This window comes from Xenopus laevis, chromosome 9_10L (assembly GCF_017654675.1).
Source record: "Xenopus laevis strain J_2021 chromosome 9_10L, Xenopus_laevis_v10.1, whole genome shotgun sequence".
Taxonomy (NCBI): Eukaryota; Metazoa; Chordata; class Amphibia; order Anura; family Pipidae; genus Xenopus; species Xenopus laevis.
The window spans coordinates 93224187-93368365 of record NC_054387.1 but is presented as its reverse complement, the minus strand read 5'-3'; the positions used below and the strand labels follow the sequence as shown (position 1 = coordinate 93368365).

Sequence of the window (144179 nt, the reverse complement as noted above, 5' to 3'; positions counted from 1 at the left end):
ACATCCTGCAAACGAAGTATTATGTTACTGCCTATTATGTTAATCACAAAACAGCTATGGCTTTTGCTAAACAGGGCAAACAGGGAAACTGAATCTACTCCATATTTGGTTATTGCATAGAAGATAATTAAATTACCAGTATATATTCCCCTTCACCCTTTCTCGTGACTGTTTTGTTAGCAGGAGTCTGTTATGCAGGGAATTATTTGTCCATATATTTGATTTCACTGACAAACTGCACATTGGACTTCAAACTCAGAAAAGCTAATACTTAAAACATAGGGCAAAACATTAAAATGCCTTGCAATGATATTACATGGTAATTTATGAAATACTGGGTTAAATGTTTTCACCACCCTTACAAACTCTTGTTTCTTTCAGAACTAAATTGTGCCTATAACCGCAAAACATTCAGATCTCTAATTGTATCTTTAAAATAGTTTTAGGGTTTCTTTGCTAGTTTGACATCTGCTAATTATAACTGAAAGGGGGCCTTTGCCTGGAGGGATTCAATTCTCAGGAATCAGACAATTGTCTGTGATTACTGTAAAATGTCCAGAACGCATGAAATATTTCTCATGAGAAACCAAAATCCCAGTAATATGTTATGAACTAAGCTTCTCAACTGACCTTCCATCCTTGCATAAGAAAACCATGTTTTTAGAGATTTGCTTCATTGCTGGAATTCTTTGGAATAATATGTGTAACCCAATAAATCATCTTTGTTAAACATATTTGGAAATGGGGAACAGACAGTAGTAAACTTGTATGATTCCAATAAAAGTGTGCTAGTCAGTTTATGTATACTGTTTCATAGGCCTATCCCTTCTCTCTGCTAAGAGGCAGATTTATTCAAGGTGGAGTTTCTTCTTTAGCTTGATTGGACCATTGACCATTGTGAAAAATAATCTCATCAATTGACGCCTATTGTATATTCATATTTGATGATTAAAAAGAGCTAATTCACCTAGACCCATGGACAGAAGTGCAATCAGGAGAGTGTCCCTTAGTGCACCCAGTACTTGTTTCCCTGGGATTGGCTTTGCCAGTGCTTGGAGGTAGAACTCTGAACTTCTAAACTTAATACATTGTACAGTACCTATCTAATGAGGCCTCTAGATTTAATCAGGATAAATTATGATCTGAAGCACTGGTGCACACACTTTACTCAATACATTATTTACCATGAAGTATAAGGATTGAGTTCGCCAATGACCTTCTGCACAAACAAAATGTGACTTGGTCACTTGGGGGTTACGTAAAAAAAGACACTAAGGGGTAGATTCACTAAAGGACGAAGTGGCTAACGCTAGCGACAATTCGTCAGCGTTACCTTTCCGCAGGGACATTGCTTATTCACTAACAGGCGCAGGCATCAATTCGCTAGCGAAAGAGACCATCACTAGCGTTCGTTCGTTCGCAGGCGACTTTTCACTCTGGCGAAAGGTCGTTACTCAGTGAATTCAGTAAAGTGCGGATTTTACTGAGCCTTACGTCTTTCGCCAGATTTGACTTCGCCACCTCAGACTAGGAGAATTGCTTAAAAGAAGCTAGATCTTCCTCAATCTTCTGTTATTTACATCATATCCTGTGTGCCAAAAATGCATTAAAGTTCAAAAAACCCTGGCGACTTTTCCTTTTTTTAAGCAGGATTGCCTGCAAAAGTCCTAGCTTGGACTTTTTTTTGGGTAACCAGTATTCTCCAGACACTTCATAACATATGGAACATTCCTTTAACAGTGGCCTTATTTGTAGGGCATTATATTAATTCTCTTGTCTTTATTAAGGTTCCCTGGTCATTTTTAATAAAAAGTGGTAACTTCAAGCATTTGCACCAACACTTATAATAAAGACCTCCATACAACTTTAAATTACCCACCCTATGCAAATTGACCTAAGCACAAGATCACCAGGGAATTTTCGCAAGGCATAAATGAACACTAGTGCATCTTCGCTATGAAATGCTCGCGCTTCCTAAGTAACACTAGCGAAAAGTTGCCAGCTTTGGCGCCCAGGACGAGACTTCACATATAGTGAATTGGCGTAGTCATAGCGCATTTGCGTCTGGGGAAATGGTGGGATGTGTACCAAGCTGACGCTGGTGAAATTTGTCTGTTAGTGAATCTACCCCTAAGTTTGCTCAGGAGCAGTAACCCATAGCAACCAATCAGCAGATAGGACTTACTGGTCACTTGTTTAAAAGCAGAAATCTTATTAATTGCTGGGTTACTGCCCCAGGCAAACTTTGTGACTTTTATTACATATGGTTTAGAAACTGAGGCAAACGGAAAATAATAATCCAGTGTAAAAAGTAAATAAGCAAGCTTTGCAGTTTAATGGGGGTGTAAAATCAAATGCTAAGATGCACAAGAAGAGGTACTATAAACAAATGAGTTATACTAATACTTGCCTACTTTTTAAACCTGACCTTGAATATTGCTTTAGTATGGGCAGTCCAGTCTACAAAAATATTGTATTCAAAAATAATCCCACATAGGATAATTAAGATGAAGAGTAACTGGATAGGCTCCAAGATCTTAATATATACATATATAGCTAAGAAAAGAGACAAGGGAAAGGTTGTGTTATATCATGAGCTTAAGGTGGCCACAACATGAACATGAGTTTTAGATAATGAGTGATATACGTGAATAACATTACCTTCCTGAAGTTGTAATGGATACTAGAATTCAAGAACACATGGGATAGATACAAAAGTGCAATTTTGCATTTAATAGGCATACAATATGTACCAGCTGGTTCTTTCTTGCTATCAAGTTCTATGTTTCCGCTTAAATAAAAATCTCAATTACAGTACCTGAGCATAAAATTGAGCTTTTTAAAGTAAACAAAATTACTACAAGAACAAAAAACTAGGTTTACACAGCCCTCTAAATCAGCCAGGAATATCCCTGGGAAACCTTTTCAGTGACTTTTAAAGATCAACATTTATTGCTTTAGGCAGTAATTATTTAAACAAAAGTAAGCTGATTTAATCCCAAGTGACCCACTACTTCCATTCTGTGACAGATCCAGATGCATTCAGGCCTCTATCCCTGCTCTGTCCTGGGCGAGTGCATGTAAAGTACAGAATTTATTTTCCAGTTCATCTTTTGCACATGGCCCAGCTTCATTAGGTGCAGGGGATTAATAGAAAAGCAGAAAATTATGGGACTTAAGTAACATTTTACTACTTTGACTAAATGTCTCTTAAAATGGTAGCATTACTACATTTGCAGGCAGTTTGAAAATTATTTACAGTGTAACTAACCATTTCCAGTACTGAAAATAACTGGACATGTGTCCATGTAGTAAAGCAGTACACAATACCTAATTAATGGCTCATAAATAATAAGAAACAATGATCCAGATTCAATTCAAATTCGAATTTTAAAATGTTTTTATGGTCAAAACTGTCAAATTGGACTAGGGAATTATCCAAACTTGATTTGAGTTTTTTTAAAAATTTGATTTTCAAGATTTATGATACACTGTCCCTTTAAGAATTCAAAATCTACTATTTGCCACCTAAAACCTGCAAACTTCATGTATAAGTCCAGCGACCAATTTGGAGATGTTTGTAATCTTCCTGTCATTCGAGTTTTATTCAAAGAAAAAACTCGAATCAAGTTTAGTCGAATTAGATTCAAATCTGATTCAAGTTTTCGGTCAGTAAAATTCATCAGAGTTTTAGATATTCAATTTTTTTCTTAAATAACCCCCCAGTCAAATTTCGAGTATTTTCGAATATAAGGGAGTTTAAAAAACTCGACCTTTGATAAATGTGCCTCGAAAAGTCATGGACAAGATTCAATTTGAGATGCAATTCAATTTAGAAAAAAGTATCCCATGAAAACTAAATTAAAGTCAATGGGAAACAACTGGAACTGAATTAGGAGAAAAGTGTTTTCTACATGAATTGAATCTCGTCCATGAGTTTTCACATGATAAACCATGAGATAACTTTTTCTCACTGAATTGAATCTGGCTCATTGTAAGAAATGTGAACTTACTGCATTATATTAGTACCTTTATCCATCTTTCTTTGCTCCTTTGCCCATTGCTTAAAGTGTTTTGCCAGTATGGATAACTGAGCTGTGTGATTGGTGTCATGATTTTTATATATTGTCCATATTATGTAATAGAACTACCGGTTGGAGGAGTGTTTAAACTAGGCAAGGGGGGGTGGGTGAGATAAAGAATTATGGGGAAGCTAGTGTAGACGGGGCAGTGGGGTTAGTAAGGGGTCATGGGGGAGGAGTGAGGGGGGCATACAGTTTACCAGCTAAGGAGGTCCCTCTGTTACAAGGAAAACAGAATAATACTAACTTAACGTATAATTCTTCACTAAGTAATGCACATTTCAAAAGTAAAAGTAGTAACCTCCGCTGTATGCTGGCAAATGCACGGAGTTTGTCAGGTAAAATGGGAGACCTAGAATTAATTGCATGCTCTAAAAATTATGATATAATTGGTATCACTGAGACCTGGTGGGATGAAACATGTGACTGGATTGTGAATTTAAATAGTTACACCCTTTTTAGGAGGGACAGAGGGATTAAAAAGGGAGGAGGAATGTGTTTGTATGTAAAGCCTGAATTAAAGCCATGCGCTAAAGAAATAAAAATAGCTGGCACTGGTGAGGGTGTAGAATCACTCTGGGTAGAGATTTTGACTGGGCAAAAGGTAACAAAAAGAATTATCATTGGTGTATGATATAAACCACCTCGTATAATTGTCGAGTATGAAGCCCAGCTACTCTTGCAGATACAAGCGGCTTCACAGCTGGGTCAAGTTGTTGCTATGGGTGACTTCAATTATCCAGACATTGACTGGGGTAATGGGGTTGCTAAGACAGAAAAAGCTAGTACTGTAGGTTTGTAAATATGCTGAATGACAACTTTTTATTCCAGCTCGTTCAAGAACCTACTAGGAATAACTCTCTTTTGGACCTTGTAATAACTAACAATACTGAACTCATCTCTAACATTTGTGTGGGTGAGCATTTAGGGAATAGTGATCATAACATGGTCTCCTTTGAGATTCTGTTGCAGAAGCAATTCTATAAGGGAGTAACTAAAACACTAAATTTCAGACGTGCAAACTTTGACAGTATAAGGGCATCTCTGCAACATATTAAGTGGGAAATGCTTTTCACAGGCTTAAACACAGAACAAAAATGGGAAGTCTTTAAAATGCTGCTTGATAAATATACTTGTCAGTATATTCCACTTGTAAGCAAGGAACGTCGTTGCAAAGCAAAACCTTTTTGGTTCAATAGAAGCGTTGTGTTGAGGTGGGTAAGAAAAGACGTGCTTTTAAGGCTTTCAAGTTAGCTGGTACAGCCGAAACATTTATAAGGTACAAGGAGGCCAATAAATCATGCAAAGAAGCTATAAGGCAAGCTAAAATTGCTATAGAAAAGGATATTGCAGCAAGCAGTAAAAAAAATCCAAAATTATTTTTTAAATATGTTAATAGTAAAAAAATGAAGCAGGAAGGGGTGGGACCCTTACTATCAGAGGGGGGTCAGCTGGTTGATAAAAACAAAATAAAAGCGCAGATTCTGAACTCATATTTTTCATCTGTCTACACAAATGAGGAACCAGTAAGTGAAGGTTTCCTTCTTAACAGTCCCAATTCTAGTAATACAACTAATGATGCATGGTTCACACATGAAGAAATTCAAAAGAGACTTGAACATGTTAAGATTAACAAAGGTCCAGGGCCAGATGGTATTCATCCCAGGGTAATTAGCGAGCTTAGCTCTGTGATTGCCAAACCTATTTACTTAATTTTTCAGGCATCTGGCATAGTGCCGAGAGACTGGCGAATTCCTAATGTGGTGCCTCTATTCAAAAAAGGATCCCGTTCTCAGCCTCAAAACTATAGGCCAGTTAGTCTGACGTCAGTGGTAGGAAAACTTTTCGAAGGGTTAATAAAGGATAAGATACTGGACTTCATAGCAAATCATAATACTATGAGTTTGTGCCAGCATGGTTTTATGCGTAATAGATCTTGCCAGACTAACTTAATTTCTTTTTATGAGAATGTAAGTAGAGACCTCGATTCTGGGATGGCAGTGGATGTGATTTACGTAGACTTTGCTAAAGCATTTGATACAGTGCCACACAAAAGGTTACTGGTTAAATTAAGGAATGTTGGCCTGGAACATAGTATTTGTACCTTGATAGAGAACTGGCTAAAAGATAGACTACAAAGAGTGGTGGTAAATGTAACATTTTCTAATTGGACCAGTGTTGTTAGTGGAGTAACACAGGGCTCTGTACTAGGTCCCTTGCTTTTCAACTTGTTTATTAATGACCTGGAGGTGGGCATTGAAAGTACTGTTTCTATTTTTGCAGATGATACTAAATTGTGCAGAACTATAGGTTCCATGCAGGATGCTGCCACTTTGCAAAGTGATTTGTCTAAACTGGAAAACTGGGCAGCAAACTGGAAAATGAGGTTCAATGTTGATAAATGCAAGGTTATGCACTTTGGCAAAAATAATATACAGTAAATGCAAGTTATACACTAAATGGCAATGTGTTGGGAGTTTCCTTAAATGAATGGGATCTAGGGGTCTTTGTAGATAACACGTTGTCTAATTCTGGGCAGTGTGATTCTGTGGCTACTAAAGCGAATAAAGTTCTGTCTTGCATAAAAAAGGGCATTAACTCAAGGGATGAAAACATAATTATGCCTCTTTATAGGTCCCTGGTAAAGCCTCATCTGGAGTATGCAGTTCAGTTTTGGACTCCAGTCCTTAAGAGGGATATAAATGAGCTGGAGAGAGTGCAGAGACGTGCAACTAAATTGGTTAGAGGGATGGAATACTTAAATTATGAGGGTAGACTGTCAAGGTTGGGGTTGTTTTCTCTGGAAAAAAGGCGCTTGCGAGGGGACATGGTTACACTTTACAAGTACATTAGAGGACATTATAGACAAATGGCAGGGGACCTTTTTACCCATAAAGAGGATCACCGTACCAGAGGCCACCCCTTTAGACTAGAAGAAAAGAACTTTCATTTGAAGCAACGTAGAGGGTTCTTCACAGTCAGGACAGTGAGGTTGTGGAATGCACTGCCGGGTGATGTTGTGATGGCTGATTCAGTTAATGCCTTTAAGAATGGCTTGGATGATTTTTTGGACAGACATAATATCAAAGGCTATTGTGATACTAAACTCTATAGTTAGTATAGGTATGGGTATATAGAATTTTAATTAAAAGTAGGGAGGGGTGTGTGTATGGATGCTGGGTTTTCATTTGGAGGGGTTGAACTTGATGGACTTTGTCTTTTTTCAACCCAATTTAACTATGTAACTATGTAACTAACTATGTATATACTCGAGTATAAGCCGACCTGAGTATAAGCCGAGGTACCTAATTTTACCTACGAAAACTTGAAAAACTTATTGACTCTAGTATAAGCCTAGACACAACTACAGCCCTGTCTCCCAGCAGCGCACATTCTGCCAAAGCGATCCCCCAGCGACCGGACTTCTTTGCAAAGTTGATGGTGACAGAGAATTGCCAAACGGATTACTGTGTGCATTGTCCCACTGTCCCACTACCATGTGCAGAGGGTGCTGTGTGATATTGCCATCACTGTTAATCTTTCATTTAACCAACAGAGGGCGCTGTGTGATATTGCAGTCACTGTTATTCTTTAATATAACCAACAGAGGGCGCTGTGTGATATTGCAGTCACTGTTATTCTTTCATATAACCAACAGAGGGCGCACTGTTATTCTTTCATATAACCAACAGAGGGCGCTGTGTGATATTGCAGTCACTGTTAATCTTTCATATAACCAACAGATGGCACTGTGTGATATTGCAGTCACTGTTATTCTTTCATATAACCAACAGAGGGCGCACTGTTATTCTTTCATATAACCAACAGAGGGCATTGTGGGATATTGCAGTCTCTCCCCAAGTGAACTGTTGGTATAGGAATGATTAAAAGTGACTGCAATCTCAGCTACTGCCCGCTGACCCGAGTATAAGCCGAGGTAGACTTTTTCAGCACATTTTGGATGCTGAAAAACTCGGCTTATACTCGAGTATATACGGTACATTTGTTAAGGTTTAAACTTTCAATTATATGTCCTAGTTATTGGTACATAGCCTACATTTTTTTCAGTTTCTTTTGGAATAGTTACAATTTTCGATCGTGCAACTGCTTACTGGTTCAGTATGGCGTATGCTTGTGTAGGAACACCATGTTCATTGTGCGAGTGTGCCTTTGCCATTTTAGAACATTCTTTGTTTTGATATCATCTTAGAGTTCTATATTCAGAATTGCTCTGTGGTGTACTTGATATTGTTTTTGTTTATGCTCCTAATTATTTATTTATAACTCCTAATTACGCTTGTTCCTTCTTTGATCTGGCATTGGCCCCTAGCCTGTTAAATAGAGTAGCACAGTGTATTTTCCACTGGATGCTATGCATATCGGGCAGATTTTGACCACAGAACACAGGTATTTGCATTTTCTGGTTGAGATTCACCCCATGCACACAGTAACAGGCAGTGCAGGATGGATCACCATGAATGGCTGATAGCATTCATGCCTTTTCTGGGTCTGTATCATTTCAAACCGTGTTTCATTTCATATGCATCAAGAGGTCCCATCATGAATACATAACTTTAATATGGTTACTTCTCTTTACTTTCCAGTGATTTTATAATTCACAAATCCTGTATAAACTGGGATACTGGCTTCTTGAATGTGTTCTCTGCTTTCTGCCAGAATCCATCTTACCAAACATGCCCATCTGGAATGATGGCTTGCACCTCTCGCTCAAATAAAAATCTACTATTACTGGTACTGTTCATCTACTATGAATTCCTATATGTCCTCAGTTTAAATAAAGCTGATACATTGTCCCATTGATCTGGAGTGGAGCTGATGTAAAATTTTCATGTAATTTTTCTGAATAACTATCACAATTACACATGATGAAACAGTCAGCAGACTTCACTCTAGAGAACCATATATCTCATCCAGTCATCTGTAATGTGGGGGAGGCTTGATGGAGCATTTACTTTGTTAGAATAACCTAGCTACAAAATTACTGGGAAGACATCACCTATCCATTTCTGTAACATTGTTGAAAAAGGTCACCCAAAGAATGATTTGGTTTTCATATACGTATTAAGAATGTTTCTGCTACTATGAAGTCCATCATTAAGCTTACTAATAAGAATATCTCAGATAGCTTTTAAAGATTTTACTTTGGTTCCTGTCTTTATTTATCCCAATCCCACCTAAGATTTTATCTTGAGATCCTTAAGCATCTGAACACATTGTTGAAGCAAAGCTCTCTCAGGTCAGGTTTAGTACATTAAATTAAATTTTTACAGTAAATTATGTAAACTTAAGTTAATAAATTAAGTTTGAACACAATTATGATGTAAGTGATCTTGAAATGATGAACATTTTTAAGACACCCATCCTAATCTACACTTCTCATGAGTAGACAGTATTTGCATACTGCTAAACAATTTAAAACCAAGCAAGGCGGCTGGGCTTTTTCTTACATTTTAAATTCCACATTATTTGCAGGCCAGAACCCAAGAATTCTAAGATCAAACTTTTCTCTTTTGAATCTTTTGGTATTCAGTTTGACACTATCTTGAACAAAGGAAGTTTTCTTCAACCTCAATTTCTGCAAAGCCTGGAATACTCTTGATGCTGCTCTTGGTGGAAGTATGGTAGGATTGTTCTACAAATTTCTATTGGTTGGCAATACTAGGCATCATTTCTAGAGGTCTAATTTGGTATGCATTAGGTTTGTTTGCTGTTGTGAATCCTTTTCCAGATGCAAAGCCTTTAATTCTAAGCATAGACTTTCAAATGAACAAATCCTTACCTAAACACCAGGCAAACAGAGAATTTGAAGATACAGGGGCAGATTTACAAAATTCGAGTGAAGAATTCGAATGTAAAAAACTTCGAATTTCGAAGTATTTTTTGGGTACTTCGACCATCGAATTGGTTAAATTCGTTCGAATTCGAACGATTCGAACGATTCGAAGTAAAAATCGTTCGACTATTCGACCATTCGATAGTCGAAGTACTGTCTCTTTAAAAAATACTTCGACCACCTACTTCGGTAGATAAAACCTACCGAAGTCAATGTTAGCCTATGGGGAAGGTCCCCATAGGCTTGCTTGTGATTTTTTGTTCGAAGGATTTTCCTTCGATCGTTGGATTCAAATCCTTCGAACGAAAAATCCTTCGATCGATCGATCGCAGGATTTGCGCAAAATCGTTCGACTTCGATATTCGAAGTCGAACGATTTTAGTTCCCAGTCGAATATCGAGGGTTAATTAACCCTCGATATTCGACTATTGATGAATCGGCCCCACAGTGTACACCATGTTTGGTCATTGTAAGGTACACAGATTTCCAGAGCACAGATAATCCCCCTGCCTAATGGACTTTTTGTTTATCTATTTGCATGGACCAAACACTGAATAGCGTCAGTTTCCTCATTTGCTCTGTTAACTCAATAAATAACAAAAAAGAACATACATCTTTAGAGCAAAAACTATGTTAAGTGCAAGCCCTATTCATTGAACTCATGTTAAAAATATGTTATACTGTCCCTTTAAAGAGAGCTGATGTCAGTGGATGGCTCTCCCACAAGATGTAAAACTATTAAAGGAGTTAATAATTAATATAAAGCGAGTCTATATATTATTGCCAAGGTGTTTTTTTTACACTATTTATATAAGAACTTTCCATGAATGATGTATTGTTTGTGGTTAATTGGGAGAGTTGTTTTGTTAATCTTTTTACAGAGAATTTGTGCACCACCTGTCATGAAAATGACCTAACAGAAGCTTGCCAGAACACAGGACAGAGATTCACATTGCATTTCTCACTTTATTATATAAAATCCAATGACAGCAACAAATTTGTCTATGGAAGCCACAAAATAATAAGTCAGCTTTAAAGTCCCAAGCAATTAGAAACGTCCAAAATAAATGATGGCCGAAGAGTAACTGAAGCTGTAGATCTGACTTGCAGAAGTTCTTTCCTCTCTCTCTCTCTCTCTCTGAAGACTGTCTACCAAATCTCTGCTGGTGGCTCCTTTTTCCCCCTCTATTGACCCAGCCTACCAGTAAATCCCTATTGTTTGCATGTAGGTAGGGGAAAGAGTATTGGATGATGATGTGATTATCTTCCCCTGATGGCTCTGCCTATTGTTCTTCTGGTGGTAGATCGGACAACAGACATATTGGAGCCACTAGGGAATCCAAACTTCATGTCATTTCTTTATAGAAACTCAAGTTTTTGTTTAGCAAGATATCAAATCATTAGTAGTGTTCACATATCCATCACACCACCCACTATGAAAAGCAAAGAGATCACAAGCATTACCTACACAATGGAACAAATGGACACTGTGAGCATAAGGTGGGGTTTTTAAATAATTCATTCCAGTATTGTGGTGTCCCCTTTTATTGTGTAGAATCAGGTTTGTCTGTTGAAAAAAAAGACATTTATAGTTATTTTTGGAAGCTCAGATAGTGTTTATGCACTTTTTCTATGCAAGCCCAACAAAATGAGCTCATGTCAAAGAAGGAGGGGGTATATTTTCCATGTAACTATAAACTTTAGAAATATAGCTTTTCCTAATGTACACAGTGTTAAAGTCAAATGTATTCACAAAAGGAAGCACAGTCGTTATACATGTTAATGTAAATACTTTTTACCTGATGAAAATCACAAGAAGACCATATGGTACTTTATTGGAAACATATGGATAAGTACAAATGTGTTCCCCATCAATACCCATCGCTTTGAATTTAACTTAAAAGGTTTCAGATTATACAGTATACAGCATCATATTCGTTTTATAAGAAACCTAGCCTGTGGCAGCATAAATTCATTTAGGCATTATACACAAACAATCCTTAGCCTTTTAACTTTAAAAAGAGCAAATATTATTAGTACAGGTATAGGATCTGTTATCGAGAATACTCAGGACCTGAGGTTTTTCGGATAGTGGATCTTTCCGGAATTAGGATCTTCATACCCTAAAGGGGAACTATCACAAAAATATAAATGTTATATAAGCTTCAGCATACTGAAATAAGAAACTTTTTACATACAATCAATTAAATATTCTGCATAGTTTCTGAAATAATCAAGTTTATGTTCACTATCCCTCTCTAAGCATCTGTTTCTGGTGTCAGATATTCATTGATAGTTAGATCTAATATATCTTATAGGGGGGCCTTCCTCGCAGATGGCGGGGGATGCATTTATATTATCTAAGAAAATATGTCTTTCAGGAAAGCCTTTTAAAAGAGAAGCTTTCTTAATCTGCCTAAATGTTTGCGTACTTCTGTAACAAGATATAGGACTACAGTATTTGCAATTCATATGGAAACCCCCACTGCTACTGATTGTCATAGCACAAAGTATGCAAATGTTATGGCTTGTATATATCTAAAACCTACAGCACTATACTGGAGAATTTTTAAAGCATAGCACCAGAAATCAGACGACTGCAAGGCAAAATAGCTGCTAAAAGTTACGTTTATCCCAAATATTTATGGAATGTACACATATGGAAAACTTCAGAAATGGGTAAATATGTCTTTTTATTCCAACTACCATACAGCAAAGCTCTGCTAAAGCTAGTTATTTTTATGATATTTTTTAAACTACTTGAAATTCCACCTTTTTATTAATCGTATATCTTTTATATCCTTTATAAACTGATACTGATACCAGCACCACAGGAATGCTTGCCAAAAATCTCCACAAAAGTTAATGGACTACTTCACCTGCCATACCATTCACCCAGATTAACTGCACTGCAAGTAGAAGCAAGGTAAACTTAATTTAAACTTTATCTACTTCCTGGGACCATTACCCATAGAAGTTCTGTACAGAACTCAATTAGGCAGGGAGAATACTAGTTAAAACCCAACTGTTTGATCAAGTTAAAGTGATACTAACACTAAGGGGCCGATTCACCAAGGGTCGAATATCGAGGGTTAATTAACCCTCAATATTCGACTGGGAATTAAAATCCTTCGACATCGAATATCGAAGTCGAAGGATTTTAGCGCAAATAGTTCAATCGAACGATCGAAGGAATAATCCTTCGATCAAACGATTAAATCCTTTGAATCGAACGATCCAACGATCGAAGGATTATCCTTCGACCAAAAAAACTTAGGAAAGCCTATGGGGACCTTCCCCATAGGCTAACATTGACTTCGGTAGCTTTTAGATGGCGAACTAGGGGTTCGAAGTTTTTTCTTAAAGAGACAGTACTTCGACTATCGGATAGTCGAACGATTTTTAGTTTGAATCCTTCGATTCAAAGTCATGGTCGAAGTAGCCCATTCGATGGTCGAAGTAGCCCAAAAAACACTTCGAAGTTTTTTTACTTCCAATCCTTCACTCGAAGTTAGTGAATCAGCCCCTAAAATTTTTTTTTTCCAAAATATTAATCTACATCAAAATTTACCTATAGGTCATGTTGATCGTTTTCCCACTGACAGTTTCCAATGCTTTTGTAAGTAATTGTCACTTGAAGTTCCTTAACCTGACTGTTGTGCCTACCTGACTGTTCCTTCTTATCTTGTCAGTTAGAGTTTCTAATGCTAACAGGCTCCTGCTGCACAAATATGGCAGCCCCCACATAGAGGAACGGGTTAGTAAGAAAGGTCATGTAAAAGCATCAGGCAAATACTTTTATGGCAAAATTATAAATAGTATTCAAAGACAATGTTATGATATATAATAAAAAACGTTATTTTCTGATGTGAGAATCTCTTTAAGCGTATGTTCTTTTTCCCTACATTTTTCTTTTCTTCAACCACATCCAACAAAATCTTCTGTGGGAAGTAGAGCATATAAGTGAAGAAACTCACCCTTCCATATAGTTTCTTTCACCAACTTCACAACAGAATTCCAACTGTAAAATGATTCACACAAACCCATGTCCGCCACCTGAACCCCAACTTGTTTAAAATACTGGATGGAAGTTAAAGCCTGCTGGCCCTCATTACTCTTGGCTAACAGTAGAAATTGCATATAATGACAGGGTTTTGTGCTGATGCCACATAAAGAAAGTATAAACAGTACCACTCAAAAAATAATAATAAATAAATCAAAAATACAAAAATGTTTTTTTGAATTAATTACAGAGGATTTACTCACAGTTCACCCCAGTCCCGAGGTGCAAGTCCAAAACACTATATCCAAAAGAGATGTGACGACCTCCAGTAATAAAGAAACAATTTTTATAAAAAATTAGAAAAATTTATTAGGACATGAAAACCTAACCTAACAGTAGCAATTGTCTACTCTGCCTACATGAGTGGCTCCCATATCAGTTCCCATTACACCCTGCCTCCTCTCCCTAAAGCCATAGCACCCCATCCATTGCCTGTGCCACCAATGTGTTCATACTGGAACTACTTGCCTATCAAATAGCCACCAGTTCCTTAAGTTCCTCCAGTAGACCACTCACTAAATGGCACATTCAGACATATGTCCAGCAAATTCTTGCATAAGGCACTAAACTAAACAAATAAACACTTCTAAATCAGGAACTAAGAATACTACCTGGTTGATCTACCCCCCCCAAACTGTCACTGTCTCTAAACAAGACACTAGAAACATGCCCCCCCCCGCCTGTCAAGGTCTATTTCTCCCCAGTAAAGGCTAACAGCTCACAAAATAACACTAATATAGGCCAAGCTAGTGGGAGTTGTTACCACTATAAGTGCCGTCTCTTATTTTGCTGATAGTAGTAAATTGTACAAAACTATTCATTCCATGCAGGATATTGCCACTTTACAGAGAGATCTAATTAAACTAAGCATCAAAGTGACAAATGATGTTCAATGTTAATAAAGTAAGGTTATGCACTTAGGTAGATTTAAGATGCTAGCCGTAAACTATATGAAAGTGTGTTGGAGCCTCCTTAATTGAGAAGGCAAAGTTACTCAGTGGCTACTAAAGCGAATAAAGCACTGTTTAGCATAAAAAGGGCATTAACTTGTGGCATGATATAATGCAGCCTCTTTATAGATCCCTGGTAAAGCCTCACCTTGAATATGCAGAGCCCTTTTGTATCCCAGACTTAAGAAGAATATTGATGAGCTAGAGAGATTGCAGAGAGAGGCAGCTAGAATTGTAAAAGGAATGGAAGAATTGGAAAGACTGTCAAGGTTGGGGGTGTTGTTGTGTTTAGATAGGTCTGCACATGACTGTGTACTAGTGTTTAGAAGGGTTAAACTTGATGGATTGTTGTATTTTTTAACACAAATTAACTACTTAACTATGTAAAATTTATCCACCTGCAGAATGTAAATTATAAGACATTCTACGCTTATAGTATATCCTTCTAGTGACCACCCAAATTTAGATACAAACAGGACCTTCTTGTGCACTTTATAACCAAACTAAACCAAACAAACCCAAAAGAAAGACACTAGTGTACATATATTACTAAGATATACTCATGCTTATTGATATATTTATATCTAAAGTTATAGTTCTCTGACAATAATGGCAGCATATCAGTGCCTATTGTATACAGTATATCCAGTCAAACGTCACAGAGGATCTCAAAGTTATAAAGTGTAGGGAAAGAGTGCAGAAGTGTAGGATCACAATGATATAGCCTTCAGATAACTTCCAACAGCGAAAAGTTATAATCAGACAGACACAAAGTATAATTATCAGGCTAGCGCTGAACACAGATAAAGTGAAAATTCAACTGATGCCGAAAGGGTTAAATTGAGTTTTGAGTTCCCTCTTGAGAATAGCAGAGATAACATGATTTACATCCTCTTCATGAACTTAGGGGTAAATTTACTAAAGGGCGAAGTGACTAACACTGGCGAATTGTTTACTAACGGGCGCAGGCGACAATTCGCTAGTGAAAGAGATAGACAAGAGCGCTGATTCGCACTCTAATGCTCTGGCAAATAGACGTTACTCTGCGAATTCACTAAGATGTGGATTTTACTGAACGTTACCTCTTTCACCAGACTTGCCTTTGCCAATGTGTGCAGGGCATTAAAACAACTGTATTGGCTTTATTTAGGTTCCCTGGACATGTCTAGTCATCAGTGGAAATGTAATGTATTAGCTGCAACATGTAACATACAGACCTCCATTCAAGTTTAAATTTCCCACCCTATGCAAATTAGCCTGAGCGAAGTTCCCTAAAAAAGTTGTGCTTGGCAGGTTTGAACACTAGCGCTTCTTCACTTTGATTTGCTCACATTGCCGCAGTAACGTTAGCGAAAATTCGCCAGAGTCCGACGCCCAGGATCAAACGCATTTTAGTAAATAAGCGTTGTCTGAGTGAATTTTGCCTGGCGAAGTGTTGCGATGGCTGCGAATTTTCGCCGGTTAGTAAATTTGCCCCTTAGTCTGTATACACAGAATGGCTGGTCATCCAGAAACACTTTCAGTTCTTGAAAATGAAATAGTGGTTTAAGTTATAAATCATTTTAGCTTATGGACAGGTGTATTGTAAATGGACAGGTGTATTGATATGGGAGCTTTTGTCAGATAAACTACATTTAACTAATATTTGTGATGACTTTATTAAATACAATAAAGTACAAAAAATTTAAATCACCAATACCAGATTAAAATATGACTTTTGGCCAATTTACCGTAAACCCTTCACTTTTAGGGGCAGATTTATCAAATTTCGAAGTTATGTGAATTTTGTTTTAACTCGAATGAATTTCAATTCACTCACAACTCGAATGAGAGGTTATTTATAAAAAACTCGAACATCTAGGGGCACATTTACTTAGCTCAAGTGAAGGAATAGAATAAAAAATACTTCGAATTTCAAAGTATTTTTTTGGCTACTTTGACCATCGAATTGGCTACTTCGACCTTCGACTACAACTTTGACTTCGAATCGAAGTACTGTCTCTTTAAAAAAAAACTTTGACCACCTACTTTGCCACCTAAAACCTACCGAGCATCAATGTTAGCCTATGGGGAAGGTCCCCATGGGCTTTCCTAGCTTTTTTTTATAGAAGGAAAAGCGTTCGATCGATGGATTAAAAAAAAAGATTTTTCCTTCGATCGTACGAATGAAGGAAATGCGGTAAATCCTTCGACAATTTAAAAATTTTCTGTGCCTTTCCCTTTTTTTGTCTTTAATAAATCAAGACTATTAATGGTTTCAGAAAAAAACCTTTCATGTTTGTTTTTGTCCTCGAAACATGAGAAAATGCCAACTTGATTTTTGAGAATTCAGACCCTTAGAATGGTGCCTGGCAGGTCATTAACAGCAAGGAGGTGAAAGACAATTTAATGGCACAACAGAAACCATCCATTATCCATCTAGAATGTTTGTTAATTGCCTAAATCTGTATTTGAAACTCCACTGTCATAAATCCTTTTTAAATGATTCAGAAAGACAATGAATGTCACAGATTACGAGGGCGATGAAACCTGCTTTAAGAACCAAGTATTTATTCTTCTGGATGAAACATTATAGCTTTGGTTTTTGCATTCAATATTTTAATAAAGAAAATGTTTTGCAGTGTGTGTGTGTGTGTTTGTGTGTGTGTGGTTCCACAGAAACGAATACTTTGTTGAATACAGCACATATAATTTTTGTTACTGGTTTGCTTGTTTGAGGTTTTCAACCACTAAGTCCATAATCATCCATGTCTCCTAAAGCCATACACCAACCATATGTATTATAACACTTCTTGGCATAGCCATTGTGGTTATATCGGTTTGCTGTCATGCTTATGTGGACAATTTTATTGTACCAAAGCTACACACCACCACAACATGGTATGCATGATACTAGTAATTAAGAGGCAGATTTATCAAGGTTCGAAGTGAAAATTTGAATTTTCGAATTCGAATTTTCAAGTTTTTTTATGGGCAAAACTGTTATTACAATTTGATTCAAATTATTTTAAAAATTCAAATAAAATTTTCAAGATGTATCATACACTGGCCCTTTAAGAACTCTAATTCGACTATTCGTCACCTAAAACCTTCTGAATTGCTGTCCTGGAAGCAATTTGGAGTTGTTTGCAGCATTCCTGACATTCAAGTTTTTTCTGATCCTATTCGCCCAAGTTTTGAAAAATTACAATTTTAATTAAATTTAGATTGGTTGAATTTCAAGTTCATGGGAGTTTTTAAAAAACTCCCATGACCTCAAAATTTGACCTTTGATAAATTTGTCTCTACATATTTAATATTTTCTCAATGTGCATTGTTGCATTCGTTTGAAAACTGAAATATATTGTTTATTTAAGGACTACAGAAAGGAAGAACTGAACCCACAATTTGGCAGCTGTAGCATTTCAATACATGTTGAATATGGATGAATTGCAAACCGACAAATCTGTAATTCTTTCAGTTCATGTCTCTGCCACTGATCGCAGCTTTGTGTGATTAGTTCATATCTAGTTATACAATTTTCCATGAATGATATGGTTATTTAAATGTATTATATTTTTAAAGTATGAATGACATATTGTGACTTTTCAATAGCAGCCTGACAATTTTAATTCACTGAGGGTTAGTGACAGTGTTAGACATGTCAGATATTGTATTTCAGCCAGCCAGCAATTTCATTATGACTTGCTGAAGAATTACAGTCAATAATAGGAAATGTTCTGGCTGGCACACTGTTGATATAAGCACGCAATGCATCAATTATTTCATGTGGACTCCCATCAGGATTTCTTTTTCATTTTATTTGATAATTATGACAGGATTCTTAATTTTTATTGCAAACTGTATTTTTGGGGCAATGAGAGACTCAATGTCATTATTTTACTTTATGTTACAATCTTGCTTTGTCTACCAAAAGTCTACCACAATCCATGGCCCTCATAGCACTAATACCTAAAAAAGAAAAGGATCTCACACAATTTCACCAAATACCACTGTGGGAGAATAATAGTTTTCCCCAGTAGTAATGGCCGAATTTTCAACAGCGAATTTGTGCCAGCGTCAAAAAAACGGATGCCGGCGTCAAAAATGAGATTTTTGCTGCTTCGCGAATTTCGCAGGAAATTCGCAAATTTTTCAAATTCGCCCATCACTATTCCCCATCTGAAAAATGTAGAACTACAGGAATACTGGTACCAAATAGTAGATGACTTGTTTATCGAGGGAGTATTTAAATCCTTTGGCCTAATACAGGCTAACTTTGATGTTAGAACGATCAGTACTCTCGCATATTCGGCGCCGATCCAAGACACCATGTGAGGACTACAGCGTTCGTTTAAAATTTTTTGGCTTTATTTCAACAAACACATAGATGAGGGTTGCAGCGGTGGGTGTACAGGGCTGACTTATGCGTTTCTTGCCGGATCCCCCGGCACTTCCTAATTCTAGAATTAATATTTAAATTGTTAAATTTTTACATAATTACTGTGAATACCAAGGTTATAAAAATTTTTTTATGATTAATATACTGCAAAGAAAGTTTTGTTAAAACAATGGCAAGTCTCTTGAAAATTCAACTCGACCTTTTGATCTGCCCCCTAAAGATCAGCTAATTTCTCAAGGACATGGGGTTTCTGGATTAGGATAAGAAATTTGGATCTCCATACCTTTTTAAGTCTGATAACAATCGCTTAAGCACTAAATAAACCCAACAGATGTGTTTTGGCACCAACATGGATTTATGTAGCTTAGTTACCATCAAGTACAAGATACTGTTTAATTATTACATCCTTATTATATCCTTAAAAAGGACTCTATGTGAGATGGCCTTTGCATGTCAAAATTCATTAAGCTCAAAAAAACTTAAATAAAAAAAAAATTGGCTGGTAAATTCATGTAGGAGTTGATGGGAATTGTATTTGCAAACAGTACCGTAACTAGAAGGGGGCGGGCACTGGTGCGTGACGCGCAGCCGGGCCCCCGTCCCCCTCCGTACGGCCAGAATTGCAGGGATTTTAGTGGCGCGCGGCGCTGCTGGGGGGCCCTGAGGGGATGCGGGCCCTGGCCGGCTCGCACCACCTGCTCCCCCAGTAGTTCCGCCACTGTTTGAAAATGGACTCATTGAAAATGGACAGAATGTGATTTCACTACATTAAAACTCTTTTTTTTAAACAAAAAAGTTTTTTTTGGACCACAGAACAATACATGTTCAATACAACAGCAAAACAAACTATTGTAATTACAAATAAAATTTAACATCACAGTAAAACTGGATCTGGTCTACACACTTTTATCTACCTTCCCCAATAACAAAAGGCACATGTATCTAACTTCACTATAAGACAGAATATAAGGCAGAATAATTTGTGTACTTAGATATCGCTTTACCTAATCATACCACCCTCTCCTGTTATCCAATTTAGCTCACTGGCTTTCCAAGATAACCCCCAATTCTGCAATTCTCTAGTCCCTTTGTCTAACTCCCAGTAGATAATATATGTCTAAGCACCAATTCCTCTGACATATACTATGTGGTAAATCTAAACACATGAGATATTTCTTGTTGTCTCTGGGGAGACAGTGTATGAACCTATTTTTTCCAGGTCTTAAAGAAGTTTTCAGTCTGGTATTCCCAGATGCTCACCTTAAACCATACAAGTCACACTGAACTGGCTCTGCGAATGCTTCCTTCTCCTGTTTCATTTGCATAACTTTGATGGGATTGGCTGGCAAGATTTAGCCAATAGGAATTAATACAAATTAAACAGAAGGGGACAGGCATGCACAGTAACCAGTTCAGTGTCAGCTTCCTGTATGGGCAGAATGGACTTCCGGTGTCAGCAGAGGCAGCAGAGAGCAGAGGAGAGAGCCTTTTCGCAGCAGTATCCATTTAAAATCATAAAGACAAAATGCAAAACTGTTTCAAATTTGACTATGTTCTGAAGTTGAACCTCCCCTTTTAAGCCAGTCCATATGGTACATAAATTCCAGCGTTGGAGGTATATTTGAGGTCCAGCAGTTTAACATAGCTTTTCTACTAACTGCTGAAACTTTATCCTTCCGATATTTTATCTACCTTTGAAATTTTTGCCACATCACCAAATATTTCCCATGTGGGAGTAGGCGATATATTGATTTGTAAACTAGTTTTACAGTAATGAGTAACTTTGTCCCAAAACCTTCTTATAGGTAAATAGGTCCAGGTATCTGCTTTAGGAGCTGAACATTTTGGGCAGCAGTCCGTCCAATTCCTTTTTTCCCCAATTCTTGTGAAAAATAACCCCTATAATATTTTTAAGAACAAATGTTCTTTTTTTAACACTTGTATATGATCAATGCTTGTTTAATTAAAAAAAAAAAACAGAACTTTCGATTTTTGATAAATGGGCCTCTCCATGTTAGTGAAGTCATTCTGTCCCCCAAAATTCACAAACAAAGCCATGTGTGATTCTTTAGTACAAGTAATTAAGTTATTTATAATATACATGTCACTTCCTGCAAGTTGTGAGTAATGGATCTCTTAATTTTAAGAAAATGCTTCACTGGAATTACACAAAAAGACAAATGTTTGCATCTGCTTGCTGACTTGTAATGTTTCTATTATCCTAATCACATAGCAATAACATTCAAAGTCTCTCTTTGGCATTATTAACGTTTTCCAGCATTTTGTTTAAATTACTATAGTATGACATTATTACAAAACAGATCTAAGTTGTGTGTGTGTGATGTGAAAAAACATGTTCTGTCCACTTTGTTTAGTTTTATAAGCCACAAATACAATTAAAATTATATGGGGATAATTTAGATTCTACACAACAACTTCCCACAGAACATCTGGATCAGTGTTGTTGTTCCATTGATTAAGAAAGAAAAGAAGTCAAATGTTTGCCTCTCCAATATTTCTCTTTTATCCTCTGTAGACAGGAACATTTCAGGTTGAACTTGGTCTCTAATAACTGTCTGAAAGTGGTGAAATGATGCCAAGAAAGGGTTGATATAGTATGCACTGCATTTGAAAATATTATGCTATATAATTAAATTACCTTCGTAATTCCAGCCTTACATTAAGAGGGTTATTTACTAAACCTCGATTTTTTCTGGTTGAGGTTTTTTGGCAAAAACTGGCCATCTCAAATCTGTCGAGGTCACGTATAAGTCAATTCGAAATGCCCCTTTTACAATTGGAAAATATTGGGACCGGGGTTTTGCCTGATAATCTGAAATAATTCTGAGTATTCGGGCGATAGCCTGAAAAAACACTGAGCGATTCAGGCGTCAAATCTGAAAAATTTATATGATTTGGATTTTCGCACTGTTTTATCTAGTTTTTTCCCGACCTGACTTTCCGAGTTATTTTATTGAAAAATAAGTTAAAATCGTGGATGGGAGTTTTTGGCTGAATAGGTCAGTTTTCGATTGAATAGGTCCGTATTCGGCCAAATTCGAATCGTACTAATCAATATGGTGTTTGTGAAATTTTCTGTGCTTTCACCAAAAAAAAATGCTGCCAGATCGCTCATCACTAGTTATCAATTCAACAAACAGCAATTCTTTAAAAATCCTTTATTTGGGTAATCTAGGACAAATACAAATATGCTTATACTGTAACCAAATGGATATGCTCTACACATGTCAAGATACAAATAATTAAACATTTTCAATAAGTATATAACTTTAACTTTCCATGTAATGAAAGAAGTAAAAAAAATAAATCAAAAGTTAATATGCCGAGATATAGAAACCTCATTACTGGCCAATTAGTTTGTATAAACATGAGTATACAAATATAAGATGTCTTGTATGTGAAGTACACATGGTGAAGCTTTAGCACAGTTAACAAATACTGTATGTATTTAACATAAAAATTGTAAGAATTACCGATACAAATATCAATTAAACATTATCATATTAGTTAAAAGTAAACCATGGTAAAGATGGTAGATGTCTTAAGACTAATGATAGTCTTGGTTACAATTTAAACTGAATTACATTGTAAGAAACGTAAAAGGACATTTTTGCAATATTTGGTGAATTATATCTACTTTTGTTACAGGTATTTGCATTTCTCCATTATGCTCCATGTTGTGCTTTTTTAACTAAAGGATTTTGTGATTTGTTAAAACAAAGTTACACACGTACATTGCTTCATTATCCCATGTACATTAGTTTAGCGCATTGCTATGCCTTACAGAAATGGGGCAGATTTACATATCTGTTACATATCTGTTACATATCTGTTAGAAGAATATATAAGCAAGAATATATATATATATATATATATATATATATATATATATATATATGTGTGTGTGTGTGTGTGTGTGTGTTTATGAATAAAATGATTTGCTGTAAAAAAATTAAAAATGATATATTTATTTCTTCTTATGGATTAACAATATGTATTTTTATTCTCATAATTCATAAAATAAGCTCCCCATTTAGGGCCTCTATATAAAATAAGACAATTGGCAAATATGGGTTTCCTATTTTACCTTTTTTGACTATTTATAAACATATTGTTTCCCCTTGTTTTGAAAAATTTTTTTTTGCAACAATGATGCATAATTTCAGTCTGCTGTAAAGAAATTCACAACGGAAAGCTAAAGGTTAAAAAATACATGTAAATGTTGCCAAAATGGTATAGTAACATATAAGTAATATTAATATTTACTAAAATTATAATATTGTCATAAATCTTCATTCCATTAGCCTTAACTGTTTTACCTTGCATCAGTTTTCAGTGCTGTGTGTATGTGTTTATATTTTGCCAAAACATACAGATAAACAGTAGAACTACATTTTTCAGTTTTTTACTTGAACATCTGCAAGATTCAATTAGTAGGACCTTACTGGATACATTTAATTGGAATGTATTTCAATTATGGAATGTATTGGAATGAAATTTGCAGTCATAGCCATTCTAAAATCACTTATTGAGTTCCTGATTTACATTATGCTAATAGGTTATAATATATTCAAAGACATGCAAAAAAAAATCAAGATAAAAGGTTTGCATAATGATTACAGGGTGGAGCTATAGGAATCAGTCAAAAAATGTATTGTATGATACTGTAGTAGAGCGGAGACCCGGCAATTTGGTTCTTCTCTGCATTTGAATTCACTATTAGGTCTTTGTAAAGATGCAGATAGCTTATGTATAATTAACATTGTCATGCAAAAATTTGAATATTTATTAAAAAAAAACACTCTGGAGTCAAATTTTGTTTCTTCTGGAATGTCGGGTGATTATATGTAGATCTTGAAGATCTGTATATATAATGTTCCTATATAAAACAATAAGTAGACTTTCAGGGTAATCACAAGTATACATTTTGTAACATTTGACAACATTTATTTACAATACTGTGAAATGTAGATCAGTCAATAAAGATTTAAGCATTTGATTTTATTGCTTGGTGTACAACAGAGTGACATGGAAACATCTGAATGTGGTCCATAATTATGTAAATTATATGTACATACCCCGGAAACTACAAGTGCTAGGAATACACCTATGTTGCATAAATATATCCACTTTATGCTGTGAACTGTTCCCATTTTTTCTTCCTTGGTGAATTATTCAATTATATAGTTTATAATGAAGAATAGTGATGGGCGAATTTATTCACCAGGCACAATTTCGCAGTGGATTCCCGCGATTCGCCGCCGGCGAATAAATTCACCAGCGAAAATTCTTGGCGTCCGTTTTTTTGGGCGCTGCGCATTTTCGCTGGAGCAGTTTCGCAAATTTTTCACTGTTTCGCGAATTTCGCGTGAAGCAAACCGGCCCAAATTCGCCCATCACTAATGAAGAACTAGTGAATTTGCAAATGATCCTCATATGAGATATTTCAGTATACGTCACATTCTTGTCAAAGATTGGAATCATGTAATAATTACTACTTATCAGGGGCGTAACTATAGAGGAAGCAGACCCTGCGGCTGCAGGGGGGCCCAGGAGGTATAGGGGCCCCATGAGGCCCTAATTCATATACAATTTCAATAAATTAGAGAAACAAGTCAACCTCTAAACATTTTGGGGGCCTGAAAAATTATTTTCTGTGGGGCCCAGTAATATCTAGTTACGCCACTGCTACTTATGGAATCATATAGTAGCATTGCTATTTATTCCCTTTGTCCATTCTGGCACCCTAAAGGTGGCCATAGACACAAAGATCTGCTCGTTTGGCAACATCGCCAAACGAGTGGATCTTTCCCTGATATGCCATTAACGAGCATGGCTATATCGGGGTAATCTGATTGTTCGGCCGTATGTGCCATGGGCTCCGGCGGGATCGGTCGGGTCAAAATCAAACCTGACCGATCGACCAAACGACTGATCTCCACCGGACAAAAGATGTCGCCACACACGATCCGAAAATCGTACGAATCCTTGATTCGTACAATAGGATCTGTGTGTCTATAGTCACCTTTAGTGGCAGGTTTATTTATTTTTGAGATCATGTTAAAAAAATTGATCAGAAAAAAAAATCTTGACTTTTCTTTCACAGTCAAGTAATGTGGTAAAAAAGTCAATCACAAATAAAAAATAAATGTTTCCATTTGTTTTCTATGAGCCGAAAAAAAATTTTATTGGTGGAAAAAAATTACATAAAGTTGCTTAAATGCTGATAAAACACTTACCAACTATTTTCATAGTTTCCTGGCAGGTTTTTCTGAAGCAAAGTATTGCTTCAAAAAGCAATAATTCAATAAGTAAAATATTTGAGATTAAAAAAATGTAATGCAAATAAAAGCAAGATCATTTTTTTTGTTGTGTTATTTTAAATAACAAATATACAATCTCAAAAATTAATAAATCGGCCCTTCCTTCATGCAATACATCCATTGGCTGGACAAGGATTTCATATAAGCTTTGTTATGGCCATTAATCTAGCATGACAAAGGGAAATGGTGTTTGTAAAGGTTGTATGTTGGAGTGTATTTTACCAAAAAAGCACAGTTAAGATTACTGTTGTTGTACAGTTAGGAAATTTGGAATGCTAAGATAATTTCTACACTTGAGTAACCCTGTTATTTTAGCATCTGTATCATTTCAACCAATGTACATTTCAATTTCAAAATGTATTTTAGGCATATGTACATTTTAAGAAATTGTTGTAACTAATTTTATTCCAAACAATATAGATCTAATTAGAATGTAAACATTTTGATGTGGCTTACATTATCAAACAGAATCAAAAAAGAGGTAAGAACGCTCATTCATCAATGACAAGATCAAATTCCAAGAACATAATGGTCATTATCCTGCATAACAGAAGACTGAGCGAACCAGATAATAAGGCACAGATTAATGAAGGCAAACATCAGAAGGTGTTCATTTCAATAGTACAGAGAAGTCTTCAGGAAGCAAAGTGCAAGGGTCATGTAACATCTCATAAACCTCTGTTAAGGCAACAAAACAGGTTTAAGAGGTTTGCTTGGGCCAAGAATGACAATAAATTGTCTGTTGCAGAATGTGTATTGTTGACTAATGAAGCCAAGTTTGAAAGCTGTTTTTCTGGCTTTAAAGTTTAAGAGATTCATAGAGTGACTGGGATTCTGAATTAAAGGTGCTACCACAGTATTCTTCAGTGCAATGGTCTGGTATGATGCAACAGGATAATGATGCTAAGCATACATTTAAGATCTGTCAGAATTATTTGAAGAAGAAAGATTAAATAAAATAATTACTGTAACCCATTGAGCGGATTTAGGATGAACTGGACAAATAGGTCAAGGCTAAACAGCTAACTCTGTACAGATCATCATGGGCACTAATGCAAGAGTATTAAATTGAACGTTCATACCTGGATACCTGGAATCTTTACTCAATTTAATACCATAACCATAATGTGTTTTGCTATGATCATTGTGAATATTTTAATGAAATATTTTAAAGATTTAACCTCTTTTTGTTGACTTACTAGGTGATGTAGTGCATCACTACACAACAATTAATGTTTAAAGCAAGGAATAAAATTATATATTTTTTTATAAAAATAGTAGACCATTTAAGACATAAAGTGCTTTACATTATTTTAAAATGCTGTCTTTCCCTAAAACTGCAGTACCATAAAATGAATACATATACACTCTGGGGGTTATTCACTAAAATACAATTTTTTCTGATGTATGAAAACCGTGACTTTTTCTGAATTTTTCAGATTTGGCGCCCAAAAAAGTCAGTATTTTTCATGAATTTGGCAGAAAACACTGAAATGTTAGAATTATCGTATGAAAGCCAGTGCAGACAATAATATCTTAAAATTGCAAATAGGACCTCTGCCATTGACTTCTACAGGACCTTAACAGGTTGAAGATGGAGTATTTTCAGGTTCTGACTTTTTGCAGCCTTGGGGTATAATAAATTATGAAAAAAAATTCAGATTTCAGAGTAAAAAACTTTTAACATTCAGACTTTAATAAATAACCCCCTTTCTGTAGCTATCTCTTCTAAAAATGTTTTGAGAGTACTGGTATTAGATTGCAAGTCAAATTAAGAACAAAAACCAACAACTACAGCGCTTTTGTAGTATTTGTGCTCCAAAGCACTAAAGGGGGTTATTTATCAAAGTCCGAATTTATCTCAATATTTTCTACTACAAACTCCGACCAAATCCGCTCTGATTTTATACGCATATTTATAAATACATTTTCCCGAAACTGTGCTTTTCGGGTCAAAATCCAATTTTCAAGATTTTTTGGGATTTTTTTTATCCGATTTCCATGAATTTCACGATTATTTCCAGAATTTTCACCCAAAAACTTCGGGGTATTGCACGAAACCCAGCGCACATCAAAAAATCCTTGGGACTCCCATTGACCTATATGCAACCTTGACAGGTTGGAGATGCCAGATTTTCAGATTCAGACTTTTCCAACCTGAGGGTTTGATAAATTCCGAAAAATTCATGATTTTTCAAAAGTCTGATTTTTTAACAAAAAAAGTCACAAATTTTTCGTGATTTTTGCATTCGGAGTTTAGTAAATAATCCCCTAAGACTTACATAAGAATTGAATGGTGGCTTTCAATTTCTATTAGTTATATATAGGATAAAGGTACATCACTAAACAATAATTGATCTAAAAAGTATGTTATATTCTGTATTCCAGAATGACTCATTGTGTTAATTGAATGTAATGTTTTTGGCTCATACAGAAGATAAAACATAAAAGTAAACACATAAAATATAGGTGTATTACAAAGGATGGTTGTACTGTTTTGATGGTATCAGCTTCTATGGTCAGCAAAGTCCAGACAAAAAATTGTTCCTTCTACTGTTAATCCCATTTTGAACCCCTCCTAAAAATTAAGAAAATGAACATGATTATGTTTGCAACAGATTTTTTCATAACATTCATGGCATTACATTTGAACAGGGGGGAGTAAAATTCGGATGTGTGAATTTTGAAACTCAAAAATTTGAACTCGAATTTACTATTCGAACCTTGTTAAATCTGCCCCATAATGGCACCAATTCACAATAACACAGAGAGCAAGCACAGGGAGAGAGAATGTAGACATAGATTAGACATTATATTGTAGATGCTCTTACAGTAGTATGCCCATCCATAATACAAGCATTGTTTACCTCAAGCAGTATCTTGGACTTTACTTAAAGGGGTTGTTCACCTTCAAATGAACTATTATTTGTAGTTTATGAGCTATTTCGCATTTTATCCAGCAGCTCTCCAGTTTGCATTTTCAGCAATCTGGTTGCTAGGGTGCAAATTATCCTAGCAACCAGGCACTGATTTGAATAAGAGACTGGAAATTAATATGATAGGGCCTGAATGGGTCAGTGACCCCTATTTGAAAGCTGGAAAGTGTCAGAAGAAAAAGACAAATCATTAAAAACTGATAAAAAGTAAGTAATGACAACCAATTGAAAAGTTGCTTAGAATGGGCCACTCTATAACATACAAAAAGTTAACATTCTTTAAGTATGACCTCTTTGCATGAGAACATTCAGTTAAATGAGCTTTAAAGGATTGGTACAGCATAAAATTCTATTTAGTCTTGACATTATATGATTTTTTTTTCATCTTTATGGATCTATACAAGACAGCAGGGGGTGTTTCTTTGATGTTCTAGAATGTTCCTTTTGGAATTTTTATTGAACTGGATTAGTTAGTCAAGATAAAACTTTTTTTAACTGAAATGTTGTCTCAGTTAAAATGTACAGTATAAAAGTAGTTTACAGATGAACCATTGGGAGAATTTGTAATGTAAAACATAATCAGATGTATTAGCACTGTGTCATGACAGAAAGCCAATATGACAATGCTTTTGCTGACAAACTCTCTGTTAAAATTGAACAATTATAGTTTTCATCTCCTATGAGTTTTTGGGCACATTTTTCTGATAGACTTTTTAGACTCTTGATGCATGGGTCTGTTTCTAGCCTTTATTTATTAAAAATAAAAAAAAACATTCTGTCGATTGGAAAACAAAAAGATATTATAGAATCACTTTCAGAAAGTCTCCTGGTTTTCTGACAATTCCTTTAATAACATATGCTTCTTCATTAAATTAAAACTTAAAGGGGTGGTTCACCTTTAATGTAGCTTTTGTTATGTTATAGAATGGCCAATTCTAAGCAACTTTTCAATTGGTTTTCATTATTTATTTTTGATAGTTTTATAGTTATTTGCCTTTTTCTTCTGAATGTTTGCAGCTTTCAAATGGGCGTCGCTAACTGTAAGGCTACAAATGTATTGTTATTGTTACTTTTTATTACTGATCCTTCTATTCAGGTCCTCTCCTATTCATATTCCAGTCTCTTATTCAAATCAATGCATGGTTGCTAGGGTAATTTTATACCAGTTACCAGATTTCTTAAGATGCAAATTGACGAGCTGCTGAATAAAAGCTAAATAACTCAAAACTTTCAATAATAAAAAATGAAAACCAATTGCAAATTGTCTCAGAATACAACTCTCAATATCATACTAAAAGTTAACTCAAATGTTAAAACCCCCTTTAACATTTTCTATAAAAAAATAAACATGTTCTTTAGGATTTGTTTTAATAAGAATAGAATTCCTTTTCAGAATAACAGGTTTGCTTCTAGCATCATAAATGTCAGCCACCAATAAACCCTTTTCTCTAAATCTTTGAACTCAATTTTAAGATTATTTTGGGAAGCTGGAGGCTTGAGTCTCAGAGGGGTCAAGCTGCAGTGTTAATCTGAAGATAGACACAGGTCACCTCAGGCACCAGACAAACATTTTAATTTCAGAAATTTACTGCAGAAAATGTTGTCTTTAAAAACAACTTAGTAGCCCTCATTTGGGTGGCCTAGTAGTTTAAGGTAAATTTGCCTTGAGTAGGAACATTTATTTTTTGGTCATTGTAGGAACACTTACATTCTGTCACTTTTAATTATTCTTGTAATGATTTTATTTTTGAATTTCATGGTTGTGTGATTCTTTGCAGATTCTGCATACTTCCAGGCGGTAAGACAGATTTCGGATACTGTCTTGGAAAAAACTTGTTTTTTTTAAAATGCAACCGTTAATAGTGCTGTTCCAGCAGACTTCTGCAATGAAATCAGTTTTTTCAAAAGGGCAAACAGATTTTTTTATATTTAATTTTTAAATTTGACATGAGGCTAGACATATTGCCAAATTCCCAGGTGCCCCCAGTCATGTGACTTGTGCTCTGATAAACTTCAGTCACTCTTCAAGTTGGAGTGATATCACCACCCTCCCTCCCCCCCCACACCAGCGGCCATTCAGCAAAACAATGGGAAGGTAACCAGATAACAGCTCCCTGGTATATATAAGAACAGCACTTAATAGTAAAAATTCATGTCCCACTGCAACTCCTTCAGTTACATTGAGTGGGAGAAACAACAGCCTGCCAGAAAGCAGTTCCATAGTGCACCACTGGCTGTTTCTGAAAGCACATGACCAGGCAAAATGACCTGAGATAGAGCCTACACACCAATATTACAACTATAAAAAAATGCACTTGTTGGGTCAGGAATGAAATTTTTTATGGTTGAGTGAAGTATTTGCAGTGTAAACAATATAATTTAGAAATAAAAAGTACACGTCAAGATCACGACAGAATCCCTTTAAGACTGAATTAAGTATAACTGTTAAGAATATTTTATGAATGACTGTTTATTATTTAATACCTTACTACTGCTTGATTGATTTTTCTGATAAACAGTTTTTATTATGGATTTATTATAAATATTTCCATACTAATTTAAGAGCAAATATAAGGGATGAGGCATTATATATCATGACTGTATAATAGCGTTTTCCTTGAGAACCATGTGGAGATTGAGATCATCAGTGTATCTTGCTTGACTGGTGTGCAAAACTCCTTGAGCCACTGCAGCCGTGGACTGTTTACTTATACAGTATTAATATGTATCTAGGGTATGTCCGTCAGTATGGAATGGTCTTTCAAATTCCTAATACCAAATAAACAAAGCACTATTGTTATGTAATGGCTCCTACTTTCTAAGCTACAGAGAGGATGGATGCAGAGTGTTAATCTACAGATGTAGGGATCTGTTAACAGTCCATTTGAATGGTAATCCCCTAAAAAACAGAAATCCCCTAGTTGCTAGGTCCTGGTACTGTATCTAAGTTACTCAATAGGGTATTTGTTATTGGCCCCTAGAGTCAGTGACCACATTCTGTCATGCCTTAATACAGGGATCCCCAACCTTTTGAACCCGTGAGCAACATTCAGAAGTAAAAGGAGTTGGGGAGCAACACTAGCATGAAAAATGTTCTTGGGGTGCCAAATAAGGGCTCTGATTGGCCATTTAGTAGCCCCTATGTGGATTGTCAACCTACATTGAGGTTCTGTTTGGCAGTACACCTGTTTTTTATACAACCAAAACTTGCCTCCAAGTCTTGAATTCAAAAATAAGCACCTGCTTTGAGGCCACGGAGAGCAACATGTTGCTCACGAGCTACTGGTTGGGGACCACTGCCTTAATATAATGATTATAAAGGGATGGTTCTTCATCTTTGGCCTCTATCTTCTGACCCATGAGTAAGTCTGCTGAGGAGCCTGGTGTCAACAAGGCCCTGTAAAGAGTCCTGCCCTAGAGGGACAACCCTTCTGGTGAAAGTTGGGGAAAAGGCACCCTATGAGCATGGTTTAGTAGGATATAGGACTAATTTAGTCAAAATACCTTCAATGAATTTAAAGGATGAGTTCAGTGTAAAAATAAAAACTGGGTAAATAGATAGGCTATTAAAAATATTTCTAATAGTTAGTTAGCCAAAAACATAATCAATAAAGGCTGGAGTGACTCAATGCCCAACAAAACATAACAGAACACAACTTCCTGCTTCAGCTCTCTAACTCTGAGTTTGTCAGCAACTTAAAGGGGGGGGGGCACATGGGACAAAACTTTTTGTGAGTTTGCAAATGATCCTTAGCATGCAGGTCAGATTCAAAAGCAAACAGTTATGTCCTATGTGCCCCCAAGTCTCTGATTGGTTACTGCTTGGTAACCTGTGGAATCTGTGGAAACCAAGAGAGCTGCAAAGCAGGAAGTAGTGTTCTGACTATTATGTTACACAGCCAGTCACTCCAGCCTTTATACATTACATTTTTGCCTAACTAACCATATTAGAAACAGCCTTTCAGCCCATCTATTTACCTAGTTTTTATTTTTATACTGAACAATTCCTTTAAGATAGAGAGACATAGCTACAAATAGCAGCCTAAGGATTGATAACTGAAGGTGGCTCTCCCATATGCATAATTGGCATAAAGTGAAGGCACAGCAGCACTGAAGGGATTCAGGCTTAGTATTCTGCTCCATAAACAATTCCACTGGAGAGGATCCAGACCTCTAGCTGGTAAACAAAAGGTTTATCTTAAATCTGCCACGCATCTCCAGAGTGGTGTCACGTGGCTAAGCCCTGCCTTGATTGTATCAGTTAACAGTTCTACCACAAAGATCCTTGAGTACAAGCCTGTTATGTTTTGAAATTAACTTTTGTTTTATGTGAACCCCTGGCATCCTATTTGCTTCATTACCACATCAGGGAGGTGTAGTTGCACCCTCTATGTTCCTCCTCCACTTAGCAAGAGCCCATATGGGTAAGAGAGTCCAGTGTGACCCATGTGCTACCATCACTAGCTGATACTAGATACCTTTGTGTATTCCTCTTTAGTGTGTTCAGTAATGGGATCTATCTCTATAAATCAATGAGAGTATACTCACTCACCCTTGTGTAATAAAGGGCACACAATTTGGTATTGTGCAATAAACCATAACTAGTAAGAACGTGTGATGGGAGCATGCATTAGCATGGATTGGGTGGGCCAAAATCTGAACAATGTGGGATTACAAATTAACCACCAAGTATATTGCCAATACATTTTTAATACTGTTTCTCATCTTAGCTGTTGAGATAATGGTTGAGTGGCAACCCTTTTGGTGACTGACTTACTGAAACCAAAACCCTCCAGTTACATCACCACATAACCCTGGATATGTGTGACAAAATCAGAAGGGTGGGATATAGGTGGGTTAAAAAACAGAAGAGGACTGAAGGGTTGGGCATAAATTGGCAAGCAGCAGGTAGGGTTGGGTGCTGGTTAGAGTGTATAACATCCTACCCATCGCTCCTGTAAGAGGAGGCGATAAAAAACAATTCTTGTTACAACATGAAGTTAAATGGATCAAAGGTAAAACATTTTTGTAAATAAATTTGAGTATAATAGATTTTTGTACATTTACAATTTATAATTCATCTGTTTTCATTTCTCAGGAGTGTGTCTATACATGTCACAGTGGATAAATGGGTAGAAGGTGTTACCTTGGTGGATTACAGTATATAGAGAATAATGTACTCTATATGGAGGAGTTCCAAAAACTTAAAGCACTATTTTGAAGATTGCTTTTCTATGTCTGAATGTCTGTAGCTTTATGTTAGAAAGTAAGAGAAACTGTTAACTTGCTTGTTGTGAAAAAACACAAAAGTGTAAATCTTTTAAGAAATGCCTGCTGATGCATTTCTTATTTATATTTTAATGCACCCTTAATTTTGAAGTACCAAGGGCTTTATCTGACACAGTAGGAAAACCTTTTTTAAATTAAGACTTTGTTCCCCGTTGTTAGGTGCAAAAATTGCTGGAGCAAAAATATATATGTACATAATAAAAAGCATATCAAGACCAATGGGATATGGTAAGTGATAAACACAGCAATACTAACCATCTCTGACGCTAGATTTCCATGAAAGCACAAAAGAAATGAGAATAGAAATTTTAATCTAAATAATAATAGGAAGTATATCTATATTTTTAAAAAAAGTATAATCATTCACATTCCAAATTACTTATTCATATTTGCACAAAGGCATCTTCCTTCATGCAACCACAGGAACAACGGTTAAAGTACATTTAGATTGCATGATGTGATGTTTTTTTTTCTCTATTTAAAAAAAGAATTAAATATTAACCAGTTTCTCTTAGCCAGTATATGTCTTCATTTCTGTTAGATATAATATGTAACAGGACAGATTGTTTATGTTTTCCTTAAATTGTATTGCTATGTAAGGTCGAAAACCTACACCTTCCACTGGAGTAACTATAGAGGAATTAGAGCCATGTAACGTGAGTACCAGGGGGATAAGGGGGCTAGGGGTGTAGTTAAACCAGTGGAAGGTAGGTTAAGTGGTTTTGATGGCATTTTATCTAGTTTCTCCACCCTAAATAGAAATACAATAGGAATATAAAGGGTGTGTTTTAGTAACACCGTGGATCCCAAGTGGTGAGATCCAATTTATAGGGCCACTTATTTTCTTGATTACGTTTTTTTTACATTCAGTTATTGATGTCCCTATGGAGACTCCTCCATACAGAGTGAGAGAATTTGGTGATTTGCTAATGGTTAGAATTTTGCACTCAGGTGACCTTGTGTGCAACCATTTTTACTGCTTCTGTAGTTTACAAGACTCAACATAGGGCTCTGAGACCTTTATAATGGTACACTAAAGGAGCCACAAGCCTTTATGTGATCATTACATTTTAAAATGCATCATGCACCTGCATCTCATCCAGTCTGGATTGTATGTCCGGAGGAAAGTCACCGGCTGCACAGCAAAATGGATCAAAAGGTTCTGCTCCAAAAAGATCTTTTTCTAAAAAAAAAAAAAAAGCAGACATATAAAAGCAGAAAAGTAGACATAAACTAGAACAAAAACATTTTTATATGTGTATATTTGTATTACTCCACTAGTGTAGTTTTAAAACTATTACTCCAAAGTGGGAAAATCTGGAATGCTCCTGCATTCGTTTACAGCGGCCATCCCACTGCACGTGTAGGTTTAGGGATAAGCCGGCCTCCCCACCCCAGTGTATTAGTTAATACAAGTGGGCTGAGCATATTACTTGTAAATATGGAGGAAGTGCAGTGAAATAACTTTTCAATAGATTTCACTGCACACCAGCCATATTCTAATGTAATTAATTGTGCCTGAAGTGTGCCAGATAATAATGTACCTTAAGGCAGGAGGCTTCAGAGGCCCAAAGTGTATTAGGTAGACCATGATAAGGAGGAATAGTGCAGTCTGACTGTGCTCTTCACAAAGCAACCAATTATTATGGTTGAGAAGGTGGTCACCAGTGTACCTCCTTAATGAATACTGTGATGCTGAATAAAGGAACTGGAGTGCAGGACATATGCAGGCCTCTGAACTGAATTCCACCTTTGCTGCAATTCAATTGGCTGTTTTAAATGAGGTGTGAATACATGGTCACTTGTTCATCACTCTAGCACTGTGTCATTAGGCTCAAGCAGCCCTGTACTTAAGCTTGTCATAGACAGGCATTAAGTAAGAAGTAACATGCTTTGTTGCACCTTGCACCGTTACACTCTGCCAGTGTTTCCTAACTTGTGAGTTTGTATTGAGTGCTAAAACCTGCCCCTTGTGCAGGTGTGCTTGGTGCAAAGGTGCAAAAAAACATAGCAGTTAGTGTCAGATTTTGCATTCTGCACCATGCCATAATCTTTATAAATGAAACCTTAGGAAAGGCAGACAGCTGTGTAATTTGTTGTCTAGAAATAACAGATATAGACTTTTTCTGTAGACTCTGGGCAGAAGCACAAGAGCACTAAGGAGCCCAAGACTACAATTCTGCCCAGGATCTGGCTGTGCCCTGCTCCTTGCAGCAAATTTAGGTCCAAATGCAAAATGGTGAAACCTTGTTATGTCCTTATGACCTGCCATAGGGCACATAGCAAGTAAAAGGCCAGTGGCATAACTAGATATTACTGGGCCCACAGCAAATTATTTTTCAGGCCCCCAAAATGTCTAGAGTTTGACCTGCTTTACCAACAGCAGCTGGGTGTGCTTCCTCTGTAGTTACACCCCTGTAAAAGGCCTCATTGAAAACCTACATCCATAGCATCCTGAAGGTGAAAAGCGGGCAGCATTGTATAAATATGCTGTATGGTCATGCAGTAAAAATTTGCTGTCCATTGTTAGTGTACCCATGACCCATCATTACCTAAACACGGTCACATTCAAACAACTTATGTATTTAGCTGCTGGCTAGGGTGTAGCACATATGAGTTGCTTTGGTTAAAATAAGAGCTGGACTGAGTTGCTATAGTGCAGTATTTCTGCTATGGAAGTTGCAGGCTCCTAAGGATTTCTGCAATATTGCAAAGAAAAAATGGAAGGTTTTGACAATAGTGATAATATACAGGGAGTCCCTGAGTTACAAACATGCAACATACATACAACTCACACTTACAAACAGAGGCTATTACAGTAATGGTCTGTGGTTTGCTCGGCCTTTATTAGCATTTATCTTTCATAAATCACCTGTCCCAATCCATTATGTCGTGTGTTGTCTACTGCAGAGCACAAAAAAAGTAAAAATACATACAGTATGTACAGAAAAGTAAAAATACTTTGTTAATCCAAACATCTGTCTTAAACTGGCCATAGACGCAAAGATCTGATCGTACGAATCGAGGATTCGTATGATTTTCGGACCGTGTGTGGAGAGTCCCGACATTTTTCGTCCGGTGGAGATCAGTCGTTTGTTCGATCGGAAAGGTTAAAAGATTTCTGTCAGCTGCCGATAATATCTCTGCATGTATTGCTGATCTTACGATTTTCAGTGGGAGACTGTCACTAGCTTTGGTCGGACATAACTTTCGTACGATTGCTGTCAGGGGCAGAATATCGGCTGATCTATTCTTTTGTATTTTATTTGATCGGAATGGTTAGTGGCAGGTCGGGAGATGGTGAAGTCAATCGTACGATGAATCGTCTGTGGCCAGCTTCAGTTGCATGCAATAGGTGAATGTACCTGTTCGAATTTACAAACAAATTCAACTTAAGAACAAACCTATAGAACCTATCCCATAGCCCAGATGACTGTAATTAGAGCTGGATAGGTAAAATCCAAAGATTATTCCAAGGCAATGTGGCAAATAAACCCGGTTAACAAGCATGCCATCAGTAACAATATAAATGAAGGTAAATCAATAAAGAAAACAAATCTTACTGGTCTCACTTGATCTGATAGGTGTAAGAGGAGGCGGAGTTCCATTCCGTGTAGGTGACTCAGGTGAGATGGAAGAAAAAGGGATCATATCGAATAAATCAGTAGACGGTGACTGGGGTGTTGAACTGTCTGTCTGTAAAAAAGAATTGCAACTTTAATACTGAACATATACAGTAGACAACATGTATACAGTCTCTTTGCTTACTCCATTTGACTACATGATAGCCCTCTCATTGGAAGCAAAAATTCTTGTTAACCTCAGAATAATACATTCATTATTCATTTTTTAAATTTTTTTCATTCATCATTTGTGTTGTTCAAATCACTCTCAACATATGTATATTGCATCCCCACTAAAACCAAGATGTAGTCTTCTGTATGAATTAGACCCTGCCCCTTTAATTCTTTAACTCTTCTCTTAAAGGAAAACTATACCCCCCAAACAATGTAGGTCTCTATTAAAAGATACTGAGTAAAACAGCTCATGTGTAAAACCCTGCTTCATGTAAATGAACCATTATCATAATAATATACTTTTTAAGTAGTATGTGCCATTGGGTAATCATAAATAGAAAATTGCCATTTAAAAAAATAAGGACCGCCCCCTGGGATCGTACGATTCACTGTGCACACATACAAACCACATGTAAGGTCACATGAGCCAATTAACAGACAGAGTTCTGCCTTTTGCTTCCTCACTTCTTCCTCTTACAGTTAAGTGTTGTAGTATTTCTGGTCAGGTGATCTCTGAGGCAGCACAGATAGAGTCACGAAATGGTGGCTCAAGGCAAGAGATGTAAAAGGGCAATATTTATGTAAATATATATTCCAGTTTGGTAAGATTCTTTAATATGTCATTCAATTTGATATAAACTATCTGTTGCTTAAGTGTTCATTTTGGGGGTATAGTTTTCCTTTAAGGCATGTAAGATTTTACTGGTAGCACATGCGCAGTATCGACAAGTTAGTAACGGGCAAATAAACAAACCCAGCCGCATTTGTTTAATGGGGTTCATATTGTGGCGCAGTCAATACGGCTGCGCAGCTTCATCCATTGGGTGTGCATGCGCCATACGTCTATTTGAAGCCGCATTGGGCGCGCTTGCGCCATACATCCACTTGAAGCTATTTTCTGGGAACGGGCATGTACTCCGCCCCATCTGGTCACACAGTCATGTGACGGCATCAGGCATATCCGGAAGTCGCGTCCTGCGAAAGGTCGCGAGATCTGCGGCACACCATTATACACTCGCCTATTTAAACTTGGAATTGGTGAATGCTCGCCACTTATGCCCCTGAAGAAGCTGATGTAGTCGGTGAAACGCATTGGGTGGCATAGGTGGACAGTGGTTAGCCTAGTTTCCACCCTGTCCCTACGTAGATAGGCAGGTTTCTTTGCACTCGTTGGGCACAAATGGAAGGGTGGGAGCGGGTAGCTATGCACTAAGGCTTCTCTAGTCTAACTCCTGGAAAGGTGCCATTTATTTTGACTTTGTTTTCCGGCACCACCGTTCCACCATATGCAGTTTTTAATTGTTTGTATTTTAAGGACACGTGTCCAGCACTGCAGCTTTTTGGCTACAGCAGTGAATGTGTTTTCATGAGCGATCTTATTTTAAGTATACTACATTAAAAGTTATGTCTTAACAGTTTAGATACTTGGTGCATGTATTACACTGAACTTGTTTGCTTTGAAGTGTGTGGTTGGGATTTAAAGTTATAAGTATCAGTTTCACTTCAATGTCTTTGTATCTTTAGTTATGTTTATACAAACTTGCAGTGTATCCACATGTCTCTAATTAGCTAGTAGCTCCCATTCGTAACATTAACCTCAGAAATAGCATTAGGCCTATGTGAGGTATCCTTGGGACTGGGTTTTTTTTGTTTTTTTGCTATTAACTCACGTCTCAAGCTCTTCTTTGATATTTGTCTACATAATGTAAAACAATACTATAATATACTGTACATGTACCCCCATGACATACACTGACTGGACCAGTAGTAAGTGCTGCCCCACCATACAGGTGCCCTCCCATTCTGTGAATATTTGATGGTGTATCACATTCTTCATATTTTTACAGATGGGAGAGGCAGGTGGATATTAGTTAGGCCTGAGTCTGGTGGTCTTCTTTTCTTTATATGGGTAGATTTGATGTTCACAACCATCTGCCGCCCTTACAGTCTCTCCTAAGGTTGTAAACAACCTTAGCCTTGAAGCACATGTACAAACTCCTTTATGGTGTGCCTCTGGGGTGCATTTGAACAGCTTTGTTAGTTTGGATAATATCAAATAAGTTGTACCCCCAGTTGAAGGTAATCAAAATCAGCCAGGGGAATCCCTATTAACGTTCCACCTTTAATAGTATGATTCTTTGGGGACTTCTGAATGGCAAGGTTTGTGTGAAATTTATTTTTCGTTTAGGAACTCTCTGAATCTATATTCAAGTTGTTATTCCATGTAAAATCCTTTTCCAGAATATTTGTGCATGTAGTTTGTACGCCACATGGTTCTGTTCTTGGAATCAATTTGGTTAAACTCACTGAGGTAGTAATAGTTTTCTAATACAGTAACTCAGAGTCTTGTATATTGGTTATCTGTGGCCAAAATTAATAAAGTTCACTTCATGCATTGTATTATTATGCTTGGTTAGAGCAGTGGCTGAATGTGTTTTGAGATTGGTTATAAGCAAGTCTGCCTTGCGTGTTTAATGCGGAGTGCAACGTTTCGGGGTCACGTCCCTTTACACGCAAGGCAGACTTGCTTGCACTAATCCTGTGTGCCATTGGATTTCTTTATTGAACTGTTCCTGTGAGGTGGCCGAGCCTCTACCTTTTGAGCACCAGGTATCTCTATTGCTCTTTGTATTAGGGTGTGCAGGAGCTTAACTTGTTGAGATTAGTGATGGGCGAATTTATTCGCCAGGCGCAAATTTGCGGCGAATTTGCGCGATTCGCGGCAGGCGAATAAATTCGCGAATTTTTAGCCGTTTCGCGAATTTCGCGAATTTTTCGGCGAAGCGAAACGGCGCAAATTCGCCCATCACTAGTTGAGATTGGTTATATCACAGTTATTATGATCAGTTTGAACTCTGTTTTGACAATATTTAAATTCGATATTGAGAACATCTTTTCATCCATGGTCATTTGCAAATATCATATTTTGGTGTAGATATAAATGCAATATTTTATTAATTTAGAATGGACATGAAGATGAACTGAAGGGGTTTGTAGAAATGTTGAATCATAATGACTTCAACTTGAAGTTTACTTCTATACCTTTACTTTTTTTTTTATTTGTAGAAATGTGTATAAAATAGTAGCTTGATGGCTAAAAAACATTTTAAATCTTTTAATGGCTGTGCATATTTACACTTACACAGTATGCATCTGTAATGACAATTTACTTTTGGGTAAGATTTCAAGGGTGAAGAAGAACTGCACAACAGAGGGATATTCAGTTGAAGTTGGACGAAAATGGTTTTCACACCCTGGTGATGAGAGAGGCCAGACACTCTAATATTGGAAGGGTTAATGTACTTCACACACACTCTTCCTACCAGCAGTCAAATGGTTACTCGGCATACAGCATGCAGAGGGCGAAGGCTCACAGTTCGACACTTTTGGGCTAGGGTCTTTTAGAGCATCAAAGATAAACTTATTACATTTAATATTATAAAAGGTATAACAGTGCAAATTAATTAAAACAAATTACAAAAAGAGACATAAAGTGCATTAAAAATACAATGTAACTCAGAGATTAGGGAGCACCATCCATCAACAAAAGGTTGGTGTGCAGGGTCAAATGGATTATTCACATAGCAAAGGAGAGAAAAAAAGAACTGACCCATGTGACTGCACCCTCCCATCCATCACTTCCGAGAGCTCAGAGGTGATTAGTTAATAAAACATAACTTTTAATAAATTATTTAGAATAACCTAATGTCCAGTGCACATAGATTATATTAAAATGAAGGTAAATAGCAGGAGGACGAACCAACAGGAGGCAGTGGGTTGGTCTTGTACACATGTCTGAAATGCAAACAAATTATCAGATATGCTGTATTGTAAACTACAGCATAGTGCGCTAATACGTTACAAACCCCCAATCAGTTACACTGTAGGCACCAACCCCTTCACCCACATGGAGTCCCCTCCCATATGGCAATTCGGTCGATGTTAAATTATGAAGTGTAACTGCAATCTTCTGTGGGTATCTGAACTGCCTTTCTGGCAATCTGAACCGTGCCTCAGGCACAAACCGGCAGCTGAATGTTAAATTTACCGCTAATCCACGCTTCGGATCCTTAAGAGAAATTTCAGATACTCCGACATTCTATATGCTACCAAAAGGTACATAAAAATCGATCTAAACCCTCGGGTCACCCAATAGTATTAGGCAATGGCAATCTTTGTGAAAAGGCAAGCCAGTATATTGATTTGAAACTACGGAGGTTTGTGGCTAACCTTCCATCCTATATTAGAGATACTGGTGAGCTATTACAGAAATTAACAGAAGTTAAAGTAGAGAAGGGCACACTTTTGGTAGGATGTGATGTGGAGTCTCTCTATTCCTCCATTTCACACAAACAAGGACTTCAAGCTATACGTTATTTTTTGGAAACAGAAAGTGACTGGTAAGGTCAATACATAGATTTAATGTCAGAACTTATAGACTTTTGCCTAAATCATAACTTCTTCATGTTTCACGAAAAATGTTACTTACAAGTGTGAGGTGATGGTTGCAACATTTGCTCCCACCTATGCCAATTTAGTTATGGGCTGGTGGGATGCTAATTGGGTATGTTTTCCCTACTTTATGTAATTGAAGGAGTTGTGGTGTGTCATGATACAGGCCAGTAAGAGTTAATAAAGCAGGCCAAGGTATATGAAAAAAAGCAACATGTACCACACACCACAACTCCTTCAGTTACATTGAGTAGGGAAAACAAATAACTGAAATTAGTTCCATTGCGAAGTGCTAGCTCTTTCTGAAAGCACGTGACCAGGTACAATGACTTAAGATGGATGCCTACATGACCAGAGACAATGACCTAAGATGTCTGCCTACACACCAATATTACAACAAGAAATACAATACATTAATTGGTTCAAGAATTGCATTTGAAATGGTAGAAATAAAATCTATTTGTCTAGAATAAATTACTTGCAATGCGTATAATTACATTGTAATTTAGTAAGAAAAACTATACCATAAAAATGGTGACAATCTTTTTCAGACCGCCTACAGACAACTGGTAAAATGAAAGTAAAATGGTGGTGCAACACTGCATTGGGAGCACTAGCCCATGGAAAAAAACTGTGATGGAATTCACTTAAGGATTCTTAACAAATTGGTACACCCCAGTGAATAAAATGTTCCTTTTCCATTAAAAAGCTGAAGGCAAAGTAAAAGTTTCATTGGCTCCTACAAAGTCTCTGAAACCTGGCAGCATGCCTGTTTAGATGCAGTAATCAACTTTGTATGGTTAAGGGCCTGACATCATGACATTTTAGAAACAAACCCAGCTGAATTACATTTTACAGTTTTTGTTGTTGCTAGGTCTACTAAGAACGGCTTTGAACCTAACATTTTATTTAATATGCATATGTCTCTTTGGTCTGGCTATTTGCTGACAGAAGAAGTAGCAACTCTACTGTATTTTCTGGATTGTAGTAGCCTAGGGGCATGATAAGGGGGCACACTCCTTAAAACAATCACACATGGCTGACAATAGGCTAAAGTTCCGAGCTTGTCACTAACTCATCATTTTAAAAATATACACTAGTTCATGTTCCATGGTTTCATCTATTTCATGCCATTGTACTTGTGCTTGGTGTGGTATATAGTAATTGTTAATTTTGCTGGGGAGGGCATGTGAACCCTTGCTATAAGGCAAACATTTGGCTCATGTTCCAGAACTGGGGTTAAATCCCAAACTCTATTCTCATTCATCTTTTCAGAAGTCATTAGGAGTAGAAAACTGTGCTCTTGTTCAGAGTTATGTTCCAAGTCTGTGTTTTGTTGAGAAAGCCTTTTTGTAGTTATCCAGTTACCTTATAACAATGCCAACCTTAACTGCTTAACAGGCTATGCTTTGAGATTATGGCTAATTTTGAGGTTACAATTTCATTACCTTTTATAAATTTGTCCCTTTTGTGCAATTTACATTCAGGCTGACTTGAGTAAAGCCAACTGCCATCTTTCTTACACAAGAAAATAAGGTATTGTGGAGGTATCTTAGTTCTGTTCCATACTGAATTTGGACTGCTGGGTTTCCAGATAAATAATTCTCAATGAGGGCTTGCGCTACCTCTTGACTTTCATATGAATAGCCTGCACTAGGAGTAGGAGGAGTTTCAGCCCTTGGCACAGTGTTCTTGGACTTTTTAAAATAAGAAATTCAACACTCCATGAGCCATAGCCCTTTTTTCCAGCTCTGCTTAACTTTGCCTAATATTAAGCATTGTCTTCAGGCACATATACAAACTTTCTTTTTTTTTAATAACTGACCCTTAAAGGCAGGCCAACTGGAAACATGAGTGTTTTTGAAGCATGAGCCAGCGCCCATGTGAAAATAAAATGCAGTCAGTTCTTGAGAAAGAGAATAATTTTTTTTCCAAATAATACAGACCAAATGTAGGAAACACTATCTCTTATGTGTGGCCAAAACCACAAACTAGAGAGAAAGTATAGCAAGATTGTTCTAATGGAAAGTCTTAGATTCAGTGACTCAATGCAAGTCATCAAAAGCTGTGAGAGTTTCAGTAACTAAATGACATGCAAGATTTCTGTATGCAGTGTCGGACTGGCCCCGACCCTCGTGGGCCCCCGCCGGGCCAGAACCCTTCTCTAGATATTTCTAGCTAAAAAAAAAAATTTCCGACGATGCGCAGCGCCGCCAGCGCATGCACGCAGAACGGCGCTCTTGCGCATGCGCGCCGAACGGCGCTCTTGCGCATGCGCGCCGAACGGCACTGTTGCGCATGCGCGCCGAACGGCGCTCTTGCGCATTCGCGACAAGCGGCGGTGTTTGCTGGGCGGACGCATTTTAGTAGGGGTGCAGGGGGCCGGAGGGGGGCCCCCTGGACAGCAGTCCCGGTGGGCCCCAGGCCCCCCAGTCCGACCCTGTCTGTATGCAAAGCATAACAAGGTTGTTAAAATGTGTTATAGCTGAAAAAAACTTGGTTTAAAAAGGAAACTTTTAGATTTCCTTGTTCCTCATACAGTATGAGGACCAAAACTCCTGTGCCTGTGAATTAATCTGGCAGAAGTATAATTAGGTCTAACAAAAACATATTGGTAGTCCACCAACTTCAGTTTGCTTCACGAAACATCATGATTGGAGTATAGATTATAGCAATATAGAGAACAGACACTGTAGTGTTCTATCTACCCTACTAGAGGCAGTACATCCCTTATTCAAAACCCAATAACTAAAAAGCTCTTAGAAGACCATATCTCATAGAGTCCATTTTAATCAAATAATTCCCATTTTTAAAAATGCTTTTTTTCTGTAATATTAAAATTTGTACCTTGTACTTGTATTCTAACTAAGCTGCATGAATCCATATCGGCGACAAAGCAATCCTATTGGGATTCTTTAATGTTAATGTGTTGGGCAGGGAATTATACCTGCACAAGCATGGGCAGGTTGAGGGCACGTAGGGGTTAACCCCACCTGCCGAGCGTGGACTTGCTTGTATACGTGGGCCCGGCAATCGAGGTGATTCGATGGTGATTGGCTGTGAGAAGTCAGGTAACCTATCCGGTGGGTATAAATTACCTGCGGCGCCTGTGAATCGGGTCAGTTGGCGAGAGTCGACGAAGAAGAAGGACTGCACCCACCCAAAAAATGTTTTAGGCTCTTAAATGTTTTAATAATTAATAAAATGCAGCATTATATGTAACAATTTTGTGTTTTTGACATTTGGTGGCCATAACAATTAAATATGGCATGACATTATAATTTGCTACGTTTTTGGATTGTCATATAGCGGCCTGCTGGGCATGAGCAGAGGTCGGCTGGTTTATCTCGGGATATTAAAATGAGAATTTTTTGTTTAAAAACTACACTGTAGTGTTTAAATGCTAATAAAACAGTGCTGTGGCCTACCCTCCAACCAAAAAATGTGTTCTTGGTGTCGTGTGCAATTATTTCTATAGAGTTATGTTATAATGTAAGGGTAATACCTTGCCCATGTTTTTAGCAGCCTTAAAGTGATCATTTTATTTAAACAAAGTATATCTATCGGGCCAGTCGGGTGTCATCAAAACAAATTCTTTAATTCCAAGACCTGTTTATTTTAACGCTGGCAATAATACAGGTGGCCAAAGGTTAAATGAAATGTCAACACTAATTAAAAAAACATAATTCTAAGCAACTTTGCAGTATGCAGTACATTCATTACACATTTTCTATTGTTTTTAAGTTATTTGTATATGTATTGCTATTGAAAGCAGTGATTAATAGACTTGTCTTTGCTGGGGAACTAACAGCAATTGTTTTTACAAACAACCTTAAAAGCACTAAAAATGTACAATAATTCTACCTTAGAAAGGTGCTTAGAATTATGTTTTATTTTATTAGGCAAATTTGTATTTTGGAGTTGATTTGTACTTTAAGTGGTCATATCTTCCTTTAATCAGAGTAACTTTGGGCCCAATTTTTTGTTTCAAGGCCAACAGCCCCCACCCTGGCAAAATGTGGGTCACCTGGCAGGACTGGTGAGCGTTCAAAGCTTTAAAGGAGAACTAAACCCTAAAAATGAACATGAGTATAAATGCCACATTTTATATACTGAAATTATTGCAGCAGCCTAAAGGTCCAGCATCTCTAATAAATAATTAACAAGGCTTTCAAAACTCACCATTTTTAATTTTGTTAGGAATGTCAGTGGCATGCACATGCTCAGTGTGCTTTGGGCAGCTGTTGAGAAGCTAAGCTGTGTGGTCACAAATCATCAAACAGAAAATGAGGTTTGCCATAGAAACTGATGCTGCAGGGCTGATTAGTAAATCTGAATGCAAATTGCACTGCTTTGAAGATGCTATGCGATGAGAATCTGAATTATTTATTAATCAACCTTGTATTAGGACATTTATATTCATACAGTATATTATGAGACAGTCCCTAAGCTCAGAAACTGACAGCAGCACTGAGCATCTGAAGCAAATTAGCAGAAAAGAAGTTGGGGAGCTACTAGGGTCTAGGGATGGGCAAATTTGACCTGTTTTGTTTCGCCAAAAATTCGCCAAAATGTCGTGATGCCCATTAAAGTCTATGGGCGTAATTTCTGCAGCGAAACAAAGCTAAAAAATTTGCCCATCCCTGCTTAGGGGCATCTTCAGAGGCACAGATCTTTACTGCAAAAGGGCTGTGGGGGCCTTGGACTGCTTGAGAATATAAAATGTGCAGAATTTCTACCTTACTTCTTTGTTGAGCTTTAGTTCTTCTTTAAGAGGAGAAGATGAGGGCAGTTTAGGAAGAAATGGGGCAGGGAATGCCATGAAGGAGGATGTAGAGGCAAGAAGTGTGAGGGCTAATTATGAGATGAAACCAGAAGCAAAATTCTTTCCTCAAGTCCTACTGAAAAGCCTTCATCTTCTTCAGTGTTAGATCTACTGCAAACTCATGCCTCAAATAATATTCTCATCATCATTTTATTTATATACAAGATACGCGGTGCTTTACCTTTGTTTTAACAATCAGGGAATAAATAGTGGACGACAAACAAGGGTTTACAGAGTACAATAGGATTAGAGGGCCCTACAAATTAGAGTTTACAAACTAAAGGTTAGGGTACAATCGAGGCATTAGGATTTTAGAAACAATTTTGTGATTTATGATACAGCAATGATTGATTAATTAAGGTACATTGAATAAGCTTCTTTATACAGGTGGGTCTTTAAGGAGCGTTTGAAAGTTTGGAAAGAAGGAGAAATTCTGAGGCAGAGAGTTCCAAAAAAAGCAGAAGCCCGAGAGAAGTCTTGTAGACGAGAATGGACAGAAGCGAGGTGAAGGTCAGAAGCAGAGCAAAGGTTGCGTGAAGGAGTGTATTTGGAGATCAGAGATGAAATATAAGGAGGGACTTCATTGTTAAGGGCCTTGAATGTGAGTAATTTTCTAGAGGCGATTGGGAGCCAGTGAAGGGACATGCATATGGAAGCAGCTGATGTTGAGCAGTGAGATAGATAAATAAGTCTAGCAGCCACATTTAGAACAGACTGGAGTTGTGAAAGGTGACTTGGAATACCTGCAAGGTGTAGGTTGCAGTAATCAAAGCAGGAGACAATGAGAGACTGAATAGGTGTTTTGGTTGATTCTGAATTGAGATATGGTCATATTCGGGCAATGTTGCGCAGTTGAATACGACAAGATTTTGCAAGTGTTTGAATGTGTGGTGAAAAAGACAGATGTGAGTCTAGTATAACTCATAGGCAGCTTGCCTGTGAGGTGGAATGAAAGGTAGTGTTGTTTACTGTGATATCTGAGGGACTGGGGAAGATCAAAGGAACAGTTTCAGGTGGTGCTGAGACATCCAGGAGACAGCAGAGAGACAGTCTGTAACTTGAGAAAGGGACAGCAGGATAGAGGTCAGGAGTAGACAAGTAGACATCAGCATAAAGGTGATACAGAAGTCCAAACGACTTCTCAGTATATAAAACATTGTTTGATTGTTATAATTTGAGGTACTGTCTGAATCAAGGTCACTAAGAGATGCACCATGTTATGTATCTAGTCATGTTACCAAAATGGAAAGCAGTAACTTGAACTTACACTGGACCTCCAATAAACTGAGATCCTCACATATAAAATTGAACATGTACACTGAAGAGCAGTGAGCAAGAAATGTTTAATACAGCTCTGCATTACGGAAAGGCTGCCTCCCATTGACTCCATTATAATCAAGTAATACAAATTTTTAAAAATGATTTCCTTTTTCTCTGTAATAAAAATACAGTAATGGAAAAATCCGTTATCCGGAAAACACCAGATCCCAGCATTCTGGATAACAGGTCCCATACCAAGAGAACAGCTTGCTGGATTATAAAGTGACGGTAACTTTGGTACTGCTTATTATGTCCAGACTTAAAACAACTGAAGTTAGACAAACTGCTGTAAAATACATACATATCCTGTATCCTGTAGCAGAGATCATATGGTTAACAGACCGTTATAATAAAAAATCTTTCAAAATACCAAAATACCTACTTCTAAAAGAGGCTTGTACTTTGAATGTAAAAAGTCAGCTTTCCAATCCAAAGGGAGTTTACCCCATGTTTTTGACAAGTATTAACTCTGTCTTGGAAAGTATTGTAAAAAACTCATAAATTGTGAGATTTGGCCAGATATTTAAAGCAAGAAGCCAGCATCTGATAAACTGAACATTTAAAGGAAATCACTAAAAATCACTAAAGCCAGCCTTTTTCCCTTCTAATAGTAAGACAATATATGTACAGGGCAACTGAAACAGGACACAGTCTAAAGGGAGGCAGAAGGGCAACAGCTTTTGCCACAACATTGACAGGACACAATGAGGAACCCTAAATTACCACCAACTCAAAGGCTTTCCACAGTGGCCTGTGCCAATAAAACATACTTCTACCTAAAGAATTACACATAGGCGTTAGTTTAATTCATCTACCCCTCATGGTCGCAATTACACTTGAACTGTAGAAAATTCCCCTTTTAAATACATAAGGCTTTTTGCTTCTTGAACCTCATTGAAATTCAAGATTGAGTGGTGTTAATTACAGAAATAAGCATCTATGACATCACTATCTTCTGAGACCATAAAAACCTGAAATACATCCAGACTTGAAAATGGGTGAAAGTAATATAAGTTTTAACAGAAAAAATGTGTGCAATGTGAATATTTTTGCCTTTCTGCAACTATTTTTCCTTTGCGGAAATTTAAAAAGTTTACAGTGACCTATTCTCAAGCAGAAAAAAAGATTGTAAATGTTAGAGTTTGTGCCAGCGTGCAGAGAAAGTAAGAAATCCAAAATACACATCACCTTCAAGCACATCTGGAGCTCTTCCTATAAAGATCTGTTGACAGAAGACAAGGGGTCTGTCATTCCTCTTTGTAAAATAGTTGTCTTTCTCATAACTCATATCATCCAAAAATTATGCTGCTTCCCCATCTGACACTCCTGCATGATGCCTGTCTGAACTCATAAAGGGAGATTATACCCCTAAACATTGCAGGTCTCTAAAGATTCTTTAATAGGGAATTTATAATATAAATCATCTGCTGCTTAAGTATTCATTTTGATGGTATATGATTTCTTTAAATCTCTGTTTGGTGGCCCAACTCTACAAGATATTAAAGGACTTGTTGTCTCAATCAGTTACCTGTGCTTCCTAGAGGTTCCCATTTCCTTCCTTGAGGCCAATTACATCATCTGCCAATTCCTTCCTGGCCATGGCCCCATCTAGCCATAAACTTTATTGTTTCTTAATTTTTATGCTTACACTCAAAACTTCTATGTGTGAAAGACATTGCCAGTAAAATCTGAAACCTAAAAACATTATCCTGCCAAAACCCACATTTTTTGGAAGCACTTTTTGGCAAGTGGAGACTCCTTGGATAGTGTAACTATCTTACTACCATTTCCCTGTTGGCAGTATTTAATATTTGTCTTGTTTTTTGCAGATCTACTTAGTCCCTGCAAAGCTGGCATGTGCTTGTAGACTGAAATACATTTTCATGTCCTGTCCCTCTTTAGTACTCTGGTAGACTCATTTAAGACATGAAGGTGACATGAAAGTTTAATGTTTCACAGCATGTGACAGTACACAGGTTTGGGCACTAGATATTTTGCTTAACCAGTATTTCTTTTAGATAAACAGAATATAGAATTCTGTCCCTGTTTTTCCACAATGATACATACAATATACTTTAAAACGGCTGCAGTTTCCAGTTTATAGCGATAAATCTCAACTACATGTACTCACTAGTGATAATCAGAAAATGTTGCTATGTACAGATTGATACAAACTTCCATGTTCCGCTGGCAGCAAAAACTTTGCGAAACTGCGTCAAAAACTCATGGCTTGTTTTACTTTGTGTGACAAAATAAAAGGACGCGCAACAAATTGAAAAGGCTCGCGACAAACACGTGCATCATTTTATCCTTCCTCCCTCCTTCCAATTGAACCAAAGGCATTGGAGCTGTCCCAGACATACATAAGGACATACACATAAATATATGATTTAATAATTTTAATGTAGGATACAAAGGCCAGGTTTATTATTAGTCGAGCCTGTGTTTGTAAGATAGTAGTGATATATAAACTAGAGATGGTACTTTTTGCTTAAACAGCAACATAGTGTAGAAGTAGATACAATTACCAGTAAACCAGAGCTACAGTAATGTCAAAAATAACAAACATGTTTTTAAGAAATTGTCAACATGGGAGCCTTTTTTTTTATTGAAAAAGCAGTTGAAGTTTAGTGGATGGGAGGTCCTCTAACAATGTATGTATGTATGTATGGCATGTGTGTAGCAGTATACCGAGTAAAAAATGCATCTGCGTTTGCCTTCCCAATTTTCATTGGCAGCCCTAAAGCAGAAACAAGGTGCCATGAAAAAAAACGACCATCGACTCAAAAATTACGCAACAAAAAAATTATGCAACAAAATACTCGCACCAAAAAAGTTTTGACAATTTTTTTGTCAGTTTTTCTGCAAAACTAAACGGGACAGATTCACTCAGCACTAGTAGACACTGCACAAAGGTAGGCCTTGTAATTCGTCAAGCAAAGCGAAGTTACGCTAGCGATGTGACTAGCGATGCCTAATTTGCATACGGCACCAAGTTAAAGTACAATGGACGCATATGTAGCAGCAAATACATTACACTACACAAGCCTGGGAAAGCTTCATAAAATAAAATAGAGTTGTTAATTTGCCCTATACATGTGCCCCCTGTATAGTTTAGGTGCCATATGTTAGGAAATGTAGGGGGGAAGGAGGGTACCCCCCAAAAAATAATTACGACCTTTTTCAGCCTATCACCCTTAAAAAAAGTAAAAGACGCCAGCGTTTTTTTGGACTTAGAAAGAATTCAACTTTTTTTGAAGCAAGCCCTATCTACTCTATTGCACTTCACCTGGTCTGAGGTGGGGAAGGCAAGTCTGGCGCAAGAGGTAATGTTCAGTAAAATCCGCAAGTTAGTGAATTAGCCTAGTTACGTTCCTTCTCCATAGCGCAACTTCGCCTGGCGTAAGGATGCGAAGTAGCTCTAGAGTAGGTCCATGAAAATGACGTCACGCTGGCGAATTTTCGCTAGCGTTAGCCACTTTCGCCCTTTAGTAAATTTGCCCCTAAGTGAGAGAGGAGCATGAAGCATGTACACATTTGTTGATTTTGTGCAGTTTGTTGAGTCGTTCAGACACATTTGCATTCAGACCACAGTTGCAGTGTAGTAAATAACATACCAGCACAACATGAAATAACACCCCAGGACAAATAGCAATTAGGCGGTGCTTCCGGTAAAAACTAAAGTGGACATACTACTACATACTACATACCTGGATACATTAACATTTTCTGTAATGGAACGGATTTCTGCAAACTGGTGAGATATTGCACACTACTTCAAAATTACAGTTATGTTTCTGCACATATGTGTGGTGAGGGCTGCCCCTACGGGGAAATCTTCACAATCATGGCTTTGCAAATCATGGTACATCACCACCAACAGCTCTTCAAAGCAAATATTGAATCATACATGTATAGCCTTCCAGCATATGAATGTCACATACACTGTCACCCTCAAATAGCAATCTGGTTAATGGGTTTTGAATAGACCACAAAACAGTGATGCCTAAATAGGTGTGAAAAAAATTGAGGTATATGATTGTATAGTGCAGAATTAGAGAAGTGCTGCATACATTAAAAATCTCAAGTTACAAAAGAAGGCCAGTTTCTTGTGTTTTTAGTCCCACTTTCATGTAGTGAGGGACAACATGCTAGGAATTGTCCACTCTGCTATTACCCTTACAGCTACAGTAAGTTGCATTATGAAGTGGGTTATCTCTGTACTGGTAACCTAATTATCTCTCAATTATCTCCCTGCAAGAAGCAGGAAGTAAGAATCACGAATTTTCGCTCTGCTTAGCTTAAGAAATAAAAAACATAATTTTTTCTTAATGAAAAAATTGGCAAATTGACAAGTCCTATTCACTGAACTCATGTTAAACAAGGGGACATATTGCCTTTTTAATGGTTTCTTCAAAGACAGTTTAATGAAGAACAGAAGTTGGTTGTTTCAGACCATTGCTAGCAGTTATATTTTATCACTTCTGAACATTATGCTTGTCTGCTTAATTCTTCTAAAGGCTTCTTTAACCCTTCTTTGATTCTCCTAATTGTCTTTTGCATCCATTACTGATACTGTCTACTTATTATTTACTATATCTACGTATAGGCCTCATTTATAAAGGCTACAGAAGCAAGTGCTACATCACGTAAAGCTGCACTCATCTCATGGTGGAATCACTCCACTCCACTGCTTGATGGAGGCAATCTTTACTTTTTTGTCATTTAATCACAGCCCTCCGCCCATTTCCTCTCCCTCATTTGAACTGCATTGTCACTTACTTTTTCACCCCTCTATCCATATGTTTGGCTTAGGGATGAGCAGTAGGCAGAAGAGGCACCTGCCTAGGGCGCAACAATCGGGGAGGCGCTGGGCAGGTCCCCCTTGAAAAGCCTTCAGTCTACCCCTAGTCCAGACTTTCTTGTCCCTGCTTGCGATCCTCATCTCTCCTTACCTCTGTGTTCTCCCCTATGGTTCTGGTTTACCTCTGATTCGCTATTTGTGCTGGTGGCCCCATAATAATGACCTTATATGATTTCCACTGCCACACTGACAGTTCATCTCTATCTTGCTCTATCTTCCTCCAGCAGTAGACAGGCACAATCACTCATTCATATTTATCTTGTCTTGTCTTGGATAAGAACTGGACCCTCTCTGTATGTATTACTATTTCTATACTTCTATATTGCAGATTACCTCTCTGTATTTCCAGCTGTCTGGCACACACACACTTCCTTCCTCCATTTGTGCCCTCTCTCCAACAGTTGTATTTTAAGATATTGGGACTATTGACTTATTTGCTCCTGTTGTGCTTTTAGAAGTTTTTGAAAGGACAAATAAACTAATTTTCTCTAAAATCATGAATGCCATGTAATTTATTAAAAGATCTGAATATAAAAAGCACAAACAAAAAAAAAGAAAACACTGAACAATGCTAAAGAAAATACAAGAACCTATAAATTACTTACTCACTCTTACTAGTGCCTATTACTAGTGAAAAAAACAGAAAAGCTTTAGTCTGAACGGACTAAAAAAGGTCAAATTAGGTTAAGAGCAGCTGCCATTGACTTCTATAGTACCTAGACTGCTTTTACATGTCAAAGTTTTGTATTAGAGTTTTTCATTATTTTTACAGTTTATAAATCTCAAATTTTTAGTGATTTAGAGAAATGTAAAAAACACAAATTTTAGAGAAAAATTAGATTTGTGAAAAAAATAGAAATTCAAGTGTTAGTAAATAGGCCCCTTTGTCTTTTTCCCCCTTTGAACCCTTGTTGAAAGAATGCTCCTAATAAAGCAGACACATCAATAGCTCTTTACAATAACACCTATTTCTTTACTTTTTCTTAAGACTTATTTATGCCCCACACTTCTAACTCACAGAATTGTATTATCATATGACGAGCTCTAACTTTCACCAACTGCTAAATTTGATTTGGAAAATCACAAAGGAATGAATAGAAAGTGGCTGAGTTTTTCATCACATTTTGATAAATGTGTCCCTTAGACTACTGCAGCTTTCTTTCAGCAAGACTTCCATCTTTCTACTGTAGAGGAGCTATGTACACTTGTCTCTCCTCTGTGTGTTTTGTGCAAGGAAGCGGAGGAGCCCCACCCCTGTGAGCTGACAGGAAGGAAGTGCTGCACAGAAAGTGTTGCTGTGGGAGAGATGCAGCAGAGTTGAAGCAAGGTGCTGCAAGGTCCCAGATATTACTGTGTGTGAAAAGTCAGTAGGTAACCCCAGTGGCAGAAAAGCACACTCTATTTAGGTTGTGGAAGGAAAGGGGGTCCTTGCCAGGGCTCATAAGAGCAAAGTGTGCTCTTCTCGGGTCACAGAAAGCCAAAGGGAGTCCTTCTCAGGAAGAAACTGCCACATACATGGGGATTCCCTAAAGCAGCTCTTCATTATTCTATGAAGTTGCTCCTGGCTGGCGGCCTGTATGTCTCCTGGTTATTTAAAGGAACAGGGTCCTGCAAATAAATCCCTCAGCCTTTCCTTTGTGTATGTGTGCTGATCAGGGAAGTTCCCAAGGAGCGGTATCACAGTCCAGTCCTGGCCATGGATGGAAGCACACCAAATCATAGTGTACCTGCTCTCCCTGGAAGCAGAGACACAGGACTCCTGTAGCACCACAAAGAAGAAAATGAGTGCTAGATTCCGTGCAGTATAGGGCTACACTACAATTCAATCTCAAATGCTCTACTGCAAATATCACTTTTCTTGGCTCTTCTACTGCTCATTTCTTTATCATAATGTCACAAATCGGCACCTAGAATCCAGAACCAATGCTAAGCTCCCTGGTCTCGGCTCTTGCTTCCGCCTTTAACAGCCGCTTTTCACCTTGGGAGGAACCCTCGGCTAATTGGATGCCGCCAGGTCTTAAAAAGAGAGGAGCTAAGCGAGGGTTCTGAACAAGCAGAGGGGCACGTTCATTAAGCAAAGTATTTTGGGCAGAAGGTCACAGTTCAAGAGGTAGATCAAAAGCGTAGTCAAACAGGCCGGGTCGGTGCGGGCAGAATTCAAGGAGTCAGACAGGCAAGGGTCAAAACCAGAAGATCAATCAGAGGAGACAAATAGGCACGGGACGGAATACGGATTTCAGAATAATCGGTTACCAGGCAGGGGTCAGGATCACAGAAGTCAGATTTAGTCAGGCAGGCAGGGGTCAAAACAGGAATCAGAACACAGAATAAACACACCCAGGAACTCACGAATGTAACCAAACAATGGGCAATGATTACAATACAAAAGTCGCTTTAAATACTATTTGAATTTGGTGCCCTTGTGCAATGCCGTCATGAAGCCAGCGTCAATGCGCATAAAACACAGAAGTGCGCGTTGCGCGTGCCATAGAGGACCGCAAAGCAGGAAGAAGATCAGCGTGCTAAAAACCCAATGTTCTCTATACACGTGCTTGTGTTTGTAAATGAGTCTTACAGTTCTCATAAAGTGCACCAAAATGATCATGTTTTGCTCACATGGTCAAGAGGTATTAGAACATAATGTAATGCTCTGCATGTACTGCCATTAACAAAATATGTAAAAAAACTGAAAATCCTAGATTTTCTTAGAAAAATATTTGTTTGTATGTACTTACAGGGGAGTAAGATGCATCAGTTATTAGAAGCCGGTTTTCTAGGTCTTGTACTTTACATTTCAGTTCTGTATTTTCTGTCTCTAGTTCCTGAATCTGTAATACATAACACAGCGGTATTAAACAACTTATACAGAAAATAAAGATGTTATTACCTGTTCTCAGAAGCTCTATGTTATGGTATCACATAACAAAAGTAAAAAAAGAAATTTATACTATAGTACAATTTGCAATTATAGACTGTAATAGAATATTCGATTGCAGTTGTAAAAGTGCATGGTGCACAGTTTAGGAGAATGTTAGCTGTAGCATTATGTTTCATTTTCTACGCAATCACATGGTGGCAAAAAAATACTTTAAACGCATTATTTATTTTTATAGTGCCAGTATGTTACGGGTTGCAATTCATGTGTTTTAATATACTGGGCATCGCAAGCACAGCAGCAGGACCAGCAGGAAGCATTTAATGATTAGTTTTTACAGTTTTTGTCTTAGAGCAGCCAGTGTTCCTTCCAGATCTCTGTCAGCGTTCATTAAACAAACCAGCAATGATGAAAAAACATTTATACTTTTAAAATGATGCAATGGTAAATGAGAGAGTAAAGGATTAAAGGACTTTGATCCTTGCAACCCTCCTAATGCTAGCACAGCCTGTATGATTTATCTTATTTATAAACTGTGATAATTATCTGATAATCTTCTTAACTGGAATGAGCAATAGGGAATTAGAATGTTGAGATGCATGTCCAAAGATAGAGGCACAGGTCAACACACAGGGCTCATAATGTCCGCAGACATAGTGGGAAACTTTAACTTCCCCCCACAATAAGTTATGTTTAAAACCACTTTCATTAAAGGTACCTTTTTTAATTCTTTATAGTTGCAATTAGTGCTGCCCAATCCTTCCTGCTTTCTATTCTAAATTGGACGCTGCTGCGCCAATTGATGCAGAGCACTGAAGGAATGCTGTAGCTACTGCGTGGTCAGAAGGTGGCAATAGCTCCAGGGTTCCCTTAGTGTCTGGCATCAATTGTCACAGCTCATTTGCACCTAAATCTTCGGTCTTCATCTGTAAGGGAATCTGTATTGCCGCATGCGCAGTTGGAGCAGTCTTCCAGTGGAAAAGGACCCAAAGAAGACCGAAGATCCGGAAGATGGCGCCAATGAGCTCCGTTGCACCGATACGTGAGCAATGTATTAGGGACACTTTTCTTATTTGGGGGGTTAAGTTCTCCTTTAAATTTTAAAAGAGAATAAAGATACTGGAGAAAACACCTGAGGTGTTTATATGCAAGTTTAGACAGGTCAACTGGTCATTATTGGGTCAGTTTGCTAAAACTGGAGTAATGGTGAATTGGGTGGATGTTGTAGAGTAAAAAGTACTTTTGTTACCCATCAAACATACCTTTGTAACCAATACCAATTTTAACCCAATTGAACATACCTTTTCTCTTTTCACAATTCTTTTTTTTTTTTATTAAAATTAAAGAAGTTTAGACTCATTGATTTCCATATCTTGTCATGTAAAGGTATTTTTGGGTGATTTGCCACCACGAGAAGTGCAAAATCCCATATGCTACAAAAGTGCCCAAAGTGCATTTGTCTTAATACTTAATGCTAGCACCATGTTACCATTGCTAACTAACGAGGGACAACAGAGAAAGGCGAAGAGACACACCTGAAATAGAGGATGTACGTATATATTTGATGTTTTGACCATTTAAATGTGAGGCCATTTGACCCCTTTAGGAAGTTTTATATATTTTAGCCATCTCCAAACATGCAAGATTATTTAAGTAAATAAAGCAAATTCTAATGTGATTGTTATCTATGCAACCAAACTTACCCTTTTTTGCAGACCAGCCAACTGTTTCCTTGTTTCAACATCTTTTCCTCCTGACTCCAGAAACTTCCTGTATGCTAGGTCAAAAGCCTGGCCAATAGTTAATGTGATCTCTTCAGCCTAAAAATAAAATAAGATTTATAAAATCAATCTGCTACAAACTGGCTATTACTTAGTCTCTACGTAATAGCCAACAATAAATGGTTCTCTCGAACTGGCTATAAAATTTGGGGGCCTATTTATTAAACTCAAAGTTTGAGAGAGAAAAAAAACTTGAATTTTTAGAGATTTATTACAATCCAAAGCTACTAAAAATCTAAATCTGAAAATACTCCAGCTAAAACCTGTAGAGGTCAATAGCAGATGTTGCCTGCTGAATATGTTTCTTGACATTATGATCTGTTACTGTATAATCCGAAAAAGTCGTGGGTTTTTGGGCGACAACTCAAAAAAATTATGTTTTGGGTGTTAAATTTGAAAAAGTCATATGATCCAAATTTTCATCCGATTTTATCGAGACTTTTCCCGAACTGAATTTTCCGAGTATATTATTTGATAAATAAATTAAATTGATGGATGGGAGTTAGGTCATCTTTGTTTTAATTTTAAAAAATGATAAATTCAAGCTTTAGTAAATAATCCCCTTGATGTATGTATAGAACAGCATATTTTATCTATGGTCCAAAAGGATTCAAATACAGTGTACTTTGAGGCCTGTTGGTGTAAAAAGGAGGCATGGCAAAGTACTGTATCTGTTGTTAATGAGCTATTAAATGGGTCTAATGCCTGTTACAGTAGAACCCAAATTTAAAATTTTACAGGAACTGGTACAATTTTTTCCTGGTCTGACATAGGCTGCATAGGCTAAACTGCATCACCCCCCCCCCCCCACAGAAATTATGCTGTTTTGACCTGCTTCTCTGAAACATGAAAAATTGGGGCTCTACTTATTAAGGGAGGTGATATAATAGAGAGATAAGAAGTTCTTCTTGAAAACTGCAAAGTTTAAACAGAGACTGATCTCCTGAAATATAACATAGGGTGACTACAATGTATCGTATAACTAGATTGCAAGGGGTACTTTCTTCTAGCGTTCCTATGCAGCTATTGGATAGTCTGATGATGGTTTTTATTTTTATTAACAAAACAAGGCAGTCAGGGAAATTTTAAGTAAGATTAGCAGTGGACCGATAAACCCCACCCCACTGTATAATGAGTTCCTGCTAACAAAATACTCACAACAAAGGGGGGAGGGAAGAGAGATACAGTATACACTTGTAATATATTTATCTACTTTTTGGTGTGTTGTGCACACTCAAATCAATTTTTTTAAATTTGAATCGAATTAGATTCGTATTTTCGGGTCGATTCAATTAGCCCAAGCTGATAAAACTCAATTTTATTAATACATTTTGATTGGTCGAATTTTGAATTTATGGGAGTTTTAAAAGACTCATATGAATATCCTTGTATATGTATTTATATATATGTATATATATATATATATCTAACGATTTTTAAATTGAAGTAGTGTATCAATTATTAAGGATGCAACATGTAATGGCTCCATTATATGAATATCATATTATGAGTAGGCTGGGGGTAATATGACATTTTGGAAGAGCAAATCCTACCGTCTTTGCAATTGTCTTCTTGGTCGTATTTTCAGTCTTAATTTGAAATTGGGATTTTGAAAAATCGAGATATGCTTGGCTTGAACCTGCTCTAGATTCCTAAATTTGTTTTGAATACTCCTTACTCACAGAGGATATAGTCTTAACCCATTAGAACATAGCTAAGTTTTTCTTGGCTTAAAATGTAATAACCTGAATCTGACAGAAGTATCATCATACAAACTTCAAAGGAGATAAGCTAAAGGTGACTGCCCTAGCTGCAATTCTAGTACCTGGTAATTGGGGACAGGACCAGATCATATGGGGAAAAAAAATCTGGCCCTTGCTCATTGCATCATCTCTCCTATATATACTACAATGAAGTCCAATTGGTTAGACATAGTCTATTTCTAAATTAGTTGCTACTTCAAATGGTTAAGAATCAGCAGCTATCAGTGCTTGGTAAAAGCTTAAAAAAAACCTATTCCAAACTGAGGAAGTTAAGAAATGGACTTAAAAGCATGTCTAAAAAGTATACAAAGAGAAGGGTGCCAGGTTTACATATTTAAGAGTTTTACATAAATAAAGAAAAAAGAATTGGAGCATAAATCACTTTAGTATATAAAGGGGTACTCAACCCAAAATACTTTTTGCATAATGAAAGAAAATGTAATTTCAAGGAACCTTTCACTATATATTAAAACATGTTAAATGGCTTTAAAGTATTTGTAAAAGTAATTATAATGGAAAGCAGTGTTTGTTTATCCATTTCTTCCCTCTGGTTTTGTCTTGAAATAATATAACAGCAGCCAATTCTACTCCAGAAGGCTCATTTACAGTAAGTACAGCACATTAGTATTTGCAAAACTGTGTACTTGCAGTTTACTTGTGAGTAGGGCCAAAGCACCAAATATTGAATCTCTTTTTATGTCCTAGCTAGGCAAAATAGCCTTCCTCGAGATGATGAGTCTCCCAAAACTATTATATATTTTTTAGAACACTGTACATCCATGTCCCACAACAACACCTGAAAGACTTGCAACACAATTTTAATAATTTCAACTAGCACAAAACCTAACGAAAACGAAAGTTTGGAAAAAGTCTCTATACTTCCCCATGCAATTAGGTGGCCTGGGACATCCAAATGTGTGCCTACATCAAAAGGCCACTGCAATTAACCATATACACACCTGAACTCCTGAAAACTCCAGTAAGCAATGGCAGGACTTGAAACAACCTTACATTACTGGATACAAACTGCCACATCTCCTATGGCTAGAAGACACTTGCTCACTATGATCCAAACTAAACATACAACCACCTACACCAACTAATCTTACACTATTATGCTGAGATGGCAAGCTAAGTGGAGTAAATATTTTTTGGCTCTATATCCATATATCCTGTCTTCAATCGTAGGCAGAAACCAGCACTCACAGGATTTGAAAAAAGTTTTTATAGTGATATTGAAATTTTAGTCTAAACCTGGCCTCATGGGATTAGGTTCAAATGGGTCTGAAACTTTACTCCACTGACTACCTAGACTATTTATGGAACTTTCTGTAAAATGTTGTTTGCGGATAAATTATATTTTCAAGTGCCTCCATATTCTCCACACATTAAAAAGGCACCCACACAAGGGCTTAAATTGTTACATACCCAGTGAAGGCATGGCAATATGATTAATAAGTACTTTTAATGTACAAATCATTTTGAAAATCAACTCAATCTAGAACTGGTACCTGACAACTGAAAAACGTCACAATATCTACCAACATGCAATTACCCAATGCTGGAAAAGCTGCAGATCTGCAGTAAACTACAAATGTATGTGGGGGAATTGCCTAGTTCTACAACATTTTTGGAAATCTATTTCTCTTTTGATCAAAGTTGTCACAGGCCTAAATATCAAGCTGACTCCACTAGCCAGGTTTGCTAAATATGGAAGTAGAATCCATCCCGCAAAGTCACTGATGTACTGTGTTTGATATACTTACCGCATCCAGATTTTTGATTTTCAGAATGTGGAACACATCTGCTATCCCCACTACAACAAAACTTACCTCCACAATCCATAAACAAGCCAGATATGAAAATAGCTTTGCTCTTGTCAATAATAACTTACCAAAACACCAAAACCATTGAGATGACTGGACAAAATAAACAAGCAAAAAGGATTCACATCTGTCACCTTAATTAAACAACTAACCTATTATATAGTGAATAAAGTACCCCCTCTTGTAAAATATAAGGATATTATAAGTTACAGAGGAGTTTCATGACCATATAAAAACACGAGGCCGAAGGCCAAAGGTCATGGAGGTAACTTCTAATATCCTCATATTTTGCAACTGGGGGTACTTTATTTATTATAATACACAAGTTTTAGGGAGTCATGTGACAGAAATGACATCAGAACTCACCATTTATAACTGATGACATCAGAACTCACCGTTTATAAGGATATAATTTACAAGATATTCATGGCTTTTGTGTATTATAACAATATAAGCCACACACCGGAGACCTAGCTAGTTGGTTACTGATGTTTCTGTGACCTCTATAGTTTTTTCCCATTCTTCTTCCTCCTACCTTTTCTCACCTTTTTTGATAACCCAACTTGATTTTGTAGGTTTTTTGTTAAATTGCAAAACATTAAAAAAACTACAATTTAAAAAAAAAATAATAATAGGCAATCTTTGAGCCTAACTAATATATCATGTGAATATTTCTAGGAGGACATCAGAAAAACACATAGAAATACATGCCAATATTTGGTAAATATTAATAAATAGTCTGCCAAGCCCTGTCTAGAAAGCAAATATTTATGTTCTCATATAATGGTTCTCTCATTCTGTAGAGATTATGTAGGGATATTTTACCCATCTGATAAATCTATTGTATTATCTAAAGTTTCATTAAGATAAACATTGTGAGCAATTACAGCTGACAGAGCACTTCAGAAAAAATTAACAGAAACACACTGCTAGAACAATTAAATTTGATTTTTGTTTTGCTTTTGGTTGTTAGCTGCCTTGCTAGCATTTTTGTTCGTGTGAAGGATGTATTAACCCACTTTGATGTCTATAAATGTCTAAATCTATACTAATCTTAAAGATTGCAACCTGATGAACATATTAAGGGGCCCATTCACTTAGTTCGAGTGAAGGAATAGAATAAAAAAAACTTTGAATTTAGAAATTTTTTTTGGCTACTTCGACCTTCGACTACGACTTCGAATCGAACGATTCAAACTAAAATCGTTCGACTATTCGACCATTCCATAGTCAAAGTACTGTCTCTTTAAGAAAAAACTTCAACCCCCTACATCGCCACCTAAAACCTACCGAGGTGTCATGTTAGCCTATGGGGAAGGTCCCCATAGGCTTTTTATCAATTTTTAGGTCAAAGAAAAATCGTTCGATTGATGGATTAAAATCCTTCGAACGATTCAAAGGATTTAAGGATCGAACTATTTGCGCCAAATCCTTTGACTTCGATATTCGAAGTTGAAGGATTTACATTCGGCAGACGAATATCGAGGGTTAATTGACCCTCGATATTCGACCCTGTGTAAATCTGCCCCTAAATGTTAGATCAATATTTTAGGGTGATGTTATTTAACTTGTTATTTAATTAATGACTGAGAGTTATTTCATTGAGAGCTGTTTTAAACATACAGTATTTCTTCAAAACTAGGAACAACATAGAAGGCATATATATTTAAATGCATAAAGTTATATATTAACATGTTAATAGTGCCCAAAATATGCGTTATAGCTTACTCATGAAATTGTGTAATAAAAATATTTGAGTCTCACTTGTAACATTCAGTTAAACCAAATTATCCTTTTGATTCATTTTTAACAAAACCCAAACAAACCAACTTTGGATCGAACTTTTAGCAGACATTTCTACTTGAAGGTTTTTATCTTGTTTTGTTTATCTTCAATTGCATAAATGGAATGCACTGTTGATGAAAAGCAAATGTATTCATACTGCCCACAAGGGATTTAATTTATCTGATGGGAAGAAAATAATTTTGTCAGTAAACCTGTTCTGTTCTTGTTTTATTTAATTGCACTCACTCATTCTGAGGAGTGTTATAAGCATTTTCATAAGTGTCACCTGGAATTATGGATCTTTCTACTTTGATAATAAGCCAAATGGCGTTCATTACTGGGACCTTTGGACACCCTGGTAGTAACTGACACTTCTCACATTTTATGAGGTTCTTACTGATTTGACTATTCACAGAGCATGTCTAGGAGATGCCAGTAATACACTGTAAAACTTACCCAGCAATTATCTGTATATATTGGCATTGCAAACAAACATTTTCTTCCACTAAGAGTATATTTATATATATATATATATATATATATATATATATATATATATATATATATATATATATATATATATATATATATGATATGCAGTATATCATACTGCATTACATAAGGCTCATAGATAACTTTACTATATATACTGTTACATAGTTAATTTGTGTTGAAAAAATACAAAAGCCCATAGTTAAACTCTTCCAAATGAATTCCATAAGTTTCCATTTTATGCAAAAAATCCATCCCTATATATACTGTATCTAGCAAATTCTATTTTTCAAAAACATATTTTGGCTTTAATATGTTCAGCAACAACAGAGATAAGGCTTTGTGAGCCTCACTTGTTTTATTTGTATTAACAACATCTATCTTATGCTTTACAGCCAGCTCAGACATGAAGGCCTTGAAATAATGCAGATGTTTTTTTTTTTCAAATATAAAATCATAAACTGTGGACGAAAGCAATGCAGGATCCTGGCACAGATTTCCTGCTAGTTCAAAGCAATGTATTTCTCTGTATGCTGATGGAGCTCTGCATTCATTTGTACTTTTGTGGAGTAGTTTAGATTAGGCTTTTGGATAGGTCAGTCGTTACAGATCTTTCAGGCCAAAAAGAAAAACAGATTTTTCCAAAGACTTGTATGATTCCTAGCATGGGAAGAAAGTCAAAAGAAACATCTTGATCTATTTTGTCATGATAGGTTGGAGCCAATACTGAAGATAAACATCTGGAGATTCAATCTGAGCCAAAGTCATTACTGGAAACCCCAGCCAAGCCAAACCCTTTTCATGTAGAACAGAAAAAAAATCCTCCAACATCTGGCATACTTACACACTTTTCGCTATCAAACACATAACATAAGTGCTTATTCGACTCTGAATCTTTACATATAAATGTAAATATCCTCTTGTCTGTCTTATCGTCAGCGCAAAATGATATCCTGTGTAACTGACAGTTGTGCATTACTTCCTATAAACAAAAACAAATTGAGGAATTGAGTTAACTAATTCAATTTGACAAGAAACACTGTAGAACAACGTATTTGTACAAACAATGCTAATAAAAGGGGGAAAAAAACAAAATGTTAAATTCTCTTCATTAGAAAATGACGCCCAAAGGCAGTGGGTAAAAAAAAAACCACTTAAAAAAGAAGCCTTCCCACAAACAGCAGCTTCTAATTTTCACAGATTTCTGTTGTTTAAGGCGGCAACACACGGAAGACCACTATAAGGACAATTTGATATTGAATCTGATGTTTAAGGCGGCATCTGTGACCTTGCATGGTGGCAAGTCATGTAAAATAGGTATGTGGTTATGAACTAATGGTTCTTTCTTAGATCCATTATGCAACACTTTAAGGAGACCACCAAGATTAATGTAATAAATACAATTAAATCACAGTATAGCATTATTACATACTTTGGAAAAATAGGAGTTTGCTTGTATGGTCTTTTAACACAGCCCATCCCCCAAAATCATTACAGACATATGCCTACAGCATTTCTCATCATCAAGTCAGTTCTGAAACACAAACAAAGAAAATACCTAAAAGAACTATAAATCTACATAAACTGTTTAAAATAGCTGCACATATCTCTGTTATTTACTGCAGCTATACAGTCTGTTATATTTGTATTTTTTACATTTCATACAAAAGTGAAAACACTTTAGAAAAGATGGAAATGATTAATGTGACATTACAGTATAACACAGTGATCTAATGTCCAGTTGTGTAAGTAGATCGAAACCCTTGTTGTGTGCTGCAGTGTGTTCTGTATCAAATGAAATACAGTGCAAGAAGGACACCAAGTGGCAAAAGCTTTAAATCCTAGTTTAGTATTCCTAGGTGTGGAGAGACAAAAGTAATGCATAATTTAATCTCAAATTCCTCTCCCTTGAGTAATACAGATGATAAATATTTTTATTTGAGGAACAAGCTGTTAAAACAAACACTTTTACTTAAAATATAGCACATTTTTAAAGACTTGTTCTAGTATATTTAAAAATGTTTTGTATTATCTTCAATTTTTATTGAAGGCTTCAGTTCATTATTAGTATTATTATTAACATGTATTTATATCGCTTCAACATATTGTGCAGCGCTGCATTGCATACACAATACTTTTCTAATCATAGAAAGGCTATAGTATAAGCATGCCCAGTGCTATTTATTTACATTTCAGTGGGTTGAGAAATGATACACAAACCAGCTGGCTGCTGCTTTTCATACAAATAAAAATAAGACAACTAAAACTTTCTGTTTTTGGAATAATTGGCAACACATGAATATCATTTCTAGGGACTTTTTTGTGGAATTGCGGCATAATGTGCCACAGATACCACATGCTTCATTTTCACGTTTGTTTTTAATCAATTATTTTTACTAACAAGAAGATTTTAGAGTAAGAGCAAACATTGGAAACTTATTTCTGCGTGGGGTAATTCAAATCTTTTTTGAATGAAAACAGATTTCAAGGAGTAGGGGTGGGGACTTAGAAAATTACCACTTTTTGTTTGCACAACATACCTTGGATTGCGCTTGATTATACATACAGTATATATGTATAATCAACCGCACTTCAAGGTCTTTTGTGCAAACAAATATGGGTGATTTATTTTAATGTTTAGGCTTCTGATGACGGCCCAAGTATAGCAGCTGAAATGTTGAAATAATCACCACTTTTTGTTCGCACAAAAGGCCTTGGAGTGCAGTTGATTTTTTGGTAATATATATACAGTATATATATATATATATATATACAATTAATGTCTATATTAATTGTAGATTTTAGTATAACTATAGCCTTGGATATTATGCTTGTCTAAGAAATCATTTAAGCCACTCTTAAAGCTGTTAAGAGAATCAGCCATCACATCACCCGGCAGAGCATTCCTCAACTTCCTTCACTCTGAAGAACCACCTACTCTGCTTCAAATGAAAGTTCTTTTCCACTAGTCTAAAGGGATGCCCTCTAGTCCAATGATCCATTTCATAGAAAAATAGATCTCCCGCTAACTAAGTAAGACAGACAGAAGGAGAAGAGTGTGAAACAGAAGATGTAATAAGGTGAAGATCTGAAAGAGAAAAGGGGTCACTGTTCAAAGCATTCTTATGGTTTGATGTATCTGTGGAATGCTGGAGTTCAAAAGAGAAGGTTTGTTGAAGAAAATGCAATGGCCAGAGTTGAGAGGGGTTATGAGTGTGGCAGTTTAAATCACCTAGGACACTTGCATGATGGAGTACAGACAGGAAGCACTTTATTCATAGGATGTACACAGGTCTCTGTGCCCTGAAACTGAGCACACAGAACTGCAGTAATTCATTTAGCATGGTAGGCAGTGAGCAGTGTGTAAATATTGGCAGATTAAGTTTTTGCACAATGACCCCACTTAGCATATGTGTTTCTACCATCACATGTCCCATTAAAGCATTGGCTCGTCTATTAAGACAATTATTAATATCCAACTTCTCGGTGATGAACAGCTCCAACCATCATTAAAAATGAAGAACACAGTAATATGGAGGAAAGTCAGGTAAGCTGAAAAAATGAGAAAAATTTGTGAGAATATTTAACTTAATGCAAGCCTAGGGTAAACCTTGATCATGTACATTTTTGACACCTTTTCACTCAGAAAATATTTTTTTCATTACTTGAATTTTTTCTGTGGTGATAAAACTGGCGGTTTTGAGCATTGTATAAGGGATTTATTCATTCTTGCCCCCTCACTAAAGCTACTACTGACTGATTGTGGTGGCACCACTGTACTTTTCACATGTATTGCATCTGTATTACAGGTATGGGACCTGTTATCCAGAATGCTCAGCACCTGGGGTTTTCCAGATAGGGGATCTTTCTATAATTTGAATGTCCATATCTAAAGTCTACTAAAAACCACTTAACCCCAATAGGATTGTTTTGCTTCCAATAAGGATTAATTACATTTTAGTTGGGATCAAGTACATGGTACTGTTTTATTATTACCGAGAAAATATAAATCATTTTTTTAAAATTGTAATATATTTGTTTACAACTGATTATATGGGAGATGGTGGTCCTGTAATTCTGAACTTCCTAGAAAATGGGTATCCAGATAAAAGATCCCATACCTTTGTTGAATTCATAGTGTTATCTTGTCTACAAGGATTGGTTACGCCAACTGCTTTTCTGATTATGATTATTAAGAAGCTGCCTCATGGCACCAAAATTCATATAATGCTGTTCTTGCTCCTTTTAGCTCTAGGGGTCAGAGCTAAGTGTGAATCATAAGGTAAAGTAGTATTTTTCAGTACATTCTAGTTAGGTACAGTTGGTTCTTTATTTTATTTGGATCAGTTTACGAGTTAGGGCTGTTACAAATGGCTGCTTTAGAGTCCTGCAGCGGGTCAGGTACCCGCAGGTTGCCGGTAGAAGTTTCGGGAGCGGGTATAGACACGGGCCGGCGGTTCTCTGGGTTTGCAGGTCAAGGGTCTTCTCAATAGCGAGTTTTACTTTTTTTCTGATCACGCCTACTTCCAATGATATCTCTTCCGGTTTACAATGACAGTGCTTCCTGTGTTACTCCCTTTTTTCTGATCAAGCCAACTTCCAATGATGTCACTTCCGGTTTACAATGACAGCACTCCCTGTTTCTTGATGGTCAGTGGGTCGTCGATCGGTTTGCGGATAAGGTACTTCGGGTTGGGTAGCGGGTCCAAGCGGGTAAGTATGCGGGTTGCTGGTCCGGGTTGCGGGTTGGGTTTAACAAATTGGTTCCACACAGGACTCTAGCCTGCTTCATGTATGTCAAGAAATGCATCCGGAAAGCGTCAAAAAGCATAGATTATTTTTATATGCATTTTTTATGCGTATTTGTAAGTTCAAAACACAACTACACATTCTGTTGTATTAAGAATGCGCACAACAAATGGAGCATGTTACATTTTGAAAATGCAGTTAAACTCGGCTGCAATAAAAGTGAACACTTCTAAACAGTACAGATAAGCTGCATTCATTAATTCACTTTTACATTATACACTCGTTTGTACGTGCACATACAGTATATATGGAAGGGTAAGTAGAAAGGCATCAATAAAATTCGTAAAGAAAAACACACCGATGCCCAGCTTTGTTAGTTTTTAGAGACATTTTCCAGGAATCATATTTTTTTTCCTTTGAGTTTAATTCAAATTAGTGTTATTATTGTATTTTATATTGTCTGTAGCCAATTGTGTTTTCCATTAGGAGTCATGGAATATCTGTTGTTACAAAAGATAGTATGAGTCAGTGATTGCAAAAACAGATAGCATGAGTCACTTTAAAGCCAAACTGCTTTTCCATTCCTATCCCATATGGTTAGTATGAAAAGTACAAGGATCAATTCAATAAAAAAGTACTTTTCAGTGTGTGGTGAAAAGGGACAGGACTTGCAGATAGATCATGTAGACAATGAAAAACATATGTAACTTTTAGCATGCCAGTACCTGGGAAGAAAACTGGCACGTCTGACAATGAAATAACGGTCTCCTGTAACTGTCTATACAATAAAAAGAACTACAAATAAATTGTCACTTTTGAATTACCTATCTGTTTCTCAGCTAATAGAAAGCTTCAGAGAGCCATTCACACAGATCCATGAGTTCCAAAATCTCTAAAAAGAAAATTGAGCTCATATTGAGCTTTTTTCACTCAGAGTGGCCAAGATTTGCAGCAAACCCAGTACATGAAGTTTGGACTGGTCTGGAACCAGGCTGGTCGTACATGTATGCCAATACGATACCTATCTTCCCAGCCTCTCCAAGTGTCCTGCCTGGTGTTTGGAAAAGAGGTCTGCACCTCTCCGAAAATACAGTATAAGAAGAATTACCAAACACTCGAAGGCATGTGAAGCGGGGGGAAACCCCTGCATGTTTATTCAGGTCAGTGATGTAATGTTTCCAGGGCGGACCCCTTCATCTGACGAAGGGGTCCTCCCCTGAAACGTTACATCACTGACGTGAATGAACATGCAGGGGTACGCCCCGCTTCACATGCCTTAGAGTGTTTGGTAATTCTTCTTCTACCGTACATGTATGCCACCACAGTGACAATGCAGGATTCATTTAAGCATCTGTAGACACAGCAATGCCTAATTTTACCTCTAAAATGAATGAGCTGCTGTTATTATATGAATTATGTGCGCCAGATGCAGCTGTCAGGGCCGGATTGACATAGCGGGCACCCCTAGACCTGCTGTTGTTCATCACCCCCGTCCCCTCCCCTTTATTCACACAAATTTTCAGAGCAATGGGAAGTGGTGCACGGGAAGTTTAAAAACTATCATATCTCCTGCGCATCCCCAGTGGTTCTGAACCAATGCTGGTGTGGTTGGGCAGCATGCTGCCCCCTAAAATCCTGCTGCCCAAGTCGGGGGGGCCTTGGTGGCCTTCCACAGATGGCAGCTGTTCTATTTGTACTGCAGTGTCTAAATAATGAATGACATTTTAAAAAGCAAATGTTTATGTAGCACTTTATCTTCACAACTTCTTTACTTACAAGTTCCTACTTACTCCATCATATAAGCAATGTTACACTTTTTAACAATTTAAATTTAAAATTTGTTGTTTGTTTTTAATAATGGTGTGTAGGCAGCCAACCCAGTCACCTACCACTCTATGTGGTAGATGACAGCATTTTTAGCAATGCAGGTTAATTTTGATCTATACTAGGTGCCCCCAAACTTTTACCCATGAGCCACATTCAAATATAAAGAGAGTTGGGGAGCAACACAAGCATTTAAAAGTGTCTAAGGGGGTTCCAAAAAAAGGCTGTGGTTGACTATATGGAAGCCCTATGTGGACTGACAGCCTACAGGAAGCTCTGCTTGGAAGTAAACCTGTTTTATACTACTTAAACGTGTCTCCAAGCATGGAATTGAAATATAAGCACCTGCTTCGAGGCCACTAAGAGCAACATCCCAGGGATTGGTGATCAACATGTTGCTCGCAAGTCACTGGTTTGGGACCACTGATCTATACCATGTTAAACCCTTTTCCAGCCTTTAGGTAACCTTCTTTTTGGAATAGTACGGGAGGTCTCAGGTTTCAGGATCAATTGCCTCTTACTTTACATTTTATAAATGTCGCTAAAGTTTCCACTTTAATGTATTTGGGGTGCCTCTTACTATATTAAGGATCTGGAGACATTGTTCTTGGAAGTCACTGAACTTACAAGCATATACCATGTATACATAGCCTTTGCTGTAAAAGCTAAGTCTGATGGTAATGGTATATAGGGTTGTTTTTCAAAAGTCAGGCTGGAGTCCATATGCTGGGTAAAGTTGTATTGTTTGCTAAGAGGGTAAAGGATAGAAAACAGTCATGATGAATGCAGACTGAGCCAAATAAACAGGCTGGAAATAAGGGCATATGGCATCCAAAGGAGGAGTCCAGTATTACCATCTGTCTGGGGCAGACAGCAAGCAGAAGGAGTGTCCAGGTAACAGGCCAAAGGGTCAACACTGGGAAATCTACAACCGAGTCGATATACCAGGCCGGGACACAGGAACAAAACAAAGGAACAAATTAGATAAATTTTAAAGGCTAGATCTCAGCTATGGAGCTTAATGACAAAGCCACTGCCATGCTTATAAATGCTCTGAGTCTCTGACAGTATTGTAGCTGGAAACCATTGGTTTCAAATGCTTGAAGCCATCCAAGCCATATACAGTTGGTTCTTGTCCCAAAAATACACATTACGGCATTGTAATAACCACTTGTATTTGCAGTTTAAGCCATTGTGGCACACAGGGCATTTTCTACACCATTGGTCAGGGCAGCTGAATAGTTTGATGGCCAGTATGCATAGGATTGCAACACAGTGTAAAACTGAACTTTCATAGCTCTCACTTTAGAAGGTGTTACATTTACATTATTTAATAAATGAGAGCATTGTTCTTTCTAAATATTCAGAGAAGTGCTTATAAGGCATAAATGTAAAACAAACTGTATATTATTAATTTGCTATACCAATAATACCATGAAATCCTGTGTATCAAAAATATTTATATTGCCTACAACTCTCAGCAGGAGAACAAAATATTAAAGCATTGTGATGTGTTTAATATATGAAACATGGATTAGACACAAAAACGGATGGAGGAATTACTATCCCAAAAGCTTCATATTATTACTGGCACATATTTTGCTTAAATGCAAATCTAACAGTGTGAGACTAAACTTGCTTTTACAGAGTGTTTCTCTCTGAATTAGTTGATATGTATTTAAGCAGGATTTACTTAGCATGCACACTTGGAAAGTCTGAGTCATAACATTTTACTGGCCAACAGCTTTAGAAAGAATTACATAGCTATATATGGGATTGAGGGTTTTGCACTCAGCAGAGTCTGGTCATGCTAGCAAAGCAAAAGACATTAGTGAGCATGTAAGCTTGTTTTGCACTGGTGACAACTGCTACAGATGTGACCATATTTACTTTTATGTATTTTGTCCTAATAAAAACTTATACAATGTTAAAATTTTGCAAATGCCTATATAAACCTGAGACTTACAGGCACAAATTAACTAGGGAGCAGAATCTACCAAAGAGCCCCAAGTGGGTCAACACCACCAAAAAAAAATCATACCTCTTTCCATCTATAGTGAGCTGAAGTGTTAGGAAGCCATGTAAACACTTCTCAACCTCCTCAATAGGCAACCACACTCTTAGAGAGTATCTGATTAGACCTACCAGAACCTCTAAGATTGCACTGGTAAACTCACAAGCCAACAATACATAGGAGACTATTACTTGCTTGCCAAATGTGAAGTGTTGTAGCAACAGGAATTGAAGGCAGTTGCCGCCAAAACTGCTACATATAGTGGTGCTTGAAACTTGTGAACCCTTTTAAATTTCTGCATTAATTTAACCTAAAACATTAAATCTGTTTTTTCCACAAGTCCTAAAATTTGATCACGAGAACCCAAATAAACAAACACAATAAAAACACAATGCTTGATGTGTCCCATTATTAACAGATGGTATGCATTGTTTGCCTTTTGCCAAACATACTAGCTTATATTCAAGCCAAAAAGTTCTATTTTGGTCTCACCTGTCCCAATAAACTTCTGACTTATCAGCAAACCAGACACCTGCAGCAATGTTATGTTTGGATAGTAGTGTTTTTTTCCTTGCAACCCTGCCATACACACCATTGTTTGATCATTCCTGATCATGTACTTGAACATTGGCATTAGCCATGCAAGAGAGTCCTTTAGTGCCTTTTATATTAGTTTGGGTTTCTTTAATATCTCCCAGAGTATACCAAATGGAGTCAGAAATCTCTTTTGTTCATGAAAAATTTCAAAAAATATGTTTCTTTTCTTTAAATTAAGCAGTACCTCACTCACACCTGATTATCATCCCATTGGCTGACACACCAGACTGAATTTCTCCTTCAAACCTTCTCCATCAGTGTTGGAGGACCCACATGACTGGAGGCATCTGGGAAATTGACAATATGTCTAGCCCCATGTCAGATTTCAAAACTGAATATAACAAAACCTGCTTGCTCTTTTGAAAAATGGATTTCAGTGCAGAATTCTGCTGGAGCAGCACTATTAACAGATGCATTTTGAAAAAAACATGTTTTCCCATGACAGTATCTCTTAAGGATGATGCAGTTGACCATGAAAGTTAGACAATGTACCCTGTAATATTTTTCAATTAAATTAAAGTGGATCAAAACCCAAAACTTTTTGCCATAGGATAAGGCCGGTCCATGTTCTATGTGCATATTTATATATGTTTTTTGGGGGGGGTAAACTTACTTTAAGTGGCATGTTTCACATTAAATGTAGTAGTATGTTGATTTCTGAATAGATGCATATGAATTTATATTCTGAAAATGTAATTATAATAAATATATAGTTTTTAGGCATTTAGAGTCCAGTATATTGTTAAAGAAGTGGGATTTCATTCATCTGGTATAACCTTATTTATATACAGTAATATTTCTAATGCAGTTCCTTTGGCCTATGTATTAGTGACCTGATGTTTACCCATAATATCTAAAAGTAAACAGAAAATGCTGTCATATAATACTTTGCTTTATTTTCCTTTCATTCCATCAAAATTGGTGAAATTGTTGTGAATGTGAAGCAACCCACAATGATTTCTTACCTGCTATTTTTAGCAGTAATCAAACCTCCTAGTGTGCCAAACACCCAAACAACATGTAAACATTTCTATCTACCCCAAACCAGGACCAAATTGCCTTTAATTGGTAGTATTAATAAATGGCACTGCTGATAGCACACTTCCATTGGTGGAATCACCCTTTCTTTGGTTCCCAAGTAATATGTAATAATATTTATTTTAAAAAAGTGAGGTTTATAGGATAAACAAGCAAAGTAAAATAGAAACTAAAAATGGAATTTTCTGTTTTCAGTAAATAGGCTACTTACTTACCTTTGTCTTAGAGTCTAGAATTTTCACACCATAGATTGAAATCTGTAGTTCAACCTTGGGGGTTTTCTGGCCTTCTGATTTCTTAATATGTCTGGAAAACTAGCACAACAGAAAACAAGTAGACTTGAGCTTCTGGCTGTCTTGTTAAAAGGGAGCTCCACCGATAAACAGTTTGTTGCATGATCAAATGATGTTAATTAAACATCTTTATTTATTTATTTTTTTCAAACTTGTTTTTATTTAAAGATCTTTACATAATAGTTATAACAGTCACGACTAGATAATATATTTCTGTGTCCAATAACTTTATGTATCTACATTGTTATATTTTAATTATAACAGTGATAACAATTTAAACTAGCAAAACTTTTCCAGCATTCGGCTGCTAAGACGCAACTTTGCATTTTAGTGAATTAGTGTAGTGGTAGTGAATTTGCATCTGGCAACGTGGCACGTAGTGTGGCTAAGCCTTTGCAGGCAAAAATTTGCCCTTTAGTGAATTTGCCCCATACTTTTCCTGTTTAAGAACTACTGGCACCCAAGATTCCAAATGTGTTATAGTTCAGCCTGGAAGCCTTTCCTCTTTAACAAAATAAGACTGGAAACTTTAAGGCTAAAAACCGACCACATTGTGAATAAATAAAATGCTATTGCATGTACTCTATGTGATTTTTCAGAAGTCAAAATTTGAAAATCAAACAAAACCTGTTTCAGGCAAACATGCAAAACAAAACAGTACTGCATAAAATGGTGACTAGAAAATATGGAATTTTATCCCGAAGCAAAAGCTCCATCTTGTGGTTTCCGTAGAACAAAGAACATAATGGTGAGGTAGAAGTACTGTTATCTAGTTTGAAAATGTTGTTTGGCCAGTTGCAACTGATAACCAGCTACAGTACAGATTTCAAGACAGTTTAACTACTTGATGTACTGGTAATATTAGATGAGTGTAGATGTGACACAGCCCGATGTGATAACTGCCAATCCCATTGTGCTTCTCTGCAGGCCCGGATTTGTGGAAAGGCCATCTAGGCGCAGGCCTAGGGCGGCAGGATTTTAGGGTGATGGCATGCTGCCCTACCACACCCACGTTGGTTCAAAAACACTGGGAATATGCTGGAGATACAATAATTCTTTACATTTCTCGTGCACCAGTCCCCATTGCTCCTGTCCCCCTGGAGGGTACAGGGGCAACAAACGGTAGTGGGCCTAGGGGCACCCACTATGTAAATCCAGCCCTGCTTCTCTATACAGGGGAACGGCCCGGTGATGGGATAGCATTAGACAGGGAGGAAGGGTATTTTTTAAAAATCACATAACAGAGTTTTGTACTATGCTGAGGGCACAGTGTTATGGACACACTGTGTTGTAAAATGCTGGGGCCACATATTGTCCTAAAAACGTTGTGGCCATGCTGTGTCATAAGTTGCAGAAGTCATTGTCTCAATAAATAATGGGGTCTACTGTGTCATATATGTTGGGGCCATTTATGAGAAACTGGATTGGCCAGCCTATGTCATGAATAGCTAAGGACATGCTGCATGATTAAATGCTAGGGACACTGTTATGAAATGATGGAAATACTGTGCCCTGAAATGCTGGGGCCACATGCTCACTTAGGTTCTAAAGCTTTACTGGACCTGATGGTGGGCATCTTGGTGCATGATACTGTGGGTGTGACTTAAAGTGGTTGTTCACCTTCAAAACCCTTTTATTAGTTCAGTTGTTTTAGACTAACCAGAAATAAATGTATCCATTGCTTTCCATTGCATCTTTTCTTTTTGATGGTTTTACCACAATTGAAGTTTAATGTTCCTGGCTCTGGTGTTTCAGTCTGGCAGCTCAGTAATCAACAAAAAAGTGTAGATTCTGAACTGTTACAATTTGCTACATTAGCTCTTAAAGGGATTGTTCACCTTTCAAACACTTTTTTCAGTTCAGTTGTTTTCAGATTGTTCCCCAGAGATAACGTTTTTGTTTCCAATTACTTTTCTATTATTTTTTTTTTTCTGTTTTTCCAAAATCTAAATTTAAAGTTTAATTTCCCTGTCTCTGGTGTTTTAATCTGGCAGCTCAGTAATTCCGGTGCAGACTCTCAACTGTTACAATTTTGCAACATTTAGTTGATCCATTTCTCAGCAGCATCTCTGGAGTCTTAGCAGCTATTGTATCAATTCTAACAGCTGCCTGTAATGAAACCCAGGGATTTAAAGATAAGAAATGTATCAACTAAATGCATCTATTTAGAACAGTTTACAGGGTCAGCGAACCCCCCCCCCCCCCAGAGCTGCTTCAAATGTGAAAATTTACACTTTATACTTCAATATTAGAAAAATGGCCACGCATAGAAATTAGAAAGTAATTGGGAAAAGTTACCATTTCTGGTGATATATCTGAAACAACTAGTCGTTTGAAGGTGAACAACACTTTTAATGAAACTCAGTGATATTGTTAAAAAAAAAAGAAAAAAATGTATCAACTAATGTATCAGTTTAGAACAGTTTACAGAGCCCCTACAGAGCTGCTTCAGAAAGACATAAGAAGGTGAAGTATTAAACTTTAAACATCAATATTAGAAAAGCAGTCACACATGAGAATAGAAAGTAATTGGATAAAGTCTGTATTTCTGGTGAATTATCTAAAACCAACTGAACTGAAAAAAAGTGTTGGAAGTTAAGCAACCCCTTTAAGTTTACTCAGTCTACCTCCACTTTTGTTTTTCTTCAACCACTAGGTTCCTCTGTGACTACGTAAACTGCATAAACATTAAAAAAAAAAAAAGAAAAGATTAAATTTACCTTAAGTTTTCTTACTGCATCCCTTACAATTTCTGTACCCTTGGGTTGCTCAACCTCTGTATGCCCAAGAAACTGCAAAATATATATAAAAAAAAAGGATATTTAAAGAAACAAATATTTTAAAATGTGAATTGTTTGACAATTCATGTTTTTCATACTCAGACAGTAAAACAAAGTTATGTAGAACCTAAAGTTGACAAAAGACAAATGTCCACCAAGTAACTGCCTAATACTTAAGAGTAAAAATTAAAACTGCATTTGCCCTGTGGCAGGTGGTAACCCCATTACAGCTTGAACCTCCTGCTGTTCCCTAACCTGTGCCCTACTTGCCTTCCCCCACCCTCCTCTCACAAATACAGTAATGTCTAAACCAGTCAGTGTTGTATTTATGGAAGAAGTTACAGGTATTTGAGCATGACAAGTTTAGTTTATGCCTCCTGACACTGCTGTCTGTTGAATAATCATGCTTGCTTATGCAGGCACCACACCTTAAAGGAGAAACTAACCTGTAGGGAAAAAAACACTGTACCCCCCCACGCCAGGTAGACCTCCCTCCTCCCCCCAGGCTAACTACCCCCTCGGGGGGAAATGCCCCATACTCCATACTTACCCCTCGGAGCAGATTCTTCCAGCGAAGTTCCACGAGTCCATCTTCCGGGAGAGATCAGCAATTTTCATGTATTTCCACGTATTTGCAGTTGTAGCAAACCGGCAAACTGCTCCAACTGCGCATGCGCATAAATACCAATCTCTCAGTCAGCTTACCGGGGACACGGAAGATGGACACGGGGAACTTCACTGGAAAAATCTGTGCCGAGGGATAAGTATGGAGTATGGGGCATTTCCCCGGGGGGGGGGGGGTAGTCAGCCTGGGGGGATGAGGGAGAGAGGTCTACCTGGGGTGGGGGGTACGGGGTTTTTTCCCTACAGGTTGATTTCTCCTTTAAATCACTCTCTTTTACAAGCCTTAAGCAGGGAGGAAGGAACAAGCCTGTGTAAAAAAATCAATGCTTTGTAATTGGCAAACCTCTCCCCTTATAAAGTGCTACTGGCATGGGGAAGAATCTAGCCCATTTAAGCAGTTATGCAGTTATGCAGGGAGGTGCCAACCCAGAAAAGAACTTGACCAGAATTAAATGGTAAGGACCACCATATTGGGTTTACCTTGACAATTTTATGATCATAATTTTGTAACTAAAAAAACTCTGTTATGCAAAATACAAGGAATAGCTTAAATACTCAATTATTTGTGAAACAGGGGACAAGGGAATGTGTGTTGATCATTTTTTTCTTTATTGTGTGTTTATAGTTATCCTGGTCAGATCAGCTACACTTCCATTTTATTTTTGAGTGCCCCTTTTTTTTACCACACCATAAATGTTTTAAACAACCACATATGTAACGGGGGTGTGAAATGCTGCTAATTTGAAGGGGTGGTTCATGTTTAAGTTAACTTTTAGTATAATATAGAATGACCAATTCTAAGCACTTTTCAATTTTCATTATTTTTTATAGTTTTTAAATGATTTGCCTTCCTCTTCTGACCTATTCCAGCTTTCAAATGGGAGTCAAAGACCCCCATCTTCAGCTCTGTAAGGCTACAAATGTTTTGTTATTGCTACTTTTTATTATTCATATTTCTATTCAGGCCCTCTCCTATTCATATTCCAGTCTCTTATTCAAATCAGTACATGGTTGCTCGGGTAATTTGAACACTATAAACTATTAGCATTTTTGCAAACTCCCAGAAGGGTGGAGCTTAGAAAATGTATAAAAGGGGGACTGTTAGGGCCATTGATGATGGGTATATTTTTATTTTTGTGCGCCACGGAGAAGCATTTATTGGAGATTTGTTGCCCACAGTCATGCATTTTTATCTTGGGAAACAAATCATGCTGTCAGCCATCACCCTTAGAGGAATTTAGGATGCAAAGGAGATTCATGCAAAAAAGATAAAAATCACCTGATCCCATAACCAGCCACAAAATGTACTTAATACAGGGCTTTGCTTGTATAATAGGACATTGTAGCAGTGTGAGTAAGGAAATAGTAAAGTGAGAATGGGCAGCTTAAACCCCAACTAGGAGTAAGTGGGGAATAGTGTCACAGAGGATAACCCACCAGTCTTGGTCAAAGTTGCAGACTAGGATGAAGAACTTTGGAGAAGCTTCAGGCAAAACCCAAATGTGTTGTAATCCCACTGCAGAGTACCTTTGAAGTCTAGTGGGCAATGCACTGTAAAGGGGGGAATGTTGACTGAAAAACTACCTAACTAGCTGACTGTTGGAATTGCCTAATAATGTGGATTTTGAATAATGTCCTGATGTAACGTGATGTAAAAGGTATTTGTATTTGAAGAAAAAGTGTTGATGTCTGTGTGAATCTTGCTGAATGAAGAAATAAAATGGTTTTGGATTTTACAGCTCCCAGCACCCTTGTGTTTTAGTGTGGTTGATGGTATAATCATAGATAACAACTTAATACATACATATGTCCCAGTATATGTTTGGTATATTGAGTTTATTCTGCTATTGGGCTCAATAGAGATATACCTGTATATAGAGCTATGTTAGTATTCAAGGCCACTCTCATTGGGAAATTATAGACTTAAGGAAAGTTTTTTACTTTAGAGCTTGTTCAAACATTACTATGAGATTCAGTAAATGGTTCTCTTTTTAATTTAATTGTATTGATTTAGCTGCAGGCTTGGGGTGAAATTAACCTTTTTGTTCAAATCTAATAAACAACTTTCCATGATTTGATTTCAGAACACACTTGTGCACTGTTAATGTCATTGTACTAATGGAAATTCCTTCCGACCAACAAAAGCACAAAGATAAATGTAAAAATGACACTTACTTTAGCATTGTACGCAATAAAATGCTTTGACAATGTTTCTGGAGTATGCATCCATGATTTATCTAAAAAAAAAAAAGTATAGTGCAAATGAGTCCTTATAACAATGACTTCAATCAAAAGTGTGTGTATTTGCATAGGTGGTTGTACTTCCACTGAAAAAAAGGGAAATATTGCCTCAAATAATATATGCACTTTTAATAGAATTAAAATTAAAAATTCATAAAGTCAAATCAATGCAATAAAACCTCTATTAGACTAAACTTGAAAAAACATCTAAGTATCCAACACAATTGACGTGAACTGCAAGCTAAAGTTGGCCATACACAATAAGATCCACTCATTTGGCAACCTTTCCCCGATATGCCCACCAACGGCAGTGCAATATTGGGTTAATTACAACCCAGAGAATGGGTGTTAACAGGTCCTAGGCCACATCAACTTATCGGTTCGGTCCTTGATCTCCATGAAAATCAAACCTCCCCTGACCAATATATTGGCCAGATATCAATCAAGGAGACCCGTCGGCAGCCCCCATACACTCGCAGATAAACTTTAATCTACCCGTGTATGTCCACCTTATCTTGTTGGCTAACTTGTGAAGGGTATTCTTTATTTCACAGTGCAATATCACAACAGTTCAATCTAAATCAGATCGTGCATATATTTTGTAGAGGGACTCTTCCCCTTTATAGTACTAATGAGGGAAGATTAGCTTTTATAATGGTAGGCAAGCTTGTTTCTTATGCAGAGAAGAGACAGGGACACAAACAATGCAGAAAAATAAGATTTTGCCTTTAATTGCTCAAGAAACAAAAACACATAAATATGGTATTTGTCTTGATATGGCAATATGGCATCAAAATCATAACAGTCTTTCACACATGAAATTGTAGTTTTCCTGATTAACCCTGGGCCTCTCAAAGACTCTGGACCACTATATATGGTTGCAACCTTTTCATATATTTTCTACAGGGTGGTGGTGGGGGCGTGAACAAAAGGGGCGGGCCGTGATGAAAAAGGAGCGGGTCGTGACATAAAAGGAGCGGAGCCATGTCACGGCAATGGCCAGAAGGAGGAGAATAGTTACGTTTCCAGCACATTGGGGGCAGGCCAAGTTTTGTTAAGGGTATTACAAATTTATCGGCAACTACATTGCCGGTAAATTTGTAATACCGGCCCCGGCCTTGGCAGGTGTTTTACCTGCACACCACTACCCGCACATCACTACTAGGTCAAACAGGGCAGTGTCTCTCCTCCAAACACACAGATCTGTCTCCTCCAGACATCCAGGGAAGAGCCCATAGGTGAAGGAATACACACTTTTTACCTGCAGCAGCTCTGCTCTCAACTGTCATCTATTTACCTGACTAGCAGGGAATATTAACCCTGTCTGAACTAGACATCCCTCTTCAGCCAATATCCTACAGCTTGAATGCATGCTTAGGTGCATTTTAGTGCATTAGTGATTTTACATTAAGTTCCCCTTTAAGTATATAAGGGTTAAAAAAACAAAATGAAGGCATTTTGATCTATGCTTATTCTTAGTGATAAATAAGAATTCCAGTCTCATAAACTGAATGAAAAACGAGTATCCTGTTTGATGAATGTGTATTCTATTTTCATCAGCTACTTGACAAATGAGCATTCACTTTTTCAACCTATCCAAGAAAATGGTAAAAGGATTCATACAGTATATATATATATATATATATATATATATATATATATATATATATATATATATATATATATATATATATATATATATATATATATATATATATATATATATAAATTCATGTTTTCATGATTTACTGCTTCTTATTTTGGCAGACCACTCTGCCATTCTGATGATTAGAATTCTATTTTGGTTGGTTCAGTGAGGGGGATATCAAAAAGTAAATTATGGAAAATAATTTCAACATAGAAGTTACTTATCCTAAAAACTTAATTAAGTTGCCCCAAGCAGTTAACAGAGTGGTTCACCAATAAGTTAACTTTACATATATTATAGAATGGCCAATTCTAAACACCTTTTTCAGTTGGCTTTCATTTTTTCTTTTTTATAGTATTTGAATTATTTGTTTTCTTCTGACTCTTTTCAGTTTTCAAATGGGGGTCACTGACCCCATCTAAAAACAAATGCTCTTTAAGGCTATTTATTGTTACTGCTTTTTTTCATTATTCATTCAAAATTGTTCAAATTCTAGTCTCTTTTTCAAATCAATGCATGATTGCTTGGATTATTTAGACCCTAGCAACCAGGTTATTGTAATTGCAAACTGGAGAGACGCTGAATAAAAAGCTTTATAACACAAAAAAACACAAATAATAAAAAATGGAAATCAATTACAAATTGTCTCAGAATATCACTCTGTACATTATACCAAAGTTAATTTAAAGATGAACAACCCCTTTAATTAGAAACAAGTTTTTTGTTTTTTTTAATTGTACTGGAAGTAAGCAATCACCCTATCATATAGTTTAGAGCATACTGCAGGATCCGTAACTTCTCTACTAGTGATGTGCGGGCCGACCCGCACCGGGCGGGTTCGGGTCGACCTCGCACTGCTCCTTGCGGGTGGCGGGCGGGTTGAGCTCTGCTCCTGCTCTCCCTGCCACGTTCAAATGCCGGCATCCGAATACCGGTTATATAGTCTCGCGTCTGCTTGCCTGCCCCTTTTGTGACGTCATTGTGACGTCATCGCCGGGCGGGTCTATAAAAGGACGGCAGCAGGGCGGGTTAGGGAAACCCTGACCCGCACATCACTATTCTCTACAGCTTCATACACTAATCTGGCTGCTGTTTCTTCCCCCCATCCCCACACATTTGCATAGTATAACTCACAGTGTGGAGCATTGGGCATGTCCAGTAAAGTGAAATACAACCCTGCCATCATTCTCTGTTTATGCTGTTTAAAAGTTTGTTTTATGTACTGAAACAGGTTAATGTTGTGTAACAGATATGGGATCTGCTATCCAGAATGCTCGGGCCCTGGGGTTTTCAGGATAAAGCTGGCCATTGACGCAAAGATCTGACCGTACGAATCAACGTACAATCGGACTTTCCCATCTCCCGACCTGCCACTAACCATTCAGATCAAAGTCTTACCATTCCGATCAAATAAAGTACAGATCAGACGATGTTCTGCCCCTGACAGCAATCGTACGATATCTATGTCTGACAAAGCTAGTGACAGTCTCCCTCTGAAAATCGTACGATCGGCAATACACGCAGAGATATTATCGGCAGCCGACAGAAATTTTCTAAACTGTCTGATCGACCAAACGACCGATCTCCACTGGACGAAAAATGTCGGGACTCTCCACACACGGTCCGAAAATCGTACGAATCCACGATTCGTATGATCGGATTGTTGCGTCTATGGCCAGCTTAAGAGGTCTTTCTGTAATTTGGATCACCATACTACTAAAAAAAATTTAAACATTGAATAAATCCAATTGGTTTGCTTTTCAATATGGATTAACTTAGTATTAGTTTGGATCAGGTACGAGGTACAGTTTTTAGGCCTTAAAGTTACTGTTTGAACATTTGAATACTGATATTTACAGATATCTTACCTCTCTTCCTGCTGAACGCACGGTTCATTTTGTGTCAGACCACTGAACTCCTGTCTGAAAGGAGGGAGCAAAAAGATTATATTATTTACTAGCAAAGTCTTATATCCTGCAGTGAGAAATTCCAAACATATATCCAAATGTATGTGTATTGCCTATAGCAACCTCAAATAAGTAAGACCACGCCAATTATATAGGGGACTGAAATTGTTCCATCTCCCCTCAGGCTAGTTATTCATATTATTTTTACCTTTTAACATTATTCAACTACAGTATGATGCAAGATGGATCATTCAAACTATTTCAGTAAAATACATCAAAGTTGAAAGCATACTTCAGATCATAGGAGCTTGAAAAGAGATGGGGATCGTAATAAGACTACAGTCACTGTATGTATGCTTACCAAACAAACTTGAGGCAGTGCCAAGCCAAGACAATTAGGCTCACAAGGCAAGGAACTTTCCATCACACAGCATCAGCCTACTCCTCCACTTCCCTCATTGTGTCTATGAGCATGCATGAGCTCCCACAGTGGCGCGTGCGGGAAAGGGATAAGGAGTCACCCAGGGTCTATCCAAACAAAGGGTAGGCAGACAGAAGAGGTACCTGCCCTGTGGTCCCACCTTTGAGCCTTAAGCATGTGCCTCTTCTGCCTACCCATAGTTCTGCCTGCTTGAGGCTTTCATTTGCAACTACAAGCACAGTTGTGCAATTATCCTCCGCAACATTGTAGTCAGTGCTTTTGCCTGCCTCCTGTGTTGAATCAGGCTGTGCTTTGCCTATTGAGGCAGGGGATCCCAGGAGCTACTGCCACCTCCAAACCAAGCAGTAGCTTTAGGGATGCACATTTGATACAGACTTTTACTTCGTAATAGGGATGCACCAAATCCAGTATTCGGCTCTGGATTCGGCCTGGATTCGGCCTTTTTAAGCAGGATTCGGATTCGGCTGAATCCTTCTGGCTGGCCGAAACAAATCTGAATCCTAATTTGCATATGCAAATTAGGGGCGGGAGGGAAATTGCATGATTTTTTGTCACAAAACAAGGAAGTAAAAATTTTCCCCCTTCCCACCCCTAATTTGTATATGCAAATTAGGGTTCAGATTCGGTTCGGTACTTGGCCAACTCGTTCGCAAAGGATTCGGGGGTTCGGCCAAATCCAAAATAGTGGATTCGGTGCATCCTTACTTCGTAATTTGGTCAGACTTGATGTAAATGATAGGTGGTGATAGGGGTGATTCTGCCTCTCATATGCCCCCTGAGCCGGCCTTCTAATTCTACCCCCAACTCATGCGTTTCCTTATTTACACTCATACAGGGGCCACTTTGGTAGAGCAGAGAGTGCCATTTTACTAATTTGCACTAAAAGAGTCTAATGTTCAGTTTAAAAACACTTAACATTACCAGGGGCAGCTTGTTACCTCACGGCAGGAGTACCCATGTGTATAATCACTGTAAAGTACTGCGGAATATCAGTCAAAATTAAAATAAGAAAAACAGGCTAAAAAAAAGAGTGTATAAGGTGAGGGATCTACATGCAAGTAGTACAACAAAGAACAAAAGAGATTCTGAAACATTCCTCATACACATGCTATAAAAATAAACATATCCCTTAAGAATGTAATATTCCATAGCAACACTGCATGTGGAAAACTATGCTTTGCTTTATCACCAGCCATCCAAATAACACAAACCATGTGGTAAAACATGCTGCAATTCACATGAAATAATCAGATGGAAAAAATATACGCTATTTGTATGAAGAGCAATATGATGGTAAATATATAAATATTGCTGTTTAATATTTCTCAGCTAGCTTCTATCTGCTGAATATTCATGCACATCTCTTTAATTAAAGAGCTTAGTATTGAGATCTATGATCTGGCATCTAAACACAATGAGCATAAAGTTAGGTAGAAGTTCCAGGATAAATACCAAAATAAAATATAAGAAAGTGGTAAAACAGAGAGTTCTCTGAAGGAAAACCAAGAAAAAACTGTTGCTGCCAGGTTTAAAGGCTTGCAGATACTCACTAGATTCTACTAACTAGATTCTACTAGTGACTGATATCTTATTGGTATGGATGTATGTGCTATTTATGATGTTTTATTCAAGCATCACTAAACCACGTTTCCACACCTTAATGTGGAAAAATTAGTTTTCAAATAAGTTTTAATTGCAATTTGTACTAAAGTGATTGTGTAACCCAGCACGCAACAATTAATTTTTTTAATTGCAATTTGTACTAAAGTGATTGTGTAACCAAGCACGCAACAATTAATTAAATGTGTGCAGCTTCAAGGCCCTATGGCAAAGCAGAACACAAAGGAACATTCATTTGAGAAAGAAAGAAGAATTTGCTTCTATGCTATAGCCTTCAAAATAAAGAAACTGAGATCCACCCCACCCTGAGTGCTATGGTCCAAACGGACCTGGTCAAGAAAAGGTGTGGTTTTAAATTAACCTTCCCCTTTCTCTCCCATCTTGTTGCGAAACTGGATCCTCCAGTTAAGATGGGGGGAAATTAAAATACTTGTCACTAACTACCAAACACCCATATATTTTTCATTGAGAACTTTATTGGGCATTTGCATGAATAAACATAACTCTATAGAAACCATCAGAAAATCCAAAATATAGAAGTTTGTCAAAGTGTGAAGAGAAACTACAAGGCTGCATTAATGAGAGATAATGGCTTCCCCTAGGACAAAAAAAGCCTCTCTGATGGCTTTTGTAACCCTCAGAGTCAGAAAGAACTGCTTGGCTGTTTTAAAACATAGACTATGGAGGTTTAGCTCTTTTCTTCCTACCCAGATAGACCATGAATGCTCAGAATATAGATAATTGAACTAGAAATTCACGTAATATAATTTCATTAGACACTGAGGCTCATTTATTACAGCTCTGGGTATAAGTGCACTAACGGGCACAAAACTGAGCACAGAACTGTGGAACAGTGTGCACACCTTCTCCTTCCTCTTCTCTCTTACCACTTATTCTTTAATGCAATGGTATATTCACATTTATTTCTATTCAATTATAGTATTGTTCGCAGTCTGTTTCATTAATGTATTTAATTAATTTACAGCACCACATATAAAAGTAGTACTATATAAATAAACACATTCTGTTAGACAGGTTTCACAAAGCAGATGAAGTTGATGGACACACATTTTTTTTCAATGTCATCTACAATGTGTCAGAATAGGCTTGGTTACTGCTGATAGATTGAGTAGTATAATATAACTACTAATACAAGTGCCGACTCACTTGGGTGTCTTGGATTATGAGAACAATCTCCAGGCTCATAATATTTTATATAAAAATAAAGAATATTTATTGTTGTGTCACATAAACAAGTTAGAGCATAGATGGTAAATACAGGTTTAAGGTGAATCAAATAGATAGAATAGGGAAACAACAGATTTTAATCACTGCTCCCTTAAAACTGTCACTAAGGCCAGACATCTGGGCTTTCTTGTTTGTACAGTTGTGTTACTTTCTTATCAATACATTTGCTATATAACATGCATCTTAGATTATTAATAACAGTAAATACTGACATTACACCTGTAATGATCAGAGACTGAAGTAAAACAATCGGAAGGGAACCTGTATGGTGGGGAACCTGGGGAATGCACGTAAATAGCAGAACGGAGTCTTAGAGTCGTGGTGAAGTAAATACAGGATGTAATGAGACAAAGTAACTAAACAGGTGCACAATGAAAATATAAAGAAATGTACAGTATTAGCCAGAGACAGAAGGAATCGAAAGGCATAAACTGAGTCCAGTGATCATGCCAAAGGTCGGGTCAGGCAGCAGGCAAAGAGAGTCCAAGAACAGGCCACAGGGCGGAACCAGAAATTCCAATAAGATAGGCTAGGAGGGGACAGGAGCACAGGAACAAGGCTGGGAATCACAGAATGAGGGAGGGTCTCAGGAACAGAAATCTCAGGAACAGCAAGATCTTGGCTATGAAGCACAATGACCAAGAAAGGAGCAATAGTCAGGGACAAGTTTATAAAGGGTCCTGATTACGAGCTGAAGAACACATGGGACTAATGAGGTGGGCAGAGACAAGGAGCAGACAAAAAGAACACAATGAATACATGAGTAGGAGGACTGGTCAGGAGCAGCCGTGAGAGCCTCCAGTGGCTCAGTTGATAAGTGTACAGTGCCGGAACACACACCTCAAAGTTAGAATCCTGGCTGGTCCTGACAACACCACACTCCCTACACTATGTAACATGCATATTGTCCATCTTTCACGTATTTAATATCTCAGAGAGCCGCTGTCTTCTTTAGTGAGGTAGTAGTAACTTTGGGAAATGTATTTTTGGTGAAGGAAGAATTGGATTTTAAGAGAACTAGATTGAATTTTCTACTAGCTCAGGCTATTTAAAAGCATGGGTTGCACTCCAAGTTATGTTAGTGAAGCTATTATTGAGGAAAATAGAAAAGATGAAGGAATTATTAACATTTATAGCTTTTAATTGAGTGAGGATTTTATGATAGCCACGGTTTCTTAGACAAAATATACAGTAACTTGTAGTTGTGGATTTTAAAAAATAGATTTAATTGCACAAAGGGCTGTGACCTAAGACAACTGTGATGGGTCAGGTCATCATTGGCCTTTCCTGATGGCCCATTATATAGTTTACACAACAGTACCACTTATTGAAACGGTCTTCAACATTTGTTATAAAGCATCAAAGAAAACAGTTAACAATTCTCCATCCTAATGTATATCCATACCAATAAACCATAATGTGGTAATGGCGGAGCTCATCCAGCAGCGCGTCTCCTTGTTATCTCTGCTCGTACAAGAACCCCGTCAATTCTCTCTGGCTTTGGCAACACAATATCTCACCTGCTTCTGAGCGCTGAACAAGACAGAGGAGTGGTTCTAATATCGAACTGGCTTTATTAAAGCACACATACTAATGATAATAGTACAGCAATGGGTGTGCAAACTAACGCATGCCTGTACACTTGGCACTTCCTCAAAGTTGTGCAAATATCACATGTTAAAGGGATACTGTCATGGGAAAAAAAATTTTTTCCAAAATGAATCCGTTAATAGTGCTGCTCCAGCAGAATTCTACACTGAAATCCATTTCTCAAAAGATCAAAGAGATCTTTTTATATTCAATTTTGAAATCTGACATGGGGCTAGACATATTGTCAATTTCCCAGCTGCCCCAAGTCATGTGACTTGTGCTCTGATAAACTTCAATCACTCTTTACTGCTGTACTGCAAGTTGGTGTGATATCACCCCCTCCCTTTCCCCCCCCCAGCAGCCAAACAAAAGAACAATGGGAAGGTAACCAGATAAAAGCTCCCTAACACAAGATAACAGCTGCCTGGTAGATCTAAGAACAACACTCAATAGTAAAAACCCATGTCTCACTGAGACACATTCAGTTACATTGAGAAGGAAAAACAGCAGCCTGCCAAAAAACATTTCTCTCCTAAAGTGCAGGTACAAGTCACATGACCAGGGGCAGCTGGGAAATTGACAAAATGTCTAGCCCCATGTCAGATTTCAAAATTGAATATAAAAAAATCTGTTAGCTCTTTTGAGAAATGGATTTCATAGCAGAATTCTGCTGGAGCAGCACTATTAACTGATTCACTTTGAAAAATTTTTTTTTCCCCATGACAGTATCCCTTTAACTTGCTTAAATGGTGTCACAAGTGCATATCATTTAAAGGTAAAGATAAAAAACACTAAATTGTGAATAAATATATAAGTTCATTCGTGGATGTATACTGATCACCATATGTAATATAAGTAAATTCCTCAATAAACAATAAAAAATACAAAAAATATCAAAAAATATATATAATGAAAGTACAAATACAACATACAAAACATGTGAATATTTATCCATAAACTGCACTGAGCTGACCCTTCCAAATAGTCCAGAAATAGTATAGTCCATAATATAAGTAATTTTTTGGTCAGGATAACGTTTACCCAAGAAATGCAATGAAGCAACTGTGTATGTAACCAATATATTGGGTTTATACCTTCCTATATATTTATCTTTTTTCCCTATTAATAATATTGGGATCAACAGACTTTTACTAATAAAACATAGTCAAGGAATGTGTCAATCCCCCTTGTTTTGCATGCTGAAGTAAATTTATTCAGGTCAGTCACATTTTGATTAAAATGTATTTTAATTAGCCTTAGAGTCAGCAGCTAGTCTGCAAGATAGAAGGCACAACTTCCATGTGGCTGTACCAGCTCCATACCTGTCCCTTTAAAGGTGGCGTTATGCCTAAAAATGTTTGGTTCTAGTAAACTCTTCCCTATAATAACTACAGAGTGAGGGGATCTTTGTCCTGGTATTTATATAGAACTAGTACATTTCCACAGTGTTTTACAGAGATTCCACATCATTCACACCAGTTTCTGCCTCAGAGGAATTTAAAATCTAATGCCCTTATCACTTTTACACACACTATGGTAAATCTTATCAGGGCCAATTAACCTACCTTTATGTTTTTGGAGTGATGGGGAACCCCTCCTGGAGTTGGAATACCCAGAAGAAACCCATGCAGACCATACAAACTCCATGTAGATGAGCCCAAGCCAGAAACAAACACCAGTGCTGCCCACGGAGCCACCAGGAAATACTTTAGGTGACTTTACTTTAGGTGAGTTTAGCAGGTGGAAACCTATGTGCTGTGTAACTACGGTGTATTTTATTTTTAGAACCTAAGTGGTATATTTTTATATGTTTTGCAGTTTTTAATCATTTCCCATTGGCTTTCTACATTTATTTCATTATGGCTGTCATTAGAAGTATTTCTACGGCTATGTAAATAAAGATTTAAAAATCTAAAACAGATATTTGGATTACAATTCACGTAATTTTCAATTAGAGTTAAATTGTTGTTGCTCTGTCCAAGAACTCACATTCCAAAATAAAAAACAGTTAATTTATAAGCTTTTCTCAGCCCATTAATATTCAGAAGCATGGGAAAAAAGCAATATAAAATTCTGCACTGAGGAGTTATGTTCATACAAGAGAGAGATGCAAGTTTGCCATATCCTCATGCCTTCTGGGTCTTGCAGGTCTTTGAATGTTTGCATAATCATAAAATATTAATGATTTCCATATAAATAGTAGGAATTTTGATTATGTCTTAAAGCAGATAAGGTGTTCCCACCTGTTCTATGTTTTTACAGCGGTTTTAAACTCTGTTTCTCTCTGCTGGCATTAAAAACATATACGGTACTACTGCTTATCCAACAGCCTAAATTAATGATTTTATATTATTTTAGATTATATTATAGGTTTTATCGATAAATGTATTTTAAAAAATGTAAATCAAAAGTTACCAGCAGACACAAGTTTTAGGTGAAAAATAGAGTATTTCTGATGTGAGACAGGGATGTTCAACCTGCTATTCTGCAGCTCTTAATATTCATTGGCATGCTTTAGCTCTTTTGAGATGGTGGCAGGTTTATTTTAAGAACAACTAAAACATTGCATGCTGGAATTCAATGGTGTGTGGTTGGAAGTCAGAAGCAGATACAGACAGTGTAAAGCTAAATTTGATTATGCAAGCATGCAATCAGGCATTTGAAAATGAAAAAGATATTGTTGAGGAGAATCCAACAAATACCCAGTATATATATATATATATATATATATATATATATATATATATATATATATATATATATATATATATATATATATAAAGTCAATTGTGGTGAGCGCACTCTTACCGGATTTTTTAGATGATGGGTGCGTTGGTCAAGTTTTTTGCATATGTAGTAAAGAATGGACCCGCACTCCAATGTTCTTAGTGAAAAAAATGATGTGTTTTATTCACAATGCATATCCATGCATTGTGAATAAAACACATCATTTTTTTCACTAAGAACATTGGAGTGCGGGTCCATTCTTTACTATATATATATATATATATATATATATATATATATATATATATATATATATATATATATATATATATATATATATATAATGCATATTAGTGTATATAGGACCCCTATGTGAAAGGTAGATTTCAGAAAAGCAGGCCAAACCTATTATAGCAGGTACCTGTAGATACATCATTAATCATTAAAGGTCTATTTAAGTCAGTCCCTTCCTGCCTCCCAGTGCTGGATCATTGATTTTCAATTGGTGATCTTGTCCCCACTTGCTTATGTTCCTGTTCCTACATTACTGCCTGTCCTGCATCCTTGTTCTTGTTTTTCTGATTTCCTTGTTTTGACCTCGTCCTGCTTTATGGGCTTACTCTTATTTCCCTTTCTGCTGTTGTTATTTTTTTTATTATTAAATGACATTTGTTTCACATGGCCTCTGATTTTGATCAGCCAACTACAGCTGTAATAATTATGAAACCACATACATATCTATGTGTATACACTCTATGCTTATGAGTGCAGTCGCTGTATGTACAGTAGATACTGGGAACCTTGGAAAGGTACACAAACTGCTGCTGTAGACTTCAGTGCTTTGATCCCTATTAAATATCTCAGCATTATTTAATCTAGTGCAGGGTTGCGACCTTTTTTGGAAAAAAATACCGGCCTTTCTATATATTTATCTTTTTATCCCTATTAATAACATTGAGATCAGCCATAATTTTTACCGGCCAGGCCAGTAAAATACTGGCCAGGTGGCAACCCTATCCAGTCATGCTATTGTGTGCTAATTTGACGGAATTCCTTTTCTGGGGGGCACATTTACTTAGCTCGAGTGAAGGATTAGAATAAAAAATAATTAGAATTTCGAAGTATTTTTGTGGCTACTTCGACCATCGAATTGGCTACTTCGACCATCGACTACGACTTCGAATTGAACGATTCGAACTAAAAAACGTTCGACTATTCGACCATTCAATAGTCGAAGTACTGTCTCTTTAAAAAAAACTTCGACCACCTACTTCGCCACCTAAAACCTACCGAGCATCAATGTTAGCCTATGGGGAAGGTCCCCATAGGCTTTCCTATCTTTTTTTGATCTAAGGAAAATCGTTTGATCGATGGATTAAAATCATTCGAATCATTCTATTCGAAGGATTTAATCCTAATAATAATATTTCCTTTGATAGTACGAACGAAGGAAATGCAGTAAATCCTTCTACTTCTATATTCGAAGTCGAAGGATTTTACATCGACGGTCGAATATCGAGGGTTAATTAACCCTCGATATTTGACCCATAGTAAATGTGCCCCATGGTATCTAATGCAGTAGACCAATGTGGAACAGCTGATAGTTCTTATATAGTTTTCAGGCAGACTTTTTACACAATGATTGTTGCAGGAACCATGACAGAAAAAGAGGTTTGGGACATTAAAAAAGTATTAATTTAAATTTTTTCCTTCGCCTTTAAAGGTAACAAACCAATGCAAGCAGGTTGTAGAGGCAACAAATAAAGGGGTGGTTCGCCTTTAAGGTAACTTTTATTATTATAGAACGGCCAATTTAAGGTAACTTTTAAATTGGTTTTCATTATTTATTTTTTTATAGGTTTATAGTTATTTGCCTTTTTCTTCTGAATCTTTATTCTGAGCTTTCAAATGGGAGTCACAGACTCCCTTCTAAAAAAAACTGCTCTGTAAGGCTACAAATGTATTGTTATTGTTATTTTTTTATTACTGATCATTCTTTTCAGGCCTCTCCTATTCATATTCCAGTCTCTTATTCAAATCCATGCATGGTTGCTAGGGTAATTTGGACCCTAGTTACCAGATTGCTTAAGATGCGAATTGAAGAGCTGCTGAATAAAAAGCGAACTAACTCAAAAAACATAAATAATAAAAAATGAAAACAAATTGAAAATTGTCTCAGAATACCACTCTCTACATCATACTAAAAGTTATCTCAAAGGTGAACAACCCCTTTAAATATAGGCAGCAACAGAAAAAGCATTAGTAGAAGAAGGACAGAGGTTATCCTGTCACATTATAAGTCATTTGCATGTGCGTGATCCTCAATATTACCTTCAATTGTGGAGCATGTGTCTACAAGGAGGAAGGTTAAGGAAAGAACGATTGGTAAACTCCTATAAATATACAACGATGCACATGCTGTTTTCTGATTTCAACATGACTGTTTGAGACAGACTGTTACAAGCTGTGAATAATTCTTCCATCATCTCAAATAAAGATAAATCAAATCTACTGTTGCATTTATACTTTCTGCAGTAACCTTTAGAAGACTGTTCATTTGACTGGTGCAGTGCATTAGCTAGGAATGTTGACATCAATGAGATCTTGCTGAATTTTATTTTAACATTTTTTCTGTTTATTTATTATATATACCAAGGTGGATGGAAACTTTAAAGGCAGGCATTTTTTTAGAAAGACGCAAAGGACATAATTACGAAATGAAAATGCAGATAAAGTCAAAAGAACAAATGTGTTTCATTTAAGGAAAAGATTGTGCAAAGCAAGAGTGACAGTTTATAATGGAGTGCATGTACAAAAATTGAAGTAGAGCCTAAAGCTTCTGGGAAATAGCTTATAACCACAAATTTTGTAACAAAATGTACTTTTATAATGTTGGGGCACTTTATCAATCTGAATTTTTTAGGATGCAAATGTAAAGCAGAGAGAAAAGCAGTGATTCTCCTCTTAAAGAAAATGGAAACTATGCAAATACAAATAATGCATGAGAAATGTGCACTCATCTGATCATACATCACTACATATTCCTCTGCTTTTCTCACCTATTTCTTTTAACCCTGTCGACCCAATCGTCTGTGCAATGTTACAGATTTTTAGCCTCTGTCTTACCATTCCATGCCAAAAAACAAAAAAATCTCTTAAACTAAAGAGAGCAAATAAAGAAAAAGATTCTACTTTCAGTTCCAAACTTTCTGATTCTTTAAAATTTTGGGGGGAGGAAAAAAGACCCCGCGTAATGAGCTTCCATTTCTATGCAAGCCAAATAGCTCATTATCTCGATTTACACAACCCCAGGTGTTTATGAAACAAAACAATGACCCACCAGCAAAGAAGTACCGATATCCTGCTGAGAGCTTATCATTAATATGAGGTTTTCTGTCTGAAAATTTCCAAGTTCACATTTGCTGTCTGAACTCTTATTTGTCAACACTAGTTAAAGGCGGTTTCCCTTGAAGTCAATGTCTCTATAACAGGGCAGGCTTACAACAAGTTGAGCATAAATTTTATTAATTTATATTTATATTTTCTAATATTTATAAATCTAAATCTCACTATATACTGAACCTTGCCTTATGGGTTCTTACACAGGCATTTGTGGGTGTGCCTTTCATGTGCATTTGAGATACTGGTTTGAGCACACCTAATTGCATCAGCAAAAATCAGCCGAATTGCATTTTACTGCATCAAGTTTGATGCATTTTTTTTAAAGCAAATTGTGTGTTTTGTGTACTTGGTCCACATTCATAATGCAAAAGAGCAGATACATGCATTTTTGGACTTAAAAATTACCTGTTTTGAAAAAAACATATAAACAGAGTACAGGTATATACATTGATACTGTACGTGCCAAGCGAGCATTTTTAATTATGCAAAAAATGTCCTAAAAGTAAAGTAGCCACCATAAAGTTTCTACAATAATGCTATGCCAGAGTCAAATGAAATTCGAAATCTATTCAAATATCTAAGAAACTGTCATTAAATGAGATTACATTATGGCCACTGTTAACCAGATGTTCTAGTATTTGCACATTCATGGGGTTATTAATCAAAATCCAAATTTTTCTGATGTTTTAAATAAAAAAAGTCCGACCAAACTAGAAACCACAATTTACCCTTATTTATCATTAAAAATCCGATCGACAAAAACCACAGCATTTTTGGATTGTTTCGTGGAAAATATGAATTTTTCGGATTTGACGCCTGAAAAGTCAAAATTTCTGCCCGAGATGTTTGGATTATCGTACGAAACCCAGCTCAGACAATAATATCTTCAAATTGCAAATAGGACCTCTGCAATTGACTTCTACAGGACCTCGACAGGTTGAAGATGGAGTATTTTCAGATTCTGACTTTTTTCAGCCACCAGGTACAATAAATCTCGAAAAATGTTAGGTTTTTTTCCACTAAAAATTCAGATTTTATAGTAAAACAACTTGAATTTTTTTGAGTTTTTACCATTCAGACTTTAATAAATACCCCCTTAATGTCGGACTCGGCCCTTGAAAAAACCCAGTGGGTCCTGATTAACCAGCATTATGCGGCGACAAGATCGCAGTGGGAGTAGCGGTGAAAGGATGATCACCGAGAGGGGATCAAGTCCCAGTCCCAGTGGGCCCCATTGTCCCAGTCTGACACTATGCACATTTTCTACACGTTCTGTATTGTTAGAGACCACTAGATCCAGCATAGCATGATTTCTGGTTGGGCTCTCAATAATCTGTGTCACAGAATTGTCATCTGACAACTTTATACATTTATTTTATATAACTGTCCTGGTAGCACTGTTGCTCCAGCAGGCGTCTGGGTAATTAAAATCTCCCAATTTCTTAAAAAAATATTATTTCAGATATTTTAGTTTATTTTAGATATTTCTCTTTTAATAGCTGAGATTCAAAAACAATTTTTTCATCCAGCATGACTCATGCATGGCCCACTCTTAATGTCCTGCCATTAATAAACATTAAACATTAATAAAGCATTCTGTTCACAAACTGTAGGTGAGATTGTCAATTAATTTTCTGGTAAAATAAACATTTTAATTAGAAGCGCCAAGACAATATATGCAAATTAATGCAAATAAATTAAACAGACCCAAGGAGACAGCAAAATATTATACAAGAAACAACATATACAGTTAGGTGCATAAATCTTTGGACAGAGACAACTTTTTTCTAATTTTGGTTCTGTACATTACCACAATACATTTTAAATGAAACATCTCAGATGCAGTTGAACTTCAGACTTTCAGCTTTAACTCGGTGGGTTGAACAAAAAGATTGCATAAAAATGTGAAGAACTAAAGCCTTTTTTTAACACAATCGCTTCATTTCAGGGGCTCAAAAGTAATTGTACAAACTAAAAAACTGAAAATAAAATGTTCATTTCTAATACTTGGTTGAAAACCCTTTGCTGGCAATGACAGCCTGCAGTCTTGAACTCATGGACATCATCAGATTCTGGGTTTCCCCCTTTTTATTGCTCTGCCAGGCCTTCACTGCAGCGGCTTTCAGTTGCTGTTTGTTTGTGGGCCTTTGAGTGAAATGCATGCTCAATTAGGTTCAGATCAGGTGACTGACTTGGCCATTCAAGAATATTCCACTTCTTTGCTTTAATAAACTCATGGATTGCTTTGGCTGCATGTTTTGGGTCATTATGAAACGTCTCCCAATCAATTTGACTGCATTTAGCTGGATTTGAGCAGACAGTATGTCTCTGAACACATCAGAATTAATTTGGCTGCTTCTGTCCTGTGTCACATCATGGATAAACACTAGTATCCCAGTGCCACTGGCAGCCATGCACGCCCAAGCCATCACACTGCCTCCGCCAGGTTTTACAGATGATATGGTATGCTATGATGATATGGTATGCTTTGGCTCATGAGCTGTTCCACGCCTTCTCCATACTCTCCATACTTTTTTCTTGCCATCATTTTTTTTTTGCAAAGTCCAATCTAGCCTTTCTATTCTTGAGGTTTATGAGTGGCTTGCACCTTGCAGTGCACCCTCTGTATTTACTTTCATGCAGTCTTCTCTTTATGGTAGACTTGGATATCGATACGCCTACCTCCTGGAGAGTGTTGTTCACTTGTTTGGCTGTTGAGAAGAGGTTTCTCTTCACCATGGAAATGATTCTGCGATTATCCACCACTGTTGTCTTCCGTGGACGTCCAGGTCTTTTTGTGTTGCTGAGTTCACCAGTGCTTTCTTTATTTCTCAGCCTGTACCAAACTGTAGATTTTGCCACTCCTAATATTGTAGTGTAACACCTATTTGGGCTGCATAGCACACAAATAGTTAAACTGTCCAGCTAGCAGTAGAAGCATGGGTTACACGCGACTTCACACAACAGGGTCAGGGCCTTCGCCATGTGGAAGTGTTCCCTCTATGGTGTAGTGCAACTACATCCCCCCAGGCTACTGTGCATACAACAAAAGATGGGCGCCAGGAGGTTCTTGCAGTAAAACAGAAAACGGTTTATTTAACTATGCACAAGGCAAGTGACCACAGGTTTAGTACTCACACAGGAGCTGAGGCAATAGCACATTTCTCACACAGAGCTGCAGGCATTAGGCATTTCTCACAGAGGAAAGGTCTCCATTAGGCATTTGCAGTATTCACACACATTCCCTCCTGGAAGTTGTCAGGAAAGCAGCTTCTACCCTACAGTCCCTCTTCACTGAGGTCCCTGACTGGAGGCAACACATAAAGCCTCTGGGAAGCTACTCCCTTACTGCAAATCCTTGTTGGAGCTTCAGCTGCTCTTTCTCTCTCACCTCTCTGCCTTTCTCTCCTAGAGAGACTATAACAAGTCTGCCCTAGTGCAACTATTCCTCATTCACGGGGTTACCTGGTCCCCGACTTCTTCTTCCAAAGCACATGGGCCTTTCTGGGCCTAGCTGTGCCCAGGCTCCCCTGAGCACACCCAGCTGGATCACCATCCACAGGCCAAAGAGGAAGTGGCCACTCCCTACACACACTATATAGCAGTGTAGCAGGGGAGTGTCATTCTCTCCTGGCAGATCACTCTAAGAAAAAAAGGTGGGGGCCTTAAAGCTGCAGGGCAGATTACCCAGTAGGGGTCCCTACATACACCCGGGGGAAAAACCCATTTCGTCCCGACAATGGTTTAAACATCCCCAACATATATCAACTTACAGTACCATCACATCCACTTCTGGTATCCTCTCCTAAGGCATACCTGGTAACAATGGTCACTGTAAAGGAAACACAGCATGCACAATACTGTATCAAACATTTTCAATTGCATAATAAACATTGCAGTTGGTCAACTTTATTACACATCAGCAAAAATACTTCTTCCCCTCCCAAGGGTCCACACAGGCCAGTCCTTGGGTGCAGAAACACTACTCAGCGAGTAGGTGAAGGCAGAAGAAATGGTGGTGGGGATCAATAGTCCTGAATTAGAACCCACTTAGTCCAGCAGTCCTTCCAACCACAAAAAAAAACAAGCAAGCAGCACTCTAGGCATCTCACTCTGCAGGAGTCCATAGAAGAGCTGTAGCAAACATCAGAAGAATCCATCCTCCAGGTTCTCCTCTTCCAGATCCATGATCCGGGATCACACATGAGCAGGAAATGGCTCCATCCGGAACATCCATCTTCCTCCCATCCAACTGACATCCGCAGGCCTTCGTGAAATTCGGGGCGAACCTCCAAGCCCGAACCCACGGCCAAATACTTCGAAGGAAATCCATACGATTCGAAGAATTCGTACGTTCCGTTTATCCACTTCGAAAAGTTCGTACGATCCATTCGTACACTCCGACAAATTCGTACATCCATTCGTACAATTCGAACAAAACAATGCACAGCCTGGTTTTAGGGAATCGAGCCCCACGTTGGGCGCCAAATGTAACACCTATTTGGGCTGTATAGCACACAAATAGTTAAACTGTCCAGCTAGCAGTAGAAGCATGGGTTACACGCGACTTCACACAACAGGGTCAGGGCCTTCGCCATGTGGAAGTGTTCCCTCTATGGTGTAGTGCAACTACATCCCCCCAGGCTACTGTGCATACAACAAAAGATGGGCGCCAGGAGGTTCTTGCAGTAAAACAGAAAACGGTTTATTTAACTATGCACGAGGCAAGTGACCACAGGTTTAGTACTCACACAGGAGCTGAGGCAATAGCACATTTCTCACACAGAGCTGCAGGCATTAGGCATTTCTCACAGAGGAAAGGTCTCCATTAGGCATTTGCAGTATTCACACACATTCCCTCCTGGAAGTTGTCAGGAAAGCAGCTTCTACCCTACAGTCCCTCTTCACTGAGGTCCCTGACTGGAGGCAACACATAAAGCCTCTGGGAAGCTACTCCCTTACTGCAAATCCTTGTTGGAGCTTCAGCTGCTCTTTCTCTCTCACCTCTCTGCCTTTCTCTCCTAGAGAGACTATAACAAGTCTGCCCTAGTGCAACTATTCCTCATTCACGGGGTTACCTGGTCCCCGACTTCTTCTTCCAAAGCACATGGGCCTTTCTGGGCCTAGCTGTGCCCAGGCTCCCCTGAGCACACCCAGCTGGATCACCATCCACAGGCCAAAGAGGAAGTGGCCACTCCCTACACACACTATATAGCAGTGTAGCAGGGGAGTGTCATTCTCTCCTGGCAGATCACTCTAAGAATAAAAGGTGGGGGCCTTAAAGCTGCAGGGCAGATTACCCAGTAGGGGTCCCTACAGTAGCAATTTCTATGATGAGTTTTTTCTGTTTTTGCAGCTTAAGAATTGCTTGTTTCACCTGCATGGAGAGCTCCTTTGACCACATGTTGTCTGTTCACAGACAACTTCTTCCACTTACAAGCACTCCCCCTCAAATCAACTCCAGGGCTTAATTGATAATGACATAACAAAGGAATTGCCCACGAAATAGCCTTTGAGTTAATTGTCCAATTACCTATGAGCCCCTGAAATAAAGTTTAAAAAAGTATTTAGTTCCTCAAATTTTTATGCAATCTTTTTGTTCAACCCACTGAATTTTAGCTGAAAGTCTGCAGTTTAACTGCATCTGAGTTGCTTTATTTAAAATTCATTGTGGGAATGTACAGAACCAAAATTAGAAAAAAAGTTGTCTCTGTCCAAAGATTTATGGCCCTAACTGTATCAGGAACTACAATACCACATGATAAAACTAAATAAGCCAGGGTAAAAAGCATTTTGTATCTTGACAATCTGTAAAACACAACTAGTCTAATTTTCTTATATATAACAGTGCTGAGCATTAATAGTTGTCACAAATACGAGGCTTATTTGTCATAATTCAAATATGTGAATTTTTGTTTTTTCCAAAATGTGATCACTTGTGTGTGCAAGTAGCAGCGGGCCAAATCCAAAATATAGGTCCAAGTACTCTATCATATAGCAATGGGTTAACGATATAGCGTGGGTATGAGTGTTCACGATTTCTCTTTGTTTGTACATTATTTTTTACTTAAAAGTTTTATGAGTTTTTATGCTTAATAAATCTCAAACTGAACTCGACAGATGGGGGGAATGTAATGTAAGTCGCTAACGGAAAAACTATTCGCAATGCCAAAAGTTATACCTTTGTGCAAACAATTTTGGCTTTGTGCGAATTTAATATAGCTTTTGCGAATCTGGAAACTGTATAGCGACCACTTCCAACAGTGGAAGACAGTTTGCAAATGTTATAGTTTGCGACAATGCACAGTCAATGTAATAAAACTTCTTACTGGAAAAGTCATTATGTTTGCTCCATAAGATTACGACAATTTCAAGCACTTCTTAAGAGTGCGCAATTACAATTCGCAATGCGCAATTACAATTTGCAATGCAATAACAGTTTAAGGAACAATATTACATTGCGAGATGTGGCTTTTTAGTCTTATTGGCGCAAATTGTTTTGCGCTTTGCGACTTTAATTACATTCCCCTAATAATCATGAGATTCTACAAAAATGAGAAATAAAGCTTAGATGGGAGGGATAAGAAACAATGGCGAAAAAGAATAGATGAGCTTGTGGGGTTTATAAAGTAAACTGTGAGTATAGATTAATTAAATGAAGTGATAAGTCTAAGATAGAATTTACTTTGGGTATGTCTGCCTCTTTGTTTTACTCCAAAAATAGGCCTGAAAGTTATAGAAGACTAGTGTTTTCGCTAATTGATTACTTGCTGCTGAATGGATTTTAGAAGAAACGAACAGGTTTTTGGGGAGGTGAGCAGGTTTTAGGTCACAAATACTTATCATTTGCTTATGGCACATAAGTGTGCGCAGGGCCGGATTTGGATCGCGGGCGCCCCTAGGCGCGAGCGCACACGCCGGAGCACTGGGGAGCTGCACATCCCCAATGCTCCTCAGCAAGTAGCCAAGCAGCATGCCGCCCCTAATAATTTGCCGCCCTAGGCCTGGTTGCCTTGCCACAAATCCGTGCCTGAATGTGTGAGGCAATAAGGGTTTACCCAAAAGAGTACAGTACAGTGTCCTCATTACACAGAGTGCTTTGAAAGTAATATGTAATAAGTGCCTTGTAAGTGTATGTAATACAGCCTTAAACATTGCAGTAACCCTGTTTCTCTTTTACATTCATTTACATTGCTTAAATACAAGTAAATGCAATGAAACAAATTCCTTTATTAATAGGGCTGCAGCATATCCAGCATTCAGCATGGAATCTGACCAAACCCAAGTGCTTTTAGCATGATTCAACCAAATTCTTAATGCCTAACCAAACAAAATCCAAGTACAAGGATGCAGAATCGAGGATTCGGACGATTTTCAGACTGTGTGTGGAGAGTCCCGGCATGTTTCGTCCGGAGGTGATCAGTCGCTTGGTCGATCAGACAGGTGAAAAGGTTTCTGTTGGCTGCTGATAATATCTCTGCATGTATTGCCGATCGTACGATTTTCAGTTGGAGACTGTCACCAGCTTTGTCGGACATAACTTTCGTATGATTGCTGTCAGGGGCAGAACATCGGCTGATCTGTTCTTTTGCTTCTCTATTTGATCTGAATGGTTAGTGTCAGGTCGGGAGATAAAGCGTAGAGGATTCGAGCGATGGGATCTTTGCATCTATGGCCAGCTTTAGAGATGTGAAGTATTTAGCTGCCTAAGCACATTTGCGCATAATCCTTGGAAACCTATTTACTAACATATCACATTCATTTTCATATTTAGTCCACTATTTTAAGTGTGCTTTTACACCAATATTTTAATAGTTTCTTGCACTTAAATGCACAATTGTTTTCACAAGAAAGACTTTTTCCTGGTAGTAGGTAGTATAAGCTATGGCAACACTGTGGTAAGTTTTCCAGCATTCCATAACAATATTAATTTGGAAAGTTACTGACATACAGTATTGTTTGTTTGTCAATAAAGTTTCTTCTAAATGCAGTCTATGGAAAATAATATAGTTTTGCACTGTTTCAAACATTAAAATAATGTCAGGAATAATAAATTCTTTTTTTTATGTGGACAACTTTGAGAGTAGATTGAGAGCTGGAAAATAATTTTCCCATAGTTGGTAAATAGGCATTTGCTTAATGCTTGAGGAAATCCTCTTCATTGCTACTTTCTGTTAAATGCCATTTTTCTAAGGAAATTCCACAGCATGGGAAAACTGATCCTATTGTAATATCACTTTCCTAAAGGGGATAAACATGTCTCATAATCCTTCATAAAAATGATGTTATTTTTCTGCTTTGCTTTACATTGATATCAAATGATTTACGAGGTGTATTTTTTTATTGTTAACGCTACATGAATTCCGTGAATATGAAGTCAAATTCAATATTAAAATAAATCCCTGTTGTTATTTTATAAACATCTAATATTGTTACTACCACTTCATTTGCATGGCATTCATTACATGCTTGAGAGATTGTTTAAACAGCAAATTTGAAACCACGTATATGAAACAAATTGAACAAGTGCCCTGCTTTAACTTGTGCCTGCTAGGAAGTCAGCCATTTGCAGAACGTTACATGGTAATGTTAGAAATTATTAATATACATTTTGATAATTTTAAAAACCTAGCTGCTGAATAAAAAAAACAAATGGCATTTTATAGTTGTGTTAAAACAGATGTTTTATGGTTTCAATGGTAAGTAGGGATGGGCAAATCTGACCCATTTTGCTTCACAAAATATTCACAATTTTTTTGATGATGCCATGATACAGGCCTGTAATAGTTAATAAAACAGGCCAAGGTATCATGAAAAAACATGTCTTCACCTAAATCAGAGACATAACAGGCCTCTCTTCATTAAGGTCCAGAATCAGCCATTTATAACAAGGTCACAGCCTATTATGCTATTCTCCAAGCCCTGGTTGATAAGAGTCATTCCATGTGGAGGGGGGAAAGCCCAAGGAGGGAGAGCTCAAAGTTCCCAGCAAGGCTACTTCACAGGTGACACACATAACACATATGAAAACATATTTATCCTCACAGAAACCAGACCTGTTGTACCAACAGTATAAAAAACTGGTGATGGGTTCAAGGTATGAGAGAATTAATAACCAATGAATATAATTTCTCTCCTATGTTCCTATAAGGAGTTATGGTCATTATATTCTTGGTACAGTTCCTACTCACAGGAGGTCGTAAAAACTCTGTGTCCAGCTAGGTCATGCCCCCTTGAATTCCTGAGGGAGGGGGGAGTTTGCAGTTACCTGATGCCCATCACTTATAAATAGTCAGCTCTTCTGACTAAGAATGGATTTACTTAGGAGGACCAATTGCAATTGGAAGTTATCCCATTTGTTTCCCCTTGCCTCCAGGACCAGGAATTCTATGCCTTTGAAGCTAAGTATAGGTTTTCCATATTTTCCCTTTTATTTTATTTTGTAAACATCTTTTTGTTAATTGCACTGTTGAGTTTAATGCATTTGTGTATTGTGAGTTATTAACTGTTAAGGTAAAGGTATACCTGGAGATTCGGGGAGATTTATTCGCCCCGTGACTAATCGCCTCATGAGTAAACTTCGGGTGACTTCGGAAATCGAAGTGCCACGAGTGCATTGGCGCAGGCATTTTTTCATTGAAGCAGACGGAAGACACGGGAAGCAGTTTAGGGAGATTAGTCGCCCCAAAGAAGAGGCGATTAGTCGCTGGGCGACTAAATCTCGCCGAATCTCCAGGTGTGCCCTTACCCTTAGAAAAAGCAGGGGAATAGTCACATTAGGTTTCTATCATCTGTGAATGATAGATGGTGGCAGTGAATTAATTTTCTGTGTGTTGGTTGGTGTTTGGGGTGCTTTTGCTTCAGTCTAACCTGTGTGCAAGGTGTATGAGAGATTGAGTTAGTACCCCTGGTAGCCACACCTAAAGTCATGTGCGGCTGGAAGTACCGTATCCATGACAGATGAGTGACAATTCTTTTCACTCATTGGAGTCTATGGGCATTTTTTTTTTGGCAAACCTGGCGAAAAGTTTCTCTCATCACTACTGGTACGCTGTTTCATATGAATTATAGGTTAAACCAAAATATAACCTTCATGCTGTAAGTCTAATTCGGTGCTTTATTTTGCTGTATCTTGAGTTGAAACATCTTGAAGATAGTATTACATAAACAGGTTAATAGTTTAAAACAAGGTTTATCTTGAGGATTGGGTTTTTGGTGGCAAATTTTTCCTGCAGTTTCGCAAAAAAATCTGCAGATGCCAAAAAAAATTTGCTCATCACTAGTTGCGAGGTTAAAGGAAAATAGGCATTATGCATTCCATAATATTGACCCTAAAATGATGGACATTTCAGAGTATGAAATCTGAATGTACTTTTTCTTGTTTCCATGCCAAAAAAATAGCACAGCTGTGCTCAGGGGTTAGTCATTAGAAGCCTGATCATTAATGACCTCCAGTTACTTAGCTAAATGGACTGCTTTCATTTGATTCAAATAAGAATCATCATTGAAAAAAAAAATAATTTCATTTAATCTAGGATAAATGGCTAATTAACAAGAGATAAGTAAACTGAAGGTGACTTAAATGTATAACAGCAAAAGAAGCTGAGTGGAGAATCGGCTTGATTATAGACCAACAAAGATGAGATCATGCATTCTGTAAATACAAATTGTATACAGTGGTGAATTATAATACAAATAAGTCAGGTGGCTATATAGAAGCCATGCCTCTGGGGGAACACAAAACTACATGAACTACCTATATTATAGTCTGTACTGCTCAATCTAACCATCAGAAGAGAGTCTCACACTGAAAGTCAGTCCTTTAACAATGCAGTCTCTGCAAGGCTCTCTATTCTGCCAGTTAGACAGGGCTCTAGAATCCAGGCACATGCAAACTGTTTCTCTAGGGTGAGGTGGTGTTTGGGGTGCCAGACCCACTGTTTCTCACTTAACATGATCTATGGATTGTACATGTGTTTGGGGTACAATGATGCACTGCCTCTTACGATATAAAATCAGATTTTGGGTGTCTTAGTGCTTCTCACTTTACACTATAATGTACTTTTAACTACCACAACCCACTTCTTCTCACCTATTGTTTTTCACTGTATAATGTGCTGTTATTTGTTTGTTGTGCCTCTTACTGTGCTTGGGATTTGAGTACCTAGTGCTTTTTACAGTATAGTGCTGGAGTTCCAGTACCCATTCCTATATTTATTAACATTGGAGACAAACTTCACCATCACATCTTTGCTTTTTTATGTTTTGTAACTTGTAGATGACTATTCAAATCTAATTGCTGATTGGCTGCTATGGGCAACATCACCGTTGATGTTTTTCTCCAATATTAATAAATATGTCCTTACTATATATATATATATATATATATATATATATATATATATATATATATATATATATATATATATATATATATATTATCAGGGTTATGTAATGAAAGGCACTAAGTTTGCCCAGGAGCAGTAACCGATAGCAACCAATCATCAGGTGGAATCTACTGGTCACCTGTTTGAAAGCAAACATTTTATTGGTTGTTATGGGTTACTGCTAATGGGCAAACCTAGTGGCTTTTATTACATATGTAGGAATGTGCCTTATGCGCCAATCTCTGCTCCCTCAGTTTAGACCCACTGCTTCCAAACTGTAAGAATGTACTTTGACCCAGTGTCCCTCACTGTATAACTGTGAGGATAGGACCAATCCCATTGATTATGCCAGTGCCTGACTTCCTGCTTTGTTTTTCTGCAATAAAGCTTGCTTAGTTGTGAAGTACTTGCCTGTCTGTGTTTCCAGTGCACTCATCTCTTAAACCCTTTAACCTCCTGATAGTCTCTAGTGACCCTTGTTTCCCAACAATAAAAATTGGCTATGGACTTTACCCAGGGAGCATCTCCTAGATTAGGGGGAAATGTTGCAGTCATAGAGTTCCAACATAACTGCATAGCACATAGGTAAAATAAATAATAAATAAGGCCCAAATTTAGTCAAAATTTAGGCCAACGGCATTAATTATGCCAGAGATTCAGCAGACATTGCTGCATGTGTTAGTAGCTGGGTAGTATCGCTAAAACCTGCCAGTAGGATAGGCACCTAGATGATTTAAGAAGTTGATTCCAAATGTTATGTTTTTAATGTAGTGAGATTGTTATATGCCAACTGGGATTGGTCATTCCTAGGCAATGGTCATAAGTCTTTTACTGAAAATTCTACCCATAGGGATAATAATTATGGTGATATTTAAATGGTTTTTCAAGGAGATGTTTAAGCTTTAACATGGTTATAATTCTTGTAGCAAAAATGTAAATGCCCTGCCAAAGATTGAAAATGCTTATGTTATAACTTTTTGACCTTAAACATTCCATCAGTGTGAAGTCAATCTCTATTCTTTGGGTTAGAGGAATATTTTTTCTTAGAAAGGGGAATACCAAACTTCTGGGACACTAGAATAAGCATGCACATTGCAAGTACTTGTGATGAGCAGTCACTGATAAGAAGTCACAAAGAAAATTAGGGGCCTATTTATTATACTTGTTATCTCAGGGATTGTTTGTACATATATTGACAATATATGGACAAACAATCCCTGTTTTGTTTAAAGGGTAAGGCATTTTTCAGTAGCAGTATGCACAAAATGTCTCTGTCTTAAATATATTGATAATGGGTTGAGTGCAGAGGACTCTTGTATTTGTCTATGTGTATTTTGTGGTCACAGCCTCATTGCACCCCCGCCTAATGGTTTTAAAAAATAGTGGTGAGCACAACTTTCCCTTGTTTGTTATAGTTTATACAGGAGCAGTGACCAGCTCCATGTTGTAGCTCCCACCCTTCCCAGCTATAGTCAGGTGATCCCACTGGTGTCTAATAAAAGGGCAGCCAAGTATGGGAGTTTTACTTTGAAAGCAGCTAGTAAGTTGCAGGTAAAACTTAGTCCCTTTGTAAAATGTATAACTGGCCAGATATGGGATGACTTTGACATAGTTGGCCATCTTAAATATATTGCAATATATGGACAAACAATCCCAGTTTTGCTTAAAGGGTAAGGCATTTTTCAGTAGCAGTATGCACAAAATGTCTCTGTCTTAAATATATTGATAATGGGTTGAGTGCAGAGGACTCTTGTATTTGTCTATGTATATATATATATATATATATATATATATATATATATATATATATATATATATATATACTGTATATATTCTATAGTGTCTGTTTTTACCTTGAAAATCTAGTTACCTTCATTTAGAACTACCACATGTTTATCAAAAACTGATTTTATATTAAAAGAAAATTTACTGGGATGATCTAAACTGATTAAATGGAATACGAAAACCATATTAAAAAATACACCATAAATGAACTTAGCTTTCTAGCAGCTGGATACATGTTTAGGTATAGCATATATAGTATAGTGTCACCTTGACTAATGTAATCTGGTCTGCTCCTTGGTAATCCGTTTAGTGCAAGTGAGCAAGAATTTCTTAATGGATGAAAAGTCAGGATGCTGATCCATGCAGAAACTGCATTTGTGTTTGCAAAGACCTTGGATTCACATACTGTCAATAAATCAATTGCAGACAATACTAGACACGTGCAGAATTGTACCTTTACAAGAGAAAGTAGAGCTCATTTACAATGGGTAGGGTGCAAAGTGCAAAAAAATGGATGCAATCTGTAGGAATAGCAATAGGTATCTGTGCTGAATTTGTAGAAGAGAGCAGTATGGCCACCCCATTAATAGGCTGCACTGTATTTATGAGGAAAGGGGTGGGGGGAGGCACTATGGGGTGTGCTTACACTTGCTTGGGGACCCAGAGATGCCAGGCACTGTAGCAAATCATATTGAAGCATTAGGCACTTGTAACTGGAAGATTTTTTTATTTGTTGCAAATCCATTAGTTTGGCAGAACTGTATAAGCTGGGGCATTCGATGAGCTGCTCTTCAGTATTGATAGGGGTCTGAATAAACAGACACGCAACCTGTTGTAAGGTATTGTGAACCAGGTAAACTGAATAGACAGGGGGATGTCCCCTTTGACTTTCAAGTAGCAGACCTACTATTCTGCACCTGTATTGATATAGTACAAGGAAAGCCGTTTCTTCAGCAGGCAGTATGCTGTCAGTAACAGCATCCTTATGCTATGCACATCTGCCTTTACACATGAAGACAAATACATGATGGCTAATATAAAGAATAATAATGAATTGCAGTTGATCTTTAAATACAATATAAAATACCCTTCCACTTCGGATTCCTCCTAATTTAAGACAGAGGTTAGCTAGCAAGACATGAATCTACCCTTAATTCCAACTATGGTACAGGTCTAGCCAGCCAATGTACTTTTTTAACCTACCTACCTATTCAATTCCTCTTGTGTGGCATGGAAGGTTAGCAGTAGGACCAAGAGCTATGCTTTTTTACAGTCACAGATGATGGAATCTGCAAAACGTGAGAGATGCAAGGGTTAGCAGGAAATGCAGACAGCAAAGGTTACAGAATTCAGAATTTTAGCACAACATATGTACATTATTTGTTTATTAGAATAAAAAGTACAACTAAAGAGAGTCTCACACTCAATTTAATTTCCCACCTTAGCAATACAGTCTCTCCAAGATTCTCTATTCTGACAGTTAAACAGAGCTCTAGAGTCCAGGTCCATGTAACCTGTTTTTCTTGGGTGAGGTGGTGTCTGGGGTGCCAGAATCACTGCCTCTCACTGCTTATCATGTACTAGGGATGCTATTTTACACTATAATGTTCTTTCAACTACCAATATCCACTGTTTCTCACCTATGGTTTTTACAGTATGTCTGTATAATGTGCTATAAGTTCGCACCCACTGCCGCTCCCTGCATTTATTGCACTTTAGGAGTTCCACCACAACCCACTGCCTCTCACTAAATAGAATTTAATGTAGAGCTGTACCACTTCCCTTTGTTCTAGCCCTATGTGTTTGGACTGCCAATGATAAAAATTATCCTCTATTCAGTACATGTTTTAACTTCATTATGGATAAGTCAATATATGACAAGGATTTACTGGGGTTCAGTTATTAAGGCTTTGCTAGTCTTGATGCATATTGGGGAAGAGTAACATATTTTATATAGTGAATAAAGTACCCCCTCTTGTAAAATATAAGGATATTATAAGTTACCGAGGAGTTTCATGACCATATAAAAACACGAGGCCGAAGGCCAAGTGTTTTTATACAGGTCATGGAACTCCGAGGTAACTTCTAATATCCTCATATTTTGCAACTGGGGGTACTTTATTTATTATAATACACAAATTTCAATGAGTCATGTGACAGAAATGACATCAGAACTCACGGTTTATAACTGATGACATCAGAACTCACCGTTTATAAGGATATAATTTACAGGATATTCATGGCATTTGTGTATTATATATATATTAACCAACAGTCAATATTTTATACTCCAGTTTATTCAATCCCATGTGTTATTAATTAATAAAAGACTAATAGCATTATAATAACATTATGCTGGCAAATACTGCTAAAAGCATGGGAGGTTCTATTGTCAGATGGAATGGCTCAGTGTCTGAAAAATCGGTTTGCCAGTTTTTATCAGAAAAAAACACAAGCTTTCCTCTCTGTTATTATTTTACCCTATCCATAACACTAGCAACTATTTGTATTGACTAGCCAAGTAATATATAGGTATGTGACCTGGTATTCAGAATGGAATTCTGGATAATGGGTTTGCAGATAACAGATCCCATACTGTACTATTAAGATTGCATCACTATCACATAGTACTGTAAACTCAACATCTTTTTTTTATAAATTATTTGCATAGACTGAGTTGTGTATCTCCAGAATGAAAGATTTCCAATTTAGATATATACATCTTTATTACTTAAAATGCATCTCTATACAAGCACTGCACTACAATCTGAAGGTCATACATGTAGGTAGGATTTTATACTTTATTGTAATTAAATTACTTTACTTCAAATTAATTTTCGTTGATTACAAACTAGATGATTTTTTTTCATTTGGCAGGTTAATATATATTAAGATACACAGCAGATATCAGATCTGTGCATTAACAGGGGTTCTTTGGTCTTCTCTATAGACATACAGTATATCAGTGGATTTTACCCCTTGCATAATATATGCTGATAATTTTAATTTTATAATGATTTCCTGTTAGCATAACTAGTGTATGCATTGTATGCATTTCTTAAATACTTACTCACACTTGACTGTAGCAACCGGACCCCAGTGCTTCTCCTTAACCCAATGGCTGTTGCTATGTAGTCAGAATCAGGAGTACAGAACATTTAAACCAACCAGACAGATACTGATTTCAGAGCAATTACATTTACAAGTAACAGAGACTGTTTATCATTCTCACCTGTCCCTGTCCCAGTGAAGCTTTACACTATTTTTGGAGTGAGGATGGAAACCACAGTACAACTCAGACACCATTAAAAAAGTGGTCAGACCAGAACTGACTTTAATAGAAAAATGCCTCACCGATTTCTCAATTCTCAGGTAATTAGATTTAGGAATAGCTATTTCATTTTGTAACAGTATTGAGCCTTGATGGCAGAATTTCATATTTGCCAATCTCTGTGTAAAATAGTAGGCTAGAATAATAAATACAAGAGCACTGAGTTGTCTATAAGGTACAAGCCTTGAGAGCTTAAAACATACACTTTCATCCTGTTAGGCTCAGTTTTGCTATTTGAGTCAGTCAGCTGTGAATAATGTATATCATGAGGCTCACTTCAGTGAAAAAGGTCCATACCATAATGCATTCTTATTTTTTAATAAAGAGCCAGCATATACTGCAGCATACTTGTGAGAACACAAGTTAAGTAATTCTGTCAGAATGCATTTAGGTATAAATCGCCCCAGTATTTCTTTTTTTTTAATAAATTTTTACATTGTAATTCAAATACAAATAAATGTAAAATTCAGTGGTTACATGATTCACAGTTGGATACATGCATTTTTTCTCCAAACAGATTTTCATACTGCAAATTCTATTGAAGGAACAGTCATAGGTGTAATATAGAGGGACAATGTGGGTATTCTGGCAGTTACTGAGAAATATCTATCTTAAAGTGGATTTGTCAGCCAAAAAATTATTCAATATCCTATTTATCACAACAGTCAAGCAAAATGAACTTTAATTACACAATATAAATTATTTGAATGTTGTTTCCTTCAGTCTGGGAATTCATAATTATAGCAAGCAGGCAGCAGACATTTTGTGGACACTGTTATTAAGACAAGCCTTGTATCATCTCAGAATTTTGTTTGTGTGCCAGAATGGGGGACCCGATGTCCATCCCCATGCACTGGCTACACAATTAAATGGTGAAGAGACAGGGGGAATGTGGGGAGAGCAGTGACATCTAGGAATGAAAGAATGGAAAGTGAAAGGAACTGCATGCTCCGCCTCTATGCCTAAGGCATAGAGGAGGGGCAGACAATATTTGATTGACAGCTGAGATTTTTAAATGAGCTCACAACAGCTATGAATGCTTTAATAAAAAATTGAAATAGAATTTCATGTTTAATTTGAAAAGGACTTTTACTATACAGATTTTTGTGTCTGGGTGCCAGGTCCACTTTAATGACCTCATATAATGATTCCTCTGTATAAGGGGATGCTTTTAAGGCACAAATGACACAGTAAGTCATCTTTGCAACATAATAACCTGGACATACATTTAACAGGTTTAAACACTGAAGGAAAATTGAATGTCTTTAAAATATTACTTAATAAATATATCTGTAAGTACATTGAGGAAAGACATACTCAGCAACACCACTGTGGTTTGACAGAAATGCTAGCAAGGAAGTAAAAGAAAGGTGAATTTAAGGTACAGTATTCACGTTAGCTGGGACACAGCTGAAACAATGCAAAAAAAATAGACAAGCTGAAATAGAGAATAAAAAGTACATAGCAGCAAGGAGTAAAATGAATCCAAAATTATTTTTAAAATATGTAAAAAAAAGTAAAACATTAAGCAAGAGGAGGCGGGGCCATTAGTATCAAAGGGAGGTAAAACCATGTTACTTAATTTTCTAGGTTTTTTTGAAAGTCTGGCATGATGCTTTGAAATTTCTGGTGCCATTTTTAAAGAAGGAATTCTCAGCCTAAAGACTATATGCCTGTTTAGTTTGTCATCAGTGGTAAAAAAAAACATTTGGAGGGGTAAGATAAGCTATTGGAATACATTTCAAATCTCAATAATATAGCATATACCTCACAAGGATTTGAGAATTTCTGTGGAAAACAAACTGTGGAACTCTAGACCATGTCAGCCAATGAAAGCAAATATATTCTTGCATAAAAAAGGAATAAACTTGAATTAACTAGTATACCAAGGCATGCATGAATGAAAATCTATATAGACATAATTTGCCTCTTTATAGATCACTGGTAAGGTCTCATTTTAATTATGCAGTACAGTTTTGGGCTCCATTCCTTAAGAACGACATTAATGAACTGGTGAGCATGCAGAGATGTGCTGCTAGACTGATAAAAGGAACAGCAGAATTAAAATATGAGGATAGGCTCAAAATTAGGGTTGTTCTCTTTAGAAAAAGTGTGCCTGAGAGGGGATATGATTACACTTGAGGACATTATAGACAGATAGCAGGGGATCTTTTTCCCATAGAAAATATAAAAGTACAAGAGGCCGCTCATTAAGACTATTCCAGGGGCTACACATTTCACAGTCTAATCAAATGTTCATTTAATGCCACAAATGCAATGATACAATTAACATACAACTTACAGGATCTTTTTACAATACTTCCTCCCCAGTTCTAACAATCTCTTTTTCCATCTCAAATATATCTAACCACAGCTAAATCATTGAGCATAACATTTAACATGTACATAAACCCTCATAATGAAAATAATTTCAAAGGCAAATTGATGAGCTTGCCATATGATTATTGTTCGGTTGGAAACTGCTACACTTCAGGGAGTAGGAAGTTAATGAGGGCAAAATCATGCTCTGCATTCTAAATGTCTGAAAAGATGGAACAGTTCCAGAACTTTGATCTTATTTCTAGATTTAGTGAGCTGAAATTAACAAGTGAAAACAACACTGACAAAATGAAATGTGTTTTTTTTTATTTTTTTATAATCGTTTTTATTGTTTTCAAAACAAAATACAAATAAAAATAAAAAAAAGAAAGGTTGGTGGAGAAACAAGTCACAATACTTGGCATTCAGCGCTGTACATATGCATATCCGTACACATGACCAGGTACACAATTTCACAGTACAGCACATACATCATAACAATGACATGGAGACAAATCTTACAGATACAGTTTCTCAGGTAGGAGCAGCCCCAAGCCGCAAAGCTTCCACCCATCCCGTCCAGACCGAGTCAAACTTATGTGGTGTGCCTCTTTGGATATAGACTAACCGTGCCAACGTAATATGTTCCTGCAAAAGGTTTTTCCACATCTGTACAGTGGGGGAGTCACCCGATAACCACTTAAGAGCTATACATTTGCGTGCAAGGAAGAGCGATTCTCTCAGGGATACTAACACATAGGGGGACTTAGAGAGATATGCAATAACACCTAGCAGGCACACTTTTGGGTTCACAGGTATATGTAGTGCAGTTATGTGGGAAAGTTTCTCACAGACTTTCGCCCAAAAAGAAGCCACCTCTGTGCAGCTCCACATCAGGTGAAGAAAGTCGGCCCCTGGCAAATGACATTTGGGACAACAGTCATCTGGTCTGATATGAGCCCTGTGCATACGTACAGGTGTAATGTATGCATGATGCAGAATAAGAATTTGGGAGAACCTACTTCTCACATTAAAGGACACCAGACTGGAAGCCTCCAAAGCTTCCTCCCATTCCTCATCCTCCAAGTCACCCATAGCTGATTCCCACCTTCCTCTGAAATTACCCACTATACACTTCTTATTTTTCATTAACACAGAGTAGAGCCATGACAGGGGATGATTTCTGCAGAAGCTAGTGAGGTGTTCCAACATATTTTCCAGTGGTGATTTAGATATAACAACTGGGGATAAGGACCATTGAGCCTTAGCGGCCTGTTTAAGTTGGTAATATTGTAACCAGGCTGCAACCTCCACTTCATAATCGGTCTCAAACTGTTCGGGGGTTTTGAAAACACCATCCACGTATAAATCCTCAATGACCTGAACCCCCTGTGGTTGCCAAAATAACTGCAGGTCTGCATGCCGGAAATGGGGGGTCCCCTCATTTTCCCAAAGTGGAGTATTTGGGGAAAATGCCTGATACTGAATAAGTTTCAGTGCCACCACCCATACCTTATAAAGCGTTCTCAGCAATGGAAGGGGGCAGTGAAAGTTCTGGATATGTTCCAAAAAAATTAGCGGGGGTACCGCCTTACTACCCCAACACTCCCTAAGAACCACATAGGAAGAATCAGTAACATCTAATTTAGACCACTGCAGGAGATGCTGCAATTGTGACGCTAAGTAATAAGATCTCCAATCTGGAAGGGCCATCCCACCCTGCAGGGTCGGGAGTTGTAAAACCGAATACGCCACTCTGCTTCGCTTGCCGGCCCACACAAATGTTTTAGTATCAGAATCTAGCCGTGTAAATATCTGTTTTGGTATGTAGACTGGGGAGTTCGCAAATACATACAGAAGCTGCGGCAAAAAAATCATTTTACAAATAGCCACTTTACCCGGTGGCGTTAAGGGGAGGGAACTCCAAGCCTTCATTTGACTAGAGATTTTAGTAAGTATAGGGGTCAAGTTATCTGGCAAGTAATCACGGTGGTGTTTGGTAAAGGATATCCCTAAGTAATGAAGACGGTTGACCCATTGCAAGGGCTGACCAGGTGATTGATAACGAGGGGCTTCATGATCTAAGGGAAATATATAAGATTTACCCCAGTTTATAAGCAAACCCGAAAATTTCCCGAACTTTTTGACCACATGGAGGAGTCTATCCAGTGATTCCGCCGGATCTGCCAGAAACAGCAACATATCGTCCGCATATAGCGCTATCTTTTCCTCTACATCCCCGTATTTACAGCCCACAATATTAGCATCCGCCCTTACCATAATAGCTAGCACTTCAATGGCCAGTGCGAACAGGACTGGGGATAAATGACAACCCTGTCTGGTACCCCTTTCCAGTGCAATAGAGGCAGAGATCGAATTGTTCGTACAGACTTTTGCGACAGGGCAAGAATATAACAACTGCACCCAACCGATAAACTTTTCCCCAAAGCCAAACCCCGCTAGTGTTTCCCACAAATAACCCCATTCAACAGTATCGAACGCTTTAGCGGCATCAAGAGAAAGGATAACCCTCCGGCCCTGATTTATGTGAGGTAACTGAAGATTCGCAAAAAGTCTTCTAATATTCGTAACAGTAGCCCTCCCCGGCATGAACCCCGTTTGGTCTCTATGTACCAACTTAAGAATTACTGTATTTAATCGGGCCGCCAACATTTTTGCTAAAATTTTTATATCACCGTTGAGAAGCGAGATAGGTCTATAGGACTCACAATGTGTGGGGTCCTTCCCTTTCTTGGGAATCAATACTATGAGTGCCTCAGTCATGGAGGGAGGAAGAGTCCCAGCAGATAGTGCCTGGTCAAAGCAGTGTTTTAAGTGGGGCACTAACACGTCCTTATATTGGCACCTGTCCCAAATACTCCTGCAAATCCCCCTGAGTGTAAGTGACTCTTGTCCTGTAGGCCTCAGAAAAGTATTCCTGAAATGCCTTATTTATCCCTGCCATGTCTGAAAGCACCACACCTGCAGCAGAGTGGATATTCATTATAGTGGTAGATGGGGCTATTTCCCTACACATCAACGCAAGGAGATGACCAGTTCTGTCCCCAAATTGGGTAATTCTGTGTTTGGAATATAAAATACTTTTGTGGGCCTGCTGCACCAAGTAGTTTTGTTGGTCCTGCGACTTAAGAAGCCAATTAGTTTTATTTTCTGGATTGGGCTGTGCAACATATTGGGCCTCCGCCTCAGAGACATCCCTTTCGAGGCGTATTCCCTCCTCCTCCCTTCTCTTTTTCCAGCTACTAACTCTGGACTTAACTATCCCTCTCACATATGCCTTCATCGCATCCCATTCACTGGAATCAGTGGCTGTGCCTTCATTAAGTACCCAATATTCATTAAGTACTTGAGGGAGACCCTCAGATACATCTGGGAGCTTCAACCAGTAGGGCTGCATCCGCCATGGTCTACTGCCACGGGCTGAAGTGGAGACCGTAAGAGAAATTGGGGAGTGGTCTGAGATCCCACGGGGCATAATGTGTATATGTTGTATCAATGGTAAAAAATCTGTAGATAATAAGGCCAAGTCTACTCTGGACATAGACCCATGAGTCGTGGAGTAACATGTGTATTGTTTTAAAGTAGGATTCCTAGCCCTCCATGCATCTACCAGCCCCAAAGCCATCAAACATTGTTGAAACCTATGAGACGGTCTAGTAACTACCTGAGCGTTAGGGGTAAATTTATCCAGTGCATCCTGAATGGAATTAAAATCCCCCATGCAAATTATCGGCAAACGCGGAAACAGAGATATTGGGGAAAGACACTCAGTCAGCATGGCCATTGTAAATGGAGGGGGAACATATACCCCCACAATCAAAAATTCCCTCTCATCAATTCTAGCATGTACATATATAAATTTGCCCCTCGGGTCCGTTTTGATGTTAATAGGCTGGAACGCGAGCCCCCTTCTAACCAATATGGAGGCCCCTTTAGCATAATTCGAGTAACATGCATGATAAGTAGCACCTATCCACGGACGTCTAAGGGAAGGGGTCTTATCAGGCATCATATGAGTCTCTTGCAATATAATAATATCATGGGGATGTTTTTTTAGAAAATTGAAAACTAAGGACCTTTTAAGTTTGTCCCGTAGTCCCCTCACGTTCCATATTATCAATCTCAAACCCACACAAGCCATTTCAGAGAATAACACAGATTATACAGAATATCAATTAGGGCCCCCAAACAGAGTACGCCGGCCATCCACAGCATTAGCACCAGTGTTTGCATGCATAATAAGTAATCTCTCACCAACCTAAAAAACATTACCCCCCACCCTGCTTTCAACCCACATCCCCAACCTGGGTTCAGCTTACATGGATCCCGAACCATCAAAAAACCCAAAAAAAAAAGAAAAAGAAAAAAAGAGAAAAAGTCCTGAAAGTAGAACGCTGCGGGGGAGCCAAAAAGGGCTCAAATGTGGGCAGCTAACCTTACTAGTCACCAATACCTGGTTCACGTCCCAAAACGAAGTCACTCCTGAATACAAGTGCCCATACGATGCAAAGGTAGGTATATTCAACTAGACCACAGGACCAAGGCAGGTATAAGAAAACCAGAGCCACCAACAGAAGAAAAGGGGGTAGCCTGCGTATACCGTCCAAATACCATCCAGGGTCAGGCCTGCCCCAGCTGAGTAGGATCTGCGCCACTCCGTGGATGAGTAGATGGGGTGGACTCCAACCAATCCACTACTTGGCGTGGGGAGGAGAAAAAAAAGGATTTTCCAGCATGGACCACACGAAGTTTGGCGGGAAAAAGCATAGCATATTGCATATTGAGCTGTCGCAGCCTCCTCTTTACTTCCATAAATTGCAGCCGTTGTTTTGTCACCTCCATCGAAAAATCCGGATACAGGGAGACAGTAGTATTTTGGTAATGAAGCTCTTTAGTGCGCGCCTCTCTAAGTGCTGTATCACGATCACGGTAGTTTAACAAGCGCGCAATTACCGGTCTGGGATCTGCGCCTGGTGGTAATGGCCGCGCTGGAACTCGATGCGCACGTTCAATTAGGAACATGGAAGAGAAGGCCTTCTCTCCGAACTGTGTTAGCAGAAACTGTTCCACAAAAGCTTCCATCGCAGTACCCTCAGCTCCCTCTGGCACTCCCACCAGCCGTATATTGTTACGGCGCAGACGATTTTCGAGGTCGTCCGTCTTAAATTCTAATGCCTGTATGCGCCTATCAGCCTCCTTGGCTCCTTTTCCCAGTGGGCCACATACATCCTCCAACTCCCCAATCCTGCGCTCAGCCTCGCTGGTACGGTCTCTCAGTTTAGAAATGTCCTGTTTTACCGTAGCAAACTCCGTTTTAAGACCGTCTATTTTATCAACCAGCATCTCATGATGTTGTTTCATAATATGCGCAATTTCCAACAGGGAAGGTTCCGCTCCGTCATCCGGACCAGCAGGTATGGCCGGAGAGTGAGGGGAAGACGGTGGACTGTCGGGAGGGAGGTCAGTCTCGTCCGCGGCAGGGGAGCTGAGGGCAGAAGTAGTCGGGTCATGTGCAAAAACTTCCAAGCGCTTGGCCGCAGAGGCGCTTACATCCGCCTTCTTAGCACTGACCTTAGTTTTAGAGGGAGAGGTCTCCGATATGGGGCCGACGCCATCTTGGCCGTGTGCGGAGTCCTTACGCTCAGACCTTTTCACAGCAGGTGTCGAGGCTTTAATCGCGGAGTTCCTTCTCATGATGACAGAATAGGATCACCTCTATCTGGCACAGGTTTCTGTGCAAATTCCGAACTGCAAGGTGCACTTTAAAACAGGATAAGTTCAGGATCAATGCAGGAGCAACAGGACGCACGTCCTCTCACAAGCTCATGCTGGCCACCCCCCCCCCCGAAATGTGGTTTTTTAATGAATAGCCTTTACCTGTGTTATAATAAAAATAATTTAACACATAGCCTAAGCTAAGTATTACATTTTTAGAGAATGTTACTCTTTACAGCTGAATGTAAGCTGCACTGCTTGTATAATCATTGATTTGACAGCAGATTCCTAAATCTACTCTTGTCATTGATTAATGGCAATCACAATGGATAACCTACCCCACGGCGAACATTAACGCAGCAGCATTATCTTTGTTCCACAGATGAGGTCTGAGGACACGTACAGGGATTTCGAACCTCAAGTTGACGTTCCACGTTTTTATTTGTACTGCGTATGGCTGAAGGTTGTAGTTTATTCTTTCTAACAACTGCAGCGTTTAATCAGGTTAAGTGCATACATCTGCATGTTCATTTATATAACACTAATGGCAACACTGAACCCTTAGGCACATTATAGCCTTCAGAATGGCTGCCATCACTGCCAGTTTGTCATGTAAGTCATAGACAGAAACCACAGAGCAGGACAGAACATCCATTAATAAATGTTAATAGAAGCAATGTATAGACAGGATACATTCAGTGCTACACCTCAGCATTTATAATACAACTTATGCACACTTTAGAATTTCAGCTTTCATCAAGACTTAGGGGGTTATTTATTAAAGATCAAATTTTTACCACAAAAATGTGAGTTTTCGAGGGTATTTTTCAGTCAATCAAAACCATACAAGTTATGCCAAAACTCTTTATTATATTTTAAAAAAAAGTATTTATTCAAAAATCAAGTTAGAAAGATAGGTATACAGACCACATGGTATTCTGCCTTGCGTGTTTCATACCCCCTGGTACTTAAACATAGCCATTAATGATCCCCAATAGATCATGAAGATTTATACCCATGATCTGTTGGGGATCATTAATGCCTATGATGATTTTTGAATAAAGACATTTTTTTATTACAATATAGAGTTTTGGGATAACTTGTTTTGAATGAGTATACCCTTGTGAACTGGGGGCTTTATCCCAAGAATCATAGACCCTTTTTGACAGGCCCTATAGAGACAAGCATCCCATTATATATATTTTTTCTATGAAATATTTTCCAGTCAAAACTCTAATTTTTGGGTTAAAAAAACTCAACATTTTCAGGGTTCACATCTTGGAAAGTGTCTGTGACACTCACATGCTCAATGGGCTCTGAGCAGCTGTTGAGAAGCTAAGCTTAGGGGTTGTCACATATTATCAAGCAGAAAATGAGGTTGGTCTGTAATATAAGCTGATGCTACAGAGCTGATTATTGCATTCTGATGCTAGGAGACTGATTTATGTGCTGCCATGTCGTAATTTTCTGTATTAATTATTAATCAGTGACATTTATATTGTATGTGTACAGTATATTGTGAGTGGGTCCCTAAGATCAGTAAGTGACAACAGCACAGAGCATGTGCAGTGAATCAGCAGAAAAGAAGATGGGGAGCTACTGGGGCATCTTTGGGGTTACAGATCTTCCCTGATAAAGGGTCATGGTTGCCTTGGGCTGGTACAGAAGCCCAAAACATAATGTAGCCTACTTCTTTAGTTATGCTTTAGTTCTCCTTAAAGGATTCAGTTCAGTCAAACTCTTCGATTGGATGCAACAAACGCAACTCATTTAGCCTTGGTATCTATCTATCTATCTATCTATCTATCTATCGATCTATCGATCTATCTATCTATCATGGAAAAACTGCATTTTTACACTCCTTTGTATTCCTTCTTCTGAGGTGCTCGGTAATCGTTGGATATGAGAAAGGCCCACACTCTTTCGGATAACAACACAAAACTGTGAATGAATGTATTTCATATATGCAATGTTTAAATCCACATTAGGGCCTTTCTCAAGGATACCATTATAAAGTTGACATTGCAAAAACATACCCTTCTTTCACATAAACCACCAAAAACATCACAAAAACAGACAATCCTTTACATAGTAGGAAGCAAATTCGGTATTTTTTAAGTTGCCCACTAAAGTGCAAATTTATCAAAATGTGAGATTAGAGCTCATCCTAAAAAAAGCTCACCAGCTTTCTATTTATTCCAATGGGATTTTTAGAAACTTGTTTATCAAATGGTTTCACTCATTGATAAATACACTTCCAAAAATCCCATAGGAATCAATAGAAAAGTGGTTGATTTTGTCTGTGGTAAACTCTAATCTCACGTTTTAAAAAATCAGCCCCCTAATCCACTCTAGCCACTCTAATTCAACACTAAATCTATTTTCTTTAATTTAGTGCAAACAGTTCTTATATCTGATAACACCAATACTCCGAATAATCCACTAGGTGTCATTCTTTTCATATGCAAGTCCAATTCATGTAACTTAATCCATTCGAAATAATGGTACCAAACAGCATTTGCAGTATATAGTATATGGTAAAAACTCTCTCAGATGAATCCATTAGGTGTCACTCTTATCGAGTCATTTAACTTAGTCCATTAGAAACAATGTAACTAAATAGAGTTTATATGCACTACAATCAATTTTCACATTAATTCACTAGATGTCACTCTTTTCACATGCAAGTCCTATTAATTTCCCTTAAGCCAATAGAAACAATGTTGCCAAAAAGCACTTTTATTTTATGAAATCACCAAATGTAACAATCATTCGCAACAATGTTCCATAATAAAAGTACAAAATGCACTTAATAATTTTTCAATTCATTGCTTTAATATAATTCTGTCGATAGCATGCAATTACTATAATAAACTATGCACGTTTACCAGGCAACAAACATCTACAACAGTCGTAACTCATTTAGCCTCGGTACTTATCTAATCCATTTACTTTCCGTCAGTTAATCTAGAAGTATTTTAAAACACTAAAGAAAGAAGTATTGATCGTTTGTGAGTCACAGTATTAGTCAGGTTTTGAAATACTCCCTTGAAATACTTCTACTTTCAGATGTGAACACAATTATTGTGTCATGGTAAATCAATCACATCCAAAGTGAAGCAGAACAAGAATTAGTACAATCACAGTTATTTAATATACCAGAGCTCGGCATTCAGCTTCTATTTATAGTGTTCCAGTCTGCCTGTTTCAGGACATTTAGAGGTGAGTTTTAGTGATGATATAGCGGTGATCATTGGCATTCAGTGGTGAATTTTCACCCTCTGCCCTGAATATGTTTCTTCCAGCAAAATGAACCATAACATTCTATACTGCTACTGAACTATACTGTATGACCTGTACAGTAAAAACAGACCCATCTTCTCCTGATGAGTGCATTGGCCTCTATTATAATCAGATTTTTGACCAGGGGGGCTAAACAATTCTATAAAGCTGATTAAGCCCAACACATAGGTCAATTGGGCAAAGACTCACTCAGGTGGGACCTCAAGATGAGACCCACAACCCGCATCTATACCCGCACCTGAAAATCCTACCTTCATTCCGCAGAGTACTCTAATGTAGAGTAAAACGCAGCTATCTTGTATCCTTTGTTTAGTCTACTTCATTCAGTTTGAAATCCTACTAATGAAGTGTAAGTTTTCAAAAAGGATCAGTTTCACACTAAAACTGACATAAATACTGCTCTTATTAAGGCCATGCATTATAGGCAACATTCTCCTTACACTTACAGGATTCCCATAGTTGGTTGCATCAATATTTGTGCCATTGCACTCTAATACTACATGTTGGAGTTCCTGGCCACCAATGTTTTTTTTAACTTCTATGGGGGTCCTGGCCAACAATTTTTTTTAAACCTGTTAAACCTGTTAGTGCTAGACTAGTTATTTTTTGGGGATAAACCTTAGTGTTTCATTTGAAATGCAGAAGTATTTTAACACTATGGGGCAGTTTTATCGAGGGTCGAATTTAGAGTTCATGGGAGTTTGTAAAACTCCCACGAACTCGAAATTCAAATAAAAAACAACCAATCTAAATTTTAAAAAAAAATAAAGTGTTTCAAACTCAGGTTAATGGGATTGATCCGGAAATTGAGCCCAGGGTGTCCCCCATAGGGTAAACAGCAATTCAGCAGATTTAAGGTGGCAAATAGTCGAATTTCGAATTCTTATAGGGCCAGTACATGATAAATTTTGAAAATCTAATTCTAATTTTTTGTAAAAACTCAAATCGAATTTTAACTATTCCCTTGTCGAAATCCACAAAAAAAACTTGAAAATTCGAATACACCTTTAGACCCTAAACTCGATTGCTCATCGGGCAAATACTCCATTTCATATAAGCAAATTAAGAAACTTAAATCACATTTACATTCTCTTCAAATAGTGGATACCTGGAGGACTCTCAATCCAACAGTCAAAGACTATACTCACTTTTCCCATAGCCAACATACTCACAATCGGATTGATTATATATTTTTGACACATAACTCTATAGACAATATCAAAAATGTGGATATAGGACCAATTACGTGGCCAGATCACGCACCAGTTTTGGTAAATCTCTCCCTTCCCATTAGGAATAATAAACAATTCTCATGGAAATTAAATGGGAGTTTGCTTGAAGACCCATCAATGTTGAAAATTTTGGCTACAAGCACTACAGAATTTTTTAAACAAAACACCAATACTGCAACCAATGCCATTATTGAATGGGAGGCATATAAGTGCTTTATAAGGGGTGTGTTAATACAACAAGGAGCAAGGGTAAAAAGAGATAACATTTTAAATAAAGAGTTAATACAGAAAATTCAACAAATAGACACAGCACATAAAGCCTCGCGAGCACCACATCTATTGACAGAACTGACATAAATGCGATTAGAGCTTAAATCTTTAATAAAAGCAGAAACCGACCGTGCAGCATTTACTCTAAATAAACGATCACGGTAACAAATGTGGTTGCATCTTGGCCAGGGCACTGAAAGCTAAGGAACATATGAATCACATATTCCAGATGAAGGACCCTAAAGGACATTTACACAATTCACCTAAAGGCATACACAAGGTTTTGGTAGATTTTAACACGAGATTATACAAAATACCCAATGCATCAAAACAACCTAACGACGATTTGACGGGGAGATCATATATGGAATACATAAAATCTTCCAACACGAGGAAAGGAGATTTAGAATGGCTTCAAGCTCTAGAGAATGATATTACAGCTGCAGAACTGGAATTAGCTATTAAAGATACCCCTTCAGGTAACGGATTTTCCATGTTGTTTTATAAAACACTCAAACCTCATATAATCGCACCTCTAACTAGAACATTTAATGCAATACAAAAAGGTGACTCCTGGTCTCTAACATCATTAGAAGCACATATTATTCTCATACTCAAAAAAGGGAAAGATCCAGCCTCTCCTACCAGCTACAGCCCAATCTTGTTAATAAATAATGATATCCCATTAAGTTTGAGTTTCTGACACACCCTAAGACAAAAGGTGGTACAGAACTACCTGGCATCACTTTATACCATCAGGCATGTGTTCTTCTTCGGCTCACTGATTGGATTCACCATGACCAAACTAAGGCCTGGGTGGCCATGGAACAAACATTTTCAAAGCAGCTGTCGCATTTTAGAAAACTATTACAAATTATTAACAAGATGGTATAATACACCCACTAAGTTGAGCAAAATTTTTCAAGGTACATCTGATAAATGCTGGCGTTGTGACAACAAACGAGGTACTTTATTACACATTTTCTAGGACTGCCCAAATATACAGAAATAGTGGTCTGAAGTTCTGGCGATTTGCAAGGATAAACTTCAGATGGATATCGACAAGACACCTGCAACCAAATTGCTTCACCACAATGTGATTTCGATACATATCTATAAAAACTCCCTGAAACAATACGCTTTAAACGCAGCAAAAATTTTGATTCCTCGAAAGTAGAAATCTGCACTTGTCCCTTATCCGAATGGATTACAGAGATGGAAGAAATCCGCAAATTTGAGGAAATCCATGCCGAATCTCAAACTGCCATACGAAAACACTGGGCTACTTGACTACCCTGGACTTAATATATGGAGGAACTTAAGCATTGAAAGAGAAATGTTTTACCCTGCCAAGCCTTATCATGCCACATTAGGTAACCTTCCTGTGTTTCATTCATTTAAATGCTGACTTGAGTTAGGATATGCAACCACTTACTGCATATTTGTTTGAATTGAAAGGATATTTTTTACTTATAATGTCTAATCTCTCTCGTTCTAGGCCTGGAACCCCCTTCCCTTCACCCCCACTTACCTTCCCTTTCCACCCCAACCCTTCCCCAACCCAGCAGATGCATATTTTCTAAGGCACCAAACTAAGAACACTGAAGTTAGCCCTAAGAGAACATTACAGTCATAATCTCCATACTTTGTAGTATCATTATGAATAATATCTATAATAGATTACTTCAGCGCACTGCCAAGCCTTAAATGTAGTGGTGCTTCTTTCCTCACCGCAGGTCTTCGATATAAGTATACAATCAAAGGAATGAGGAGAGCAATCCAAAAGCAGAATGACTGCTACAATGTGATTTATTAGCAACTACAAAACACTACATGTTTCGTGCCACACACGCCCTTAATCAAGTGTGAATTGTGAATAATAGCAAGATAGAACACAGATCATATATTTTTGAAATTGTACAGATTTCCGATTGTCTTTATGTGTAAAGTGATATATAATGTTCTCCTGAATATGTTGAATGTATGCAGTGCTGGATGGCTTTTCCCTGTTAACCCCAAATAAAAATCAAAGATTTAAAAAAAAAAAAAAAAAATGATGATGATGATGTGCACATCAAATTGTGGTGTGCACAAAGAATTTTGTATGAAAACAAAATTTCAATCCAAACCCACCTATCTGGCGGTAAACCTGCATTTCACCATGGGTTTCACGTTAACGCACATATCACTTGTATAAACAACTGCATTCGTTTTGATGCACCTGTGAAACTGCAACAAGCACAACTGCACAACCACAATTACACTGGAATTCAAGGTTAACAATGCTGCTTTGTGGTAAAAAAAAACATAGTCAGTGGTGTAAAAAAACTAGGGATGCACAAAATCCACTATTTTGGGATTCCGCTGAATCCCGAAACCTATTTAAACGAATCCTGAACTGAATCTACTTTGCATATGCAAATATAAAGCACAATTCGCAAAGCAAAACTATGGCAAGGAAGGGTTAAAAAACTTTTTCCTTGTTCATGTGAAAAAAAAAAAATCACATTATTTTAAGTATTCAGCTCATGCAGGCACTTGGATTCGGCAGAATCCCAAAGCAAATATTGGATTGGGTGCATCCCTATCAAAACCTGTTCTTTGCAACTGCACTTCAGAAGGTAATCAACTAAGTGCTTTTTTCATCAAAATAGACAAGGAATGAGAAAAAGGGGATTGCAAAAGAATATTTATGCTTAAGTATATTTGAGCCAGATTGCAAAATTATAAGGTTCAACCTTGTTTAAAAAGGAAGACTCATGAAAAAATGTAAAAGTATCAAATAAATATTATATGAACTGATCTCAACAGCTGAGAAAGAGAGAGAACAGAAAGAAGCAACCTGAAATCATGAAAGATTTAGACATGAGGAAGCTGGATATTTTACACTGACTTTTACAAGAAAAGGACTGATAACTGAACTCTGTAAAAGAGAGGCACTGTTTAGATTTTGTTGGAGCCATTAATAAAGAGAAAACATTCAGAAACTTATCATACAAATCATTTTTAGCACAGGTATGCGATCTATTATCTGTAAATCTGTTATCCAGAAAACTTCAAATTACAGAAAGGCATTCTCCCATAGACTCTAGCCATAAAATCCAAATTTTTAAAAATGATTTCCTTTTTTTCTCTGTAAAACAGTACCTTGTGCTTGATCCAAAAAAAAAAAAGATTATTTAAACGTTTATTTAATGTTTACATGATTTCCTAGTAGATTTAAGGTATAAAGATCCAAATTACTCCACATGTCTAAAACCACAGGTCCCATACCTGTTACAATTTTGTAAATGATCAGGGACACAGTCAATATTCTTGTATGAGTACCAGTCATTTATTTTCTCACCCCCTAAGAGCCCATTCCCCAATGCCATTTTCTCTCTCTCTCTCTCTCTCTCTCTCTCTCTCTCTCTCTCTCTCTCTCTCTCTCTCTCTCTCTCTCAGATTGTCTCTCTCCTTCCCTGCCCACAAATATCTCTGCTGTGTTTTACCTCTGAGCATTCCTACATCTCTCCCAACGCACAATGCATTATTTCAGAATTACTTCATTATCAAATGATCTACTAGCACCTACTCAAAGTCTTCAGTCTCTATGTACCAAATGCATCATTATTTGCACCCTCTTCACTATAACCTTATACATTTTTGTCACACCACTCCCTAACCCATTATTATTATTATTAATAATAAAAATAATAATGTTATTATTATTAACAACACATATTTATAAAGCCCCACCTTGTTTACCTTTGATAACTCTGGGCATATTGCATATTAACTATTAAGAAGCTTCTCTGGCATAATATAAGGATTATATTAGTACCGTATATACTCGAGTATAAGCCGACCCGTGTATAAGCCGAGGTACCTAATTTTACCAACGAAAACTGGGAAAACTTATTGACTAGAGTATAAGCCTAGACACAACTACAGCCCTGTCTCCCAGCAGCGCACATTCCGCCAAAGCGACCCCCCAAGCAATTAACCGGACTTCTTTGCAAAGTTGATGGTGACAGAGAATTGCCAAAAGAATTACTGTGTGCATTGTCCCACTGTCCCACTACCATGTGCAGAGGGTGCTGTGTTATATTGCCATCACTGTTAATCTTTCGTATAACCAACAGAGGGCGCTGTGTGATATTGCAGTCTCTCCACAAGTGAACTGTTGGTATAGGAATGATTAAAAGTGACTGCAATCTCAGCTACTGCCCACTGACTCGAGTATAAGCCGAGGTAGACCTTTTTCAGCACATTTTGGATGAAAAACTCGGCTTATACTCGAGTATATACGGTAATTAATGACAGTGACATAGTGAGTTAGGTTGAAAAAAGACAAACCTTTTGACTCTATTTTAACCTGCCTAACTGCTAGTCGAGCCAGAGGAAGGCAAAAACCTCATCTAAAGCCTCTCCAATTTGCCTCAGAGGTGGAAAATAATCCTTCCTGACTCCAAAATGGTAATCGGTCTAGTCCCTGGATCAATTTGTACTGTGAGCTATCTCGCATAACCCGGTATTCCCTCACTTGCTTAAAAGTCATCCAACCCCTTCTTAAAGCTATCTAGTGTATCAGCCTGTACAAATGATTCAGGGAGAGAATTCCACATCTTCACAGCTCTCATTGTAAAAAAACCCTTCTGAATATTTAGGCTGAACCTCTTTTCTTCTAATCAGAATGGGTGACTGGTAAATAAAGTATTAGAGAGATTATTATATAATCCCCTTATATATGTATACATGGTTATCATATCACCCCTTAAAGGAGAATTCAACCCATAATAAAAAAAACCCTCCCCCTACTCCCTGGGTAGACCCCCCCTCCCTCCTCCCACCAGCCTACCTTCCCCCGGGCAAATTCTCCTTTAAGCGCCTCCTCTCCAGCTAAGATTTTCCATACCTTTTACCAGCTTAGTTGCCCTTCTCTGGACCCTCTCTAATTCAATAATGCCCTGTTTGAGCACTGGCGATCACAACTGTATGGCATTTTCTAGATGGGGCCTTACCAGTGCTCTATACAGTGGAAGAATGACCCCTTCCTGCCGTGAATCTATGCCCCTTTTAATTCAGCTCAAGACCTTATTTGCTCTTGAAACTGCTGACTGGCATTGCTTGCTACAGCCAAGTTTATTATCTAAAAGGACTCCAAGGTCCTTTTCCATTATGGATAATTGACGTTAAATAAAGATTCTGTAAATTGCAGGCTTTGGCAATTTTCAGAAATTTAAGGGAAACACGTAATTTTAGCAAAGCTTTGTACTTTGGAGTAGCTAGACATAGTTACCCATTTTGGATTTGGCAGAATGTGTACATTGCCAGATTTCAACTTTGTACTCCCCCCAAAAGTATATGGTATTCTAATGTGAATTTAGGGGGCAGTAAACCACTTTTTATAAATTTGTGAAATGAATAGGGCTTGTGCAGAGCATTAAAAAAATAGACAAAATGTAAGAAACAGGCATATTTGCACTAAAAAGCAAAATATGAAAGTAAATCTAAAGTAAAGTCAAATTCTATTTCTAATTATTCCGAGCAAAAACGAAACAAATCTGCAGTCTATAGAGAAGCCTCTGTATAATGAGCTTTTATTAAAGCCTAACACTGTAGCTTGGGAAGTGGATGGGTTTGATAATAAAGTGACTTTTCAATTGACTGATGTTTTGTTTTGATTAAACTTGAAATAATAGAAATAAAATATGACTTTAAAGGCTTAAATTCTTACTAAATTGTCTAAAAAGGCTTTCATTCTCCCAGATGGATTAATGCTTGTTCAGATGTGTTATGGCAAACTTAAACCAATTTCTTCTATTTCTCTGTCAGCAGTGGGGTCTTTCTGAGTCTCCAACCAGAGAGTCTACTTTTTTTGTTGTGTTGGCAATGGTTGGTGTGATTTGAAACTTATCAAAATTCAAGTTTGCATTTTCTTTACAATTTGAGACAAAACTGCAGAAAAATGCTTATGCAAATATACTAAAGAATATTCATTGGAACTGTGGATAGACAGAATGCATTAATGCAAGAACCAGTGAAAACCTGCCACAAACAATCCAGCACATTAAAGCTGGCATGGTTCAGCCGAAGTTAATGGAAATTGTCTCTAACAACTTTATTTATTTATCTTTCAAGGTCATTAGAACATTTGATTTTTTTTGGCCACATAAATGGAAAAATGTGATTCTCACTGCCATGCACACCAGAATATTCTGATGCCTTTTTTTTAAAAAAAAAAAGCTAGCATTTAAGAAAAAGTTTTTCATGTTTTTTTCACCAACCTCAAAAATGAGTAAATAGACCTCCAAAAGTCTAGAGGTCAACCTGGGAGTAGAGAAAGTTTGTTTCACAACAATTTGAACCATACTTCTCTGCAAGTTATCCTGGTGTCCATGTTCCAAGGAAATTGGCTATGGACGTGGGGCTCAAGCTCATATGGAGGAAACAAGATCAACAAGATCTTGGATATGAACTTGTAGACTTGAAATTGTGTGTGTTTTCTTATAATTTATTGTCTAACTTACTTAAACAGTTCTCAAATCCAGGATCCTTAAAATCATGTGACTTTTCATCACATGAACACACGCACTTGGTTCTTTTCAACCCTTCCTTGCCCAATTTGTAAATGCAAGTTAAGGTTCAAAATCAGTTCAAGACCTGGCTGAATGCTTCATAAAATATTTGGTATTTGAGTCAAATTTGACTGAAACCTAATTTATTGCATCCTTGATTCAAACTAGCTGAATGTGTGCTTAATATATTGCATAGGCCTGCAATATGTGTTTACTTACAGAGAATCACCTTCCTGAAATGTAAATATTTCTTACCACTTCTAAAAGATGCCATTCAGTTTGTTTTAGGACTTTTATGTGGAATAGGATATGATTTAGTAATTCTTTCCAGCGTTTTTGTGGTGTTCCACTGCTAACACTGATGCATATGCAGCATTATTTTTTAACAATTCTTTAGCAGAACAAGTTGTTTGAAAAAGTGCCAGTGTTTTTGCGATGACTGTAGAGAATAGTGTATATACAAAGTAGGGAATGTACTTGTACAGAAAGAGGTCTTATAAATGTCTAAACTGCAAAAAGGTTTTTAATGACTAACAGGTGTTAACCACCCCTAAAAGAAAAAATGTTATTTCGAAAAATATATATATATATCTCATAGGGAGCATTAATAATATGAAACAATGATATATTTGTGTCCTTTGTTTTAGTCTCAGTTGTACTGTTTAGAAATGCAAATCTGAAAGCTTTTTACACATTCTTTAACAGATTTTACTGATGCCTGCATTTCAAAAGCACAATAAAATTCAGAGTACAGCTTAGAACAAGTTCCTGCCATGACAGAACCAGCAGAACATATCCATAAAGCTTTGAAAGAGTCCTATTATGTGGAGGTATAGTCTGTCTTTCATAAAAGATAAAAGTATCAAACGATAATTTAATGTGGAAACTGGAATTAAATATCAGTTACAGTCCACATACAGGGGAACCTATTGAAAAGAAACTTAAAATAGTTTTTGGCAAAAACAGAAACCTCATTCAGTCAATCTACTGGAGCTCTTTTCAAGTTTACGATAAAGCATATGCACACACTCAATAGGATCCTGGAAGAATAAGGCCAATGCTTTTATTTTTTTTACAGGACAGGAATGGCAGCTAGGGGAAAAGCAAATTGATTATATTCATTGGGGGGTCTAACAAATTGGCACTTATCAAAATGCATTTAAGTTTTCGTCTCCTTTAAGGTAAATAAACTGCATCTAATGATCACCAATGTAATATTATTTTGCAAATATTAAAGGTAATTTTGTTTTTTGCGCTCAGATAGAGTTGCTATGCCACAGCCACCATAACACTATACTGTATCTAGTAAAATGGAATGTACCTGTGAATGTACACTGTGAATAACAGTGTAACTACTTATTTGCCATAGATCACAAAATCAAGGGCACTGGCTGCCAGTTACCTGACTGCTAGCACCATAGATTTTCTTTTTTTGATCTATACTATGCCATGCTTTGTGTCTTATAAAAAAAAAAGCAATTAACAAGCATACAGAACATTTTTACTAAATTTATCCAGGTTTTATGATCCCTTTAGGAGACAAATTTACTTCTACAAAAAAAATCACTTTTCATAAAAATTCAACTGTAGTCCTCAACAAAATCTGGAGATAAAACATGAATACATATTTGTCCTGTAGCTAAATTCACCTTGCCTCGTCTATCAGCCTTGGCTATATAAATCACCTGTACATAACATATTTCTTACAACCAAATTAGTTCTCAAGAAGATTAATATATAATGCCCATAATCTTCAGTAAGGTTAGGTAAGGATATATAGAAGCTAATGTACTGCCTACTGTAATTTATAGGGATATCAGAAGCCACTAAGGAGTTCTGTGATCCCATGAAAGCTCTGTGCCACCAGCCCTTTGTAAAGGTCACATAACTCTGAAGTTCTTTCTAAAGACTTTTTAAATATATATGGTATATATTATTCCTTATCTTATCAGGCTTTCCACCTGATGTTCACTTGACCTTAGCTCCAGGAGGCCTGGGGTCAAAGCAATGCTGGAGGGAGGCTTATTAGATGAGAATTGCCCAGAGGTAGCCTTCTTTATGTCAGTTATTAGAGGGAATTGAACTGCATAATTTTTTGGGGGAAATTACCACATTTATGGTACATCCTGTTACGTCCCCTCTTACTCTTTAGTGGAGACACTAAGGGGGTTATTTATCAAGGTCCAAATTTATCTCAATATCGGCTGCTACAAACTCCGATCTAAGCCGCTTGGGTTTTTAACACTTATTTATTACTACATTTTCCCGAAAATTACCTTTGCGGGAAAAGCTCAGATTTTCAATATTTTTTTCGGGAATTTTCCCCTGAGTTTTCACCCAAAAGCTCTGAAAACATTTTGAAATTGCCCAAAACCCCCGACAGAACCAAAAAACAATGGGACTGTTTCCATTGACTTTTATGCAACCTTGACAGGTTTGAGATGCCGTGTTTTCATATTCTGGCTTTTTAGCCCTCGGGGTTTAATAAATTCTGAAAAATTTGTGATTTTTTTTAAAAGCCTAAAATAATAAATTTTTCAGATTTCGGGTATTCGGAGTTTAGTAAATAACCCCCTAAGCCTCCTCTCAGTTCAGTAATGTAATAAAAAAAAAATATTCTCATTTAAAGGCAGAATTTCCTTCTTAGCTGGAATTTTAGGATATTTTGCTAGTGCACCAGCAGTGGCATAATTATGTCGTCCGGGCTAGGGTGAAGGATATTCAGGGTCCCCCTGGGATGGATTTGAACCCCCTGAACTTTGCACAGAAAATCCCCAGCAGCCCTTCTGCCTGCAATAAACCTTTTCTGCAGCTCTGGTGGGCCCCAAGGGAGTGCAGGACCCCCAGTAGTTACAACTTCAGTTCCAATAAATTATGAATAATGTATAAAAGAAAATGCTTGTATCTCTGTAAGTGTTGATGAACTATAAGCGTAAGCTCCATGGCTCTTCTAGGGTTGTCCTCTGGCTACTTCTTCCTGGCCTGGCCAGTAAATATGTTTCATGCCAATGTTATTAGCAGGGAAGAAAGATAAAAGTATAGGAAGGATGTTTTTTTTTTCCCAAAAATGTTGGCAACCCTAGCTTCATCATCACCACCAACTCCCCCTTCTGAACTGTATGGCTAGCAAAATAACACAGGAGTGAAAAAACTTCTGGGGATTACGCTGGTACTAGCTGAGGAATTAGCTGCGTCTCTCAATTCTTTTCTTTTTATAGAGGCCAAAAGTTTCATCAGCACCCCCATGTGTAGACCAAAAGCCCCTAAAATGAGCACAAAGCCGCTGCATTTCATACTCCCAGCAGGGGGGACACAAAGTGTCGGACTGGCACACCAGGATACCAGGAAAATTCCCGATGGGGCCCAGGCGTCGGTGGGCCTTTTTGCCTCTAAATATTTAACCTATGTCATGGTCATTCCCTGTTTCTTTATGGGGGAAAAAAGCTTAATAATGGAAGAGAATAGTAAGTAGATAGAAAAGATGAGAAGAATAAAGAGGTTAAATGAGGAAAGAAACCATAATAGTTAGTAAAGTGGGGCCGCTGTCTAAGGCTTTCTGGTGGGTCCCTGGCATCCCAGTCCGACACACACTGCAGTGCCGCTGTGGCCCAATAGTGTCCCGGGCAGCTGTTGCCACAGCCCCATCCCACATTCCTGTCACTGTCATTCCTGCTACTCTGGATTCCCCTGCTGTGTCCGATGCACACATTTGCACAAAGAAGTAAAAGTAGCTCTAGAGAGAGAGAAAGAAAGAGAGAGATATGGCTATAAAGCGAGCCGGACTGATGGTACATTCCAGAGATCACGCCACATATGAAGTTTCTTAGCTCCCCTCATTTTCCCCCTGTTTAATCGTGTTTGTGTCGGTCCTGCAGAGGTCAGCACAACCCCCCAGCAGCTAATGTACTCCAGCTGTTTGTAGTCTGTCTGCAACTTTATACTGAGTGATCTCTGCTCGCAAACTCATCGCAGCAAGTTGCAAACAATCTCTGCTGCCCGTTGCTCTAAGTAAGTGGCAGTCGCTGCTGCGGTCGGTAGAGACAGAGAGAAAAGAGTTTATGTACGTGTCTATTCCCCTCAGGCATCTATTTACCTCCTCCTCCCCCGTCAGCCCTAATCCCACCCCCTTCTTTTGAATCTCACAGTATCACCCGCTTACCCTTGGCTGTGCAGAAGAGCCGCAGATGCTCCCGCCGCAGCTCCACTCCCAGTGCTCAGCTCTAGAGCCTCGCAGCAGCAGCCAAGCCCGTGATGTCACAGCAGCAGCAGCAGCAGCAGGCCCCCACCCGAGACCCCCTCCCGCTCTTTCAATGGCAGGCCGGCTCCATGCACCCTTTAGCTGCTGGAATACACAGACAACAAAGGGCAACTTATGCCATCCTTTCATCATGACCGGGAAGTGTGCCAGGGATTGAATTCCACACGGCCCCCTCACCATGCTCTTGGCTTAGTGAATAACAAGCTCCATTTACAAATCTTGGAACAAGTGACTGAAATCCTTTACGTTTCCTAATGGCTGTGGATATTGTTTTGATGTTCACACAGCTCAGCAACTATTGAAGTTCTCTGGCGCACGTACTTTCCCTTCAGCATCAGATGTTCACTTCAAGCAGTCAAGTGCCCTTTGCGTCTTGTCCTTGTATTTCCCAATTATTTGGCATATGTTTATATACTGTCGCCCTGCTCTGACAGAAAATAACACAGGCAATAATAATGGAACAGATACAGATACTAGTAATTTCATATTAAGAAACAACACTTCAGATGGCATGCTTTCATCCTGGCCATGACTGAAATGCCTTGTAAATACACATCTGCTTTAAAGCTGGACATATGGGGCTTTCAATATGTCACAAGACACCAGAGTTGCCAGGTTTAATTTTTAAAACCAGCCTAAGTCAGCTACAAAACCAGCCCGAAACTAGCCAAGAGGCACTTCAAAAGTAGCCCAAAATAGCATAACACGTGCAGTGACAAAAAAGTTTAAAATAAATGAATATATGTAAAAAATTTTCACTGTTTCACAATTTTTTCCATGAAGCAAAATGGGACAGATTCGACTATCACCAGGGGCACAGGGGGTACAGGGGCCCCAAAAGGCCCTAATACATATACAATTTCAATAAATATTGGTGAAACAGGTCAAGCTCTAGACATTTTGGTGGCCAGCAGATTTGTGCCCCAAAATTGTTTGAAATTGTCGAAAGTCATCGGAAAATGCAAGAATCAGCGTCGGACTGGCCCACCGGGAACCAAGAAAACTCCCGGTGGGCCGAGGTGTCAGTGGGCCCTCATGCTGCTAAACTTTTGGCCTATTTCATGGCCATTCCCTATTTCTATGAGAACAAAGAGGCTAAATAGATGGAATAATTGATTATAGTATGTAAAGAAAGCAGACTAGGAGAATAGTGGTTGATTGAGGAGATGAAGAATATTGAGTGGGCCCCATTTCTGTTTTATGGTAGGTCTGGTCTAAGGTTTTTGGGTGGGCCCCTGGTATCCAAGTCCGACACTGGCAAGAATGCTTAAGAGTGACAGAAGACTGGGGTGCAGAGCCCAAAATATGGTAACTTTCAATTTCTACACAAGTCAGTCTCATTGCATGCTGGGTATTGTAGTCTTACATTAAACTTGGCAGTTGGCAAATTGTAAAACAAAAATTACATTACCCAACATGCATTGGGAGACGCAAGGCTCGGCACATTAGGGCAAGAAAAAAAAATGTTGGCTGGTTTCCAAAGTACAAACCAACCAAAGGCCCAAAAAGTAGCCCAAATCCCTACCTTGGCTAGTTTGTACTTTCAAAACCCCCTGGGCTTTAAATAAGTAGCCCAATTTGGCTGGAAAACCGCCAACCTGGCAACTCTGCTTGTAATACACATCTGCTTTAAAGCTGGACATACGGGGCTTTCTATAAGTCATGGGACACACATCAATTCATGAAGCCCTGATTGCATTGCTAAATGAACTAGGAAATAATGTGCCAGCTATTGCGAAAATGAAAGCATATTAGAAGTCACCAACCGTATAAATACAGAAAACTTACCATTCTCTGGTAAAGCTTAAAGTAAAGGGAGAAATGTGCACCTGAGTTAAATCTAAATGCAATCAAACAAGGAGCAAGGGCTCCAAACAGAACTTCGTTCAATAGCACAATAACTCCAATGGTCAATCGGGATTCCAAGAGCATTAAAAATTAAGACGTAACTTTTAATGATAAATAATTAAAAACAAAGTAAAGTGTATTGAAAATGGTACCAAGGTGTTTAATAAAAGTGCACAGGTTAAACGGCAACAGGAAGGTAGAAGTGCAACTTAGGCCACAATATAAATCAATATTTCATTACTCCATACTGTTATTTTAACAGGATATATGAGAAAGGGTAGCTGCTCCAAATAAATTAATAAACCAAAATAATAATTAAAAGTTCTGTACAAACAGATTCACCAAGAGTTGCAGTTAAACATGGTATGAAAAAATTGGCTTTTGGACAGACACTGTGTCACTGCAGGCAAAGGGAGGGGATGGGAGGGAAAGGAGTTCTGACTATGTACAAGACCAGCAACTTTTGTTCATGGATCCGCACACACACACACAATTATCTGCAGTTGGGGAAATAACCCTTCTACCTATGTTTCGGGGGGGGGGGGGGTTTACAGCCTTCTTTTATCAGGATGATGAAAGGAGGGTGTAACACATTACTATGTATGAGACTACCCATTTGCACCCTAGTGTGCTTATTACCCACCCATCCCCTATCTAGCGAATGCCAGGCAGTAGAGACAAAAAACAAAGTTTAAAGTATGCGGAAAAACCAAAACATTGCAAGAAATTGGCATTATTGGTGGCCAAATAACTGTTTGCCAATATTCTAAGAAAAATTGCAAAGAGCAGTGCCTGCTTCAACTGAAGCCTTCTCAAAGACATCACACCAGGCCTGGACTGGCAATCTGTAGGTTCTGGCAAATGCCAGAGGGGCTGCTATAAGGTCCCATTGAAAGTCAGTTTTTAGTGGGCTGGTGGGTCTGTTTGGGCCTCTATGTGGGCTGATTGGGCCTCTGTCCACCTGAAATGCCAGGGCCTATTTTTATTCTCAGTCCGGACCTGCATCACACCTACAATACTTTGGTCTTGTAAACCCCAGGGATCTCAAAAGGTAACACCTACTGATCATCATAGTCATGCAGATTAACCAGACCTCCTCTGTCTGTCTACCGTATTCTCCCTAAGAGCTCATTAGTGATGGGTATTCATCTACTGTATTCTCCCTGAGGGCTCGCTAGAGACAGATAAATTCCTAGGACAAAAAGGAAAGTGTTCAGGATGCTTCTCAGTCACCCAATTATGTCAAGATGAGCTACAAATAGCTGCATGGTATAGAAGGAGTATTGGTAACGTTGATACTCAGAGGCTACAAAGAAAAGCTGCAATTAACCTATAAAAAATCCCATATGTGTTGGTATCGCTATGGCGGTAATTTGAAATTATTATTTTTCACTGCTCAACTTTTTTTTGTGGCTTTCTGGGCACTTTAAACATTACTTTTATGTCTTTACTGTTTGGCATAAGCTAGATAGGGGATGGATGTGTAATAAGCACACTGGGGTGCAAATGGGTAGTCTTGTACATAGAACTCCAATGCCTTTGCAAAAGACAGTTTTTTCATAACATGCGAAACTGCAACTCTCACTCACGAGACACTGCTCTTAGCAATTTTCTTTTAAATTAAACAGAGTATTGGCAAACAATAAGACTGTTACTGGGCCTCCAATTAAACTACTGTTTTGCTCCTCAACTTTTTAGGTTTCCTAGGCACTTTAAACTTACTGTTTTGTCTCTTCTGTTTGGCATTACAGAACTTCCCCCCCTTGCCTGCTGTGAGACAGTGTCTGTGTAAAAGGCAGTTTTTTCATACCATGTCTTACTGCAGCTCTCAGTCTCTTTTGGGTGAATCTGTGCAGAATTCTGGTTGTAATTTTGGTTTATTCATTTATTTGGAGAGGCTACCAACTCTTACTTAACAACTATATCCTGTTAAGTTAACAATGTGGAGTAATAAAATTTTGATAAATCTTCAAAATGTTGCCACCTCACGGCCTCCACCCCAGATGCAAGCTCCAGCCAACCTGCCTCCACTCCTGTTCATGCCTGTCCATGCCCACTTCCATGTCCATGGGAGCAATATGGGTTTTTGTTTTTTTAGGTTAGTCACGGAAGATGGCTGCGGTGAACTCCGATGCTATGACTCTGCACCGAGGGGTAAGTAAAAAGTTAGGGGCATTTCCCCAGGGGGGCAGCTAGGCAGGAGGGAGGGGGGGATCTACGTGGGGTGGGGGGGGTATGGTTTTTTTGGTAAAGGGTTTGTTTCTCCTTTAAGTGCCAGTAACCCCTCTATGAAAATTAAATTAAATTCTCATACTCCATAAAAAGTGCTGGAATCAGGGAAGGAGGCACAAGGATGCCATCCTTCCTCTTCTTTAATTCTGTGAAATAGCAGCCCCTTAGGGGGATTCAAGACTTTAATCCCGGAACTTTTTTTTTTTCACTTTTGCATGCGAATATAATGGAGAGGTTAAAAAGCACATATTAAAAGAGCACACAGAAGATGCTGATAGAGAAGTAGACAAGAGATGGAGAAGTGTTAAACAGATGAAGAAGGTGGAGGCATCAGAGAAAGTTATAGAGAACAGGAGAGAAGTAAATTGAGAAAACAAAAAGAGAAAATTAAGGTAGAGAACAGTAGCAGATTGAGGAATGGTGACAGAATGATATATACCAAATAATATGGGGTAATATAGAATATGCTGGGGTTGTGCTGTGTTACGACACCCAATACACAGGCAAGGTGCTGTGTTTGCAGAAGCTGAATTGGCAGCCAAGAAATTTAAAATGCACAATTTAAGTTTTGGGGTCCCTAGAGGCCACATACTTAGTAAGTTTATGCATACTGGTCATCAAATTGTCTATTAGAAGGAAGCACCAAAATGGTAATAACAAAATGCTTTAAAGTGTTGGTGGGTTAGGCTTATTTTAACAGTGGGTGTGTCTTATAGTTGTGGGAGGGGCTTATATTGGGACACTGTGCTTTGGCGCCGCACATAGCGATGCATCCCTCTACTTTTTTCACTCCAGTTCGAGCACTTTATGTACAAACTATATTACCAAGACCATCCGACCTGTATCAGAAACGTTGGAAAAATCCAAACAGTTAACATTTACTGCAAGTCCACTTACTACTTATAAAATTGTAAGTACATTTGTTTCGCCTGATCTTTCCTTCTTAAAGCCTTGCTGATTACCACTTATAATGACTTTCTTGAGAACATAATTTTGAATATGACCCCTTAACAAAACGTCAAATAAGTTGCCCACCACAACTTTGCTGTAGAAAGAAATGCCAGTGAGAAAAAACTTGAGAAACAACGCCCACTGACTAATGCATTGGAAGTGAGATTACGCCCAATGACTAATGCATTTGGCATGAAAAAAATTTTGGCTAAGTGAAATGGGACAGATTCACGCATCACTAATCATATGCATACTGGGCATCAATCTGTGTAGTGGACCCCTGGCATTCATATGTATGGTATCTTCGTTTTGAATGATGTGTGGGAGGTATGATGCTGTAAAATGCAGTTTTGAGGTGATATTTTATAGAAAGTGCTACTGTATGTTTGGCAGAGCTAGTCAGGGTAGGAGTTTGGAGTATAAATTTGTAACATAACAAATAAAGTAGAATAAAACATTAAAAGAACATAATGATATTATACCCCCTAACTATAAAAGGAATATACTTAGAGTAGAACCCCCATTTTACATTTTTCAGGGGACCAGGAAATAATTATCTAAAACCAGGGAAAATGTAAAATCAGTGAAATGTGTTATAGTAACTTTTTTCAAGTACTGAAAGGATATAAGCACAAGAGTCTGTTTTACTTTGAGATACAATATTTATTGTGTTAATAACAAGGGTTAAGCATTGCAGTGTTAATGTTACACTATGGGGGCATGTGCAAGGCCTCTCTGTCAGTCACATACACAACCTTAAGCAATAAGTGATTGGTGCAGGACTGTAAGGGGCAGACTAATTGGAATTGACCACTTACAGGCAGAACCATGGCAAAATATACATCTTGTTAGTATTTGAAGCCTCTTTATTTCACAACATTCAGAGAGGAAAAAAACTGTTTTTGGGTACATCAGGACAAAATTTTGATGTAAAATCCAGGAAAAGATTACTTTAAATCAAGGAAATGCACCCCCTGAAATGCATAAAAAATTGGTGGAACCACAAATAAAAAATTTAAAATGCGGGAAAACTTAAAATCAGGGTGCTTAAAATTGAGGTTTCACGGTTTATCTTTTAGCTTTGTGCTGCTTTATTATAATTTCATCTGTTCCACTTTGTGCTGCCTGTTTTACAGGCTGTGCAGGGGAGCCAGTGTCTCTCAGGTACTTTGCACTGTGGGTTGCTAACAATTCAGCAACTAGGCAGAACTGGCAGAGAACTACATCCTATCTTTTATAGGTTAAATGCATTGGCTATCCACCTCCTGTTATGCTTCTGGCATAGTCAGTTAGAGTGTACACCTTTGAAAAACAGAAAGAGAACAGAGATGGTCTCTGGGGGCTTTTATAAAAGGCTATTTTTTTCACATATTGCATCATAGTAGTCTTTATTAGAGAGTAATTGCGGGTCAAACTGTAATTGCTTATTGCCCATTTTTATTTTGGTCAAATCAATGAATACATGGCTTGCTTCCAGAGTAATTGGATTTTGTACTAATAAAACACTACACAGTATTCAGGGAAGAGATAATATACTGAAAACATTCTTGAGCTGGTTTTATCAGTATCTTATGTAGTAATTAAGAGAACTCAAATAGACCTCTGGCTGTAGGTCTGTTTCTATTTTTAGTGCTAGGCCTTCTCAAGGGGTTACATATCCTCCAGAAGGACTGCAGGCTTGCAGGATCCACAACAGACACTGTCTTCACTTCTAGGCAGTTTATTTACACACAGGGGTTACCATTTCAGCATACAAAACGTAAATCATAAAATAAAGCCTGGCCACTGGGCGCTACCTTCACACATTTGATGAGTTCCCTCACTAAACTGGGCCCCCTGTGGGCTACCAGCATAAGCACATAGATTAGGTCACTCCTTTACTCACAATACTTCCTTTGGGGGAATTGCTCAGCCTCCCGGCTTTTCCTCAGTCTCTCAGACTTTTGGTTACAGACTCCCTCTGCTCCTTGTATTTGCAGGCAGCTTCTGGGTGTTCATTACACAGGCAGGTAGCCATCCTGATCTGTGCCCTGCTCAGAGACACCTCCCTAACAGCCTCATTAATAAACAAGACCTGTTCCTTACTGCTTAAAAACGGAACCATAATAATTGTTGTTTTTAGGGTCGTTGTCTGTATCCTCACCACAGAATGATGGAATTAAAAGCCTCTTTTTTTCAAGTGAACTTGAACTTGCAGCTCCCAAGATCCTTTCCAATGCAGCCTCAGGTCATAATTAGCCATCTACCATGGGGTTAATGAAGTCCACATAGGGGCCCCATCAGGCTTTTGAGATCCAGTCACACGAAAGGGCAGAAATATTCCTCTTTTTTTTAACTTCTGGTACAATGCTAGTGTTGGCAACGTTATATCCAAAATGACACGAAGAGGAGAGACTACTGAAAGGAAGGTAACAAGAAACTTTTCGGAATTATAAGTTAAGTTTGTTGCAGCCAGGAGGATTGGATACTGATTTAGATATGGTGGCATTTGAGGGGCGTCTGGATAATAATGATACAACTATGGGATCCCTTATGTGGAAACCCATAATCCACAAAGCTATGTATTACGGGAAAGCAGCCTCCCATAAACTCCAGGCAGGAAGATGATTCAGGGAAGGGTCTGGGCTGGCAGGGCCCACAAGAGCCGTGGCCTGCTGAGTTTTTTTCCCGCTGGCCCAGTCTGACCCTGCATACTAGTTTAAGAAACTGATAAATGCAGGTCTCATGAGAATAATAGTGAAAGATACTGTCTGTCTTGAACTAATATCTGATTGTGATGAGAGACTTTGTCATTCGTAATTGAGTTAACCAAGCAGATCACTGACAAGGCACATATCTGGCTAGAAAAAAATATCCTGTGTTGCTAAATTTTTGTCCAATTTTTGCTGGTTTGTTTAGAAGAGATTATTATATAATATTAAATAAATTAATATAAACTATATTTTACACAGAATGTTTTTTCAAACCACCAGTTAAATTGGGTGGGATGGGCACTGATGCTAAGTGTCTATCCAAGTCTGTATTTATACATAGGCACCCAAGGTCCTGTGCCTAGGGCAACAGCTTTAAGGGGGCGGCCCTTGGTGCCAGTAGAATCTATTTTTTTTAAGATAGCTGCCATCAAAAACTGTCCACTGTCGTAGTGGATGTCATTCGTAGTGAATATGATGTCACTTCTGCAAGCTAAGGGTTGTAGTGAGATCTGGTGCCTATCCTTATTCCCCAGAACAAATTAAGTCTGTAGAACATACATACTTTCAAACAATTATGTGCAAAATAAAAAAAAATTCTAATATAGTTAGTTAGGCAAAAATGTAATGTATAAAAGCTGGAGTGATTGGATGTGTAACATAATAGCCAGAACACTACTTCCTGCTTTGCAGCTCTCTTGGTTTCCACTGATTGGTTACCAGGCAGTAACATATTAGTGACTTAAGGGGGGCCCAAAGGGGTCATAACTGTTTGCTTTTGAATCTGAGCTGAATGCTTAGGATCAATAGCAAACTCACGGAACAATTATGTCCCATGTGGCCCCCCTTATAGTCACTGACTAACTCAGAGTTAGAGAGCTGAAAATCAGGAAGTAGTGTTCTATTCTGTTATACATTAAATTTTTGGCTAACTAACTATATTCGATTTTTTTTTTATTTTGCCCAGTCTATCTATTTACCAAGTTTTTATTTTTATACTGAACTATTCCTTTAAGGATGATATATACTTAATCACCTATTTTCAGTTGCAGCAAATCTGCTCTTTTAAATAAAGTATTATCAGGGATGTTTCGGGCTCCTGTGCTGTCCTGAGGTGGCCAATTCGATGCCCCTATGCCCTCCCAAACGTAAATTGCAGAGAGCGCAATTGTGCTCACTGCACTAGAATAAATTCTGATTTAAAAATCTGAATTTTCACTCTTTTTTACGATACCAGGAGCAGCCTTTTGCAGTGCAAAATCCAGGAGAATTATAGATTGGCAAAGGGTCATCCCCAGTTGATGAAATCTAATTTTTGTACAGATTTGTCTCTGCTCTATGACAATTAAAATATCTGGATTTAGAAATAACATAAAATAAAAATGTTAATCATATTTGTCTTATGTCAGAAATTATTGATTTTGTTTGAAAATGTGTCTAGAGCATTCCAGTAGAAAATTTGTTTTGTAATAGTAATAATGGATGAGAGAATTTTTTTCGCCAGGCATGGATTTGCAATGAAATTCTGCATTTTCGCCATCTGAGATTTTTTTTCCCGAAACTACAGCAAAAATTCACAGGGAAAAATTTTGCCAACACATAGGGGCACATTTACTAAGGGTCGAATATCGAGGGTTAATTAACCCTCGATATTCGACCCTGGAAGTAAAATCCTTCGACTTCGAAGTCAAAGGATTTACCGCAAATACTTAGATCGATCGATCAAAGTAAAAATCGTTCAAATTGAAAGATTCTAAGGATTTTAATCCATCGATCAAACGATTTTTCTTTGATCAGAAATAGCTTAGAAAACTTATGGGGAAGGTCCCCATAGGCTAACATTGTAATTCGGTA

General features: G+C 37.7%; 1 protein-coding gene across 4 annotated transcripts; it reads right to left on the bottom strand.

The window, feature by feature from the left end:
- Window positions 1-27874: 27874 nt before the first annotated feature.
- Window positions 27875-134701, bottom strand: gulp1.L (GULP PTB domain containing engulfment adaptor 1 L homeolog). 4 transcript variants are annotated; one of them, XM_041576373.1, is made up of 13 exons: window positions 134506-134701; window positions 108803-108884; window positions 83356-83409; window positions 79774-79835; window positions 76915-76986; window positions 74117-74215; window positions 64524-64661; window positions 57736-57852; window positions 55893-55985; window positions 37463-37595; window positions 34988-35082; window positions 34155-34165; window positions 27875-28252 (listed from the first exon to the last, which is right to left on the bottom strand). In XM_041576373.1, the coding sequence occupies exons 3-13, from the start codon at window positions 83381-83383 to the stop codon at window positions 28231-28233; spliced, it is 870 nt and encodes a 289-aa protein (XP_041432307.1). In that variant the 5' UTR covers window positions 83384-83409; window positions 108803-108884; window positions 134506-134701; the 3' UTR covers window positions 27875-28230. The 4 variants fall into 4 exon arrangements, with proteins under 4 accessions (XP_041432307.1, XP_018091703.1, XP_018091704.1 ...); XM_018236214.2 differs by lacking the exon at window positions 34155-34165; XM_041576374.1 differs by lacking the exon at window positions 34155-34165 and having other exon boundaries at window positions 28166-28252; window positions 34967-35082.
- Window positions 134702-144179: the final 9478 nt, after the last annotated feature.

Coding starts and splice junctions, on each gene's coding strand:
- gulp1.L (XM_018236214.2), bottom strand. CDS start 83,383: ATGAACCGTGCGTTCAGCAGGAAGAGAG. Junction 76,987..79,773: donor TTATTGCGTACAATGCTAAA/GTAAGTGTCATT, acceptor TATATTTTGCAG/TTTCTTGGGCATACAGAGGT. Junction 28,253..34,987: donor CCAGACTGGATGAGATGCAG/GTGCATGATGCA, acceptor CTTAATTTTTAG/GAGGGGTTCAAAATGGGATT.